The sequence below is a fragment of the Lygodium microphyllum genome, chromosome 18 (genome assembly GCF_053477565.2).
Source record: "Lygodium microphyllum isolate KBCC chromosome 18, Lygodium_microphyllum_v1.1.10, whole genome shotgun sequence".
Lineage (NCBI taxonomy): Eukaryota > Viridiplantae > Streptophyta > Polypodiopsida > Schizaeales > Lygodiaceae > Lygodium > Lygodium microphyllum.
Window position 1 is genome coordinate 13728032 of NC_141152.1, and position 144179 is coordinate 13872210.

The following is a 144179-nucleotide window of genomic DNA, read 5'->3' on the forward strand; positions in this document are numbered from 1 at the left end:
TTCAACATTGGTCATTGTTTGGAAGTGTCAACTGCTTTAGTGTCTTCAGCCATGTGCAACACTAAAGAATACGATGAGTTGGTAAAAGAATTTCACAACCAACTCAACAAGATGATTAAGGAGAAAAAGGTCGTAATTGTAGAGATGGAATAAAAGAAGAATGCCTTTGCAACCTACAATGTAGAAAAAACGAGGGTAATGGCCATCTTAAACAAGGAGACGATTACATTGAAAGAGGTCTTAAAGGCAAGGCAAGGAGAAGAGAGCTTAAAATATATATACAATAAAGAAAGAGACAACCATATAGCCTAGAAGAAATGTGTACCTTCAACTCCAGGGAAAACAGGCACCTAGAGCTAAAAATGAGGAGTTGAAGAGGCAAATAGAGGAGGTAAGGATAGAGCTGCATGGCACGAAAAAGACACAAAAAGATGAGGAGGCCACGAAGAAGCTGGTAGAGCTACACAACCAACTTGAAGCAACTCTCAATGAGCAGGTAATACTAGGGGAGCAACTAGAGCATCGAAACCATGAGCAACAACAAATGCATGTCTTGTGGTGGGAATAGGAGCATATAATCACCCTCTAGCCTAGTACCAAAATCAAGGCCTGGAGCAGATGAAAGAGAAAGCAGAGGAATGAGCAGCCAAGAATGAGGATAGAATCAAAGACTTAGCTTACAGGATGGTCCATTCATAGAGTAAATGCATCATGGTAGAGAGCAAAGCTGTAGCTATGGAGACAAGAATGTTGGAGCAACAACGAGCTTTATTACACATAGTGCTAAACATTATGCAGTCAACAGAAGAAGAAACACTTGAGGAAGTAAAAAGAAAATTAGGGTTGGCAAGGAGAGCATTGTAACATGAGCTCCGCATGCCAAGCTATCCAAGCTGAGCATAAGCTTGGGAGTGGAGAAGCAATAAGCCCATCTGATCTCAGACGGCTTAACCTTGCAAGAACTAGACTAGCTAGGGTTTGGGGAGGCAAAGCAACAAGTGAAATTGCTCCCATAAGAGCCAATGGAGTCAATCCAAGAAGAAGGGCCATATTTTGAGCATGACCAAGAAGAGGAAGAACAACTGCATGAACCAAGCCCCCTCTCCAACCACAAGCACAACTAAGAGAGCAAGGAAAGGAAGCCATACCACCCAAAAGGATGGTGGAGATGAGGCACAAATGTAGAGAACATGTGGAACTAGACCGTAGGAAGCTCGAATCCAAAATCCACTCCAAGTTCCACATGTGGCTATCCCTCAAAGCGAGGAGTGCAACCCTATAAATTGGGGCTAGTAACTTGAAATGTGGGAGCAATAGGAGAACCGCAACCATCCTTTCAAATTCTTCACTTTTCCGCATACATTGGATAGGGTACTATCCCCAAGGATGGTGGAGGACCTAATAAAGCTCTCAACAAGGCTAGGAAGTAAATGGTTATATGAAAGAATGAGACACCACATAAGGTGGCAACAAGAGCCTGTTGATTATTGGGAAGACAAGGTGGTGGAGGTGCCTTGAAAAGTGGAAGGGTATGAGGCCCAGCCTAAGTGTTGCAAAAACATCTAGGACTCTAAGTTAGAGGCCTGGATGGCTTTTTGCAGCACCTTACCACATGCGAGGGATAATCCTACCTACATGCACTCGAGGAGAATTGGAGTTGACTTCAACTCGAAGGTGCATGATAGGTATGACTTTCCTCTGATCTACAACGTGAATGCCTCGACCCTTGAAAAATGCATGATCTTCACTAAAGGGACCTTTGCCCATCAATAGCAAGCTTCTTCAAAGATTTCTCTTCATGTCGATATCCTGCTTTCATTACCCACCTGTAACTATCTTTGCATGTTTCAAATACTATTAAAACAAAAACCTACTATAGAGGAAGAGCAATTACCACTCCTCTTTTTTTATAGTAGTATGGAAACAGATAGATATGCAATGGTTTGTCTCATAATGAGAGCCACCCTCTTGCCAGCATTTTGTATGAACCTATCAGAAGACATGAGTGACAATAGATTCACTAGGTGTAACCACCCATTTTTGTCATATACACCACTCAATGTAAGAGCTAAGTTGAAAGGGCATATGCAGAGCAACAAGGCCTTCCTAAGGAAATCCCTTAAGCCTCCACACAGCTTGGTCTCTCCTCATGAACATGGTGCCCCTTAATGTGCCCCCTTTGTAATTCAAAAAAAAGAGAAGCAAAAAGAAAAGAAACAAGGAAAAGAAAAAGACAAAAAAAATCAAATACACAAGAAAAGAAAGGAAAGAAGTAAAAGACAAAAGGAACACAACCCATGAAGTCTGTCCATTTTTACCCTATGAGCGTCACAATCATCGCAACTAGGGACCACCCTAGCCCTCCCCGACTTCACAACTTAGGGTACATCAAGGGCAGGACATGATTGATAGGCATGTCTCCCTAAGTCATTCACAACACCTCCATTTACATGAACTAGGTCCTAGAGTGTGGAACAACACCTTAGGTTTACCTATGGTTCATCAATCCATCTCCCAATTCCACCATCACTTGCACAATGTACTGCATGGTAAGGTAAACAAAATCCCCTAGGAAGTGCACTCTTTTTCTTTTCAAGAATATTGTACGACAATGCGACAAGCTAACATCTATGGAGGCCTTCTTTAACCAATCATCTTTCTTTGCCATCGACAACTTCCCAAACTCATTTCACATAGCATTTTCTAATGTGACCCACCTCTCCAAAGGCCCAAGAACCATTCCACACCAACCCTCTACAATTTTAACCCATACCATTAGCTAGGTGCCATGGGACTAGCACCTAGCTAGGAGGGGGGTAATGTTACACCCTTGAAAGACCAAGATGAAAAAGTCAAAAAATCGAAAATGGAAGACAGTTCCAAGGCAAGAGCAAGATGGACAACAAAGGCACACTCAGAAAAATTTGAAGACACGAAGTGTAGAAAAAAGTCTCAAATGTAAAAGAAAACACACAATAATAAGCGCACCCTAATGTTAGCAAGAAAGTCCCAAGGCAAGAGGAAGACAGACAACAAAGGTGCACTCAAAAATTTTTGAAGACATGAAGTGCAGGAAAAAGTCTCAAATATAAAAGAAAATACACAATAATAAATGTGCCCTAATATGTTAGCAAGAAAAGTACCAAGCGCATTGCAATTCATTTTGTAAAAGAGTGATGGGCTCTCTCCCATGTAAGTTGTAAACAATGAGAGGTGCAAATTGAGGCCTACGCTAATAGGAAGGAGAAGGAAAGAGAGCATATGAATGGATAAAGGCCATACCAAATAGGGGATGGCCACCCAAGGAGGGACTTGGCTACTAATGAAAATAGAGAAGAATAAATACTATATTTGTAATACTTGAGCAATGTTAACTGCCACAATGCTTTTGCAATTTACTTCAAGAAGGTCTTGTAATGGGGAACTAGCAAATGCAATTAGGAATTCTAGGAACATCCCATGATTAAGACCTTCCAAAAGTAAAGTATCATTGAATAATTGATTTTTATAACATTATATCAAGGGAAAGTTGCTTTTCCTTAGTCACAATTGTGATGACAATAAGAGGAGCCAGTATCAAATTGAATTGAAAAGTAGATTTAGGAAACCATTGAGCACTTTTAGTAGAATAACTCTTATATTTAACCAAATATTAATATAAAATTTTCCATGGTGAGTTATTTTTTATACATGATCAATAATAACTTTAGTGGTGTCGTATAATTTGGGTGGAGAATCATATGTTGGATGTATATGTAGTTAGCCTTTAAATGGACAAAGTGATATAATATGAAATGTGTTATGGACATTTTAATGGAAAGATAAACATAAGTAAAAAAGAAAAGTAATATTAAGTGTTTTAATGAGAAGATAAATATAACTAAAGAGCAAAGTAATCATGAATGGACCATAAATTCAAAGGGCTAATTCAATAGTGAGGTTTTTCTTAATGCTAACTAAATAGTCACTAATACTAAAAGCTTGTGCTTTCTTATGTTTAATAGCTTGGGTGTTGTATCTCACTTGGGCTTGGGCCATATTTTTTCTAACCTATTCAATAATGACTTGGTAGTCTCTAATATGATTATCAACAATTTGGGTTTTGTTGGACAAGGTTGGTGTAAGATGAACAAAACATCTAATACCATACAAACCTCAAAAGGTGCTTTGCCTACGAGTGTGTATGGGTAATAAATGAGTTCTAATTCTAATTGGATGGACATGAAATAGTCTTACTACCCAAATTTTGAAATAAATGGATTGAAGTATGCCATGCCTATTATAGTGTGGGGTGAGTTCCCCCCTTCTTAATAAAATATCATGTAAGGGGGAAGGGGCATATGAGCCTCTCCCCTCCCATGAAATATGTAATTTTTAAAAGAATTCCAACTATGGGGAGACCTCCCACCACCATTCTTCTTGTAGATGAGGGAAAGGGAGCACCCAAGTCTCCCTTAATATTTGTGGGTGCAAGACCCCTATCATGGTGGGGGAGTGAGTCTCCCCTTCCTAATAAAATGAGCACATTGGGGGGGGGGGGGGGGGGGGGCGCATATGAAACCTCCCCCCAATCCACTCCTTATAGTTGTGGGCAAGCACCACCCAAGCCCCCTAAACCATCTACCATGTGCAGGCAGTCCTAGGGAATGCTGAGATGTTGAGCTTTACATGAGCTGGCATCCACTACCACGCCTTGCTCTAATGTGGCAAGATATTATTCACTGGCATCTTAGGTGACTAACATGAGGATATGCTAGTAATTATATAGTTTTACTACACCTATGTAGTCCATCCTTGGTTATGGAACATTTATTTTACCATTTCTTCTTTCCTTAGCAGGTTCATACATGGTGATGAATGTGTGTACATGCGTTATGGTACCTTTATCATGTTGTAGACTTAGTTCTTTTGAGTAGAAGAAGAATATTTCAATCATATCTCTCTGTGTGCTCAAGTTTCCATTGCTTTTCGCACGCGCACTCTTGGTTTCTTCATCTCTCTCCCTTCTTGTCTATTTTCACAAATAAGCCCCCCAAACTATCTACAAGTATAGGTCTCCCCATCCATTTCTATTATGATGGGGTGGGGGGTGAGTCCCCTCTTCCTAATAAAATGAGTATATAAGGGGGAGGGGACATATGAAGCCTCCACCCACCCCACTTCTTAGAGATGCGAGTAGGGGATGCCCAAGTCCTTGAGACCATTTGCATGCACATAGATGGTCCCACATAGTTGGGTGGATACCAAAGCCTCCTAAAACCATATTCACATGTGCAAATAGTCCCAAGGGTTTGTGGGTACCCCCCCAACTGTGCCTATTAAGATAGGGTGGGAATGAGTCCCCCCTTCCTAATAAAATGAGCATATCGGGTAGGGTGCACTAGGGGGGTATATGAAATCTCCCCCCACCCCACTCATTGTAGATGTGGTCCGAGGGTTGAAAACCCCTCTCTTCTTCTAGATGCAGGGCACCCAATCACCACAAACCATCTACAGGTGTGAGCCCCCCTGTCCATGCCTATTAGGATGGTGTGGGGGTGTGAATCCCCCTTCCCCAACAATATGACCATATAAGGGGATAGAGAGGGCATATGAAGCTCCCCCTCCCACTCCTTATAAATGCAAGTGAGGGTGCCCAAGCCCCTGGGACTATCTACATGCATAGACATGGTCCTAGGGGATGTGGACCCACCCCTCTTTTTGTAGACATGATCAAGTGGGTGCCCAAGCCCACCCCAACTATATTTGCCCATGCAAATAGTCTCAAGGGTTTGCATCTCCCCCCAATTGTGTATATTACTTTTAGGGTCGTGAGTGATTCCCCCTTCCTAACAAAATGAACATTCGAGGGAGGGAGGGCATATGAAGCCTCCTCCCACCCGACTCCTTGTAGACATGGGCAGGGGACACCCAAGGCTCCCAACCCATTTGCATGCATGTTATGATGAAGCTCTTGAGAGAAAACCAAGAACAAGGAAAAGAACTATAAGAAAATATATATTGTCTCACCAACAATGATATTATTCATCTCTTTATGGAACCATAGAAAGAAAACAATAAGATCTTCATGTAGCATCATATAGAGTATCTCCCACAGATTTACCTTCAATTCATCACGTCATATTCTTCATTACCAATCAAAAAGCATACAAACAACAAGCAATGGTCATAATTGAATGGAAAATCATTACATAGAATTCATTCATCTCTTCCACAACAATCCATATTATTGTCTCTCAATATGTCTCATAATCTCACTCTCAAATACAATGTTTTTGGTATAGAAATGGCTACCTTTCTCACATACTCTTTATCACTCATACAATAGAATACAATAGAATAAATTCCCAAAATCCTTATTTACATAGAGACACCCTCCAAGAGGTATGGTTGATCTGAAAAGTTCATAGCACACTATTGACACAATCACTCCTAATCTACAACTTTGGTATTCAACTACTACTACTTCAATCAAGCTAGCTACCTTGAGCTTCTATTCTCCTCCTTCCAAGGTAGAAAACTTTTCTAATCTAAGAGTCCATCAAACAAAGCACATACAAAGGCTTAAATAAGATATACAAAAGCTCACAGAAGCTATCAGAACCCAAACAAAAAATAACAAAACCATGTAGGTCAAACCAAAACCAATCCAACCAATCAAAAATCATCCAACACATATTCAATCATACCTCAAACCACTTATTCAAAACCACAACTTCTCAATGGAGTCAAATAGAGCCCTTAAATCAAATAAATCAAGACCAAACACATGTTCAATTATAGCTCAAACCACTTATTCAAAACCACAGCCTTTCAATGGAATAAAATAGAGCTCTTACAAACACGAATCAAACACATCATGACCAAACACATATTCAATTATACCTCAAACCACTTATTCAAAACCACAACCTCTTAATAGAATCAAAACAGAGCTCTTATAGATACCAATCAAAAACCATCCAATACATATTCAATCTTACCTCAAAGCACTTATTCAAAGCCACAACCTCTCAATATAATCAAAACAAAGTTCTTACAAGTGCAATCAAACAAATCAAGACCAAACAATCACCCAATAGAACCTATCAAAACTCTTCATACCAAACCAAATCTTCTATGAGCTTTCAAAACATTCTCAACCTAAACCAATACTCTCTAAAATGCTATCAAAACAAACCAAATCTATCTAATCACGTATGAAATTATCCATTCAACTCCAAAATGCCAATAAATTAACAACTAAAAATCAAGTCATTTCAGCACACAACATATCCCTACACTTAGTCTAGGGAGCATCCTTGTGACCTTGGAAACAATAGAATACACTAATCTAATAGCTAGTTATCATGTCTTCATGCATTACTTTTGCACCATCCTTGAACACTACCATGACCCCGATATATCTTTATAAATAACCTTGTTCTAAAAGGAAGAATGGAAGGAAAACAAGAAACCATCCTTGAACACTATGATAACCCCGACATATCTTTATAAATAACATGGTTCTAAAAGGAAGAATGGAAGGAAAACAAGAAACCATATGGAATCAAATAAAGAAGCTCAAACTAGTAAAGGATATAAAAGGTTCTGGAGCACATCCAACTTCAATAAATCATCATAGATATATCTTCGTCATGAGCCATGGTCCATTTGATCATCTGCAACTACAGCAACTTCTCCAACACATCCACTTGAATGAAGATAATCCACATAGCACATATCCACATATACACAATACATATAAACACAGATAATAATCTAAACGACATCCCCAATCAAGAAAAGAAGAAATATATTTGCATTAGTAAAGATTGAAAGAATTACATTCAAGACCTCCACAAAGGTGTTGTCTTTTGAAGGCTTAGATATTTCTAAACCTTTCCAACACTTTATGCTCATCTATAAAGATTTTTGGAGCGTTTTGCAAAAATTGCAAAGAATACATCCCATCCAGAAGTAGAATGTAACAAGATGGGAAGGATTGTGCATGGAAATAGAGAATATCAAGTTGTTGATTATCAATATCAATGTTTGGATTTAAGGACAACTATGACACTAACTTGGAATCATTATGGAAATATCTATGCATAAAAGCGAGATAGCAAGCAAAATGCACTACCAAATGAATCGAAGGATCTATGGATTGACAATAGATCGTGGCACATTGGAGAAAATGATGAAACGCTTTTGCTAGTGCATCCCAGTCTCCTAGAATAATAGGCTAATTAATCCATGGACTTGTTAAAGAGTCTCGTGAACTCCATTTTGACATCAAGTCACTTGAGAAACAAACCCATTATGTACACTAACCAATTTGAGGAGGATTTGAATGAAGGAGTTGAAGGAGGAAGTGGAACAAAGGTTAATGTATGAAGGAGAGGGAGAGGAAAAATCACAAAATGAAGAAAGGGATAATGAAAGAGAATCAAGCAAACAAATAGATTATGATAGAAATGGGTTTAGAGAAAAGGCTAAAATTTTAGAAAGGACAAAGCTAGAAGGCATAGGAAGAGGACAGGTAGGAGAAAATGTACATTCAATAATATTAGAACAAGGAGTAATAATGGATATCCAAGGTTCTGATGAAGATTGAAACAAAATGAGCTAAGGTTGAGTTTGCATCATGGAAAGATAGACTTCATATCAGCAAGCAAACTGCTAATAATACATATGTGAAGGAACTGTTGGACCTATGGCAAAGTGTTGGGTATAAGCCTCAAAACATAAAGAATCAAATGGAGGGTTTTCACAGATATATGACGAAATATCCTACCTCAATTGGGTATGAGTCTGGACTTGAGTAGGTATATTCGATTGCCTTTGAATAAGGATAACACAATCCATTGGAGAATGCTAAGATTTCATAGAATAATTGTTCACCTTAGAGTCATAACCTTGAAAAAGCTCATCAACACATAACTCCAAAGAATGAACATACAATGCAACTTGGGTAGCTATGATGACAATCTTTAGAATTGTCACCATCTATTCTATAAATTCTACTATTTGGTTTGCTCTTCTTCCTTTTTAAATTCCAAATGAACTTTAAATTTTTGCTACTATTATTATCTTAGTCAAACACAACAATTCTTCTCATAATAAAATACAATGAAACGTGTCATCTTGATTGCACTTGGCAATTGCCTCCACTTTGTCTTTGCACCTATCTGTCTTTCTTTCTTCATTTATGGCTAAAGCTAGAATTGAGTGGTTTGTGTGGTCTCAATGGTTGGAGTGCATTTTGTCTCTAAAGTAAGGAAAAAATTTTATCATCTCTTTCTTTTCGCAATCTCTCCTCCGTTCTAATCTTAAGCTAGTCACAATGTATGCTATGGTCAAGTCCTACCCCTTACAAAATGATCAACATCATTCTCATTGTGATATAGATGGGGGCAAATATTTCCTTCTTGACTTCTCATTATCGTCTAAATGCTAGCTAATTTGTTCACGAAACCATGATCAAATGGATGTGAATAAACATTTGCAATAGGAAAAGTTGTTGGTTGAACCAAATTTTGCTCCTTCAATGGCAAAAAATTTAATCTCCATCTCTCTTTCAAATTCTTTGAATGAGGTGCCCTTCAACAAGACCCCATTTTTTGACATATATCTCTTGGGTAGAAGGATACTACCCTGGATTTTTCAAAAGGGGTAGGCAAGGCCTCATTTTGTCACTAAGCTTCCACATGAGTACAATGGAAGCATTTTCTTTATTCTACCACCAACATTTGGCTCCAAATCTACAATGGATGGGATGCAACAATGTTATGATGAGCACCTTTGGTCTAGGCCACACATGACTAGTATCTTTCTTGAATGCATATCTCACATTAGTCATTGTTTAGGCTTTCTTCAATGTGAGTGAGTCACATGTCTCTATTATATTAGTAACAATAAGCACAATTGATATGTGCTTTCATGGGCATTTGAATGGTGCCATTGACAAAGGTTATCATAGCAAGTGAGGAAACAACTAGCAATTCACTTTTGTAAGAGTGTGGTGTATTGCCTCAAGACTTGTTCTTGTAAGGTATATTATATTTTGCCAAACAATCTCTATATATAGCATTTGATGTTGCATGTGGGTACTCACAATCACAATCTGCAACCAAGCACTTCAATGGTAGCCTATAGAGAAAGAAGTCTTGTGAAGTCTATGCTCCTAGTAAATCACCATAGTCGGCGTAGGAAGATTCATATGATTTTAGCTAGGAAACTAATATTAAATTTGCTTACCAAACAACATGAAGTCATTGTCAAAGACTAGAAGCTAAACAATTTTATGGAGGAGTTAATGCCATTGGTGCAAAACCAATGGTATAAATTGGAAATCTATTCACAAAATTTGTTTATTTAATTTCATCAATCATCATTGATTGTCTATGAATGTTATGGTAGATGTAATAGCATCATTACAAGTGAAAGAAAAAAGGATTTTTTGTATGAGCGGGATTTTACAATATTATGGACTTGAAAAAGAAATTCTTATTTCCCTTTTTCCATGGAAGTCATTTTCCTAGACAAGGTGTGTCCACCACAGAGAAGTGTTGAATATTTCAAATGTCTACCAAGGGTCTTGTATCAGGAGTTGACTAACTAAATCGAGTGCATTGCTTTGGACGAAGGGGACCTTTGTCGAGCTTGAGTGCACTTTAACTTCACCCATATAATTGAATGATGGGCTAAATGTCATGCTATGTATTTGACCCAAGGTATTTTGACTAATGTTTGTAACTAACATTCCATGTTTCGAAATTTTTAAACTTAAAATTGGTATCTCCTTAGTTTGAAGGGCCTCATGGCCATTGCCATATGTAATATAAACCTAGAAGGCTAGATCCTTTTTTGGAATGCTTAAATAATGTTATGAGAAGGTGTGGTCACTCTCCAACAAACTTTGTTGGCTTCTTGGCAAACAAAGTAGAGGGGAAAATTGGATTGCAATTAGGACAACATTTAATGAGGGCCCCAATAATGTGCTAGAGGGGAGACAGAGTTCATGCTTATTTAATTAGGAATAAAGTCTACTAAAGCATCCCACCAAGCTAGTCCCTCCAAGCCTTAAAAATTATCACCTTATATTGTGGAAAAAATTTCTATCTCAAACACATGTGATGGTGAATAAAAATGCATTACATATAAGGTAGTGGTGGCATTCACATAAACTACCAGATGAGAACATCAAAGATTTGGAACATTGGTTACAATGGTGGGAGAATAGAATCCTTTGAATGACTTATATGAATTTTGTCACAATTGCAAGTGCAACTAACCCCTAAGAGCATGTTCAAATTGCTAAAGCTTTGTTTAAGACCATGCATGCAAGCTAGCTAGCTGGGGAGGATGGGAAAATAAAAATATATTTGTACGATGCATGTGTAATAGACTTGATAAACTTCTACATTCAATGTTCTCATTAATTTCATTAATGACAATGAGATATAATGGAAATGGTCCAGAAATGGACATCTTGTTAAACAGGATGCTTCCACAAAAGATCCCTTCCCCTACATGTGTTATATGAGTAGTCCAAGGTGTATTTGTGAGTAGTCCTTTCTATGGAGAGTCGATACTCATTGGAAAATAGTGCAAAAGAAAAGAAAGGGCACAAATGCTTGTAGTGCTCGTAAGCCAAGCTAGGTTATGGAGTCTAGAAATAGAATTAAAAAAGCAAATTGACGAGAAAGTACAACATATTTTCATATTGGCATCAGTTTGGCCTATTGGTAAAGGGACAATTGTGTCTCATGATGAATTTATATCTCTTAAAAAGGTTAGATTCAATGTCAAAGATGGGGATAGTCCATCTATCCCTAACATCAATGTTCTTTTGGGAGTACTAAGACAAGGTTCATCAATAACAAAATATAGCAAGAAGTGTAGATATTGTATCTCAAGATATGCTAAGAAAAAACTTTCTTTGGTTGAAGCTTTGGATGTAGTGCTTGTGGAAGAAAAGTTGGTACAACCTAGAGTTATTATCTCTTTTTTTGTGATGACAAAGAACTTGTATGAGGTGCAAATCAAGTGTGAGCCATCGTTATCTTGCCCCTATTTTTAGAAGAGAGAAAAAGAGAAGTCGTACTTGACATGTAAACATTTGTATTGTGTGCAATTAGAAGTGATGGGATTGGATAAGAATTAACATATGTTGATTCATCATATCAGTACCTCTCTTAGGGATGTGTGTTTTGTCCTTGGTTAGCCAAGATGCATAAAACCCACTACCATTATTGATTAGAGTCATCAATGTAATTTGGATGTGAATACATTTTGATTTAGGTAAAGATTACGGCTTGGAAATTGTGTACTTTTTCCTCATCTCATAGAGCAATTGCAAATGGTGTTATGTTACTTTGGTATTATTGGATATTATAGAAGACTTACCAGCAAAGTGCAATTATCATTTGCTTTATTTATTTGCAACATTGTGACTAAATAAATATTCATAGAATGCCATATCTTTTTCTGATTCACTGTCTTTGAGTATTTGTGCAACAATAGTGTGCTCATAATTTCAAATATTTTCGTTGCGTTGTGGTGGAGCCTCAACACTATATTATGGTGGAGCCTCATCTGCCTTCACAGGTCTCGTTTATTCATTTTCTCTTTGAAGATATCTTTCTTTTGGGATCCCCATTATTTTTGGGTCTCCTCTCCCCTACATATGAGGCGAAACATACGCAATGACAATAAGCTATTCACGTTTTTGGTCTACTATAGAAACGTATAATATATAAGTGTCAAACAAACCATCATAGTGCTCACTAGGTGTTTTGAATTGAAACTCACGCATTCGCCTCTCCAAATGAAAAATTTAGACTCATGTGGAGGATAAATCATTGTCTTTCAAAAACGTATATAGGTATGCTACTATCATTCATGCAAACCATTTTGGATGAGATGGTGCCTCCAATGCTAGAGGAGAACTTGGTGTAGAAAACATTGAAAACAATAAGCATAGCTCTCTTCTTCTTGCAAAAGGAAGTCAATTATGAGCATTAGGATTGTATATGCCAAGCACTAGATAGCATAAATGCAAGTAGAGCCATTGTTTACCAACATAATTTAACACAAAGATAGTTTGGAGCTAGACATGTTGGAGATAACCACTACAAGGATTTGAGCTTATAGCGACGGCGGGTAGCGGCGTCGCTATTTGTGTCACTATTTGTGGACGCAAATACCGATGCAAATAGCGACGGTCCACAGGGGAAAAAAACGGGCCGAAACCGAGCACGGCTTTATTTCGCATTTTCGCATTTTGTGTTTTGAGAGCGAGAGCGAGGGAGAGAGCGACCGTCGTGAGAGAAGGAGAGGAAGAAGACTTGCCGCCGCCGCCGTTGTTCGCGAAGGAGAGGAGGAGCCTTCATCGCAAAGAGGAGCCGCCCCACACTCGCCATATCTCATCGATGAGTCTCCCTCTCTCCTTCTTTTGCTTGTTTAAGGTTTCAATCACTTTCTCTTTTGCTTGTTTAGGAGAGGAAATGAGAGAGAAAGAGAGGGAGAGGAAAAGAGAGGGAGAGAAAGAGAAAGAGAGGGAGAGGGAGAGGGAGGGGGAGGAAATAAGAGAGGGAGAGAAAGAGAAAGAGAGGGAGAGGGAGAGGGAGAGGGAAAGGGAGAGAGTGTGCATTCTCTCTCTCCCTCTCCCTTTTGCTTGTTTAAGGTTTAAATCACTTTCTCTTTTGCTTGTTTAGGAGAGGAAATGAGAGAGAAAGAGAGGGAGAGGGAGGGGGAGGAAATGAGAGAGGGAGAGAAAGAGAAAGAGAAAGAGAGGGAGGGAGAGGGAGGGGGAGGAAATGAGAGAGGGAGAGAAAGAGAAAGAGAGGGAGAGGGAGAGGGAGAGGGAGGGGGAGGGAGAGTGCATTCTCTCTCTCCCTCTCCCTTTTCCTTTTGGAGAGTGTTAGGATATATTGTGAGAGGGAGAGGAAATGAGAGAGAAAGAGAGGAAAAGGGAGAGGGAGGGAGAGAAAGAGAGAGAGAGAGAGAGGGAGAAAGAGAAAGAGAAAGAGAGGGAGAGGGAGAGGGAGAGGGAGAGGGAGAGGGAGGGGGAGGAAATGAGAGAGGGAGAGAAAGAGAAAGAGAGGGTGAGGGTGAGGGTGAGGGTGAGGGAGGGAGAGTGCATTCTCTCTCTCCCTCTCCCTTTTGCTTTTGGAGAGTGTTAGGATATATTGTGAGAGGGAGAGGAAATGAGAGAGAAAGAGAGGGAAAGGGAGAGGGAGAGAGAGGGAGAGAAAGAGAAAGAGATGTATACTCAAATGGATAGCTTTATGGAGATGTATGTCTACTCAAATGGATAGCTTTTGTCTACACAAGATGTAGTCCACCTGTGTGTGTATATATTGGAACGATAACATATCCATGATTATGGAAATGGTATGCACTTTGCTTTTTTTATGGGTACCATTACATCGACTCCTTAAGAGGGCTAAAAATTGGTCATACACTTTATAAAGTCTAATTAGGAGATTTAAGATGCACGATAATAGACTTATCGATAATGGTATGCAATGTGCTTTGCCATGGGCCACGTACATTGGTGACTCTTTAAGATGGCTTAAAATTGGTCATATCCTTCATAACGTCCAAGTAGGGGATCTAATTGTGATATGCATAATTCCTTGTTTTTGTATTAACTTTATAGGCATAACAAATTAGTAATCATGCCAACTAGTCAACGGAAGGACTAAAAGAAAATGATACCCTAGCTAATGGTCATTATGGTACTTCATCAAAATGAACCCAAAAGTATTGCTATAGAAGAAGAATCCCTTAAATTGAGCATAGGATATTTTCTTCAAATGTTATGACTATGAATAGAATTGATTGGAACAAATTTTATAATTATAGTTGATAAATTTCATAGATGGCATTAATTTTTATACATGGACCTAGGACAAAAAAACCACATTACTAAGATGCTTTTTGTTGAGACTGATTTATTATTAGACTAAGAGATCCTCAATGATACTCATAAATTTTGTTGACTAAGATTACTTATACTCAAAGCCCTCTAGTGCAGTTGTATAAGTAATCCTAGTAGAGCCCCTCTAAGATACTCAAAGTACATAACCTAGAGACCGTAGCTAGGTATATAAGGTATAATGGCCATACAAGAAGACACCTCAATAATTGACTGATCACCACTAAATCCCAAAGAAGAATCGTGTTCATCCCCTTTAACTCTATATTCACCTCGTGAAGAACTTCATTAATCATAGCATCCTTATCACCAATCTTTTTGTTGCAATGATGAAGTAACATATTCATCACTTTTCCTTTTAGCATCTAAGGCATTATCCAATCTTTTAGTCAAGTCCAAACATTTAGTCTTCAACTCATGAACCTTATGAACCAATGCTTTTTTTTTTACAATAATGAATAATCATCTACCGGGACAAAGAAATCCTTGAGCATGGTATATGGCCGAGATATAACATCAATAAATCTCTCAACTACTATATCCCATGCATTCTTTACATCAATTAGTAAAGCATTTCTTATATCTTGAAGTTTAGATTTCAACACCATGGATGCATCAATATCAACCTCAATGTTTTACAAAATTTGCTTCTCAATCTCTTGTAGAGGCTAAAATCTCTCAAGCAAGAGCTTATGGTCAACTTGCAACTTGACATACATCTCCATAAAGCTATTTGAGCCTAGTTTTTCCAAATTGTATTACAAGTCATTAAATTGTTTGTTGTAATATAGATAAGATGGAAAACAAAGAAGGTCTTATTGTTCAAGATCGCGAGGCGTATCTTAATCAGCGTGTCCCATGTCCTTGCTCTCAATGCAAGTTGGCAATTAGATGAAAATGCCGATTGTCTATAGAATACGTACGACGATTTGGCGAGTTTCAATCTGAGATCATTGATCAGGTGATTGCGGATTTTCAGCAAACGGTAATTTGAAGTTAATATCAATCATGCATTGTACTCGCAAGCTAATTGAAAACCATATACAATAAGATTGGGTCTTGCTAGCAAATTTTCTATCCAGGGAGGTGATGTCTCGTCCCAAGGGGGAGTGCACCCTTTGTGGCCAATTAGAAGAGTTCGTGGGTGTGCGATGGATGGAGTGCATGAGCCAATCCACCACTCACAAGGCCAATCTATACCGTCAATGCCAGAGGAGACAGACAACCTTCCAGACCTACCTACAATCTTGGAGCCTGAGATGGAGGCAATGATCAATGCATTTATTCCCATGGATGTCGAGACTTTGATCCGCTTAGAGAGGAAGCATCCATACCATTATATGATGGGTGCCAAGTATCTCGGTTGAAGACACTGCTTGCACTCTTAAGTGTGCAAGCAAAATACAGGTGGAGCGATACGAGTGTGACCGAGTTATTCAGGTACCTTGCACATAGGCTTCATTGATTTTTTTTTTTGACACTATTATTACAAACATTTGTGCTTTTTCAAGGTGTTTTATGATTTTTTTCAGGTTATTGAAATATCATATATTACCACCTGTAAATACCATGCCTGAGTCTCGTGATGATGCACGACATGTTTTACGGAAGCTTGGCATGGACTACAATAACATCCATGCATGTATCAACGATTGCATACTGTTTCGAGGAGAATACGAGACTATGGAGACATGTCCAAAGTGTGGTGCTCACAGGTATCGACAGGACTTGCAAGGGCAAACCATCCCTCAAAAAGTTCTCAGATACTTTCTACTCATCCCCCGCATAAACCACATATATCGTACGTCGGACATGGCGAGCTTGACAAAGTGGCATGTGCAAAATAGGTCCACGGATGGAGTTCAACGAATATCAACGGATTCGCACGCATGGAGCCACATTGACTCTACCTTCCCAGGCTTTGCGCGAGAGCCAAGGAATCTTCGGCTCGATCTCGCAATGGATGGCGTGAACCCATTTGGTCTGCGCGCGCTCAACTTTTTACAGTGTGTGGCCTATAGTCCTTGTCAACTACAACATCCCTCCATGGCTTTCTACGAAGAAAGGACATCTCATCCTTAGCTTGCTCGTCCCAGGCCGCTACAAAGTAAAAAACATGGACGTGTATCTTCATCCATTAGTCGATGAGCTTAAGATTTTGTGGGACGAGGGGGTCACTGTGCAAGATATGAGCAGGCGCGATGGTCGGTGGTCAGCCAATATTCGAGCCATTCTCATGTGGACGATGCATGACTTTCCGAGATTGGGAGAGTGCTCAGGTGAGCAAGCCTCCGTTCTCACTGGTAATATCTATATTTTATCTCATTCAATCAAGTATTCACCAAGTCATGGTGTTGAAACAGGTCTGGTTACCTCAGGTTATCATGCATGTCTATTGTGCGGGCCATAGTTAGACTCCCGAAGGTCATGAACCATGAAGAAGATGGTATATCAAGGACACGCTGCTTTCTTGCCGGAGGATCATGAACTCAGGGAAGGTTTCCTTGGACGACCTCCAACACGTATGAACGCCACAAGCTGGTACGAGCTAAAAATGGTCTACGCGGAATCACATCCAAATGGAATGCGACGGTTCTCAGTTTTCTACGAGTTGCCATATTGGATCCACTTACAGGTCAACCACTTGTTGGATCCCATGCATATTTTCAAGAATGTGGGTAGCTTGCTATGGGACCACATCACAGGAAAGAGAGACACTATAGGGGGCACGAATGGATTTGAAGGAGGTAGGTAAGATGGAGACGCTTTGGCCGCAGTTGAGTGCTGATGGTCACGTGCAGATTCCTCGCGCTCCTTGGGTTTTGTCCACTAAAGAAGAGCGCATTGTGAAGCAAGTAATCAAGTCTATCCGCACTCCGATGGGTATGATGTGTTCTTTCAGGTCCGCATTTTCTAAAGACGACCAATTGTCGGGGCTAAAATCCCATGGTTGGCATAAGATATGTCAGGTTTGTGCTACGAATGGATTGTAATTAGAGTGGGCATTTTGCAATTTGGAAAGTGGCCATTATTCATAATGTTTTCTCATTTGTGGCAGTTTGTCCTACCGATCGCCATCGCAGGATGCCTTACTCTAGAAATTCGCGGGGCCATTTACAAGTCGTCGACTTTGGTGCAATGGATCTCACAGAAAGAGATTAAGATGTCCTCTATTGAATCCGTGAGGTGAGGAGCAGTGGAGACGGTCTGTCTCTTTGAGAAATACCTACCCACTAGCATACTCACAATACAAATCCACCTTCTTGTGCATCTTGTGGACGAAGTGGAGATTGCTGGACCTGTCCATGCACGATGGATGTTCTTCCTGGGATGCTTCATGAAAACCCTGAAAGGCTTTGTGCGACAATGAGCTCGGCCAGAAGGTAGCATGGCCGAAGGTTGGTTGGTGTCAGAGGCGTTAGTGCATATTTCACAATGGCTACCAACGGTGGAACCAGACAATGAAATGCTATGGACGCTGAAGGACGATGATAGACTGACTGGAGATGTGGTGGTTGGAAATGGGGTAGAAAAAAGAATGGATGCCTCAATGAAAGAGAAGGTGAATCGCTTTTGTATGTTGCACCATGCCTCCATGGAGACGTGGCTTGCCAAGTACCAGATTGCAAGGCAAGATCGAGAGGAAGCACGAGCTGAATTCCGACGTAGTACGCATCATCGACCTATTTGATATCCCGAAGGCATGGAGGAGATGCCGCGGTTTATGTCAATGCGATGGTTGCATGGAGCCTTGACCACAACATCTTGCGAAGGGATAGAGGTCTCAATGGAGGAGTGGGAATTCTCGAGGGGATGTAGTCCAAAGGTGATAAGGGGTTTAGAATCTGTCGTATCTAAATTTTATATGCGACATCTAATTTGAGTGTTTCAATGTACAGTACAAAATATATAGTGCAGCGTGGTCGCGCAGACGGCATTTTCACGTGGAGCGTATTGACAAAATGCGCTCCATAATGGACTGTGGTATCATGGCAAGGTTCGAGCAAGAGAGCCGGCGACGAGCAACGGATCCAAACACGGTTGTGGATGAGATGGAGTATTTTGGAAACTTGCAAAGTATTATTACAGTGGATTACCGTAGCTTCTCCATGATACTATTCGATGTGCAGTGGTTCAAAGTGGTACTTGGAGGAGCTGGAGCAGCAGCTCGACGAGGTCCATCTAGATTTCTCAAAATAGATTTTGAAAAAAAATGGACAGATTTGCGCGACACCTTTGTGTTGCCGGCCCATTGTGAACAGGTGCATGGAGTCATTTGCTTGCTAATTGTATTACGACATGGTTTATGTCACAATGGTTTGAACTCTCTTGTACGTGTTTGTGAACAGGTAATCTTCTATCCAAACCCCCGACAACCTCGATGGTGGTATGTTATACCTTCAACTCCCCGAAGTGCGAGAGTATATGTTCAAAGCGATGTTTCGAGCATAGATGAAGATAATATGCAAATAGAGGGGTTGATATTGCAAGGGGTGGAGGCCGTCAAAAGCTTGGAGCCAGTATCGGCTAACAATGATGGAAATACAGGAGTCCAAGAATTTTTTGAGAACGAGGCGGACTCATTCTTTTGTGGTGACATGTCTATCGACCTTCCAGTGTATGCGGAGTTGTGTCAGGAGATTAACATGGGACCATAGGATACTTCATACTTGGAGCATCCACTTACTCAATTCGTTGACCAATCTCTTATAAAGGTACATAAGATATGCATTTTAAGAGAGATTTTTTTAAAATGATTTATATTACTGTGCTTTGTATGATTTAAATTGATTATTCTAACATCATTTTTTATTTGTGCAGGTGACATTTCAGGATGAGTCGAGGGATGAGTGATGAGGAGTTGCAGATATCTTCGCACACATGTCTCCAGACCAGCTCGCGAGATTCAGAGAGATGGCAGACTAGGAGCTGTCTCGTTCTTCGTCAGGGCGCTCTGCTAGATCTGCTTCAGCGTGATCGGATGCTTCGGCTTCAAGCAAACGATCTCGACGCTCACGACTTGGGCCAGAGGGAGGAAGTGCATCGAGATCAGGGGGATGCTGCTGTGGAGTCACGGATGTGGTGTCTCCGTCTCGTCATTCAGCTGGAGTTGCGTCACCTCCAAGATTTGTCACACCTGTGGGGACGTCTACTCCAGTTACTCTGGCTTTTGCGCAGCCGTCAGCAGCAGCAGGTGCCACCCCTTTGGGTGCCACTCCGAGAGAGATTACCCCCGTCGGTACACCGGATGTAGAGGGGTCTCCTGGATATGCCCAGGAGCGTGGACGCAAATGGGAGAGGACCCATCTTAGGCAGACTCCTAGGGGTTATGGATATCTGTTCGATAGTAGGTCAGGAGCCATCATCATGAATGATGAGGGGAGGAGGGTGATGGCTCGCATGAGAGAGTTGTGCCAACAAGTTTTTCGGCACAACATCCTGGATCATTGGAAGAACATACCAGAGGGGAGCAAGGACTACATAGTAGTATCCTTGCACGAGGAGTTTCCGGTGCCAACCGCAGTAGATAGATTCTCTATGGGTTGGATGATGGATTGCATGCGTGCATACATATCACACAGACGATCCAACGCACGCAAGGCAATCAAGAGTGGGGCTGCAAAGCCCGAGTGGTTAGATGCAGACGACTGGCGCCGATTGAGAGAGGAGGCTACAGATTCTCCAGGACGTTGGAGTCAGCAGCGCGAGGTGGCGAGGGCATGACTCGAGGCCGGAGTGGTCCATCATCTTGGGAGTGGCGGCCACAGGACATATTTGGAGGACTTTGTAAGTTTTTCTTTTGTTTTGCTTGTTTGTTTTTTTTGAAATATTCTTTGTACTGACAATATGTTTCTAACAGTTAGCATTTCGTTTTCTTTGCAGCACTCCATTACAAATCGCGATCCGATAGGCCTTGAGACTCGATATGCAGAGAGGCACGGTCTCAATGCATTGATCGACCGATTGTATAGACGCGGCGGCCCTGTAAGTCACTCATCTTTCTTGTCTGTAGTTACCATGAGATATTTGAATGTATTATTGTATGGTGGATTGATGTGTTGTTTCTTTTTCTGCAGAGTCCGTTCAATGCTCCTTTGCGGTGGGACGAGCTTTCGGGGGACGAGGATTTGTAGCTCGCCCTTGGATCCTTGGAGCTCACACACCTTTATTTTTTAGTCGCCTGATCTATGTAGACATTTTCTATGTATTAGTGATATCCTGTCATGATTGTACCAATCGCTTTTTATGCGATCATGTATTTATTTCATGTATCAGTTTTATGATTTCAGTATACATTCTTCACAAAAAAAAATTTATCCCTGTTACCGTCGCTATTAGCATCGCAAATTTACTGCTCGCGTCGCTATTGCCGTCGCTATACGCGTCGCAAAGTGTCACTATCAGCGTCGCTATTGGCGTTGCTATCAGCGTCACAAATGCGACGCTAATAGCGACGCCAATAGCGATGCTAATAGCTACGCTGATAGCGACGTTTCTATGGCATCGTTAATAACGACGCTTTTTGCGACGACGGGGGCAAATTTTGTTGTTTGTATTTTTGTCGCTTTAAACGTCGGTATAAGGCTTATATCTTGTAGTGAACCATGCCCACAATACTTGGGTATATGTGTACCTATGGTGTGATAACCACCTCGAATGAGGACATGGTCAAAGAGGTGGCAGAGTATGTAGTAGTAAGCCATTAATGTGCCCAAGATTTAGGTTACATTGGCCATTCTAGACACTAGTGAGATCAAGCAAATATAGCATAGAATAAACACCTCTTGTTTGAGTGGTTTATTATTGCAATAATGAGAACTTTTGTGTTTACAACCTCACTACATATCATGATAGATTTATATGACAAGTAATAATTACATGGCTTGTTATTATGAATAATGAAAAATTTCCTATTTTTTGAATCTAGACCATGACAATTTTATATGCTAAGTAGTATTGACATGGTTTATTACTATGAACTATGAAAACTTTTGTGTGATAGGTCTTTGATACACCTATCTAAAAAACTTAAGAGAGCACAATTGATACTTTTATCCTCGCACGTAATCATGTAATCAAAGACAGATATTACCAAGAACAACACAAAACACTATTTTCCATCTTCAGTATGATTCATCACAAGTATAGAATATGTTGAGGATCATTGTACCTTGTGATTAAAGCCATTTGCCAATCATTATATTCAAAAAGATATAACCATTGGTACATGTAATATTTCCACTTAGAAATATTATTAAACTTGACTCCCCGCACACCACGTAAAACCTATGCAAGGTTATCTCCCACATCGTAATTATCGACAACTTAATCCGTAACCCGCACGCGCAAAAATGAGGCCTCCACATTGAGCAATTGAGGCTAGGGGTTCAAGACCACCTAGCCGCAGAAGAACACCCCTTTTGAAGGGGCAATTGGGATAATGATGGAATTTAAATCAAATTTTTTTAATATAATTATCCCTTCCCCCAGCCGATGCATGGCTGGAGGAGAGGGAGTGTGGGGAGGAATGGCCTAAGGTAGAGTGGTGTGGGTTGCATGAGAGGGTGAGCCATGCATAATCCAAGTGGTGGCTTCCCTTCCCCCCCCCCCCTCCCCCAAGGCTATAAAAACACCCCTTAGTGTGGCAGAAGGGGGGGAAGGAGGAGAGAAGCTGCCGTATTGAGAAAACGAACGCTATCGTGCTGCCTAGGAAAACGTGCTACCATCACGAATCCGCCGCCAAGCTACCGATGCCGCTGCCATTCCATCACAAACCCCCCCTCCTATCATCGTTAATTTCCCCTCCCCTCAATCATTACTTTAATCCCACGTTTTCTAAAAAAATCATAGGCTTCTTTAAGAAGCTTCTAAGGATAAGGGCCACAAGCCTTGTTCCTACGTGCCCTTCCTGGTTTTAAAACCGGGTTTGTAAAGCTCCTATTCCTACGCGAGGAGAAGGTATCGACCTACAGGCAGTCTCGGAGAGCGAGAGTAGAGGCTAGAAGGAATCCGTGGAGTTCAAGTAATCAAGAATGGCTCCCAAGAAGACGCAAGGCGCACCTGTGGGAGGTTCCTTGTGGCCCTTATCCTTAGAAGCTTGTGGATTGGTGCATATCATGCAATTGGATCGTTTGCATCTCCAAAGTTATCCCTGTAAACGATGGATAAGGATTGGTGCATATCATGCAATTGGATCGTTTGCATCTCCAAAGTTATGAATGTAAATCACTTACTCAACTTAGTCGCAAATTGCCTTGTGCATTTTCAAAGTGGAAGTCTAAAACACATATTGCCTAGGGTTAAAGAGGAAATTATTAAGTGCACTGGCCGTGAAGGAAAAGAGTATCTTGCATTTAGTCAATAACCTTCTTGTTATGACTCACATGAAAAGAATTGTTAACGTCCGTTGCACGGCATGAAAATGAAACCCTGGACAATTGCATAGTATGGGAATGGAACCGCACACTTGTAAGTTGCATGAAAAAAGATGCTTGGAAATGGATTAAATCATCACTAGCCTTAGTCTTGCATGAGCTTCATTTACCATGTTGTATCTAAGGGTCGCATGTTACATATTCGTCGTGCGTAAATTTCATTTCAGTGAGTTGCATTTAGAAAAGATTGCATGGCTTATCAAAGCATGAAATCCCATTGCATTAAACGGAAGGTTGTTGGCATAGTTCCTTGATGTGAATCTTGTAGGTTCTATGCGAGATAATCTCCAAATTGACATTCGTCATGACTTTAGCAAGGAATGAAGTAGTTATTGAAAAACCTTTTAGTCGCCTAAAAGTAATGAATCGCATGTTGCAACTATTTGCACCTTTAGAACAAGTTTAGCATCTCTAGGAAAGGATCGTCCTTGTCGCAAGACAAGTAGGACAATTTACCCAAATCACTTGTAATATTATAACTGTTAGGGATTCATATAGGCATAACTAGTCGATACGATGAATACCTCAAGTACTAGCTAGGGCTTGGCACGTTGGAAGTGCTGTCTAATATCGCACTTGGAACGCCAAGTCGAAACCCTCAAACCCAAAGGTCCTACCCACATTCACGGAATGTTTGGGTCAATTGGACGTTCATGCAAACAACGATCTAGGGTTTCTACCCTAAGGATCATTCGACCTAATGCTAAAACTCGGATTGAGTTTGGAAACCCTAGGGCCTAGTACAATTAGGGTTGGGTTGGGTAAGAAGACACCCTAAACCCTGCTTCTTGTCTAAACAAAATTCCTTGACTAGGAAACGCCGTTTAATGGGTGAAATGATCCCATGGGATAGATGCGGCACTTGTGCAACAAGTTGCAACGTCGCATGGCCTTGTGGTTTAATCACAAGATAGATTTGCCATATCTTGGAATGAGGTTGGCAGGTTCTAGCACAAGTCTAACTTGCAATAGGATGAGTAGTCATCCTGCTACATCACCTTTCTTGGGCTGATTTTCCAAGTTACGAGAAGATATGTATTTGCTTGGTAAGCAAAGGATCAATCAAGTTAGAGCGACATGGTCGCCAGGATTTACTTTTAATTTATGAAACCTAAGGTGTTGGTTAAGTTGGGTTAACAGGGTATGGCCCTAACCCAAGGACAAAAGGGTGAACAAACAAACCCTTGGGGATCTTGCCAAGTCACAATTGATCTCGGATCAAATGCTGGATGCATTCGGAGATAAGGATTCACTCCTTAGCAGTTGGCCAAATAAACGACCACTGGATTGATTGTGCTTGTAATAGTTTAGGAGCACTGTTTGCATTGTTTGCTCAAGGAACTAAAGGATGGAAAGATAATTAATGCTTCAGGTTGAAGGCCTGAAGGGAGAGGCAGCATCAGTTACCCCCGACTGTCTGCCTGACCCTAACCAAGGGGGTTGTTAGTAGCGGTACCGAGAATGTGGACCGAACCCACCACGAGAGGTCTCTCCGTTGGGCGCTACTTGGAGTAGGAGGACGCTTGGGTGCCAGGGGGGGCTCTGGCCGTAAATCCCTTGCCTTCCGGGCCCTGCAGAAGAGGCCAACGCGACTCGGGACTGGATCTCGAGGCCCGCATACTAGTCTATGGGCAGAATCTTGGATTAGTAATTCCTGTGGATTGCTGGATAGCCTTCGAGTGAATTATGGATTAGCTTACGGGCTGGATTTTTTGGATGTATTCCAAAGATAAGCAAGATAACCTGTTGAAAAGGAACTTGTTTGACATTGTTTTTCTATGTCAAGTGCTAAGATTATGTGAAGGAACCAGTGTCTAACTGGCTAATTAAGGAAGCTGTTTTATGTGTGTCCAACTAAATGTGGTAGGTAATTAGACAACTAAAGCAACCCTGAGGAAAGTGCGGTGGATGTGGCCATGGGTCCGTCCTACAAATGGGTGGTCCCGGTTGGCTGGGAACTTTTCTCAAGCGAAATGGACAGCAGGGAACTTCTCTCAAAGGGAATGAACAGCAAGGAACATTGACCTAGAATCTAGGTTCCTAGAACCTCGATTTATGTTGTTTTAGGGGAACGGAATGGGACTATGCCTTATGGGCAGAGAGGTCGAGCTTTGCATCCCTCTCGTTTCCCATTCTCCTTGAACCAAGTGCAGCATGAGTCCACTTCGACCCTGACGTTTCTGCGTAAAGTAGTTCGCCTGGGGTTCGACACTAGCTGCCATTCTAGGAGTTTGACCACTAGGAAAACCCTGATTCAGGTCGGTCCTAAGTGGGAATGGCTGGAATACTTCCGCTACGTGGCAAACTCAGGAAGACCTAGATCGCAAACCCATGGGAGTGCCGGGTGGAGCTTTCTAGACTCTCTTCGCGATGGGATGCTAAGACATGTCCTAAAAGGGAACAAGTGGACACATTACAGTACATGATTGTTGGGAAAACATTGCAACCCTTCAGCACACATTGCCACACTTTATTCATCCAATGCTCATCGCACATTACCTAGTGCCCAATACATGGCACACACAATGGACTTGGACCCATTGTGATTAGTCTTCAAGATTGCTTGAATTGTTCAGAGAAGGCTTATCTAAAGTGACCACTGCGTGTACTAAGATAGTAGGAACAATAGCTAGAACATGAATAGGACGACATACTAGAGCAAGAATAGGAGTGCATGCATCATTTATCCTTGATGTGCAATCACTTTGACCACAATGGGAGGCCAATTCTAAAGTGGAGCGATTCCAAGGTTGGAGGGAAACCAAGTGATAAAAATGGATCATAATTAACTTGATTATGCTAAATCCACAAGCCATTGACCCGATTCCACAAAAGTGGCTCTAGAATATTGTAGAAAATGAGCTCAAAAGCCAAGGCCTCAATGAAGTGCACGCATCTTGCACATCTTGTTGTAGTCTATTTTACTCCAAATGGACTAAAGTGGCTTTATTTTTCAAATGATCAATGCATTGCAAGAACCTTTCCTATTGATCCTCTAGACTTTGAATCGGCATCATGCACTTAGGAAGAGCCTTTACTCTTATGGTTGACCTACATTAGAGCTACGCCAACTAAAAGCACTCCCTAATATTGAATTTGGCCTCAAGACCAAATTGTAGCTTAACATCCTACTTCTATTCAACCTTCAACTCAACATTCTTTGCAACATCTGGTTGCTAAGTAGCCCGCTTTTTCTACTAAGCCTTACTACACACAAGAAATAAAGAGCATTTTAGCCCTTTGTAAAAGAGTTCAAGGCTCCCTCCTGTGAAAGTTCTAACTCCTTACTAGAAGTGTTACCATGGCAAGTAGTCTAACCCTTGAGCACCATAGGAGTTGGGACCATATCAAAAGAACTTCAAGTAGGAAGAGCTAAGGGAGCTTGTTGCATCCGAGTTGCCAACTTCTCCTACACCTGCTTTGGCTCTTTCCCACTTGCTTTCTCATCAAGGGAAGTTATCGATACTCATCATCACACTCAGTTGAATTGACTCCTGCCGCATCGAATCTTTCCCACTTGCCTTCTCATCAATGAAGATGTCTTTAACTATTGGGGCCGGAGTACTAGGATAAAGCTCAATTTGGAGGGCCCATGACAAGGTATTACAGCTGCCGTTGGAACATATCTTCCATACTTGGAATAGCATTGGTTCGAGCCACTCTTGCAAATCCAACAAATCCGAATTTGGCAGGGATCTATGTGGAGGTACCCAAAACAACTAAAGTAGGACCCAAAGGATTTTTAGAGCCCATCCTCAAAGAGCTTGACGCTATGACTGGGCACATCAACATCCAAGTCCTCATCATCTACATGGAGAGGAGAAAATTTGAAACATAGATCCTACAAACATGCATGGAACCAAAAGAAAACTTCATCCTAGTCTTCTCATAGATCCTATGGAAAGGGCTACTTGAGTGCTCCAAAACCTCGGGTGAGATTGGGACAAAATTGTCCAAAGTCTCCAACCTAGCCATCTAGGATTGCAACAAAATTGCCTTAGTCTATGTACTATGGGGATGTTCTCACATCTCAAGTTCTACAAACCAACAAGCTAGGAGCCACCTCTATTGCTCCTAGATATCCCCTTATCGGCAATGAACATGATCCCACAATTCCATAATTTCTTGTTATACTGTTGTCTCACCAGTTGTTACTACATCACATTGAGCTTTTGTTGAAAGGATCCATGTTTCTTGAGGCCTTTAGCAAGATATGCCAAGCACCACTCGCCATTTTCCACATTGAAATCCTCTAGGAATGTAATATATAGCCCAAGAAAGGAAGCCATTTATGCAAGGGTCATTGTAGTAGAGGTCATCTCCACCCAGAATAGTGCTGATAGTAGGGACATCAAAGGTGGATGGGGAACCATCCCAAGGCCATTTGATACCCTAACTAGAACTCTTTAGCAAAGCTAGCCAAGTCTTGAAGTCCATCTTACTTGTAGTACCTAAGTCCACATGAGTACTAAATGATTGTGGCGAGTCTTCCTTGGTGAACTACATAGTTGAAGGAATGACTATGTGTTGTACCATTACTACAAATAAATGAGAGAGTGAGAAGTGGCAAAGCAAAAAGAGGGTGGAAGGGGAGGGTCACAATGCAAGAAGGTGAAAATGGAAGCTAGGAATAAAGAAATTGGCTTTTGTATGGCAATGAAGCAATGGAAGGGAATTGAATAGTTCCACCAATGCATGTCTTGCAATGTTAGCTTATAAAACCACAATATATATCAAGAAACCATACTACCAACATGCCAAGCATACACGCACTAAAGAATGAGTAGGTGTATTGAAAGCAAGCCACATCACCAAATCATTTAGACAAGAAAAAAGCACTTAGGCCACCACAATCTGACCACCTGTTATAGAATCCGAGATATATGCTCGACTTTCTTATATACTTGAAATATATATGGCAAATATTATGTTGGCATAGAGGGAGAATAGATGAGAGAAAAGAAAGATGTAGAGAGAGAGGTAGAGGAATTGGAAACACACTAGGGTCTGGAAGATGGGCCACTTTCCCCCCCCCCCCCCCCCCTTGTGGAGTTATATTATTGACAAGGAGCAAGCTCCTCCGTTACACATAAGCCAGTTCTTACTTGTAGATCTTGGAAACAAGATCACAGTTCCTTGCACGGTATACAACAGGCTAACACTTGCACAACTTGGAAGTTGGCACCTTTTGATCCTTCTTGAGTCTCCTTCTCTCCTACACAATATGTGTAGGGCTCTCCTCTTGGCGCTTGATTTCAGCAGAGCTTCTGCAGCACTTGCACCTTCTCTTCTCCTCTTGGAACTTGATTTTAGCAGAGCTTCCGCAGCACTTGCACCTTCTCTTCTTCTCTTGGAACTTGATTTCAAAAGAGCTTCCGCAGCACTTGATTTCAGTAGAGCTTCTGCAGCACTTGCACCTTCTCTTCTCCTCTTGGAACTTGATTTTAGCAGAGCTTCCGCAGCACTTGCACCTTCTCTTCTTCTCTTGGAACTTGATTTCAACAGAGCTTCCGCAGCACTTGATTTCAGCAGGGCTTTCACAGCACTTGCACCTTCTCTTCTCCTCTTGGATACATGCAAAGTGATGCTTCCTTCACCTCTCCCTTACACCCAAGGAGAGCCTCCTCTTTTATAGGCTTTCAAGAGCTTCTCTTCTTGGAGAGAGAGTTGAGTTTATCTTCGTGCAAGATGTGGTTGTTCCACTCTGCAGCACTAATTTCGAGATATCTCTTTGTGCATTGTTTGGATGAAAAAATGTCCAACACAAAAGTTGTAGATCTCGTTGTTTTCAATAACCTAAGTGGCCCATTTTTAGAGATCATTTTTCTATTGCGAGATATTTTAAAAATGAATTTTCTAAAAAACAGATATTTAAACTATACTCTTAACTTGTGGTCCATGCAACCACCTTGAGTCATAGATAAGGAGATTTCATTAGATTGCCTTAGGCCTCAACCTTAAGATTGAATTCCACACAAAAGCTTGTGTCATTTTAGACCTTAGAAATAGAAAATCACTTCTCTCCTCACTTCCAGAGGATCACGTCTCTTGTCTTTCTTAGTGAGAGAATTCCCTCTCTTGTCTTTCTTAAATGAAAGAAAATACCTTAAACCTTGACTTGTAGGGGAGAGGATGACCCCAAATGAATGCAATGCTCATTACACACAAGTAAACATTCTGAGGCGTCCCTGGATGCACACATAAATACATATACACAATGCTAATGCACTTCCTCTTCTTAGAACTCAATCCATCTTCATTTACATGTAACTCCTTGGTTCTTGTGTACACTCTTACACTTGGCAGACACTTCTTTCCCCCTTCATAACTTGTACTGCCTGTACCAGATATCCCCGTCACAGTGCTCTGATCACCCCATTAAGTGATGCACTAGGAATACTGGTCTCTAAATGGTCTCATGGCCATGCTAGATCATCATCAATACTTAAAAAAAAGTGAGTCATTAATTTATTGACATGAATTTATTAAATAGAGAATGCGTAATAAGCAATCAATTTAGTGACACCACCATTGAGGTCTACTCTTTAGAATGTCCAAGGAAAGAACCTGACTCTGGCATTGTCAGGAAAATACCCTTGAAAATGTGAGTTTCCACCACTAATTGAGATGTATTATCTTTGTATGTGAAACCAATGGATGAATTTTGGTTTTGAAACCCTCTCAAAGTAAAAATCATCCCATCATGATCACATTGAAAAGTGTGCATGAGTTAATCTATAGCGAGCTTAAATTGGTGTTGTCGATGGATATCTAGAATTATATTTGTACTTTGTAAAGGGTCAACTGAGAAATCATGTTAGTCCTTATAATCCTCTATCCTAGTATCTAGGTTTCCCACAAGTAAAGTTCCATTTTATCGCATGCCCTTAAATGCAACCTTTACTTTAGTTAGCACATTTGGTTTTCAAACTTAAATGACATACTAATTTTTTAGAAGTAAACTTAAATGATATACTAAGTGTTTAGAAATAAAATTGTGAGTGCTTACATCATCATGCAAAATAGATGCATCCTCATTCATAATAGACCTTGCATGCAACTCAATGAATGTAAAGTAACATGACATTTACCAAGCCCCATAAGAATATTGATTCGATAGGCAAACCATTTTCAAGCTATCCTATATCTCAATCTTCATAGCCCCATTTTTCAATGAAGTTGAGTTGAGATGGTGGTTATACCCAAAATTATTTGAATAAAGAGAGAATCAATATGGCCTCTTCAACAATTTGAATGAGAAGAATTGAACCACCTTTATCCCCCTCAAAGAAATGTAAACAACCAAATATTTGGGACTATGAAAATTTGAACAAGAGGCAAGGAACCTAGATTGATAGTAGCATTGAAATTGTTGTGATGTGGATTTGGTACCTTCTTTTAGCTCAACATCATGAGGTGGTGAGATTTCTTGATTTAAATTGGTGGATTTAAGAATATGAGCCTTAGCTCTCGAGCAATAGGCTCCAAAAGTAGGTTCATATATTCATTGGAAAATATCTTCAAGAATCTCTTCCAACATTTGCAACTTAAGAAAAGAGTGGAATAATCACTGTGTATGTTGAGAAATATGCTCTTGATCTTCAACACAAATAGATTCACTACTCCCTTACATGAAGCAAAAACTTAAATAGTAGAAACATATTGTTGGCCTTTTTTCTTAATCCATTCCAAGTGGTTGGACAAGAATCCATTGACTATTCCACCATAAGCTCACATAGCGAGTGAAAAGATTGACAATAAACTTGAGCTTATCTTTCTCGAAGAAAAACTTCTACACCAAAGTAATAATCAAACATTTTTATAACCATATTTAAATGTCTTCTTGCTAATTTTATTGTTTTATTATTGGCTTGATGATAAATGTAGCCTTGATTGTTTTAATAATGTGCTCATCAGCATTATCTTGACTATTGATATCCCACTTTCTTCCATTTTATTTTTACATTTGAAGGTCCAAATAATTGATCTAGTCTTCAAGAGTTAATATTTGCATGTGGTAATGCAAGATGGTAATCTTGCCCATCATTTTTTTTTTTTGAGGTGTTGAGGTTGAATTATTGATAAGATCCTTGTCTTGAAATCATAGAATACTTTAAAGATATGTAACCTTTCGTCAATGAATCACTACATAATAAACAATCAAAATTATTTGCATTGTAATGTTAAAATGACCAAATAGAGTGAGGCGGTAGTCAAACAATAAAATTTTTGGCAAATTTTGATGAAAATTTGAGCAAACTAGGAGGTAGAAGGCCTTTATGAGATTGTTATGTGCGAATAACAATTATGGGAGTTAAATTCTCTCTTCCCAATCCTTGATTAAGCTTGAAATTAATATTTGATGGTTGATGAGAAAATGACAAGCAGAAGCACAACCTTTGAAACATTTGATAAGAAAGCTTTGTGTTAAGCTTTAAATCTTAGAAGAAAAGCATGGCACCTTGCTAATGTAACTCCATGGCATACTTGAGGAGGGGGAGAAAATCAATATCTTGCATTTGTGTAGTGATGTTTGTACGTTTGTTTAATTGGCAACCTTGAGAGTCAAGTCCAATCAAAGAAAGATTGAATGTAGACGTTGTTTGATCAAGGCAACTCATCTTCAATCAAGATGAGTTGCAATTGTAAGCCCTTGATCCTATGTAGGGATCAGAAGCCCTTGTTCATAGCTTTGCTCTCATATTAATATTGTTCAAATGGGATCACAAATATGTGAGATATGAATCAAAATCTCTTTCCCTCTCACTTAATCCAAAATTACACTAGAATAGACCAAAATGCAAAAAAAGAAAGAGAGCATGACACAAGATTGGGTACAATCTCCCACCATGCATACAACGGGCCATTCATCTATATGCATGTATTTAAGTTTATTAAGATCTTCTAGCCCAAAATAGCCATATTTAATAACAATTCACCAATAAGATTTACATGGAATGGCTCTTATTTTTCTAGCATTGAAAGTTTCTTTTTGAGTTCTATCTAATATAAAAAATGTAACTTATCTAGAGAATGTTTCGATGGCACCTTGTCTAATTAATGTTGCAATTTCATGATACATATACTTATAATAGTCAAGCAAGCTAGGTCCACAAAGTAAATAGATGATGACACCTTGTTAGATAACTATGCCAAAGTAACGGGCAATAATAGAAAACTAATATTCATGGTGATGATGCTTCAATGTCTTTTCCTACGATCATCCAATATTATCATTTGCACTTTCAAAAATTAAATATAAAATCATTTACACAGATAAAATGCATGTGAATGAATGACTAAATAGAAAAAGTACATTTCTAACTTCTACTTTTCTATCAGGGAGACAAAAACTTCAACCATAGCTATTTTAAATGCTTTCGATGTTGGAAAAGTTTGCCCAATCTTGTTGATGTACCTCCAACACATGTGTGCATACCACTTAGGATGAAGTATAGCATAAATTTTTTTAGCTTTCTCTGTACAAGGATACGAGAAGGATACAAGGTAAAGTACATTTCTAGCTTGTTGATCCACTCCTCCAAATCCATAGGGAATGGGTTATTCACTCTTGAAATTTAGGATATTGATTTTCTCTTTGTACTCCTTGTCAAAGTGATATATTGCTCACTATGAATGTGTGGTCCTTAGGAGAGTTGCCTATGTGGTTCTTGATTCCATGAATTTCGCCTATGCATTTACTATCCAAAATGATTATGGCCCTCACCCCTTGAGCCACTTGACATATGTAGGTGGGCTCGAAATGGGTGGGGGAACATGCACTAGATAGGTGCAAGATGAGATAATGTTGAATGGGGGGCTTCATGGGGGCAACTATGGCATGCTTAGAGAGCTTTTAGGGAGTTTAGGACATGACACATGGCCCCTCAAAAGCTTTGAATAAATTTTCCTCTACTATGCATGTTCTGATAGAGAGTGCCAGGAGAAGCATCGAGAGACAGAGTGTGTGTATGCTATGTGGAGAGAGAGAGAGAGAGAGAGAGAGAGAGAGAGAGAGAGGTGGGGATTTGAAAACATGAGTTCTTTGTAGATTTGGGTTTTTAAATATGAATTTGGGTTGATTCCCCTTGAGTCTTCTCATCATGGTATTGGCTTATTAATTTTGTATGGTAATGTCAATTGTTGAGTCTTTATCTTACTACTATATTATTTTCGTTGTAGGTTTGGAAAGCCCCAAACCTCTAAAGGGCTTCTTGAACCTTCCCCCTTTTCCAAACCTCCCTTTTTCAATCAAAACCCCCTCCCCTCCTCTCTTTCTCAAGTGTAATCTCTCATTTTCTCTTACCCCTCCCTTCTTTCATTAACCCCCCCCCCCCCCTCTCTTCCCCATCTTTTTCAATTTCCCCTCTCTCTTACTTATAATCTCTCTCTTTCTTTTCCCCCTCCCCTTTTTAATTAAATTCCTCCCCTTCTCTCTCTCATGTGTAGGGTCTAGGTTCTCTCTCTCTCTGTGAGTTAGATTAAATTTTTTAATTTAAAATTTTATTTTAATAAATATTTTAAAAACTTTTTTTAATTCAAAGTTTTTCGAACATAGTTTTTCACACACTTTAAGAGGGAGATAAAAGAAGAAGAAGAAGAAGAAGAAGAAGAAGAAAAAGAAGACGACGAAGAGAGGAGGGGGGAAATAGGAAAGAGAATAGTCTTTTTTAAATTAAACATTTTTCTTCTCCCAGCCCCCCTCTCCCTCGTGTAGGGCCTAGGTTTATTCTCTCTCTCTCTCTCTGTGTTAGATTAAACTTTTTAATTTAAACTTTTTGTTTAATTAAATATTTTAAACCATTTTTTAAATTTAAAGTTTTTTAGACATAGTTTTTTATACACTTTGAGAGGGAGATAATAGAAAAAGAAGAAGAAGAAGAAAGAGAAAAAGATGGAGAGAGGGGAAAAGAGAAAAGAGAATAGTATTTTTTAAATTAAACCTTTTTTATATAGTTTTGACTTAGAGAGAGAGAGAGAGAGAGAGAGAGAGAGAGAGAGAGAGAGAGAGAGAATATATAATTTGAAAGAAAGAGAAAATAGGGGAAGAGAAAGGGAAAGAGAGAAAAGAGAAAAATAGAGAGAGAAAATATAAGAGAGCGAGAGAAAAAAACTTGAAAGAGAAAGAGAGAGGAAAAGAAAAATAAGGAGAGAGAGAGAGAGAGAGAGAGAGAGAGAAAGAGAGAGAGAGAGAGAGAGAGAGAGAGAGAGAGAGAGAGCAAAAAAGAAAGAAGAGGAGAGGGAGGGAGAGAGAGGGGGGAAATAGAGAGAAAGTGAATTATAGAGAGAGAAAATAAAATTTAAGATAGAGAGAGGAAAAGAAAAAAGGAAAAGAGAGGAATGAGAGGAGAGAGGGGGAAGAGAGACAGAGAGAAGAAAAGAAGAGAGAAAAGAAGAAAATGAAGAGAGGATTTGAACACAGAGAGAGAATTATAGAGAGATAAAAGATAAAATTTAAAAGAAAGAGAAAAAAATTAAAGATAAGAAAAAAGGAGAGAGAGAGAGAGTGAGTGAGAAGAAGAAGAAGAAGAAGAAAGAGGAAAAGAGAAAGAGAGATGGGGGAGAAGAGAAAAGACAAAAGTCTTTTTTGAGAAAGAGAGATGGGGGAGAAGAGAAAAGATAAAAGTCTTTTTTAAAATTTAAATATATTTTGAGAGAGAGAGAGGAAGGGAGAGAGGAGAGAGGGGGAAAGAGAGAGAGAGAAAAGATAAAATTTAAAAGAGAGAGAGGGAGAGAAGAAAAAAAGAAAAAATAGGAGAAAGGGGAGGAGAAGGAGAGAGAGAGAGAGAGAGAGAGAGAATAAAAGGGAAGAGAGAGGATGAGAGAGAAAATATACACATAAAGAGAGAGAATTATATATAGGGAAAAGTTAAAATTTACATTCTTTAAGAGAGACTAGGGGGGAAAGAAAGTGAAAGAAGAAGAAGGAGAGAGAGAGAGAGAGAGAGAGAGAGAGAGAGAGAGAGAGAGGAGAAGAGAAATAATATAAACAAAAAGAGAATTATATATAGGGAAAAGATAAAATTTACATACTTTAAGAGAGATTGGGGGGAAAGAAAGTGAAAGAAGAAGAAGAAGAGGAGAGAGAGAGAGAGAGCATGTAAAGAGAATTATAGAGAGAGAAAAGATAAAATATAAAGAGAGAGAGAGAAGGAAAAAAGAGGAGAGAGGGAGGGAAAAAAAGAGAGGATGAAGAGAGAGAGAAGAAGAAGAAAAAAAAGAAAAAAAGAGGAGAGAGAGAGAGAGAGAGAGAGAGAGAGAGAGAGAGAGAGAGAAAGCGGGGAGAGAATAAAAGGAGAGAGAGAGAGAGAGAGAGAGAGAGAGAGAGAGAGAACCAGGAGAGGAGAAAAATAAACTAAAATAAAAGGCAGAGAAGAGAGAGAGAAAATTAGACATAGGGAATTTGAGAGAGAGAGAAAATAAAAAAATTAAAAACAGAGAGGGAAAAGAGGAGAAAGAAAGATGAGAAATGGATTGTTGAGCGAAGTTGTTGTACGATAGTACATCAACTTCGCTTGCCGCTTTGAGACAACGAAATTGTCGCGAAGCGGCCTAGCATTCCATGCGCACAAAGCACGTGCAGAACACTAGTTTCTCTTATGCAAGCTTCTACTGAAACATATGATGTATGTGTATGTAAATAAGTTTATATTTAATATAAAGTGCACTCATGCATGCAAACATATATATAGACAAAGTGAGAACATGAGAGATTTTGAATTTATGGGAATTTGAGGTGTGACTTTTGGCCAATTAAGATATGAACGGTATAGAGTCAATGAAACGTTTAAAGGACACAATATGATAACTCTAAACAAGTTTCACCCTATACTTGATAGTCATGCGACATGGCAATAAATGGATAGAGAGAAGAGAGAAAAATAGTTTGTACTTTATAAAGTAAAAATGAAAGGTAATGACTTTGGACTCAACAATGTGGATCAAAGCTCACTAAATCATGAGTGTAATACTACTTCTTTGCTAGGTATGTTAAATACTTCTATGTGAAAGGATTATCATGGGTATGAATATTATTGGCAAAATTAGAGATGTGCTTTGACCTTTAGGTGTATTGGGTTATTAATAAGGGTAACATTGTACTAAACATTGGTTCTTAATATAAGAAAGAAAGTTATGTCTAAGGTGTTTGATTGCCCTTTAATAGTTTTGCTACTTCCTACTAAATCATGTTTCATTTCGTTGCCAATCAAAATTCTTAAGAATTTTGTCAAAAGACTTCACTGGGTACACATAAGTGTAATTGGGTTCTGCTATCTAAACTCTCCTTCATTTGTTAGTGCACACGGAGTTTATTGTTTAACTATTTGTGTATTAAAAGCAATTCATGGAGTAGGTAAAATTTCCTAGATCTCAAGATCTTTTACTTATCTTCAAACCTACAAACTAAAAGGCTACCTAGGTATGGAAAGTACATTACAAGGTGAATGTAAAGTGAATAAAAGCTTATTGTGTGTTTGTAGAGCCATGTTTCCAACGTTCACTAAGAAAGGTCTTTGTGCAATGATGAGCAGTAAGCTCTTGGCCATGTTCGGGGATGTTCGTTGCCATGTGGAGGGTTGCACATCCTTGCACATTGACACAATAGTGGAGACCCTACACATTGACACAATAGCTAGGACTCTCCACATGGGTTGACTGCTAGTGCTCTTTTGATCTGGCATTGTTGTTGAGTGGGCGATTGATACTTCTCAATCTCTAATGGTTGGGGCAGTTGATACTTATGCTTAACATAAAAGCTTTGGGGTCTCTTATTGTTGGCTTCTTCGTAACTCAACTACCCATGAATGATGAACCCTCTTGCAACATAAAACGTGTAATAGAATGTGAAGTCCCAAAACTCTTACTTATTGATACTGATGCTTTGAACCTCGGTGTGAAACAATACGATGTATAACGCCACTTATGAAAGATGAATTCAGCATTGCAAGCTTCTTACCTATCAGCTTGAAAAGGGTGAAACCGAATTTCAAAGTGAGACCAAAAGTGAATTGCTGGGTTCCCCTGCCATGGCGTTCATCAAGCTGGACACCCACCCAGGGCACACTCTCGCCCTGCTTCTCTTCACCGACGTCTCTAATAGCAGGCGAGTTCTCATCTCCTCCTTTCTAGAGTAAAAAGGTCTAGTTTTCTCTTATTTGTTCCAGAAAATTTCTATGAATTTCTGAGCATTGATAGCAGTCAGAGCAAAATCAATACAGTAAGAGAGCCTTTTTCGTTGGTGATTATCTGTCTGTTATGAGGTGTTCTCTTATTTGTTCCAGAAAATTTTTATGAATTATTGAGCATTGACACCAGGCAGAGTAAAATTAATAGAGAAAGAGAGCCTGGTCCTTTGGTGGATCTGTCTATCTGTCATTAACGTGCTTTATTGGTTTAAAAAACTGAATTGCAGGGAACTACTCCAGTCAGTGCAAGCTGGGACACTAGAACCAGAAGTTGCTTTTCTGAACGCTTTCCTGGTATGTCTCAACTTCCACATAGTGTTGTGAAATTCATGAATCGAATGGTTAAATTGTTACTATGACGTAGTGGAGTGCTTATGACAATTTGACTGCTTCGTTCATTCGGGAACCTGATTGATTTTGATTTGGGTAGAACTTATCATGGCATTGATTGTTGCAATTTTCAGAGTTTGAGACTTTCTTGATTCGTGATAGCATGTTTTATGTGTAAGTTGAACCTTAAGTCGTCTAGTTGTCAGTCCTTCTTAGGGTTTATCAGGAGTTCTGGATTGGGAATATGCAGAGTGCCAGAAATTTCTGGCTTTGTGAGAAACATCATTGGATAATTATATTTTGGAAATGACCTTCAAGCTTGGTTCTCCAAGTTCTTAGAATACGTGGGATCCTCTTTGTATGATCCAAATCTTTATATCTTTCATGATGCATAGGTGGTTTTCTACATTGAGCTTTATGTGGATGACTTGATCATTACTAGATCATCTACTTGAAAGCTAGAGTCTATCCGTGCACAATTGACTTTCACATTTGAGAAAATCACAAATATGAGTAGCTTTGCTTGGGGCATGAGCTTTCCCCTCTTGTCGCCCCGTGTGTGCATGTACAGATACAAGCCGAAGACTCAAATGTCCGAAATAGAAGGATGGGAGCCATGGAATGTCTTCAAGGGGGTCTTTTTATGAACCCCCTTAGCCAGACACCTGTTTATAAGGTAATAGATATAGTGAGTATTAATCGGTTTTGACCAAAACACTCAGGCAACATAGTTGTAGCATGGAGCATGCCATATTCATGATTGTTTGGTTCCTACACTCAACCACTCCATTTAGAGAAGGAGAGTTGGTCAAGGTGAGTTGATGTTGTATGCCATACTCTTATGGCTCTTGATGATCATAATGTGATGCAAATGTATAGTTCTAGAGCTGTAGTGAAAACCATATACATTTGCATGTCAACTACAGTGGCTAGTACATTGACTAGTGGTAGGCATATTGTTAGTAACAATACCTTGGATGCATATTGAATACATCCAAGATCCACTAATGTCTTCATAGTTCTCTCTCTCAATCTCTCATATAGAGTTACACTGTTTTGATAGAATTAACTATCTCTGGCTCTCTCTCTCTCTCTCCATCAATAATACATCATATCCTCACTACAATGCTCTCTTAATAACTCTCAATAATCCTTCTTAGATCGTGGATGCACCTCCCAAGAGGTATGTCTGATATGAAGAGTCACCAGAGCCACTACAGTGTTTGTTCACAGCTCACTACTGTTACTGTCACTTAGTCTTCTCTTCAGTCTTCAGCAGCTGCTTCTTCCACTTCTTTTAGCTCTTTTGAACTTAGATTCATCCTTTCCAAAGGTTAGAAAACTTTTCCAAAGTCACACATACATTCTACAGAACACTTACAAAAGGTCTACAGAATAGTTACAGTACAGTACCAGAACAGAGTGTCCATTACTAGAGAAGTGTATGTGCTACCTCCCCCTTGAGTCTCATGCAATGCTTTGGATCCATGCTTTGTTGAACATGATTGAGTTTGTTCCAAGGTTGGCTTCAACTAAAAAGCCTTGAGGTAAAGCTGCAACAACTGAGGATTGTGTGTCAAGTCATCCTCTTCCATCCATTTAGCATTCGTTGGTGATAGTTCTGAAACTTCACTAAGTATCTCTTGGAAAACTTTACCTATGATCTTTCTCTTTTTATGTGTCAAATTTTCTTGGGTACTAAAATCTCATCTAGTTCCTCAACCTCATACGGAATTTCAGTAGATGTATGTGTTCACAGTCTAGATAGTTCATGTGTGATTCTGAGCTATGCTAAGCATGGCTAGGTATTTTAGGTATTTTTCTATGGTCATTATGATACTTATTTGGGTATTTTATATTGGCCAAGTGTTAACCCTTAAACAAACAAGGTGGAAAAGCTAGAAAATCTAAAGGAGAAGACAACGCCAAGGCAAAAGTGAAATAGAAGACGAAGGCGTGTCAAGAAGAATCTGGAAACACAAGAAGTGCAGAAAAGTCCTACATTAAGGAAAAAAGGCGCATGAGAAAAAACGCAAGTCAATACTTTTGTAAAAAAAAAGACATAGGGCGCACCATGATTTAATTTAAGAGTGCTGGACTCTCACCCGTGCAATTTGTAAAGGTAGATGGGTGGTAGGAAGGAAGCTAGGAAGATAGGAGGACAATGGAAAAAATGACCTAGGTCACGGCCGGCCATGTAAAAAAGGGGATAAGGGGATGACCGTCCAAAAGAGATTTAGGGTTTTGTATATAAACTTGAAAAGTGAATGAGAAGCTCATTCTTGTGTGTGGCCAAAAGTGGCTCTCCTCTTCTTCTTCCTCTTGTTATTGCTTGCTTGAGCTTGTGCTTGAGAGAGGAAGTGTGAGAGTGTGAGGGAGTAAGTGTGTGAGGGTGAGGGACCGGGAGGAGAAGCTCTCCATCTTCTTCTCTCTTCTTCTCTTCTCTTCTCTTCTCTTGTCTTGCTCGCGTCAATGAAGCTTGGAGCGTGGAGCTTGAGGATGGAGCTTGCACTTGGATCGTGGAGCTACTAGAGTGTGCGGGAGAGGAGGTAACTCGATCGGCATGGAGGTAAGCTCACTACACCCATAGATATGGATGGCGCGTCGGCTATGTGAGAGGTAGCCATTAGTGCTCGGCTTGGAACACTTGAAGCAATAAGCAGTCCGTGGGTCTTGGCGGTTGAGCGAGAGCTCCCACACCAATCAGCATTAAATGTTGGCCGAATTGCTGTCATTTATGGCATAATTTTGTCCTATTTATATCAAGCTCCCTCCTCAATCAGTTATATCATCACCATAGATTTTGTTGGAGAGAGAGAGAGCCAATGACTCACTGTTGTATGTGTCATATCATCACCATAGGTTTTGTTGGAGAGAGGGAGAGAGGTAGCCTGGGGGGCTCTGGATTAGGGCCTTACGGAGGCCCTACTACATGCGGAGTAAGCTGCGAAGGAAAGGTAATCTGGGGGGGGGGTGATTTGGGCTGATGTGAAGATCCATCTCAGGGACGGCCTCCACTCACTGTCAAGCCTGGGTCTACAGTCTTGAAGGCCCTCCTGCAATAAGACCTTCCAGGTTTGCCCGCCTGGTGTGAGACCATGGGACAACTAGCTTGCCCAAGAGGGCCATACTATGATACTTTGGGTCTATGATTCCAAGCCCTCCCTCTGACCTATGTCGTATGATGGTCGCCCATGCCACCTTGGCCCTGGAATCCCTAGAACCATCAGACCCTGACAAAAGGAAATTTCGCACTAGGCAGCGAAGGTGCAGTACTCACAATAAGGAGAAGCACCAACACGAGGCGATGTACCAAGCCGTCGCTAGGAGGACCTGGCTAACCACCAGGGCTTGTTCGGCTAGTGAGAGGCGAACCGTGCTCCAATAGGTTAGTTTCCTCCGAATAGAATCAAGGACAGGAAGAAACAGCTGGGCAAGAGTGATGTCGAGTCCCACCTGGAACCCTAGGTACCGGACGGTTTGCCCTCTGCTCACCCATCTAAATCCCAGGTGGACGCCCCACTCCATGCTGGAGTCCGGGCCTGTGAGGAAACCAACCGACTTTCGCCAGTTGATTTTTGCTTCCGCTGTAGAGCAGAACACGTCAAGAGCTAGCCTCACTCTCTCCAGCATCAACTCATCGTCCTCTATGTAGAGGGCTGTATCATGTGCGTACTTTGAGTCTAACAACACAATCTCCTCTCTCACTGGAAGTCGGAGACCGCATAATCCGCTCACACGTGACTTGAGGAAGTGAGACATCGCCTCTGCGTATAGTAGAACCAGGTATGGGGCCGGGGGGCAGCCCTGTGAAACCGATCTCTCCAGCAGAAACTCCTCCCCTCGCCTTGCGCCTATGAGAACCCTGCCGGTGGCCGATCTGTACATGCCGGAGACCCCAAGAATCCAAGCCTGTGGGAATCCCAACCTCACCATGGTGCCCTCTAGGAAATCCCAGTCCACCCTGTCATAAGCTTTCTCGAAATCCAAGAGTAGTACTGCCAGTCTCTGCCCATTGTGCTGAGCCCACTTTGTCGCCTCAAAGAAGGTAAATACATTGTCTAGGATGCTCCTATCCTGGACAAAGCGTGTCTGTGTGTCATGGATGATATCTGGAAGCATGGGGCGTAGTCACCTACCAATCATCTTTGCCAGTGCCTTATAGGCCACTGACAATAAGGTGATCGGTCTCCATTGGGAAAGCTCGGTCTCCACTGGGAAAGCTCCAACCAGTCTCTCCCTTTGGGAAGAAGACTGATAAGGCCTGCCGAGAGACTCCCTGGTATTTGTCGTGAAGTGAAAATCTCTTGGAAGGCCATCAGTAGGGGGTCCTTCACCACTTCCCAGTAGGTAGTGAAGAAGGCCTTAGAGAGGCCATCCTCCCCCGGGCATTTTTGCCCATCCTGTGTATGGAAAGCCTCCTCTAGTTCCTTCTCTGTAAAGGGGGCCAAGAGGAAGCGTCCCATCTCCTCTGTGACGAGGGACGGGATGTGATCCCATACCTGCTGTCTACATCTCAGTCCTCTAGCTGAAGTTGTCTCCTGCTGGAAAAGTTGCGTGTAATAGTCGGTGGCAATCTCCATCACCTCTTCTGGGCTAGAACGGGTCCTCCCATATTGATCCCGAAGGCTGCGTATTTGCTCTTCTGTGGTGCGAGGCTTGTGCACTTGGAAGAACTCCCTACACATCGTGTCCCCCTTCCGCGCCCAGAAGGCTGCTGAGGTTTGGAAAGAAAACTCCGAGCGCTTGTCCTCTAGGCCAGCCATGGCTGCTCGCACATGCACCTCCTGTGCGTGGAGGATGGGATCCCCTGGTGCCTCTTGTAGTAATCTCTGCGTGGCTGCAAGGTTCGGCCGGAGTGCTCTCTCCTCCTCCCAATACTGCTACCTGGCGTGTATGGCTGCCTCTTGGCAGATTCTGCTCGACTTGGCTAGGATCTCTGGAACCTCCTCTACTATCCGGTCCCTCCTGTCCCACTCTTTGGTCAAAATCTACTCTATTTGTCTCGTTACCTTCTCCCTCCTATAGATTGAGTCAGGGATCTGAGAGGATCATGTGTCTAGGGCGGATGCTGGGGGGTCAAGTGTTAGGAGAACCAGGCAATGATCGAACAACGTGGTGCTTGCCAACTGCTCAATTTGGCTTCCACGAGAGCCTCCCCATTCTCCCACATAAAACGTGTCCAACCGCTCTAGCAGGACTCCACCTAGCCGCCTGTATCCCCAAGAGAAGTCCAACGACCTCTCCCTCCTGTGGAAGGCAGGGTCTCTCCAAGCATCACGTGCTTTGACTACAAGCAAAAAGACCTCCCATGCCTCCTGCTCCTCCCCAGCCATGCCTGGTAGTTTCTGCCTCTGCCCTGTTGGTCCTCCAAAGCCTCCAGGTTGTTGAAATCTCCTCCAACGATCCAAGAGTGCATCTCTGAGAGTCCATCTGCGATCTCCACCCATAACCTGCTGCGTACCCTGACCTCCGTAGGGGCATAGACATTGAGGACTCCAATACACGAGTCCCCAATATCCAATCTGATCCATAGAACCCTTCCTGCCACTATCATCCTGTGGTCTCGTACACAGGCGGTGAGACTCAGGCTAATAGAGGTGCATATGCCTCCCCTCCTACCATGGGCACCTATGGCGTGCTCCCAATAAGTGTGCGAGCTGCTCGGAAGTACCTTCCCAACTCGTTGGGCCTGGGTGGGGGTGAGCTTGTGCTCCTGCAAAAGCAAGATGTCGATCCGTCCGGCAAGGGCAGGTTGCAACTCCTGTTGAACAATCAACTTCCTAGAACCACGTGCCCCATTGTAGTGGAGACTATTCACATTCTAGGATGCAAGGTGTAAGCTCATGGGGAAACTTGTGACTGACCGACAGGTTTTACAGTTTCTATATCACCCTCTCTAATATTTTGACCTCTTGTTACAACTCATAGATTAGAAATTTCAGCATCATTGACACATACAGCCTCAATAAGGTTGACTCCACTGCCATGAGGCAACTCCTCTACAATAGCCTTTCCTCGTTGCAGTATTTGCCTTGGTCCCTCATCTTGTTGGAGATTGTTTCCTCTGTGCACAATGGTTAACTGGACTTGGCAGTTTACTCCCTTTTTGGAGAGAACTAATCTTACTCCAACAAGTAGCAGCTAAGTGGCCAAGCCTCCCACAAATATCACATTTTACATTCGGACTTGTTCGGTGTGGAAGCTGTTGATGAGGAGGAGAAACTGTGAGGTATGCAAGTGCGCTTTGCCGCTGGTCTGAAAGGTGAACTCCAGTCCCCCATGATGGCCCTCGACCGGACCATAGGGGTGATAGATGCTCCAGGTGGTACTATCAATGCATCTATTAGCCATGCTGAGAGTTGCGACTCTGTACACTGGTAGAAACGGGCCGCCTGTGCTAGGGGTCACTCAATCACGTCCCTTGGAGCTCTCCACTGTGGAGGGGCTCGAAAGATAATGCTCAAGTGTGGGACCTCGGCACTGGCCCACCAGTTAATGTCCATCATGCAACTAGGCCACTGTTGTGCAAACAATTCTAATCCTTCATCTCCCATCCACTGGGAGATGTGATCTGCCACCTGACTCTTCAACTCAATTTGTGTAGTCGTCCACTCCTGTGAGTAGGAGGACTGAAGAAAAAAGGCGTTTGGTCCATCCGGTGGTGCTAGTAGATGGACCTTGCTCCTCCTTGACTTACGAACTACGAAGATCCCCACTTCTAGCGGTAGTGGGAACTCTGCGCGCTCCGCAACTCTCAGGTAGGACCATGGGCCATTGCGGAAAAACTCATGTGGCCCTGGCAAGGGGGGGCTGTGGGCCAAGGTTAGTGCTGGGGGGGGGGGGCATGGGATGTGGGGGGGGGGGGGGGGTGAGGGGTCTGTGGGAACTCAGGCGAGGTAGTCTGTGGCATGGGTGGAGGATGGAGGGGTTGCGGTCCTGCCGGGTGGGACGGACAGGGGGGGGGGCTGTGGAGTGCTCTGTCGAGGGGGCGTCGCTCGCCCGCCTGCACCCTGCTGATGAGGCTCGGTTTGAGGAGCTGACTGTGCCCCCCTGCCGTCTCCCTCTCTGTCGTCTCTGGACGTGTGTGAAGCTGTCAGCGTCCACCTGCGGGCATGTTGGCAGAGCCGCCTTGGCTCCGAAACACGTACAAACTCCTGCCTGATGCCCAAAGTCGTGGTAGTGCAGGCACTGCCTTGGTTGCCCAGTCACAATGACCTGCTGCCTAAAGGATTGCCCGCTTGCCTCAATCTCTAGGAACTGTGGGATATTCTTAACCTCTTTCACGCCACCTGTACCTTTGGGACTCCTGCTGTTGTCACTGCATCCGCGAAAGACGCGGGAAGGACAGTGCTGAAGAGCCGTCCAAAGTCTTCCACCAACTAGCGATACTCAATCACTAGGCCGGGGAAAAGAAGGGTGACCGGGTGCCGAAGAAACCTATTGTGGAGTGCAAACTCCTCCATAGTAAAGCCACTGTACCAAGGGACCATGTATATGACCCCCTTCGTGGATGCATATGGTGAACTGGCGAGTAACTTGCGAGCTGGGTCCGCTGAGCTGAGCTAGACCATGAAGATCCCTTGGCCCAATAGGATTGCCTCCATGATCTGCGTTGTGCCGATGCGCAACGTGGAGTGAAGCCAGTCTTGAAGCTAGGCCCTGGTTGGGGAATGTCCTACTACCTGACCATAAATCACTGTTTCCATTAGCTCCAGCTCCTTAGCTCGGACGGCTAAGAGCTGCTCCTTAGAGAGGACTACGCGCAAGGTGTTTGATTGGGGGACACTCGTTGAGTGCACCGGCATCTGACTAGAGGTTTCCATTGCACGCCCCTTCTGGGAGAACCTACCTAACACACTGCTGTGCTACTGGAGGGGGGGGGGAGTTGCTGCAGGGGGAGGGAGCAACTGGAGGGGGGGAGGAAGTTGCTGTTTTCGATGCCGGTTGTGACTCAATCTGACAGGGGGCCAGGCCTCAAGAAGGGGCAGCGTGCGGGGGGTGGGGGGAGGGAAAGACAGGTGGGGGTGGGGGCGGCGGCCAGGGGAGAGGAAAACGGGGCTGGGGTGGGCGGGACAGGTGCAGGGGGGGGGGGGAGCGTGGGCGCAGGCGGTGGCGCAGGTTTGGGGGGGGGGGGAGCGAGCAGGCGCTGGATGGGGCCTTGACGATGGCGATGGGGAGGGAACAGCGGCCCTAGTGATAGCGATGGCGATGGCGATGGGGCCCTGGCGATGGCGATGGCGATGAATCTGGTGGGAGGTGGCGCGATGAACAGACAGGGGCGGGGGTAGCATGCGCGACGTGACGGGGTCCGTGAGCCGTTAGCCGATGAGTCCTGTTACTGTTTTTTACTGTTTCAGGTCTGAGTTTTGGCTTTTCTGCTACTGATTGGACCTATTCTTGACCGCTGCAACTGATTTACAGCCTGGGCGACCATCTTCTGATGATTTTCTGCCTGTTTCCCTTGGTGTTTTTGAGACTGCCATCTACACTTTCAGTTTTTGGGGCTGTTTCAGGGCTGGGGACCTGTTCCTGACCCTTCCACATTACTATTTTGGTGTCTATTGGCTGAGGCGCCCTGTTTCTTGGCTAGACGATTGCATTTATTTTTGTCATCAGCCTTTGCATTTTGAGTGTTAGTCCTTGTGCATGGTTGGGCGACAGTGTTTCAGGTTAGGTTTGGCTGTGTTTGGTCCATATTTTCCCTTTATCCATTGCATGTGAACTCTGTCATATAGTTTGTGCTCTTGGTTTGGGTGTACTCTCTCTCTCTCTCCCCCCTTCTTTCCTTTCTTTTTTATTCCTATCCTGTTTGATGGCTGCTCCATGTTGTTCCATTGATGACAAACTACACGGCCCTGATTACCTAACTTGGACAAGGCATGGTTTGTGCAAAAATGGTTATGGTATGTGGTGTCTAGAGTTTTGGAGCATTCTACATGTTCTAGTTGCCTTTCAACTGATTTCGAGTGTCCTACATGTCCTACTCCTCTTCGAGCTAATTTCAACGAGGACAACTATGAAGAAGCCTTGCTCACATGAGATAATGATGATATTTGTGCTTATTCTATATTCTTTGTCGTATCTCCAAAGAAGTTCTTCTGATGGTCACCTCCTGCGGGACTGCTCTAGAGATTTGGGTGAAGCTTCAGATGTTGTACAAGGCTCCTTTGCCTATGCGTGTCATCATTCTTTATGGACAGCTCCAACTTACTTCGTGTCATCCAGGTATAGGACTAGCTTTGACACATGCAGTCCGCTCTTCTAGAGGCCCATCTTGTGGGGGTTGTGCTCTACAAGATCCCTTTGGAGTTTGATGGAGTGGCCAATGCTTTGAGGGCCCATGTGTCATCGACACCCACCAATTTTCTATGGATGTCCTCGATGCTACTTGAGCATGAGATGTTGCGGTTCTAAGGGAGGCTCCCATTGCAGTTTGGTGGTTTCAATGAGGCCTTTACAGCTTTAGAGAGGGGTGACAGGAATAAAAAGTCCAAGGCCTAGCATTATCATTGTGGTAAGAAGGGCCATTTTCACAAGGATTGCAAAGAGTTAGTGGCTTTGAGGAAGAAGAAGGATGAGAAGCAGCAGTCGGATACGAACTCCTTCGTTGAGTGATCCTTTTCCTCAGACTTCAACTTAAATCCTCTGGCCAAGGCATAGGCCAAGGCATGGATAGGGACAACTTCAGATCGTAGGAAGGGCTGGATAGCCCCTCTTGCTTTCTATTGCAGGTGATGTGGTCATCCCTTATGACTCTCCAATGCTAGATATAAAAAAATAATGTATGCTTTGATACCATGTCTTGTTAGAGAGAGGGAGCGAGTGCTAGAACTTACGAGCCAGTGACTCACTGTTCTATGCATCATTCTCGTGTTTGGTACATGGATTTCATTTCTTGAGCATTCTTTTGAGTTCTCTTCTTTGCAGTGTTCTTTTTTTCTTGCTACCCTCCACAACTTCAAATGGAGCATGCTTGACTTAGGTATTGTCATGATACTTAAATATGTGTTGTGTTAGTAACCATGCCATGTGACCGGCCTTTATCTTCTTTCTAATGGGAATGAAGTGGGCTTGCTTATTGAACTTACATATGATAGTCCACATCCCATCATTCCCTATAGGATCCTTAGAAGATCAAAGATAAAATCCATAGCAATGTTTGCCAAGGCCTATTAGGTATAGGCAAGGGTTGCAATAGGCACGATATCTTTTGTCTATCATACTTGACCTTTTGACTCACAATGCATGAATGGACAAATTGCTCTATATCGTATCTCAAAGAAGACCAATAGAAAAAGTGCTCCACTATCTTAATTGTAGCATGAATACCTCTATGCGTTACATAAGGAGGAGCATGACTCTTATCATCACCTTTGGCCTCAACTTCTTTGTGACACACTGTCATCTATACATCATTAAAGAGCTCTCTCTTAACATGTAGTACTCATGTCTTTGTCCACTTGCTAAGTTGATCATAAATATTAGCAAAATCAGAATCAACAATATATTGATTCTTCATGGGATCCAACTTAGTGTGATAAACAAACTCAGGGCCAAAATCTAAGTCTTACGAGACGGTGCATTATCCAATGCATTCTTTTTGCCATCTATATACACAATCTAAAAATGAAACATAGAGAGGAAATTTGCCCATTCACTATCTTTCTTGATAACTTAGTTTGTCTTAGAAAATAGTGTAATTTTTTATCAGTTTGTGTAATAAAATCAGCCCCAAATAGTTAGTAGTTCCTTCTTAGAAGTCTACAAATTCTTCTCTGCACCATGGAAAATACGGTTTTCATAAGCCATGACATGGCTATCTTGCATCAAAACAGTCCCTATACGATTATCACATGCACCACATTGAACAACATGTGACTTTTTAGATCAAGCAATAGAAGCATAGGATCTAAAGGCATCTTTTCCTTTATCTTGTCAAAAGCTGAAATTTCCACTCCTATCCACATAAATGACACACCTTTCTTTTGCAAAGTATGCAGTGGAGATGCTATTTCAGCAAGTGATGTTTCTGTATTAGGAATACAAGCTTATAAAGTTGTGAATCTCATGCACATTCCTCAAATGTGGCTAGGAATGTATTGCTTGGACCTTTGTAGGATCCGTACATAAACCATCAATTGACACTATATGGCTCAATAGTAGATTTCATACAAAAAGAACTCACTTTCTTGTCATTTATCACGAAGTGATAGTTACGCAACTCATTGAGCGTAGTATCCAAGTGCCTTCTATACTCTTGAAATAAATCATGGGCACAAAGTGCCTAAATCAAATACAATGGACTGATTTATTGCAAATTTGAAAATTAGGATCTTTGAAACCCTAAACTTTGCTTACTTTGGGCAACAAGCAGAGTTTTTTGCTTTTGTGCTTTGATTTGATCAAGTTGAGTTGAGAGTGCTAGATGTGAGTATTGGGTGTTCAAAATTGGAAAGTGGAGGCTACAAAAGACTAGTGTTGATTGAAAGTGACAAGTGTTAAGCAAAATGATAAGTGAAGGGATACTTATCACTTTCAAATGATGCATGTCCAATTTTAGATGTCACTTGTCAATTTTCTAGAGAAAGAAGCTTCTAGACCTTCTACTTTAAATATATCTCAACCGGTTGAGAATCTTGTATAGTTATAGAAGATAAAATTGTTTCTTGAAAACTTTTGAAGTCTTTGACATGAACAAAATTTTCATCAAAGTTTCTATGAAAAATAGCAACCTTCTAAAGTTTAGGAGTCGTCAAATTTGGATTTTGGAGAGCTTCATTGTATAGCTTCACTAGTTCATGGTTTGTTTCTTTGATCATGAGCATTTGGTTTTGCCTTTTAAGACCACTAATTATCCATGCTTCTAGTCAATGTAACTACTTGAGTGAAAAAGTCTTAGTTATCTAGGCTTTTTGGTCAATTTGACCACTCGACTATACTTTTAGTTCCTCTTGGACATTTAGTCTATGATGACCCACATGTAAATATAGGGAATTTTGGCCATTGGATACCCTTGTATAAGCACGGGGAAGAATGTGAGAATGACAAGACTTTGAACTTAACCAGCTCGATTAATTATCACCATGAAAAGAGAGAGAGAGAGAGAGGAGCCAACACCACGTTAGGAGGAAACCGCCCCTCCCTCTTTACAAGAATTTATTGAATCGAACCATGGATAGCAAGTGCTCGAATCATATACAAAAGGCTAATTTGTTTCAATTTCTGAAAATTAGGATATTGAAATCCTAATTTTTGTAAACTCGGGTAATAAGCTTATTTTCTTCTTTAGTGCTTGGATTAGATCAAACTAAGTAGAAAGTACTTCTTGGATGAGAGACAGATAGAAGAATACAAAGCACGTGGCTGAAATTTTAGCATAAGAGCTTATTTCAAACGAAATTTTAACATGAGAGCTTATTTCAAATGAAAAGAGAGATCTCCAATATATAGGTGTAGGACTTGGGTGTTCAAAAGTGAAAAGTAGAGGTTATAAATGATAAGTGTTTGTTAAAAATGACAAGTGTAAGGATACTTGTCTTTTTGTAATGACACATGTCCTCTCCTAGATGTCACATGTCACTTTTCTAGAGAAAAAAGCTTTCAAACTTTCTTATCAAAATTTTTGAAATTGTAAAGAATTTGAGATAGTTGCTAGAGACAAAATTGCTCCTTGCGAAATTCTGGAGCTTTTAATGTAAACAAAATTTTCATTTAAGCAACTTTCAAAAATAGTAATCTCATAAATTTTAGGAGTTGTTAAATTCAGCTTTTAGAGAGCTTCATTATATAGGTTCACCGGTTCATGGTTTATTTCTTCGATCATGAGCACTTAGTTTTTCTAAAACCACTCATTATATGGGCTTCTAGTTAATGTGACTATTTGAATGTAAAAGTCTTAGTCATCTAAGCTTTGTGGACAAGTGTTTGTTGAAAATGATAAGTATAGGGACACTTGTCTCTTTATAATGACACATGTCATCTTCTAGATATAACATGTCACTTTTCTAGAGAAAAAAGCTTCCAAACCTTCTACTTAAAATTTCTCAGATAGTAAAGAATTTGAGATGGCTGCTAAAGACAAAATTGTTCCTTGCGAAATTTTGGAGCTTTCATTGTGAACATAATTTCCATTTGAGCAACTTTCAAAAATAGTAACCTTATAAATTTTAGGAGTCGCCAAATTCAGCTTTTGAAGAGCTTCATTAGATAGGTTCACTGGTTCATGGTTTATTTATTCGATCATGAGTATTTAGTTTCACTTTTTAAAATCACTCATTATATGGGCTTCTAGTCAATGTGACTGTCATACTATAAATGTCTTAGTCATTAGAGCTTTGTGGACAAGTGTTTGTTGAAAATGACAAGTGTAGGGATACTTGTCTCTTCATAATGACACATGTCCTCTTCTAGATGCCACATGTTAGTTCTTTAGAGAAAAAAGCTTCTAAATCTTCTACTTAAAATCTCTCAAATGAAAAAGAATTTGAGATAGTTGCTGAAGTCAAAATTATTCCTTGCGAAGTTTTGGAGCCTTTATTATAAACAGAATTTCAATTTGAGCAACTTCAAAAAATAGTAATCTCATAAATTTTAGGAGTCGCTAAATTTAGCTTTTGGAGAGCTTCATTATATAGGTTCACCGGTTCATGGTTTATTTCTTTGATCATGAGTATTTGGTTTCACTTTTTAAAAGCACTCATTATATGGGATTTTAGTCAATATAACTATTTGAATGTAAAAGCCTTAGTCATCTGAGCTTTATGGATAAGTGTTTGTTGAAGATGATAAGTGTAGGGATACTTATCTCTTCACAATGACACATGTTCTCTTTTAGATGCGACAAGTTACTTTTCTAGAGAAAAAAGCTTGCAAACCTTCTACTCAAAATATCTCAAATTGTAAAGAATTTGAGATGGTTGCTGAAGACAAAATTGTTTCTTGCGAAATTTTGAAGCCTTTATTGTGAATAGAATTTCCATTTGAGCAACTTACAGAATTAGTAATCTCATAAATTTTAGGAGTTGTCAAATTTAGCTTTTGGAGAGCTTCATTATATAGGTTTACCGGTTAATGGTTTATTTCTTCGATCATGAGTATTTGGTTTTACTTTCTAAAACCACTCCTTATATGGGCTTCTAGTTAATGTGACTATTTATATGTAAAAGCCTTAGTCATCTGAGCTTTGTGAACAAGTGTTTGTTGAAAATGACAAGTATAGGGACACTTATCTCTTTATAATGACACATGTCCTCTTCTAGATGCCACATGTTATTTTTTTAGAGAAAAAAACTTCTAAACCTTCTACTCAAAATCTCTTAAATGGTAAAGAATTTGAGATAGTTGCTGAAGACAAAATTGTTCATTGCGAAATTCTAAAGTCTTTATTGTGAACAGAATTTCCATTTGAGTAACTTTCAAAAAATTGTAACCTCATAAATTTTAAGAGTCGCAAAATTCATATTTTAAAGAGCTTCATTATATAGGTTCACTGATTCATGGTTTATTTACTCGATTGTGAGCATTTAGTTTCACTTTCTAAAACCACTCATTATATGGGCTTCTAGTTAATGTGACTATTTGAATGTAAAAGCCTTAGTCGTCTAAGCTTTCTGGTCAATTCGACCACCTGACTAAACTTTTAATTTCTCTTGGGCATCTTGTCAATGATGACCCAAGTATAATTATAGATCGTTTTGGCCATTGGCTATCCTTAAATAGAAAGATAAACATTTAATTATATTTTAAAATACTTAAATAATATAAATCGCCTTTTAAAGTACTTGAGGATGAAATGAATTTGGAGTCGTTGAGCCAATATGTCTTGGTGACACTTAAATAATACAAATCACCTTTTAAAGTATACGAGGATTAAATTATAGGGCGTTTTGGCCATTGGTGGGAAGATGAACATTTAATTATATTTTGAAATACTTAAATAATACAAATTGTCTTTTAAAGTACATGCGGATTTAATTAATTTGAAATCATTGAGCCAATATATCTTGGTAACAATTGATATACAAAAGGTTTGTTATACTTGAATGCAAGATGAGCATTTAATCATATTGTTAAATACTCAAAAGAATATACAAATCACATTTCAAGCTCTATGAGTATTCAAATTAATATGAATCATTGAGCTGGCACACCTAGACAATAGTTAATATATAAATGATTGGTTACATTCTCTCCCTCTTGAAATCTGTATTGTCCTCAATACATTGCTTGAAGTATTTTTGGTCCTGTAGCTTCTTCATAAGCTAGAAGTATGTTTTGGATAGTATTTGAAGTACTCTTTTGTTATCCATTCAGAATTTAAATGAAAGCAATTTTTAAATTTTAAAATGGTTTTTTTGTATATTTTCCCTCTTTGTTTCTTGACCACGTGAAAAACTATTTGTTCTTGTCAAAGTATCTATTTGTGTTTATCTACTTCAAGTGGATCTTTTACTAAAGGTTCCAATGGTGGATGCCCTTTATAGGGCTCAAAAGATGAACACGTAGGCATTGTAATGCTTTGGAAGTTGTAATCTAGAAATGGCTGCAAAAGCTTTGCAGGCTTTTGACTATGAAGCTTTAGCTTTTAGCACACAAAGCATTTTTTGATGAATCGCAAACTCTTTGGATGTATTTTCTTCCATATGCTATTGGTTTGGGGGACTGATTATGATGCAAAAAATAAGTGATTGCAGAATGTTGTGCTTGCTCCTCTTGCCCCACATTAGCGTCTAGTTGATTCTGTTTCTCCTAGGATAGTGGATGACTTAGTTGTGCAAGAAAGGGCTGCTATACATATAGCCAAACAGTCTCTAGATGGCTATTATAGAGAGTTGTATTGATGCTCCTTTACCTCAGCATACACCTTCAGGTGCTAGAAATGCAGGGGGGCACAATTTGTTGATATAGGCCATCTTTTTGGTGATGAGCAAGCATATGCTTTTGCTAGTGCTCTTTTGGATGAGGATGAGCCTACATGTTTTGAGGATGCACAATAGGATGTACATTGGTTGCAAGCCATGAGTGATGAGATGAGCTCGTGAGTAGAATAACACTAGGAGTCTTGTTCACTTGCCTTTTAGCAAAAAGGCCATTAGGACATGTTGGTTTACAAGTTTAAAAGGAAATGTGGTGGGTTTATTGACAGATGCAAGGCAAGGTTGGTTGCGAAGGGATATGCTTTAAAAAAGGGCATTGACTATGAGATGACATTTGCTTTTGCATTGAGGATGACCACCATTAGATGTATGATTACTATGGCTGCACATTTTAGTTGGGATGTACATCAATTGGATATAAAGGCAACATTTTTAAATAGAGATTTGGAAGAGGATATATATGTTACACAACCTCCATGCTTGTTGTGCAAGGCCAAGAGCACAAGGTTTGCAAACTGAATGAAGCCTTGTATTGCTTAAAACAGGTTTTGAGTGCTTGGTGATCTAAGATAGATGTATTTTTTACTGCATAGGTTTTCCAAGACAGCCCAATTGAACCTACCCTCTATGTCAAGGAGGGGAGGGGGATTTGATAATTATAATTCTTTACGTAGATGATATGTTGCTTACTGGACCAAATGAATTTGTTTTTCTTTGTAGATTTCAAGGTTGAATCACAATCTACCTTTGATATGTTAGATATGGGGGTTGCTTTACTATTTTTTGGGGATTCAATTCACCAAAAACCAGCATGGTATTCTCATGTCTTAGTCACAGTATCCTCAGAAGTTGCTAGTAATGTTTAACATGCAAGTTTGTAAACCTATGAGCACGCTTATCGAAATAGGGCTGAAACTTTCAACCTCTCTCTCTCTCTCCATTTCCAACATAATGCGGCAAACGGACTATATGAAGTGAATATTGACCCTCTAATTCTCGTGTCTCTACACTGGAGTAGAGAGTATGAGATGAAGAGAGAGTCATACTTTGATGGATCCCAAAACGCAGTGGCAACCTCCGAAGATGTTTGGCATTAGCAAATGTAGCTCCGAGGAGGTTGGATTTGTGTTAGATGGTAGACAGCAGGGGAAAACAGTCCATAATAGCTAGGCAACGGCTGCAGCAGCAAAATGTGGCTGCTGTGATGATGTGGCAAGACTGTATGATCAGGTTGAGCAGTAAATGCAAGTGCAAAAGATGACATCAGCAGATCTGTGACAAACACATCCTAGGAAGTGGTCTCAGCTGTAAACACAGCCTGCAGGGTAATGTAGAAAGGCTGAGAATAATCACCATCAGGTATAGGGGGCTGGACAGCAGGTGCTAGATGTAGAACAATAGTAAACAACAGCTCGAATTGAGATATCCTCCAGAAGTTCTGAATCATGGAGTAAATGTGATACAAGGGAACAAGGGTGCCATAGCACAAGGAAGATGATGAAGACAGCCACGAACCATGGACCGCAATGTCCTCCTAAAGGGGTGTGAGGGTAGTGGAGAGGATGGAGAGAGAGGTGACAGACTGAATGAGTCAGCCGTGAGGAATGAATGAGAGAATGGCCTATATATAGGCATAGTTAGTCTAGGATGGCGCCCCTTTTTGGGGCTGCAAATCCTAAACGCAAAACGCAGAAACGTAAAAACGCAAACTGCGGGTAAAGGGTTTCTCAACACCCCCTCTCAGGCCCAAAAAGGAGAACAAGAGAAAAGTGAGGTGGAGACGCAATGCTACATGCTGAAGAGTGCTTATGTAGCAGGTGCCACTTGGACAGTGTCCCTCGTGGGAAAATTGTTCACTTGCCCAAGTGCCCTAGTACAAAGATGATGAAATCATGCAATGCATAGAAGGAATGTCGAACTTTGTGTGGTGTCGAGAACCATAAGGATATGCCCGTACTCGATCTCGGGAGGTGGTTCCATGCGGACCAAGGGACGAAGGTAAGAAGAAGAGGAGGAAGAAGATGTAGAGGATCCCTAAGATCCAAGATTTTCACCGGAAAGGTAACCTGTAGTAAAGGAGTAGATAGAGTGAACTGGAGAACCCAAAACTCAACCTTGGGAGAGAAGCCACTAGCTCCGTGCATCCATGCTGGAAGGAATATGAAGGTCTTGTCACCAAGTCGCGGCTGAACCTCCGAGGTCCCGATTTAGGTGGTATTTGAAAATCCTAGATATCAATAGAAGAGATGACTAGTCGAAGACAACCACCCTAAGAAAGTAGAGGATAGATGAAGAACTTCATCTGGAGTAGGTTCCCCCTTTGAGGTGGGAGGTGGAGAGGCCCCCGCTGAAGTCGAAGAAGTAGATGTCCCCTCTGAGGGCAAAGAAATAACATCCCCCTTTGAAGTAGTGGGGAATCCAAAAACTCATGGATCACGGACTCCGAAATGCCTGATGACGAAGGAAGTGCCGCCGGTCGTGCCGAAGAAGGTATATGGGGTGTTGAAGAGCTCCCAGAGGTAGCCTCTCGAATCTAAGTAGTCGAGGGTGGGGAAGGGTGGGGCTTAGAATGAGCAAGAGATGGGCAACATTCGCTGTCTCTCAGTGGAGCAGACTAGGTAGCTGAAGAAGAGGGAGTAGTCGAGCAGCCAGTCTCTCGAAGGAGTAGACTGACGAGAAGACGGTATCAAACAATCACCGTCTCTCGATGAAGTGGATTGCAGATCCGTAGGTAATGGAAGCCACTGTACCTGAAAATAAGTGGGAGAAGACTGCTGTTGATATTGCGATGATCTCCAGGAGATCGTAGCGCCAATTGATCCTTCATGTGCTCAAAAGGACTTAGTGCGCATCGGATACGTCTTATTGCCTTGAGCATAGTACTTTGATAGCCGATGTGATCTTTGTGGCCTAGAAAGGAGAGGTGGCACAAGGAGTGTCTGGTGGAAGACACATGTACTCCGGAGGGGTAGGGAGCAAAGGTCAAAGTCGGCAAGCATCTGTGGTGTGTCCGGTGATGCCACAGTAGGAGCACCCAGTAGTGTGGTCATCTGTTGGTAAAGAGGCCATGGATACCAGTGTGCCTTGCTAAAGAAGGAAGAGGTCAGCCACCATGAACCATGAACCACGAACCACGAACCACGAACTACAATGTCTGCCTCAAGGGGTGTGAGGGCAGTGTGAAACATGAACCGCAATGTTTGCCTCAAGGGGTGGAAGGGCAATGGAAGGGTTGGAAGTGAGCTGCCTGTGGGAGGAGGATGTGACCAGTAGTAAGAGGTTGCAATCAGTAGAAAAACGCAGGTGAGGAGAGAAAAAGACTAAAAACGCCAGCAGGACCGCCTGTAGGAGAGAGAAGACTGAAAACGCAAGCAGGAGAGAGAAAGACTAAAAACGTAGGAAAAAACAGCAGCAGCAGTCAATATGCTGAAATCAGCTCCGAACAGTGTGTGATAGGTTGGAAACAGGCGCCAGACTGTTGTAGATAGGAATGGCCAGCTTGGACCGCGATGTCCTCCGTGTTTGGGGTGTGTGCAGTAAGCTGAAATACTTGAAATCTGCAAAAACGAGATTGTTTTCTGAATGGAGAGTGATCAGCAACAGTCGTTCTGCTGTAAACAGCTGCAAACTGCGGGTGGAAGGCTGGAAATAGGTGCCAGACTGTAGATAACAACAAGGGACAGCTGAGATTGCGATGTCCTCTGCGAAAGGGATGTGGGCAGCAAGCTGAAAACACCTGAAATCTGCAAAAACGAGATTTTGATGTAGCGGAAGAAGAAGAGAAGTGGATGCCGAACCCGCCACTGGTCTTTGCCTTCATTGGAGTGGAGGATCTTTGCCAGTGTTTGAGCAGAACCGGCTCTGATACCATATCAAAAGATGACGTACCAGCGAGATAGTAGGGTTGGTGGGGAGGAACACGGAGTGAACTTGGCAAATATGGAAAAGAGAAGAGAAGAGAGAAGAAACTCTGATGAATGGAATGATGAAGTTCCGAATCATGGAGTGAATGTGATACAAGGGAACAAGGGTGCCTTAGCACAAGGAAGATGATGAAGACAGCCACGAACCATGAACCGCAATGTCCTCCTGAAGGGGTGTGAGGGTAGTGGAGAGGCTGGAGAGAAGAGGTGACGGACTGAATGAATCAGCCGTGAGGAATGAATGAGAGAGTGGCCTATATATAGGCTTAGTCAGTCTAGGATGGCGCCCCTTTTTGGGGCTGCAACCCTAAACGCAAAACGGAGAAACGCAAAAAATGCAAACTGCGGGTGAAGGGTTTCTCAACAGCAGGTGTCACTTGGATAGTGTTTCTTGTGGGAAAATTATTCACTTGCCCAAGTGCCCTTTACAAAGATGATGAAATTATATAATGCAAAGAAGAAGGTACAATTGGGAGGGTGGGAAGGGAGGCTAATGTTGAAGACATAAGTACCGAAATCCAGAGAATACCAAGAAGGATAGCAACCACCTCTTAATTGTGGATGTTGATGTTGAAGGAGGAAGAGGAGCTGGATGTCAGTCTTCATATGGTACTAAGAATCATGATGTGAGGAAGCATCCTAACTAGAAGAACTAGATAGAAGTCACCGCCATGATAGCATCAAGAGAGATGCTGCATGATCTGCCTCGGGAGGGGAACATCCATGTTGGTAGAAGAGCAAAACTCCTAGGATGATGAAACTATGAATGAAATGGCACGTATTCCAAGTCTCCAGCCCAAGTAGGACAAATACAAACTTACATGTTAGTCCTACATTGGAAACAAAACCCTGTAAAAGAGAGAGAGATTTGCAAGTAGAGAGGTCAGTAGTGAGATGCTCCAAAGAAAAGGAAGGGAAAGCTAACAGAATGAACAATGCAATGATGCAACTGTGTATGTATATGTGTGAATAAATATAGTGCAAGACTTAAAAGTGAAAATCTAAGGATAAAATCCTATGGATTTGACTCAATAGCCTAAAGACCTAAGAGTGCAAAGATGGAGTGAATCTAAGGATGTGGTGTCACGAGGATGTGAAATTTTATTGCTTTGCTTAGTAATTGACTAAAAGTTAATCAAATATGCTAATGCTACTTGTACATGTGAGATGCAAGTTAATTATTTCACAATGTGGGATCCAAGATCTTGAGATATCTATTGGTGCCAAAGGCAAAAGTTGTAATAAGTTATGCCCCCGATAGATACTAGGTGGTACTCAATGTTAGGTTTGGGCCTAGAAAAATTTATTGGCCACTAATGCTAGTGGTTAGAGGTCAATAATTGCTCAGGGATACTTGAAAGACAAATTGGCCTAGCCAATTTAATTATTGATTGGTGGAATTATTTTTTTAGACACTAGAATAATTATTAAATTAATTTTTAGAATTAATCTTCTAAAAATTAATTTTATAAGCTAGATAATGTTGGAAAAGATTAGAAAGATGCCACTTGGCAAAACTTACCCATGCAAGTAGGAAAAACGTTTTTAGGGTTGATAGAAGTTTATTCTAGCCATTGTGAGAGAGGAGGAGACTATTAGAGAGCAAGGAGATGTTGCTGATATGATTTGCAGCCACTGGGGAACATTTCTACAGCAGGTGACAGTAGTTTGGAGCCCTCTAGGAGTAGGTGGTAGCAGGCCAAGGTTCTTCTGGTGTAGATGATAGCATATAGGAGGGGACAACAATCTTTTTGGTGGTCCTCAGTTATAGGGATAACTTTCATGGTTGTTTGAGTAGGGCAGTAGTAGTTTTTTCAACATTTCTTGCGATGAAACTCTGAAGTTTATCTCTATAGCATTCTCTCTCATCCCCCAACCATCTTTTTAGTTATCTCAGCAAAATCCAACCATTTGAGTCATCAGAGGTGAAGATATTGGAAAATCTTTGCTTTAACCCTAATTTAGGGTTTACAGAAGAAAGTAGGGTTTGATAGCCACCTTGGGGGCGTGCTTAGAATTGAGGGCCTAAGACTTAAATTCCAGTAATTGAAATTGAGGAATTTCAGGGAGATTCAAGAGGTTAGCCAGCCAGTATTAGATTTGGGGCTGAATTTGTCTTTGAAGGAGTAGGGTGAAGGCCAATCCCCGAGCAAATCAAGGGGGAAATTGGTTTAAAGATTTGCTGGTTAGTTTTGACAGCAAGTGGTAGTTGGATTAGTGGAGGAGATTAGAGGATCTTAATTATACTCTATCCATTTTCAATAAAAGCTAAATATATATTGCAAGGGGCGCCTGTTCTGGGGCCAACAGGCTTTCCATTGTCCAAGATTAAAGTGGTAACATTTGCATTTTCAGTTTATGTGAATTTTATGCGTGCTGTAATTGTTGATTAATCAGGTTATTACCACCTTATCCAAGGAGGAAGGCTAGTTTAAAGGTTCAATCGCCAGGATACGATCAATTTCCTCAAATTGGTGGGTTCGAGGCACATAATTGAAGGCTAGAAGCTTTACTCTAGTGCTGAAATTATATTCAACTGAGCATTACAGCAAGAATGTCTTCAGATAATGAGATGGGATCAAGCAAGGATGATGTCTCTCAATCAGAAAATTCACAAAGTGTTGGGGAAAATACAATGCATGATCTTGGATAAAGCACACGGCATGGGCAGCAAGCTGAGAATGAGGGAATTGGATAAGACGTGAGTTCTTTTAGGTCTCTTGAAGATGATGACTAGGCAAGATAAAGAGGAATTTCATGACCAATTTAAATATCAGCTTAGGACATCAGCTGAAATATTTGTGCAATTGGCAAAGGATCCTCAGTTCATGCACTTTTTGAACCCCTTAAAGGAGGGTAGTAAAGGTAAGAAGAGGAAATCGCTGTCTTCAAGAGCTTTGGGACAGGAAGATGCACTGAAGTAAAAGCCAATATAGCAACATGATGTTTTAAATGTGGGTAATGAGCATAAGCAAATGATGTCAGTGGGAAAATTGATGCATATGCAAGGCCAACTTGGAAGTGTCAATCTAATGCTTTTTGGACAACAGGTCATGTATGCAATGATGGGGCAGCCATGGTACTTTGGTGGTGGCACTAGTTTCCATGCTATGGTGGGTTAGAAACTGCATATAAGAATGTATGGCACAACTCCTTATGGTATGCAACAACCAATGCATGGTATGCAAGAGCCGATGTATCTTGGTATGGATGATAATATGCATAACCCTATGTAGAGCAATGTTGGTATGATGTTAGGACACAAAGTGGCAAGTTTGACAATGCATATATGCAGCTCATTGTGTTTGGACTTACTGTGAGAGTGCGCAACGGAAGAAGAACACCAACACAGAGGAGAGGAGAGAGAAAGCAGAGAATGAAGGAAGAAAGTCTGCACTGACTGAGATGAATGCTGAATACACTGGAATGGACAGAACAGTCCCTGCACGCAGCCCGGAGCGTCAGTGAGGGAACCAGGACAGACTGGAAGTAGTGGCAGCACCAATGCCGGAGACGGAGATGGAGGGAGCAGTGCTGTACCTGCAGAGAACAATGCTGGACTGACTGGGGGGGCTGATATAAATAGCCCCCAGGCCAGCAAACTGGCCGACCAGCCAAACTGGCCGACCAGCCAAACTGGCCGACCAGCCAAAGTGGCCGACCTGGCCAGATTTGGCCGACCAGCCAGATCTGGCCGACTTTGGCCAGATCTGGCCGACTGCCCAGAAAAATGGGCAGTCAGGACAAAAACAGCCCAGTTTGGGCTGGAACAAACCCAGGGCTGCATGCTGACTAGAGCAGCCACAAAAATGCACTGACAGAGCTTCTCTGTCTCCTGTCAGACTCTGACAGGAGCTCACAACCAGGAGATGACAGACTGAGACTAATAAAGAGCAGGCTAACACCCCCTCTCAACTCCTGGGAGAGTCTGAAGACCCAAGAACCGCATGTGATGAAGCAAAGAAGCCTGAGGCAATGGCTTCGTAAAGAGATCAGCTGCATTGGCCGCCGTAGGACAATAGACCACCACCAGCTCCGAATCCACGATCCGCTCTCGAACATAGTGATACTGAACCTCAATGTGCTTCGTACGAGCATGAAACACCGGGTTCTTGGCCAGAGCAAGAGCACTCTGGTTATCCACGCGCAGCTCCGTAGGTCCGGTCTGGGAAAAGCCAATCTCCGCGAGTAAGCGACGGAGCCAAACTGCCTCCATAGCGGTCGAACATAGGGCCCGATACTCAGCCTCTGTAGAAGAAAGTGCCACAGTAGGCTGCTTCTTGCTGCTCCAAGAGACAGCACCAGATCCAAGGGTGAAAGCATAACCTGTAGTGGATCGTCTCGAATCCACATCACCTGCCCAATCAGAATCACTCCATCCAGAAAGGGTAATCCCATCTCCATACATGATCCCAAAGGATCGAGTCCCCTGCAAATAGCGAAGAACCCGCAAGGCCGCCTGCCAGTGATCCTGGGTAGGAGTCTGCATAAAAGAAGACAATAAAGCCACCACAAAAGAGATATCCGGCCGAGTGTGAAGCAGCCAGATAAGAGAGCTGACTAGGCACCTGTAACGGGTGGGATCGGTAAGAGGAACTCCAGCTGTCAAAAGCTTGGACTCAGGGTCCATGGGGCATGAGATAGGCCGACACTCAGCCATATCAAACTCCGAAAGAAGCTCGGAGATGTACCTGTGCTGCGAGATAAAAATGCCCTGTGCCATCTGATAGATCTCCAGACCTAGAAAGAAGTGAAGGATCCCTAGATCCGTCATGTCAAACTCCTGCTGTAGAATGGACCGTGTATGCTCCACCTGCTGAGTGTCGCTCCCTATAATGATAAGATCATCCACATACAAGATGAGGAACACCGAAAGAGAATCCACAACACGTAAGTAGAGGTTGGGATCATAAGCGGAGCGCGCAAAGCCACTCTGTAGAAAGAAGCGGTCAATCCGCTGGTACCAAGCATGAGGAGCCTGCTTTAGGCCATAAAGAGCCTTCCGCAGCCTGTAGACATGATCCTCCTTCCCCTGCACAAGAAAACCAGGAGGCTGTGAAACATAAATCTCCTCCTCAAGAACGCCATTCAGAAAAGCAGACTTGACGTCCATCTGATAGACAGGCCAACGGTGGTGAGCAGCAAGAGCCAAAAGAACTCGGATGGTGGACATCCTAGCTGTAGGAGCAAAAGTCTCAAAGTAGTCCAACCCTGCACGCTGTGCAAAACCCTTGGCAACAAGCCTAGCTTTATGCTTGTCCAAGGAGCCATTTGCAAGATATTTGGTCTTAAAGACCCATTTCACACCAATCACCTTCCGTTTCACGGGACGCGGAACAAGCTCTCACGTATGGTTTCGCTCGATGGAATCGAGCTCGGCCTGCATAGCCTGTCTCCAAATATCCTGTGCAAGAGCCTCCTCCACAGTGGAAGGCTCGGAATCCTGAAGAATCTGGGACATAAGAGCATAGTTCACACATGGTGAACTGTCCCGCTGGGCCTGTAAACGTGCTGATCGACGGGGACCTGTAGAAGAAGCAGGAAAGTGAGTAACACCTGAATCCTGCATGAGCCGGCGATACCATAAAGGAATCCTGAGAGACTCCTTCGGCTGTGAGGGAGACCGTGGGGTCTCCGGAACCGGTAAAGCACCCAAATCGGAGAGGGACTCCCCCTCACCGAGTGAAGGTAGATCCTCCGCATCTGAAGAAGGCTGTATATCCCGTGAAGATCCCGAAGTGGCGGTAGAAGAGCTCGTAGTAGACGAAGGCACATCCACCAAAGGGGAAAGGGAAGCCGAAGGAGGAAGAATAGGGGGGGGTGCTAAGGGGCATCCTGGAAGGAAGTGAAGGGAGAGAAGGTGGGGGGGGGGTCCGTCGATGATGAAGAAACATCTGTAATAGAACCATCAATCGGATCCTCAGAGGCCGAAGCCTCATCAAAGATCACATCCCTGCTCACCTCAACCGTCCGCGTCGTCGGGTCATAGAGCCGATATCCCTTCGTGGTCGTACTATAACCAACGAAGATAAGCTTGCGCGACTTAGAGTCGAACTTCGTTGATAGATTACGAGGACCGATTTCTTGAAACTGATGGAAGCACGAGACAGACTAACCTCCCAGCCACGCCTAGATAAGTGCTGGCCCTCAAACCTGATCCCTTTGCCAGCCGTCAACTTCCTGGAGTCCTACTATTCCTGGACTCCCTTACTCTCTAGGCTCCCCTTAACCCCGTTCGGGCGCCCAAGAGCCCGGACGGTCATTCTCGTGCATGTTCCCCTAAATTTACCTTAATGTAACATTAAATATCCCTTTTAATGTCACATTCCACACTTATGACCTTAATGTGACATTAAATATCACTTTTAATGTCACATTAATGTCACATTTCCTTCCCCTTAAGAATCGGTTTCGTCCTCGAAAACGATATTTGGAAGGTCTAACTGTAAATCGGGAAACCTTTTCTTTAAAGTACTTACTCGCTCCCATGTTGAGCTTTCTTCTGAACAATCTTTCCACTTAACCAAACATTCTTGATAAATAGTATTCCTCGTTCGTCTATTACGAACATTTAATATTTTTTCTGGTTCATGTGGATTAGATTGGTCATAGAATAACTCCTCAATATCATCATTTAAGATTAGATTATCCAAATCACCCAGCTTCTTCCTTAATTTGCTTACATGAAAAACTGTATGTATTTTACTACCAATAGGTAGTTGAAGCTTGTAAGCCAATTCTCCCACCCTTTTAAGTATTATGAAAGGACCACAATACCTTGGTGAAAGCTTTGGACAATGTCCCTTTTTCATAGTTTTAGTTTGTTCAGGCACCTTAAGATAGACCAATTCTCCTTCTTCAAAGGAGATGTCTCTTCGGTGAGGATCTGCATATGCTCTAGCTCGACTTTGAGCCTTTTTAATATTTTCTTGAGCAAATTTTAACATACTATTCATATCCTCCAAAAAGTCTTTAGCTGCCTGAACCTTTTCCTTATGCAGTCCTACTGCAAAAGGAGCTCTGGGTTGAAACCCATACATCAACATAAATGGACTATATCCAGTGGAAGAGTGTTTGGCACTGTTATATGCAAACTCTGCTATCGGTAAATACTCTTCCCAATTAGTTTGCCTTTTGCTTACATATGCCCTAAGCATATCTTCAAGAATTTGGTTAACCCTTTCAGTTTGCCCATCTGTTTGCGGGTGATCCGCCGTACTCATGCTAAGTTTAGTATCCAATTTCCTAAATACCGCACGCCAAAAATGGCTATCAAATTTTCTATCCCGATCAGAAACTATATTTGCCGGAAGGCCATACAATCGGTATATGTTCTCTACGAACAATCTAGCCAATTCTGGTGTTTTAACATCAGTTGAAGTTGGAATAAACCTAGCCATTTTGGTTAACCTATCCACAATTACCCACACAGAGTCGTGCCCCCTCTGTGTTCTAGGTAAAGCAACAATAAAGTCCATGGAGATACTCTCCCATTTTCCCGAAGGAATTTCTAATGGATGGAGAAGTCCTCCCATTTTTAATTTTTCAGCTTTATTAACCTGGCATTTATTACATTTGACCACATAGTCAAGGACGTCCTTATTCATTCCAGGCCAATAGAACTGGCTTTTAATAAGACTATAAGTCTTATTAACTCCTGGATGTCCCGCACTAGGGGTATCATGACACTCAAAGAGTATCTGGCGCCTTATTTCTATATCTTTCGGGACACATACCCTACCCTTGTAGAGTAAATAACCATTATCAATGGTAAAATTCTTCCACTTGAATCCAGTTTGAGCAACCCCTGATGCTCCATTTCCTAGTTGAACATCCTTAGATATTCCTTCCTCAGTAGAAGCACTTTCAGTTGGATCCCCGTTTTTTATTGCTTCCCATATGTTGGAATATGTCGGATCAACCTGGCATTTCCCTTTTAAAGATTCAAGCAAGTTGGAAGTGAACTGAGTAAAACTCAATTCATTAATGATGGGCATTCTGCTGAGTGCATCAGCTACTATATTATACTTTCCTTTTCTATATCTTATTTCATAGTCGAACTCTTGGAGGAGTTCGGCCCATCTGGCTTTACGCCCATGTAAATCTGGTTGATCATTAAGCCACTTAATGCTTTCATGATCCGATAAAATCAAAAGTTTGGCACCATACAAATAGTGCCTCCATTTCTTCATTGCATGTACTATTGTATACAGCTCCCTCTCATAAACAGAATAATTCTGTTTTGCACGATCTAATTTCTTGCTTTCAAAAGCAACTGGTCGACCTTCTTGTAATAAGACCGCGCCTATTGCCTTGTCACTGGCATCAGCTTCAACCACAAATGGTTTATTGGGATCCACTATTAATAATACTGGAGCTGTAGCAATAGCTACCTTAAGTTTTTGAAAACTTTCATTTTGGTCTGTTCCCCAATTAAAACTTTTCCCTTTCCCTTTAAGTTGGTCTGTCATTGGAACAGCTATTTTGGCATAATCTCGAATGAATCTACGATAAAATCCAGATAAACCTAGGAAGATCTGCAGCTCTTCCAGGTTCCGTGGAGGTGGCCATTCAATAATTGCCCTTACTTTTTCTGGATCCATGTTGATTCACTCTTTCGAGATTATATGCCCTAAATATCTGACCTCTTGTGCAAAGAATTCACATTTAGTTTTCTTCGCATAAAGGGAATGTGTTCTTAACAGTTGGAATACTAATTGTAAGTGTTCCAAATGTTCTTCTGTTGATTTACTAAAGATCAAGATATCATCCAAAAAGACTACTACAAAATGTCCTAGATAGGGCCGTAAAACACTATTCATCAGCTTCATAAAAGTAGCTGGTGCATTAGTGAGGCCAAAAGGCATCACCAGAAAATCATAATGCCCGTATCTAGTACGAAATGCCGTTTTGGAAATATCTTGTGCCTTAATTCTTATTTGGTGATAACCTGATCTTAAGTCTATCTTTGTGAAGAATTTTGCCCCTTGCAATTGATCAAAAAGATCTTTCATTCTGGGCATAGGAAATTTATTCTTCACCGTTATTTTATTAAGTGCTCTATAGTCAACACAAAGTCGCATAGAACCATCTTTTTTCTTTACCAATAAAATTGGTGAAGCCCAAGGTGAATTACTAGGTTGAATAAATCCTTTATCCAGGTAATGCTTAATTTGTCTCTCAACTTCTTGATGCTGTGTTTCACTTAACCTATACGGTGGTTTTGAAATTGGGTGTGTATCCTTATTTATATCAATTGGGTGATTTATTTCACCCCTGTCTGGTGGAAGACCACTTGGTAAATCAGAAGGAAACACATCTTTAAAATCATCTAACAAACTGTTCAATTCATTATTAACATTCAATTCACAAACATAAGAAAATTGTTGCTTTATATTACAGAAAGTAAAAGTATTCTGTACAGGAAGAGACCATAGCATATATACCTCACAAACTTCCTTCTTTATCAGCTTCTGAACTTCAGTAGAACACAGCAAAGGATTATCAGATACTTCATGTTCACCTTGAATGACAAAAGTCTTACCATCCCTTTCAAATTCCAGTGTATTATGGTGATAGCTACGTTTTAAGGATGGTTCCAATCCCCATAGCCACTCCCTCCCTAGAGCAATATCAGCTCTTTCCATGTTCATTATTTGGAAATCAAGCTTATCTTTATATCCTTGAATCTCGATTTCCAAATTGGATACCATTGTATCCCATATTTTATTGTCTTGGCCTTGCATCATACGCACAACGTATTGATGCTCACTGTTTTGTTGGGGAAGTTTCAATTTTTTGACAAGTGCATAATTTATAAAATTATGTGTGGCAGAGTCATCAATCATGACTCTAACCTGTTTTCCAGCTATCAATCCATGTACTCTAAGTAAATCATGTGGCCCAAAAGTAGGCTGCCACAAAGAAGTTGACATACAACACTTATGTTGTACATCCATGTGCAAGACCTTTAAAGATTTATACTTTTCATGGCCTTTTAATTCTAAGGTCTGCACTACATGGATTTGTTTTTCTTTTCCCTTGCCCTTGTCCTTTCCTTTATCTTCCCCCTTTTTCTTTTGAGGGCAATTCCAAGCAGCATGGTTAGGGGATAGGCAATTAAAACACAATTTTTCTTTTTTGGCCTTATCAAAGTCATCAGGACTTAGCTTTGGCCTCATATATGGTTTCTTTTCAAAAGGTTGTTTTTTAGCCTTGAAAAATGGCATTTTTCTTTTAAATTTGCCCACAAATTTTGAGGTTTCTAATTCCTTAGACTTGGGCTCCGTATCAGTGAGACTGGTGAGTGTACCTGGACGCGTACTATTTTCATAAATTAATGCAAATTTAATTGCCTCTTCAAGCGTCTTAGGTAAACTCCGTTTTACTTCCTTTTTACAGGCTTTATCCAGTCCCCTAATGAATCCTCTTGTTTTTTGGAATTCATCAATTCCTTCCGGTTTGAGGATTATCTCACGATATTCCTCCAGATATGTAAGTAGGGGCCGTCCCTTTTGTTTGACATAATCCCAATCTTCCCAATTTCTTTCCATTTCATTTTCAGGAAGAAATTCTTTTAAAAAGACGGATTCAAATTGAGCCCAAGTTTCAGGTATTTTATTTGCCTCCTTTAAAGTTCGCCACCACTTATATGCTTTGGGTCCCAAAGTTAAACTGGCCTCCAGTGCTTGGAGATGTGGTGGGGTATTTTTTAATTTATGTAAATCTTCCCATTTTTGGAGGAAATTAAAGATTGTATCTTTATTCCTATCTTTTTCCTCCCCGTAAAATTGAGGTGGTTTCATATCCTTTAAAACTGGATTATCCCTCAATTTATGGTAGGTTTGGGGTTCCTTAGGATCTCGCATAGTCACATCTAAATCTTTCGATGAAGATGGGACATCCGAGGTTTCTATCTTATTTTTATCTCTTTCTAACAATAAAGTTAGTTGAGATTTTATTTCAGTAAGTGTTTGGGTTAAAAATTCCATTTGAACCCCCTGAGTTTGCACACGAGCAGTAAGATCATCGAATTGCTCTCGCGTGGCAAAAAATTCTTCCCATTGTTCTTCTTGTATGTCTGGTTCATGGGGATCTACCATAGGTTGATCCCCGGAACTAGAACTTTCCATTACCCTTTCTTTCCCTTTTTTTGCCATTAATACACTGGAATTGGAAAGCAAAAATAAGAAATTTACATACAAGATAAAATACTTCCCTGATTTTTAATGGCAGGCTGTGGCTTCAGTTGTGTATGAAATTTTCTGCCTGTCTCACAGCAGTCACAGTCCTATCCGTCTCAGGAGCAGTCCTATCCGTGAACAGCAATCTGATACTGGCGGCTCCACTTCTGATCTAGTTCTCGCGGCTGCTGGCAGCTTCACATCTAATCTGGTTGGTCCTCGCGAATGCTGGCGACTCCCCGCCTGGTCCTCGCGAATGCTGGTGGCTCCACGTTTTTTTTATTTTTTTTTTCTTTTTCCCTGCCCGTAACGAAGCGTTTCTGCCCATAACGAGACGGGTCACCTTGATGTGGCGTAACGTTCCCTGCCCGCAACGAAATGGGTCACATTAATGTATGTGATGTGACGTGGCTTCTCCCTTTTAATTTTCCTTTACGGCCCGTCGATTCTCACGCGACGGACGGAAGAAGTGCTACGTCAGATCGCGTGACCATCTGGAACTAGGTGCCGTGAAGACGCGACGGGACGGGGCGCTTCTGGCTTCCGTTCTTCTTCACGACTGGCTTCCGTTCTTCTTCACGACTGGCTTCCGTTCTTCAAATTCGTCACTGCTCTTCTGTTGAGACCTTCAGGAATCCTTACGGCTACCGGCTCTGATACCAATGATAGATTACGAGGACCGATTTCTTGAAACTGATGGAAGCACGAGACAGACTAACCTCCCAGCCACGCCTAGATAAGTGCTGGCCCTCAAACCTGATCCCTTTGCCAGCCGTCAACTTCCTGGAGTCCTACTATTCCTGGACTCCCTTACTCTCTAGGCTCCCCTTAACCCCGTTCGGGCGCCCAAGAGCCTGGACGGTCATTCTCGTGCATGTTCCCCTAAATTTACCTTAATGTAACATTAAATATCCCTTTTAATGTCACATTCCACACTTATGACCTTAATGTGACACTAAATATCACTTTTAATGTCACATTAATGTCACATTCGTCTTCCTCTTCTTCTTGTCCACATGGACAAAAGCATCGCACCCAAAGATGCGAAAATGGGACACGGAAGGCTTCTTCCCAAAGAAAGCCTCATACGGAGTCATGTCCTGTAACGCCGAAGTCGGAGAGCGGTTGCGAATATGCACCACTGTAGCCACCGCCTCACCCCAAAGGAAATGAGGAAGACTCCTATGCTCCAGCATAGATCGGGCCATCTCAATCATGGTCCAATTCGCACGCTCCACCACACCATTCTCTGATGGTGTATTCGGATGGGAATACTCCACCCGAATACCATGATCCCTGCAAAACTGAGAGAAAAGGTGAGAAGTGAACTCGCCAGCGTGATCAGCTCGAATGCCACGAACCTTGGAAGTTGTTTGGGTCTCCACAAACACCTGCCACTCACAGAAACGGGAGTACGCCTCGCTCTTGTACTCCAAGAAATAAGGCCACACATAACGACTAAAGTTGTCCACAATCAGCATCAAATACTTGGCCTTCCCAAGGGAGGCCGTGCCCATAGGTCCGCAAAGGTCGGTATGAACCAACTCAAGTGGAGAAGTAGCCCGCCTAGAAGCAACCTGCGGGTGAGGCTGCCGGTGCTGCTTGCCCCTCAAGCAGCTAGGGCACAAAGTGTGGAGAGGAGGGAAATCAGGAAGGCCCTCCACCATCTTCCTCCTAGAAGCCCGGCGAAGAGAATCGAGGTTCAAATGACCATACCGAGCATGCCAAAGCAGCCCAAGCTCATGGGAAGTCCGCGCAGCCAAGGCTGTGAGCGTATAAAGCCCACCCTCCTGTGTACCTGTCCAAAGAGCATCACCTGTAGAAGCATCCTCCACTGTGACTGCATCCTGAGTAAAAATGACTCGGGTACCCAACTGAGTAAGACCATGCACAGATAATTGGTTAAAACCCAAATCAGGCACATAGAGAACTTTGGCGGAGGAAGACCGCCTGTCAGAAAACATAGGTAAAGTCCCCACGCCTCGAACAGGAACTGTAGAATTGTCACCAATGGTGACTGTACCCCCTCTGGAACGAAGATCCTGAAGCCAATCCTGACGGAAGGTCATATGTGAAGATGCTCCACTGTCGACGAGCCAAGGCTTCTCCTGTGTGGTAGAAGCTAGGGCAGTGTCTTCCTCAACAAAGACATGCACAAACGCAGATTCTGTTGTGGCTGGGGCCGCCTTCGTGTCCTTCTCCTTAGGCTTCAAATGGGGATACTTCTGCCAACACTTCTCCTCGGGATGAGTGCCCTTCCCACAATGGGAACACTTGGGCTTCTTCTCCTTCGCATCCTTCTTGTCCTCCTCCTTCTTGTCCTTGGCCTTCTCCTTCTTTTGTTTCTTCTTCTTGCCGCCACCTGTGCCGGCCGTAAATGCCTTGGTGGAGCCACTGGCTCCCACCTCTTTGAGTCGCTCGTCATGCTCCAAGACAAGCGGGGAAAGCTCCTCCCATAGGAGTGTCTCACGGGTCCTCGAAGTGATGAGACTGGTGTAGAAGACATCATAACGGGGTGATGGCAGCTGAGTCAACAGAATCATCGCCATATCCTCAGACAATATCAGACGACCAAGAGAGGCTAGCTCTCCTCGCATATCCTCCATCTTCGTGATGTGCTCCTTCATGGAAGAAGAACCATCAAGACTGAGCATCCGCAACTTCTTCTCCAGGGAAATCTTGTGGGCAAATGTCTTGTGCTGATACAAAGACGCAAGCTTTGTCCACACTTCCGCCGCGGTCTTTAACCTGTGAACATGTACAAGAACAGAATCATGGAGACTCATAAAAAGAAAGGAACGGGCTCGAGAGTTGAGCCTATCCCATAAGGCTGCACGGTCCATAGAGGTGCCATCGGACGAATCCACGGGGGGTCGGTCGATGGGCGAAGAAACAAGCTCCCAAAGGTCAAAGGTATCAAGGATGCAAGCCACCTTGCATGACCATAGGGAGTAGTTGGAACCATCCAACTTATCTTCCTTCGGAAAGGAAGGGAGAATCGGCACCTGTATAGAGGGAATCAAGGAAGGCATCCGCACATCTGATGCAGTCTTCACTGAAGAAACCTTCGCAGTAGATGGAACCCTCTGAGATGCATGGACTGAAGAAGGACGAGTGCGAGGAGGGTCTTCCCGATGTCGAACTTCACGATAGTCCCGCCTCCGCTCAGAGGAATGATGAGAGAGAAGCTCATCCTCTGAGTCTTCAAAGCCTGAAAATTGGTAAGACATCTTCCAATCTGCAAAATACCAAAGAAAGTTGTGCCGCTGTCGAAATAGGACCAGCAATGTGGTCACCAACCACCAGGACGCAGGCAGAGAGTGCCTACAAACACCTGGATCTGCAAAACGCAAAGAGATCTGATGTCGAACACCAGAAAAGAGACCACCAGCACCAGGAAACAGCCCGGACAGAGGTCGCCAGCAGGAAAAGAGCCGCCTGGGGTGGAAGCGACCTGCAGAGCAGCAAAACGCAGCCTGTAGGGAGGTCGCCCAGCAGCAGGAGAGGCCGCCTGGTAGCAAACGCAGGGTTGCTGCGTCGCTGGATGACGTGGCAGCCTCTGCAGTCAGCGTGGACAGCAAACGCAGGCTGAACAGCCTCCTGTAGCAGTCGCCTGGCTGTTGTGGATCTGTTGGCAGCAGCAGTAAGGTATTTCTCTCCTGAAGATATGTCCTCCGTGCTCTCAATCAGGCGATGATACCATGTGAGAGTGCGCAACGGAAGAAGAACACGAACACAGAGGAGAGGAGAGAGAAAGCAGAGAATGAAGGAAGAAAGTCTGCACTGACTGAGATGAATGCTGAATACACTGGAATGGACAGAACAGTCCCTGCACGCAGCCCGGAGCGTCAGTGAGGGAACCAGGACAGACTAGAAGCAGTGGCAGCACCAATGCCGGAGACGGAGACGGAGGGAGCAGTGCTGTACCTGCAGAGAACAATGCTGGACTGATTGGGGGGGCTGATATAAATAGCCCCCAGGCCAGCAAACTGGCCGACCAGCCAAACTGGCCGACCAGCCAAAGTGGCCGACCTGGCCAGATTTGGCCGACCAGCCAGATCTGGCCGACTTTGGCCAGATCTGGCCGACTGCCCGGAAAAATGGGCAGTCAGGACAAAAACAGCCCAGTTTGGGCTGGAACAAACCCAGGGCTGCATGCTGACTAGAGCAGCCACAAAAATGCACTGACAGAGCTCCTCTGTCTCCTGTCAGACTCTGACAGGAGCTCACAACCAGGAGATGACAGACTGAGACTGATAAAGAGCAGGCTAACACTTATAGTATTAATGGTGGTTATGCAAATGCTCCATATAGTGTTGGTCATGAGGGAAATGCAACTATTAATGCATGCAATGTATAGGAAAATGTATCTTGGTAGGTTGGTAGTATGCAAATTCCCAAGTAGAGTTACATTGCAATGGTCCAAAGTATGCAAATAAAAAAGGTGCCTAATGCACCTGGTGCTCCTAGCATGTCAGGTACACATGAGGGGCTAGTCAACTGGATGCAATGTTATACATTAGTTAAGTTGAAATTATAGCAATGTGAAAGTATAAAGCATCACGATGCTCAAGAGGAAAGAAGGCCTAGAACCTAGTGGAGGTTTTGAGGCAAGTAAAGTTAGAGGTAAAGTTTCTTGTGCTTCTTAGTGAAGTTTCAACATTGTTTTACGTATGAAGAATGCAATTGGATAGAGGGTGACCTGGTAGATCATCCTTAGTGATGCACTTTATCTCGATGTGTTTTAGTTGGAGCCAATTTTGGAGATCATCCTCAATGATGCACTTTACCTTGATGTGTTTTAGTTAGAGTCAATTTTGGATCAGGCTCTCGTAAGTTTAGTAGAGCATACATAGAAGGTCTAGAGTATTGTCTGATGCTCAAGGGGGAGGTTGCACCTCTACTTCCCTAGTGATGGACAACTTGATTATGTAGTGGATCTCGGATGTACGTGGTTTGCTGTATGTTGTCAATATTTTTGCCATTGGGATCACTACTAGTTTACTAGTGAGTACAGTTGGTATGCATATGGTATGGTTTGCAACTAGACTTTGAAACTATACATTTGCAAGGTTGCTAGCACGTATGGAATACATGGAATGTACATTTTGATGTGATGTATATTTGCAAGCATATATTGAATACATGGATGAAGTGCAATGTATATTTGTAGGTGATACAAGAGAAGTATAATTACATAAGTTACATGTGGTTTATAGTTGATGTATGTCTTACATGAGTATCATGTACTATATCATTGCAATGAGGCACTAGTTATGCTTAGTTTATGTATTACAATGCCTTGGTAGTTAGAATATTATTATGTTTGGGCATGTGGATGCATCCCTTATGGTTCAGCAATGGTTATGATTCATGTGTGTGGATTGTAACTGGTTTAAGTGACTGAAATTTCATATGTAAGTGAATGCATCCCTTATGGTTCTAACAATGGTTATGATTCATGTGTGGATTGTATCTGGTTTAAGTGATTGGAATTTTACATGCAGAGGGTATGAGCATGGCTAAGCAATAGGTGCACATGTTGTTTGACTATGATGCTTGTATGTATTTCCAATAGTGGCAATGGACGCTTTGACATATTGTAGTGCAATCAAGGACAATTGTAAGGATTTCAAGGGGGTGGTCTGTCACGGGGACGTGAAATTTTGAGATGCTTTAATCTTACTAGTAACATTTGATTAAGTTATTAATCAAATGTGCAAGGTTGTTTAGCACATGTGATGCACATGGCAGTTACTTAATGGGAACGGGCCAAGGACCCCGAGGATACAGTGGGTGTTAAAGGAAAAAGTTGTGTTAAGTTATGCCAACTGGGTTTTGGTGGTCAGTTGGTGCCAGGTTGGACCCTAGGACAATTGTTTGGCCATTAAGTGTCGGTGGTGACACTAGAGACTAGCATTAATTAATTTATTAATGCTAGTCTAAGGATCAACAGAGGTTGGGAACCACTCCAAGTTGCAAATAGTCTAGCCAATTTCATTACAGATGGGCATGTTTAATTTTGGGCAGGGTCAAAATTGTTGAAATTAATTTTTAGAATTAATTAATTCTGAAAAATTAATTTAATGGCTGAAAATGCATTAGGAAGGCTGCCACTTGGCAAAGCTTTCCCATGCAATTAGGGAGAAGGCTGTTGGAGGGTGGTGGAAGCTGATTTGCAGCCATTTTGAGCTTGGTGGAGGGAGAGGAGGTGATCAGATTTGGCTCTAAGAGGCGACGACGACTGATTGCGCGCCGCGACAGGACTGGGGGCAGCAGGTTTTCTCTTCCGCCTCAAGAGAGGCGGCGGTAGGAGAGAAGGGCTTGCTAGCTGAGCTGGTTGGTGTTTTACCCCCCTTTTGAAGCTGTTGGTGCCATCAGATTTGTCATTAGAGCTATGAATCAAAATATACATTTCAGCTGATTTTCTCTTTCTCTACAGCATTCTCTCATCTCCTCCAGTCTATGCTCAAGCATTCTCAGTAATTCTCAGCCATTGGTAGCAGAGTACAGTCAAATTTGGTGGACAGCAGAGAGTTTACTGCTGTAAACCCTAAATTACAGCAGTAATTAGGGTTTAGCAACCACTTTGGGACCCGTGCCATCAGTCAAAGGCATTGTACACTGAAATCAGCACCGGAAATTCGTGGAATTGTGAGGATTTCAGATGCCAGCCCATCTATTGTGAATTTGGGGCAGCATTTGACTAGTTGGGATTCCATTAGAGCAAGTCCTAGGTGAAAATCAAGGGGCAATTTGCCCGAATGCTTTGCTGATTATTGGAATAGCAAGGGGCTTCTGAATCAGCCGAGGAGATCGTGAAATCTCGGTTTGTAATTCATCCATCAGCAATTGAAATTAAAGAAATACCGAAAGGGGCGTCAGTTTTGGGGCCAAGAGGGTGTCCACTGTCCAAGTTTATGAAGGTAAAGTGAGCATTTCAGTTTATGTTCATTTGCTAATTGCTGTAATTAAGTGCTTAATCAGGTTAAACCACCCTATCCGAGAAGGAAGGCTGGTTTCATTAAGCAATAGGTGCACATGTTGTTTGACTATGATGCTAGCATGTATTTCCAATAGTGGCAATGGACGCTTTGACATATTGTAGTGCAATCAAGGACAATTGTAAGGATTTCAAGGAGGTGTTCTATCACGAGGACGTGGAATTTTATTACTTTGCTTAGTAAAGTTAATCAAATGTGCTAATGTAACTTGCACATGTGAGGTGCAAGTTAATTATTTCATAATGTGGGACCGAAGACCTCGAGATATTAGTCGGTGCCAAAGGCAAAAGTTCTTTGATTGGCTTGTCTTTGCATCTTGCAAGTTCTTGCCATTGTTGGTTTTTTCTCCCAAAGAAGAGGCGACCAATCCCCTCTACTCAGAGTAAGGCTGTGTGGAGGCCTTTTTATGAACTTGATTGTGCAGCCATGTGTAATGTAAGAGCTGACTCTCAAACTCGTAGAAGGTGAGTAATCTAGATAGTGAGATAATGTGTTGGATAAAATGGAAGTATTTATTAGGCAACTTGTTCAAGAAGAATGTGTCGTGATCATTGTTTGACTTCAAGGAGCCAAGAGTAGCAAACTTGGCGAGTAATTGGTGATATTTGGCCAACTTGACTTTCAGATCATCCCCTTCCTTAATGAAAAACTCTTGAAGTTCAAAATTGAGATTGATACGTTGAGTGCGACCTCATGTTGTGTAATGGTCAATGAGATGACTCCAATGCTCAGATATAAGGAAAAAATGCTATAACTGAGAGTGGAACTCAAGAAGCGAGCCTTGCATTAACTCAACATGTTTAGGTTGTGGCATTGTGGGTTCTCCATTGATGGATGAGATCAGGGTGAGCTAATTGAGCATCGGGCATAGGCTTTAGATCAATGACAAGGTCCCAAAGTCCCTGAGATTCAAGCGCTTGTTGCATGAAGTTCGACTAAGTAATGAAATTCGATCCATTAAAACGAGTCTTATCCATGAAGGCATTCTTGACCGTTGCAATAAGAGTGGTAGTGCTAGGAGATAGATAAGGTGTGTAACGGTGATAGGGTGGGAAAGTGGAGTACACTTGGGAAGTAATCCAAGAGTGCCCACCATGCATACGAGATGTGTGTTGGTAGTGCTAGGAGATAGATAAGGTGTGTAATGGTGATAGGATGGAGAAGTGGAGTACACTTGGGAAGTAATCCGAGAGTGCCCACCATGCATACGAGATGTGTGCACAGTGGATCCAAATGTGGGCATGGACTGATTGGGTATGGACATGGTAGTCGCATGAGGAGCCCATGGTGGAGAGATAGGGACACGTGGTGCAGAGGATAGGAATCCCTAGGTAGGAGTGACCTAAGGGATGTGAGATGACATACCATAAGCAGAGGATGAAAATCCCTGCGTCTGAGATGTCAAAAGAGGTGGGAAATTGGGAGTAGTGACGGGGATGCACATCACAGCCGTTCTAGTGGGAAATGATGTGCTCATTGATGGAAAGGTGGAGGGAACTATGGTAAAGGGTGGAATGCCCTATAACAAGGCCCCAAGAAAGTTGGACGTTGGTCTAGTGCAACATATGTAGGAGAAACATGAAAAACTCATAGGGCTAAATTAAATAATGCAAGGAAAACTATCCATGTGATGACTGGTTAGGATGTACTAATAGACTCTTTTTCTGTATTATATATATCTTTCTAGATTGCAAAATATTGATATAATTATGGAAGAGAAAAGAAAGAGGGATGATGATGATCTTAGTATACCTAAAAGGTCACTAGAGGGAGTGGTAGATCCGATGCAAATCGCCCATCTCTTGCACGTCCTATGAGGCCTATGCCTAAACATCCCATGAAAGATGATGGTAAAGAGAAATAGTAGGAGCATGCAAAGCCCAAGGGAAAATAGCCGAGATACAAATGTGATATAGTGCATTAAGAAGGTTATGTACTACACAACCACATGAATATTGTTGGATGTATTCATGAAGTGAATACAAATTAAAACTTGATTCTTTGAAACCCTATTTTTCATCTACAAACCCTTCTCTTCTCTTCTTTCTATCTTGCATCTAAGCTACCTTCTCTTCAACTTCTATTAAATTTCTATGACTCGGCATTGGACGCATAATCCCATGACATCTTTGGTGAACTCAATGTGAAAAGGTGCACAAGACTTTAGCAGGATGGGTGATGCTATAGGCTTCGGGGATGATGTAAGGAAATTGTTGCAGACTTGTACTATTTATTTATTTTACTAGTAATAGCAACAGTAACTAGATTCCGTTTCCAAGTATGAATCAATCATTATTAAAACTTTGCACGTTGTGGAAATCAACTAAAATTGTTTGATGTAAGAAATTTTGCTAATCATTTGAAGGTCTATGCTAAAAAGATGCACCTCAATGGGATTCCTAGGCATAGCATGAGCTAGTACTTTATGCAGCTTGCAATGGATGAGCTCAAGCTGTGTTTAAATAAAATTTATGCAAAGGTTGGTGATTGGGATGAGTGCAAGTGGAGGGTGGCATTTCCCTTAACGATGTACCATGATGTGAAGGGGTAGAAAAGTGTGAGTATGGAATGGAGAATGAGAATGTGCTTGGAGCAGAAATGGAGGTTCCAACTCCTAGTTGTGGAGGATGGAGATGTGGAGTGTAATCCAAGGGTTTGGAATGAAGAAGCAAGGAAATTGAGGTGTGGGCTAGAAGAGGTGGGTGAGATGGGAGGGATTTGAGAAGAGTGGCTTATATGCACAAATGAAACAGAAGATGTAGATGTATTTGATGAAGGATGCTTGCTTCGAGAGTCCCCTCTATTGACATTTACATACAAAAAATCATTCGGATCGTGCACAACAAAGGGAGAAATAGGAGAGGATTTTGATTCATACTACTCAAAGGGGTTGTACAAACCTGACACTGGGCCTGGCTGAAATGAAGAAGATGGGTCACTAGTCATTTCAAATGTCGTATGTCCTCCAAGATTGGAGAAGTGGCTAGCCTCACCAATTGGTCTGGATGGTGTAGCAACTGTCACGAGGACGTGAAAATTTGATGCTTTGCTTATGTTTAATTGACATTTGATTAAAGGATTAATCAAATGTGCAATTAAAAGATGCATATGTGTTGCACATGTGAGGTGCAAGCTACTTTTTCACAGTTGAAGGCCGAAGGACCCTGTGAAAAAGATGGGTGTCAAAGGAAAAAGTTGTAACAAGTTACACTTGTTACATTCTAGGTGAATTTTGGTGTCAGTTTGCCCCTAGGACCATTAATTGGCCATTAAGTGTCAGTGATGACACTAGGGACTAGGCATTAATTAATGGATTAATGCTTGTCCAAGGGTCAATTAATGCATGGGACCACTTTGGGTTGCAAATGGCCTAGCCAGTTAATTTTTGGATGGGCAAGGTCAATTTTCTGGGCATGGATTAAGGGCTGAATTAATTTTCAGAATTAATTAATACTGAAAATTAATTAAATGACTGGAAATTGCTGAAAATGGATTAAGAAAGCTGTCACTTGGCAAAACTTTCCCATGCAAGTGGGGGAAAGGCTAAATAGGGCTGAAGGGAGAGGGAAATCTCATTTTTTCATTTTGGAGCTGGTGGGAAGAGGTGTTGGATTGTTGCTGCCAGCTTTTGGGGCCATTTCCCAGCCATTGGAGACCATTTTGGTGATGGAGATTGCATATTCTTGACCTTGGGAAGCTAGCAATTACTGCTGATGTACTTTCTCCTGAAGATCACAGTCTTTGATGCTCCTTGTTGTTGGTGCATCCGTTTGGGGCTGGTACAGCAGGGGAGCTGTTGATTTTGATCAGTTCTTCACGACAAATCTCAGAAATTTCTCTCTCTACAGCATTCTCTCGTCTCCTTTAGCCTATGCTCAGCCATTCTCAGCCATTCGGAGGAGATCTTAGCCATTTTTGGTGGGCTGATCTGTAATTTCTGCAGTAAACCCTAATTTACAGTAGAAATTAGGATTTAGCAGCCACCTTGGGATCCGTGCCAGAGATTGAAGGCTCAAGGGGCTGAAATCAGCGGCTGATAATTGAAGATTATCAAGGGATTTTAGGAGCCAGCCCATCCCGAATTGATTTGGGGCAGCATTTGGCCAACCAAGGGTCAAATTGGAGAAGAAGTCCTAGGTGAATCAAGGGGTAAATGACCCAAAAGGCTTGCTGGTCATTTATGACAGCAAGAGCAATTGGTTGATTGAAGAATCTCGAGTTGTACTCCTTCCAATTGAATGAAAGCTAAAGAAATACTGCAAGGGGCGTTGATTTTGGGGCCAACAGGGTGTCTACTGTCCAAGAATGTTATGGTAAAGTGTGTATTTCATTTTATGTGCATTAATTTATTGCTGTAATTAACTCTTAAATCAGGTTATCACCACCCATTCCAAGAAGGAAGGTTGGTTTCAGCAACACTAGTAGGAGGGCAGTGTAAGATTGACTATACATGATGTGTAAGTACTCTTCAAACTTCTCTTGTGTCGTGAGATTGAAATGTGGAATAGAAGAAAACAAAGAAGGTGAAGGTGAAGGTGAAGGTGGAGTGTTGTCTTCCTCGCCAAGTCCATAATACTTCCTTAGGGTCTCCAGTGGTAGAGAAGCTTGAGATGACATCATGGAGTCCTAAGAAGAAGGTTACTGAGCCATTGTGATTGAGGTACAAGTTGTTTGTGTGTCTTGCACAAAACCTAGCATTCCATAACATCCGTAGGATACTCTTTACAAGAGTATCGGCTTTGATAGCATGTGAAGAAACTGCTAGGGTTTGCACTGAGGAAACATAAGAGAGTTCTATTAGGTGCCAAGCATTAAGGGCAAAGGAGTGAACCGATCGAGGGACCAACCAAGGTCAACCATGAAATTTACATAAACAATGCAAAACTCAAACCCTAAACGTAAAACACAAAATGCAAAACTCAAAAATACAAAAACACAAACACAAATAGAGAGAGAATGAAACCAGTCTTTCTTCTTGGAAAGGGTAGCAATTCCCCGATCAAGCACTTAATTACAACAATCAGCAATAAACATAAATTGAAATGCATAATTTACCTTAATAATCTTGGACGGTAGATATCTTGTTGGCCCCAAAATTGGTGCTCCCTTCGGTATTTCCTTAACTTCAATTGCCAATGAATGCATTACAAGCCAAGACTTCACAATCTCCTTGGCTGATCCAAAAGCACCTTGGGTCTTGCTGAACAAACAATCAACAAGAAAGTTGGGCCAATTGTCCCTTGATTTTTACCCAAGACTTGCATAAATGGAACCACCAACTGGCCAAATGCTACCCTAATTCACAATGGATAGCTTGGCATTTGAAATCCCTGTCAATAAAACAAATTGTAGGTGCTAATTTCAGTGTACAATGCCTTATCCTATTGGCACTGGTCCAGAGGTGGTTGCTAAACCCGAATTTTGGCAAAAATTTAACAGCAGAAACCCTCTCATTGTCCAGTTTGAATGGCATTTTGGCCAGGTGGTAGCTTTCTAAACCCATTTTTCAGCATTATTCAAACATTTAATTGTTTTTTAGAATTAAGTAATTTTGAAAATTAATTTTAGTTCTTCGGACCTTGCCCAAAATTAAATGTGCTATCCAAAATTAAATTGGCTAGGCTGTTTGCAACCTAGAGTGATTCGCAACCTTTAAAGGTTGGCATTAATTGATCAATTAATGCTAGTCCCCAGTGTCGCCATTGACACTTATTGGCCAAAACAATCCAAGGGTCAAAAATGACATGAACTGACCACCAAAACCGGGTTGGCATAACTTATCATAACTTTTTCCTTTGACACCCACTGCACCCTTGTGATCTTTGGCCTGTTATCATGAAATAACTGCCATGTGCATTACATGTGCTAAACAACCTTGCACACTTGATTAATAACTTAATCAAATGTTATTGGTAAGATTAAAGCATCTCAAAATTTTACGTCCTTGTGACAGAACTCCCCCTTTAAATCCTTGTAATCGTTCTCGATTGCATTGCATTGTGCTAAAGGAAACACATTGAAAATTGCCAACCAGCATAAACATGACGTATGTTTGAAAAATAGCCCAGAATTGTTACTAGAAACTCATTGGATGCATCCATAACTTATGTTTCTAAAATGTTTTGACTTAATAACCATAGTAAAGCAGATTCTTAGTGTACATAATTTGATCATAAATTGATCATTTGCTGATTTGAGAATTGATCACAAACTGCTGCAAATGCGACCCCAAATTGATTGCAAAAACTGATCAGCAAATCGATGCAAAACTGATCCCAAAAGTGACCATAAATAGTAACTGATCAAAAACTGAGCTGAAACTGATTAGGATTTGAACTCAAAATTGAGGCAAAAGCTCATGTCCAATTGATCATAAATAGACTTCAAAGTGATGCAAAAGCATAGTCTCAGAGCCGTAGTAACAACCATACTTATTTGCATACATCTCACAGTGACTAATACTAAATACAATGAGTAGTGACCCCATGGCAGACATATTGTCAGCACAGTACCTTGGATACATGTTGAATATATCCGAGATCCACTACATATGAGAGTTGTCCACAACTGGAGTAATGGAAGTGCCACTTCCTCTTGAGTATTAAGTAATATTGTGAACCCCTGCTCAGTTGAACTTGATTGAGCTATTGAAGTCATGTCTAACTGAAAGGCATCTAGGTAAAGTTGCAACAACTAAGGATGGTCTACCAAGTCGTCCTCTTCCATCCATTTTACATCCATCGGTGAATACTTCTAAAACTTCACCAAATATCTTGTGGAAACTTTACCTCTAAGCTTTCTTTCCTTATGTGCCAAATTTGCTCATGTACGAAAATCTCATCCAGGTCCTCAACCTCAGGCTGAATTTCAACAAACATATTCTCTGGCACATCACTATGAAAAGGCCTCAACAAACTAACATGAAAGGCATTGTGTATCCACCAATGTGGAGGTAATTTCAACCGATATGCCACATTGTTGATCTTCTCCAATACTTGGAAGGGCTCGTAGTATCTCATGCTCAACTTCGGATATGACCTCTCTCCTCCTTTCATCTTTTTCAGCCTTGCCTTTTCAAAATGCAATAATACATATTGCCCTTTGCAAATTGCAAAGTACGTCTATGGCAATCGACTACCTTCTTTTGCTTTTCTTGTGATTTCTGAAGTACATACTTTATCTTTGCATAGGTTGCACTCAAGTTTTCCACATAATGATCAACCTCAAAGATCTTATCCTTAGGCTGCAAGATAGGTAGCACCTTCTTACCTTCCTTAACCACCTCAAATGGAGCTTTGCTAGTGGAACTATGCATTGTATTGTTGTAAGCATTCTCAACCAATGGCAAATACTACTCCCCTTGCATCTTGTGGTTTGAAATATAGCATCTCAAAAGATCCAATATTGTGGAATTTGCTTTGTGTGATTGACCATTTGTTTGGAGATGGAAGGATGATGAGAATTTCAGCAGGGTACCCATATTCTTAAACAACCCTTCCAAAATAAACTGGTCATCCAAGGGTCTTGATCATTAATGATCGACTTTGGCATACCATGATTCTTAAAGATATGTTGTAAAAACAATTATGTCATATGATTAGCCTTTATTTTCTTTCTCATTAGAATGAAATGGGTTGGTTTGCTAAACATGCAAATGATAGTCCATATCCCATTATTCCCTGTAGGTGTCATAGGAAGTCCAAAAATAAAATCCATTGCAATGCTTTGCCAAGGCCTATCCGGAATAGGCAAGGGCTGCAACAAGCCCTGCATATTTTGCCTATCATGCTTTATCCTTTGACATACAATGCATGTCCTGACAAACTGCTCTACATCATGTCTCAAAGCTGGCCAATAAAAGAAATGTCGCCTTGATTGTGGTATCCATACCTCTGTGTTTTGCATACGGAGGAGTATAACTTTCATTGGTAACTCTAGGCCTTAACTGCTTTGTGACACATAGTCGTCCATGCATCATAAAAAATCCATCTCTAAGCACAAAGTACTCATGCCTCTAGCCATTGTAAAGTTGATCATAAACATTAGTCTAAATCAATAGCATATTGCTTTTTTATAGTTCCAACTTAGTGTGATAAACCATGTTGATGGCTGAAATTTGTAGCTTATGTGACTGTGCATCAGCCACCACATTCTTTTTACCATCAATGTGTACAATCTAAAAATGAAACATAGAGAGAAAATTCGCCCATCTCATATGCTTCCTTCTAAATAAAAATCCTAATCAACCACTATCCTTTTATATACAGAAATAAAATATCGAAATGGCACTTAATTGTCTTCGTCAGAAAGTACCTCAAAGTTTGATGATTTGTTTGCATTGTAAAATCAGCCCCCAACAAATAATGTTTCTACATAAACAGTGCATGAATTATAGTCAAGATCTCTTTCTTGTAGGTATGCAAAATCCTCTCTGCACCATGGAGAATTTGACTCTCATAAGCCATAACACGGCCATCTTGCATAAGAATAGTCCCAATGCTGTTACTAAATGCATCAAACTGATTCTTTATCTTGGTCTTGTTTAGAGTACAATAATTAATGTACGCACGCCATGAACCATCCTTTTTTTACACCAAATGCACTGGAGAACAAAAAGGAGATGAGCTGGGCTGAATTAGCTCTTTTTCCAAAAGCTCCTTCACCTGACTCATAGTCTTCTTCTGTTGGGTCCCACTGACTTTGTAGGGTGGCTTATTAGGTGGGATACTTCTAGGGATAATATCTATGCCATGATTTTTAGGCCTTTCAAGCGATAGTTGTTTTAGAAGTGACTAAGAGAAGCATACATTTTTAGAAATGTCATGTGATCCTTCTCTAACTTAGACATGTTGCCGACATTCTCACTATCATCTTTATCCTTAGTAAAAACCAAGGATGTTGAAAGATTATTATTATTTTTCCATTACTTTAGAAATGGCAGCTGGCAAGTACATAGGGACATATTCTCTTTTTAACTTTACATTAGTGTGAGTGTCTTTTCCTTATGCTGAATAGTGATTTCTTTTGCAAGAGAATTAATCATTGTATGCATAAGATGGCACAATAGCATTCCAAGCAATACATAACAACCCTCAAGTGGAGCAATGAAAAACTCTTCACTGTTCATATATTGTTGTATATGGAACCAAAGCTTTCCAATGAGTGGTGTGACTGGCTTTGCAAAATCAATGCATGCTGATCCATAATTTTGCCCCATGCTTTGCACAACTCAGTAGCATCATCATTGGGTTGGTCATTAACAACATCAAGCACCAATTCCATTGATGTTTTGGGCTTCTTTTCCTTAGAAATCCCCGATTTTCTGATTTTCCAGCTTGCTGCCTATTAGGACAGTCCCATGCAATGTGACTCTTTTGTTCACAAATAAAACATTTATTTGCTGCCATCAATTCCCTACGTTGTACCAATGTTTTCGAGCTCTTTCTTTGCTGTTTTGGCTTCTTTTTAGGTTAATTTTCAGATCTGCCTCTTTTTTTAACTTTAAACAACTTTTTATTTGACTTCTCCCGACTCTCTAAAAAGCCCGAATTCTTCCCATGCAGCAAAGCAATTGTTGTAGTAGCAGTCTCTATGAGTTGCGACATGCTAGAGATGGTGGATTTCATGCAAAAATCCCAAATTCCTTTAGGCAGCCCACAAATAGATTTTTCCACTTGTGGCTGGTGCGGGGCGATAAGAAGTGAGGGGCAATAATGCATCTCAAAACTTCTTATTGTATTGCTCCAAATTTTTACATTTCTTAGCATCTAGCTTTTTCCAAGCTATAGCTATCATGATGTCCACCTCAAAGGTACTTGTCAACCAAATTTTTACATCTCTTAGTATCTAGCTTGTTCCAAGCTATCATGATGTCCATCTCAAAGGTACTTGTCAACCAATTCGATGCAAACATTTGCTTGAATTATACCCATGTTGACGGTGCTCTACCTTGCATCAAGAGAGTGGATCACCATTGCCAACCATAGCATGAAAAATCGTGCTACCATTAAAGTATCTTGGCTACCTCATCATAGTATGTATATCTAGCTGTCCAAAATCCATTGGATTGGCACTTCCATGACAGCCTTGCATTTGCATTCCTTGCGCTGCAAATACCAACTTTTTTGCTTCATTACTGTCTTTGGAAGCTTCAAGTGAAGGCTTTGGCATTACGTTTTGTCCATCTCGCTGTCCCGAAGGTGTAGAAGATGACTTTTTCTTCTTGCCCTTGCTGTCCTTCTTCGGAGCATTCAAAAATCGGGTGAACTGAGGATCCTTTATCCATTCAACAAAGAGATTTGTTGCTATTGTCATCCGATTTTTGAACTAGTCATCAAATTTCTCTTCACTTTGTTGGTCATCAGTCTAATTATGCCTTGAAGGCCGTATATCTTGTCTAATGGCAACATTTTCAGCTTGTTATCCATGATTTAAGCCTTGTTCAAGATTAGGCATTGCGTTTCCTTCTTCCCCATGTGAATGTCCATACTGAGAGGCATCATCACCACTCGATTCCATCTCATTGTATGAAGACATATTGCTGTAATTTCTCAGCTGAGAATAAAAATCAGCACTTGCACAAAGCTTTGGCTTGCAATTAGGTGCCTCAAGCCCACCAAATCAAGGGATTGAGTGGTATCCCTGCAATGAAACCATGAAACCAACCTTCAGTGGTAATTCCCCGATCAAGCACTTAATTGCAACAATCAGCAAATAAACATAAATTGAAATGCACAATTTACCTTAATAATCTTGGACAGTAGACACCTTGTTGGCCCCAAAATTGACATCCCTTTCGGTATTTCTTTGGCTTCAATTGCCAATGAATGTATTACAAGCCAAGATTCCACGATCTCCTTGGTTGATTCAAAAGCCCCTTATTGTATAAACAATCAACAAGCAATTTGGGCAAATCGCCCCTTGATTTTTACCCAAGACTTGCACAAGTGGAACCACCAACTAGCCAAATGCTACCCCATTCACAATGGATGGCCTAGCATTTGAAATCCTTGTTAATACAACAAATTATAGGTGCTAATTTTAGTGTATGATGCCTTATTCTATTGGCACGGGTTCGGAGGTGGCTGCTAAATCCTAATTTCTACAAAAATTTAATAGCATAAATTCTCTCGTTGTCCATCAAATCTAGTTGAGATCTGTTGAGAATGGCTGAGAAATACTGAGATCTTTTGAGAATTAATTGGAGAAGGTGAGAAAAAGCCAAGATGAGAGAGAAATCTGATTTTCTTTGCGAGAAAGCCCTAAAATTTACTTGTTGCCTACTTCAGCCTGCATTTAATGCAGTCACCTACTACTGCCAAGTACCTCCATAATGTTGTCACCTAATCAACAATATTGTTACTAACCCTCGAAATTGTCTCCTGACTGAGGCCCCTAGATGGTTGTCTTCTGCAGCAAATTGTTGTTCTCTGATAAAAAAATGGACTAGCATCTCTCTCTCTCTCTCTCTCTCTCTCTCTCTCTCTCTCTTTCTCTCTCTCCATGATAGATGACGGAGAGACTGATCCACCAAAACGATGAAAAGCATGAGTCTCTTTCACCTCCCAACCACGCCTAGATAAGTGCTGGCCCTCTACCCGGATTCGTTTGCCAGCCGTCAACTTCCTGAAGTCCTACTATTCCTGGACTCCCTTACTCTCTAGGCTCCCCTTAACCCCGTTCGGGCGCCCAAGAGCCCAGACGGTCATTCTCGTGCATGTTCCCCTAGATTTACCTTAATGTGACATTAAATATCACATTTAATGTTACATTCCACATTTATGACCTTAATGTGATATTAAATATCACTTTTAATGTCACATTAATGTCACATTTCCTTCCCCTTAAGAATCGGTTTCGTCCTCGAAAACGATATTTGGAAGGTCTAACTGTAAATCGGGAAACCTTTTCTTTAAAGTACTTACTCGCTCCCATGTTGAGCTTTCTTCTGAACAATCTTTCCACTTAACCAAACATTCTTGATAAATAGTATTCCTCGTTCGCCTATTACGAACATTTAATATTTTTTCTGGTTCATGTGGATTAGATTGGTCATAGAATAACTCCTCAATATCATCATTTAAGATTAGATTATCCAAATCACCCAGCTTCTTCCTTAATTTTCTTACATGAAAAACTGGATGTATTTTACTACCAGCAGGTAGTTGGAGCTTGTAAGCCAATTCTCCCACCCTTTTAAGTATTATGAAAGGACCACAATACCTTGGTGAAAGCTTTGGACAATGTCCTTTTTTCATAATTTTAGTTTGTTCAGGCACCTTAAGATAGACCAATTCTCCTTCTTCAAAGGAGATGTCTCTTCGGTGAGGATCTGCATATGCTCTAGCTCGATTTTGAGCTTTTTTAATATTTTCTTGAGCAAATTTTAACATACTATTCATATTCTCCAAAAAGTCTTTAGCTGCCTGAACCTTTTTCTTATGCAGTCCTACTGCAAAAGGAGCTCTGGGCTGAAACCCATACATTAACATAAATGGACTATATCCAGTGGAAGAGTGCTTGGCACTGTTATATGCAAACTCTGCTATCGGTAAATACTCTTCCCAATTAGTTTGCCTTTTACTTACATATGCCCTAAGCATATCTTCAAGAATTTGGTTAACCCTTTCAGTTTGCCCATCTGTTTGCGGGTGATCCGCCGTACTCATGCTAAGTTTAGTATCCAATTTCCTAAATACCGCACGCCAAAAATGGCTATCAAATTTTCTATCCCGATCAGAAACTATATTTGCCGGAAGGCCATACAATCGGTATATGTTCTCTACGAACAATCTAGCCAATTCTAGTGTTTTAACATCAGTTGAAGTTGGAATAAACCTAGCCATTTTGGTTAACCTATCCACAATTACCCACACAGAGTCGTGCCCCCTCTGTGTTCTAGGTAGAGCAACAATAAAGTCCATGGAGATACTCTCCCATTTTCCCGAAGGAATTTCTAATGGATGGAGAAGTCCTCCCATTTTTAATTTTTCAGCTTTATTAACCTGGCATTTATTACATTTGACCACATAGTCAAGGACGTCCTTATTCATTCCAGGCCAATAGAACTGGCTTTTAATAAGACTATAAGTCTTATTAACTCCTGGATGTCCCGCACTAGGGGTATCATGACACTCAAAGAGTATCTGGCGCCTTATTTCTATATCTTTCGGGACACATACCCTACCCTTGTAGAGTAAATAACCATTATCAATGGTAAAATTCTTCCACTTGAATCCAGGTTGAGCAACCCCTGATGCTCCAGTTCCTTGTTGAACATCCTCAGATATTCCTCCCTCAGTAGAAGCACTTTCAGTTGGATCCCTATTTTTTATTGCTTCCCATATGTTGGAATATGCCGGATCAACCTGGCATTTCCCTTTTAAAGATTCAAGCAAGTTGGAAGTGAACTGAGTAAAACTCAATTCATTAATGATGGGCATTCTGCTGAGTGCATCAGCTACTATATTATACTTTCCTTTTCTATATCTTATCTCATAGTCGAACTCTTGGACGAGTTCGGCCCATCTGGCTTTACGCCCGTGTAAATCTGGTTGATCATTAAGCCACTTAATGCTTTCATGATCCGATAAAATCAAAAGTTTGGCACCATACAAATAGTGCCTCCATTTCTTCATTGCATGTACTATTGCATACAACTCCCTCTCATAAACAGAATAATTCTGTTTTGCACGATCTAATTTCTTGCTTTCAAAAGCAACTGGTCGACCATCTTGTAATAAGACCGCGCCTATTGCCTTATCACTGGCATCAGCTTCAACCACAAATGGTTTATTGGGATCCACTATTAATAATACTGGAGCTGTAGCAATAGCTACCTTAAGTTTTTGAAAACTTTCATTTTGATCTGTTCCCCAATTAAAACTTTTCCCTTTTCCTTTAAGTTGGTCTGTCATTGGAACAGCTATTTTGGCATAATCTCGAATGAATCTACGATAAAATCCAGATAAACCTAGGAAGATTTGCAGCTCTTCCAGGTTCCGTGGAGGTGGCCATTCAATAATTGCCTTTACTTTTTCTGGATCCATGTTGATTCCCTCTTTCGAGATTATATGCCCTAGATATTTGACCTCTTGTGCAAAGAATTTACATTTAGTTTTCTTCGCATAAAGGGAATGTGTTCTTAACAGTTGGAATACTAATTGTAAGTGTTCCAAATGTTCTTCTGTTGATTTACTAAAGATCAAGATATCATCCAAAAAGACTACTACAAAATGTCCTAGATAGGGCCGTAAAACACTATTCATCAGCTTCATAAAGGTAGCTGGTGCATTAGTGAGGCCAAAAGGCATCACCAAAAAATCATAATGCCCGTATCTAGTACGAAATGCCGTCTTGGAAACATCTTGTGCCTTAATTCTTATTTGGTGATAGCATGATCTTAAATCTATCTTTGTGAAGAATTTTGCCCCTTGCAATTGATCAAAAAGATCTTCCATTCTGGGCATAGGAAATTTATTCTTCACCGTTATTTTATTAAGTGCTCTATAGTCAACACAAAGTCGCATAGAACCATCTTTTTTCTTTACCAATAAAATTGGTGAAGCCCAAGGTGAATTACTGGGTTGAATAAACCCTTTATCCAGGTAATCCTTAATTTGTCTTTCAACTTCTTGATGCTGTGTTTCACTTAACCTATACGGTGGTTTTGAAATTGGGTGTGTATCCTTATTTATATCAATTGGGTGATTTATATCACCCCTATCTGGTAGAAGGCCACTTGGTAGATCAGAAGGAAACACATCTTTAAAATCATTTAACAAACTATTCAATTCATTATTAACATTCAACTCACAAACATAAGAAAATTGTTGCTTTATATTACAGAAAGTAAAAGTATTCTGTACAGGAAGAGACCATAACATATATACCTCACAAATTTCCTTCTTTATCAGCTTCTGAACTTCAGTAGAACACAGCAAAGGATTATCAGATACTTCATGTTCACCTTGAATGACAAAAGTCTTACCATCCCTTTCAAATTCCAGTGTATTATGGTGATAGCTACGTTTTAAGGATGGTTCCAATCCCCATAGCCACTCCCTCCCTAGAGCAATATCAGCTCTTTCCATGCTCATTATTTGGAAATCAAGCTTATCTTTATATCCTTGAATCTCGATTTCCAAATTGGATACCATTGTATCCCATATTTTATTGTCTTGGCCTTGCATCATACGAACAACATATTGATGCTCACTGTTTTGTTGGGGAAGTTTCAATTTTTTGACAAGTGCATAATTTATAAAATTATGTGTGGCAGAGTCATCAATCATGACTCTAACCCGTTTTCCAGCTATCAATCCATGTACTCTAAGTAAATCATGTGGCCCAAAAGTAGGCTGCCACATAGAAGTTGACATACAACACTTATGTTGTACATCCATGTGCAAGACCTCTAAAGATTTATATATTTCATGGCCCTTTAATTCTAAGGTCTGCACTACATGGATTTGTTTTTCTTTTCCCTTGCCCTTGTCCTTATCTTTTCCTTTGTCTTCCCCCTTTTTCTTTTGAGGGCAATTCCAAGCAGCATGGTTAGGGGATAGGCAATTAAAACACAACTTTTCTTTTTTGGCCTTATCAAAGTCATCAGGACTTAACTTTGGCCTCATATATGGTTTCTTTTCAAAAGGTTGTTTTTTACCCTTGAAAAATGGCATTTTCCTTTTAAATTTGCCCACAAATTTTGAGGTTTCCAATTCCTTAGACTTGGGCTCCATATCAGTGAGACTAGTGAGTGTACCTGGACGCGTACTATCTTCATAAATTAATGCAAATTTAATGGCCTCTTCAAGTGTCTTAGGTAAACTCCGTTTTACTTCCTTTTTACAGGCTTTATCCAGTCCCCTAATGAATCCTCTTGTTTTTTGGAATTCATCAATTCCTTCTAGTTTGAGGATTATCTCACGATATTCCTCCAGATATGTCAGCAGGGGTCTTCCCTTTTGTCTGACATAATCCCAATCTTCCCAATTTCGTTCCATTTCATTTTCAGGAAGAAATTCTTTTAAAAAGACGGATTCAAATTGAGCCCAAGTTTCAGGTATTTTATTTGCCTCCTTTAAAGTTCGCCACCACTTATATGCTTTGGGCCCCAAAGTTAAACTAGCCTCCAGTGCTTGGAGATGTGGTGGGGTATTTTTCAATTTATGTAAATCTTCCCATTTTTGGAGGAAATTAAAGATTGTGTCTTTATTCCTATCTTTTTCCTCCCCGTAAAATTGAGGTGGTTTCATGTCCTTTAGAACTGGATTATCCCTTAATTTATGGTAAGTTTGGGGTTCCTTAGAATCTCGCATAGTCACATCTAAATCTTTCGATGAAGATGGGACATCTGAGATTTCTATCTTATTTTTATCTTTTTCCAACAATAAAGTTAATTGAAATTTTATTTCAGTAAGTGTTTGGGTTAAAAATTCCATTTGAACCCCCTGAGTTTGCACACGAGCGGTAAGATCATCGAATTGCTCTCGCAGCAGTAATCGTGATAGAATCACGTTTTTTTCATGACCCACGTCTGATGCTGGCGGCTTCACGCCTGATCTGGTCCTCGCGACCCTGGTCTTCACGACCCACGTTTTTTCTTTTTCTTTTTCTGCCCGTAACGTTTCTGCCCGTAACGTTAGATGTCACATTAATGTGACGTGGCGCTGCGCTTCTCTTTTGTTTTCCTTCACGGCCCGTCGATTCTCACGCGACGGGACGGGGCGCTTCTGGCTTTCGTTTTTCTTCACGACCCATCGATTATTATCGACGTCTCTTATGACCAACGACTCCAGCAATTACTTTTCGTGACGAGTCACGTCACGTCTGGTCCATCGAACTTTCGCCTGAACAAATTGCGGGCAAATTCGTCACTGCCCTTCCATTGAAGACCTCCAGGAATCCTCACGGCTCTGATACCAATGATAGATGACGGAGAGACTGATCCACCAAAACGATGAAAAGCACGAGTCTCTTTCACCTCCCAACCACGCCTAGATAAGTGCTGGCCCTCTACCCGGATTCCTTTGCCAGCCGTCAACTTCCTGAAGTCCTACTATTCCTGGACTCCCTTACTCTCTAGGCTCCCCTTAACCCCGTTCGGGCGCCCAAGAGCCCGGACGGTCATTCTCGTGCATGTTCCCCTAGATTTACCTTAATGTGACATTAAATATCACATTTAATGTCACATTCCACATTTATGACCTTAATGTGACATTAAATATCACTTTTAATGTCACATTAATGTCACACTCTAGGTTGTAAATTGACTGAATGGTTGAAACCCAGCCCCCAAAAACGTTTTCTCCGTTTGCATGGGTATTTTTGCCAAGTGGCAACATTCTAAACCCATTTTTCAGCATTACTGGTCATTTAATTAATTTTTAGAATTAAATAATCTTGAAAATTAAATTTAGCCCTTTTGACCCTGCCCAAAATTAAATGTGCTCATCCACAATTAAATTGGCTAGGCCATATGCTAAGTGAATATAGTGACCTTGAACCTCCATGTGTCGATGTGAATCGGGGCATGGATGAACTGAAGAGTGTGTTAACAGATATTGAAATGTAGCAAGTAGCCTTTGTAAGTGATATCAGCAATTTGCTGTAAACGTAGTTTGTGAAGTGTGGACAAGCTGACAACAAGCCATAGTAGGCAGCAGGGTGGCCTGCACAAAGCTGAAAATGCAAACTGGGACAGCTCAAATGACTGCTGGAGTGAAAGTGCAACAGTTCCAGTCGGGGCACCAGGTAGAAGATGATGTCAGCGATTAGGGCTGCAGCTGCATACTGGAAGTGCCAGGTGGCAGCTATAGATGCTGATGTCAACAACTGGCAGGCCTACACAATGAACATGAAGCCTTGGAGGGCTGGCGACAGTTGTGGATGCTGAGAAGTGGGGAATAGGTCGCTTGCAGCAAATGCAAGCTGCAACAGGGCATGGACAGGTCATCAAGGGCTGGAGATTAGATGGGTGCACATGAACTGAGATATCCAGCGAAGGAGGGGTATGGACAGGAGTGGAAGATGGCACCAGCTGATGGAGAGTGTGAATTGCAAAACGAGATTGACTAATTGGTTGGGCAGCCCTTCTATTTATAGATGTGGATCCAACCAAAGTTTGGGTGTTTGCTTATGGGCACAGAAAATTTGTAGCATTTTGAGTTTTGGTGCTGTTTAAAATAAGCTAATTAGGGTTTAAACTGAAATGCCCCTTGTTAAGCTTAAGATATATGACATCATGGCAATCTTTTATTGAGTACTGAGGTCTCTATTATGGTCTTGTCAAATCTCTTCTAATGTTACATGTCTGTTGTATTGTGTTTAGGAACTTAAGTTTTTATACAAATGTTAAAGCTACAAATGGTATTATCCCTTAATATATGTGTAATATAAATATGTCTAAAAATCAACATACATTTTTGATTTCCATTCGCTGCTTTGGTCTTGAGCTGAAACTCCACTATGTAACTATGTAACACATTCTGTTTCTCTGTTTGCTGAAACTCCTAACAACTATGCTCCTATCTCATCTCTGGTTAGCTCTTGACCAAGATAACCACACTGGATTTTTTGCAATCAGAGTGGAGATGGGCATTGCAATAGATGGGAGTCGATTGCTGGTATCATCGCTTGGTTGATTTGGGGTGCTAGATGTAGTCATGCTATGGTTTTACTTGATATATTAATTGTAGAGACTCTCCCTAGGATTTGGACAGAGATTTTCCACTCTCTCCATGGGAGATGGGAGAGGTTACAGGGTGATTTGGAGTCTACGAGGAGAAGGAGAGACGATTTTTTAAGGGTTTAGAGGCACTTTTTTAAGTTTTGAGTCGCACATGGTTTGGCATCATAGATCTTTGGATGGGTTACTCATTCATACCTTCTCGTAGACTTCCTTTATTGGTATATATTTGTGTGTGTGTCCCTCAGGGCTGAGTTTCTACGTTGCAGCCTGGTATTTTGTCTTGAGAGGATTTATCAATAGAATCCTTCAAAAAGATGACTCTAAAGACCAAAAATTGAAAGCTCAATGTCCATGCATAATAAGCTCAAGACAAAGCACCAATAAGATGTGCATTTAGTGACTGCAAGGCACTATATTTTGCATTTAGTGACTGCAAATTTATGTTTTCTTCAATGCCCAAGGTACTATATTTTGCTCAAGACATGTGAAATAATGCAAGGAGAGAGAAAACACCTCTAAACACAAGTATAGCATTTAGATACAAGCATCAGGTCATTTACATGCACTAGTCTACAAGCAACAAGCATTAGGTCCTTTGCATTCAGGAGTCTATGAGCAACAAGCGTGACTGGCATGAAGAATGACAAAGAGACATACTTACTTCCTCACTCTGTGCACTTTTTTTCTGCTTATTGACTTCATGTTCATATGTGAAGAGTATGGTTCTGCACTTCTGCTCACATTTCTGGCACGTTATCAGAACACCAAATGCCTTCCGACACCTCTATTCTTTTATGCCTTGACAGCTGTTGTTTCATCCGGTGACCATGACCAGTGCATTTAGGACCCTGGCCATTGGCTGGAGTTCTGAACAAGTTTAGGACTAGAATCTTTTTGATTCAGGTAATATATCAGTCAAATATCGAGCCTCTTGAAGCACCCAGATCTTTCATAGGCATCATGGAGGAAAGGAGCCCTGCATCAGTTTCATTGGTTAGAGTCCATCTCATTTTGTATGAGTCAGCCTTTGATGTTATGCCACATATTACACAGCCACGATAATTGTTTACTATGCAATCAGGCCTTCCATCATCCCATCTCCCCCCCAAAACCCCCAAAAGAAAAAAAACACAGAAATACTCCTATCTTTTTTCTGGTTCAGTAGTAGAGGGCTTGTGTACAGTGCATCTGCAGAAATAACTGCTGCTGCTGATTTTATGATAATCGTTCAGCATGCTTGTCTTGGGCTGATGAAGATGGCTGATATGAAATCTTTATCAAAAAATTTGTGTTTTGTGGATGTAACATATATGTGACCTGATTTTAGAGATGGATGAACCAGAGGTATTTGCAATTTGCAAGTCATGCATAGTGATGTATATGGCCCTATTAGCCCACGCACAGAGTTTGGATGAAGGCAAAATGAACTGTATTTGCATGCTTTTAGCATTCTCTTGCTTGAATGAAACTTCATGTAGAACTGTCTTTCACTTGCTAGTATATTGTGTTCACAGGTTCCAGACACATTCCCGATTTTGGCAGCAGCACACAAAAGTTTATTGGCTCTAAGAAGGGCTGCTCTTGTGACACGAACTATCCATTCAGAGCTGATTTATAACTTTTCTGGTTCAAAGCATGTATCCTATTGCTGTGTTTAGCTTGATATTAGAATCAGTTTGTACCTTAAAAGTTTGGTATGCTTTTCTTGAAAATTCTGCTACTACTGAATGTCATACAAGCATTGAGAACTACTTTGGTTTTTGAGTCTGACATTATTTTCCATTTGTTGCACTTCTCGTTTTAACTTCGCTAGAAGGCTTTACAGCCCTTTTGAATAATCATAATGACCTTTCTAGGATTGCCTTATCCAAAATAGATTACAGAGTCGCTACGAAGATGTGGTATCAGTGAAAATTCTACTTACATTCTTGTCGCCCGGTTCAATGCGACTCAAGAAGAGGTACTACATGTTAATCTTTCAGTCACTTGGCATAAATCAGGCTGGTTTCTCTATAAATTACCATGTTTTTCTGGAGTACAGGGGTGGTTCTCTGATAAAGGTGCAAATCTTTTGATTGTTTTAACAAAAATGTCCTTCTAATGGAATGCGGGTCTCGGCATTGTATGTATCTGGAAGTTTTATTGTGACCTTAGTATTGTGATCCACATGGAAGCCGATAATGCAAGTTTGGCTGCATCTGTACCTTTTCATGTATGTGATGAATCAAATATCCTTGCCACAAAAATGGATATCACCTTTGGTCTTCTTGATCTTCCTCTCAGTTGTCTCTTCTTGATCCAAACAAGCCTTCTGGGATTGCCAGCCTTAGTGACCTAATGATGTGATGCCTGATGATCTCAGAGAGAGCAGGTGATGCTTATGGCTGCCATGTGGCAAGTTGGCAACACATTATGTTGGTCTGGTCTGTGTCGGCAGCACAATGCAGTGGTAGGTTAGTCAGCTGCCACATTGCAGGCTAAGTGACCAGTTGTTTGGATTCCTTGCCATTCCACTGAATTATCATCACAGGCATCAAATTACTAATTTGGCATTTTTAAAAGTAAGAATTTTGCTATATAGAGCCTCTCTCCTTGTACAGTACTTCATCCATCCTTTGTAACTTCTGTCTAAGCCATTGAGGTAGCCATTTGTTGGATTGTAAACAAGCCAAATCAGAGAGGACAGTAAATCAGAATCCCAGAAGGTGGGATGAGAAGGTAAACTTAATGCAAAGTAAGCTCTGGTATCAGTGGCTATTACAAAGTAGGGCGCAACTTGCATAGAGAGGATGGTGGAGATACAATGCAAGGCCTGAGAATCTGGGATTTGAAATCTAGAATGCAAGAGGTGGCTATACAATTTATGCGAATCTGAGCCCAACTGTTAAGGGGCAAGCTTAAATGCTACATTTCCAAATCCCTTCAATCTTTTCTTTTGAATTTTTAAATGCACCTACTGACCCACATTCAGGGAGAGTTTGGCTTTCTGATCTGTTTTTGCTGAGCCTTCATGATGTATTTATTTTTGCATGGTGGTCCATATCCTGAATGACTTGGTCTGCCATGTGCTTTCTAATGCTGCTCCCTGTTTGCTTCTCCCTCACAGTTTCTACGTTGATTGCTGGATTTGCATGCTACAGGGTGCATCTCTGCCATCAAATTCAAATAGGTGTTGCACCTGACCCATGTGCAATTGCTTCCCATGTGAGGCAAATCATACCCACAATCAAGGGCCCGTTTCATTGACAAGGAAAATTTTTGATCATCCACATAGTGGGTGCCTACTCTGGTGGTTGGCAAATAATTGTCTATTACAGCTTGTGGGCCTATCCTTAGATGGGAGCACATAGTGTTCGTCATATTTAAATTAGTGAGAAAGGTGCCCATCTATGAATGCATCCTGCAGAGTTTGACCCCAGGTCCTTTCCTCTTAAGTATGAGCTCTGATCACTTTGGCTACATAATCTTGGATAGCACAGAGATGCATGCAAACATGTATGCATGAATGCTCTTTACTATAAAGTGATACAATTGTGTGCGGGATAAGTTTTGGATTACTCTTATGTGTCAGTATCATGTGTTCTACAATTTTTTAATAGCTAGAAGCTGCTAGAGATCTTGTCAAGGGCACAGAAATAAAATTGGAAGAGCTAGAGAAAAGAGCAGACAAGCCCTTGATCCAGAAGGTCAGTCAATTCTTTCAACTGATCAATTGTATTTTGGTTTGGTGAAGCAAGTTTTAGTGTATAATTTGGTTTTACTTTGCAGCATTTCAAAATATCATCACTTGAGCTGGAGATATCTTCCTTAGCAGATTCTATTACTTGTCGGATTGCATCCAGGGATGCTATATGATCAACCATAGAAGGTGAAAATTCTGGAGGCCATAGCCTGGCTGATTGTGCATGCAAAAAGCAGAAGAGATGAAATTTGAAGCTTTCTGATTTGTTCAGAATTTAATTTTAGTTGTCATGGCCTTCTTTATCACTCCCATGGTCAACCTCTGCCTTTTTTAATATGTTGATTGTGAGTATAGCATGCAATCAATGCTCCTGCATGTAACTGGAAATGTGTCAGATGACTAAGCATTGCATGCAGTTGTAATTGACTAAATGTGAGCATCCAGCTGTAATTTTTACTAATTGTGACTCTCTTTGGAAGTGGACTTCTGTTCATTTTCAGATACTAAGTGGCTACCAAATTTAATGTTATCGGTAGAAAAGGTTTTTTCAAATTAGAGGATTTGTAAAGGAATTTTCAAAAAAGAAAATCATATAGAAGGTAATCTATGGTCTCATATACATTTCCAACAAGAGCCAAAGTTGGCTAGAGTTAAAGATTGTCATGTGAACAAGACCTATGAGCCTTTTAAAAGGTAATAGATAGGAAGTAGTATGTAAGCCGATAAGCAAAAGAACTAGAATTGGTAAAAAGTATAGAATAAAATAGGACATGAATGAGGAGATCAAATGAGACCATCAAAGATGGCATGTTCATTGCTATTATTAAATGATTTGGAAAAGAAAAGGTTAAATGAAATATTCAAAAAATAGCTTCGATAGTGAGAAGTCTTCAAATATTCTTGAACTCAATGCTAAGCCGATCACACAATGTCACATATTGTATCTGCTTTTATTATGGTTATGGTAAATGACTTTGGCTCATTTCATGTAGTGCCCATTTAATGTTAAGAAACTTGTTTAAAAGATAATATGCTCATATATATGAAAGCAGCATGTGGTGTCTCCATCGCATTTATGCTTCATGTTAGGTTAGAGTGGAATTAAAGCATAAGGTGACATTTACATGCTAAGTGAAAATATTGCAAAATAGGGGAAGATTTGTCGATGGTTGATAAAAGGCTTTAGTTGGAAGAGCAAGCATAGTGCAGTATGTTAAAAATACATTTTTCCTTGGGAATCAATGCTTGCAACATTGATTTTATTTATCAAGCCCATTTTATGTGTAGACATTGTCTTGTAGGGTGACATTGAGTATTGCATATTGTTTAAGCAACAAAAACAAAGCATGTTCAATAAGTAATCAGGTTTACAAAGTTCCATATAGATTTGCTACTAAGATATATAGATTGCAATATCTCAATTTGTTTTTAGTTGATTGTGTTGTATTATCTATCATGATGCCAAGTCTATGGAGTTTCGTGTGATTTGGATGGGAAGGTTTTTTATATAATGATGTTACATAGTGCATTTTGTTCTACGCGATGATCTTTGAAATGTACTCACTTGATAGTTCTCTTCTAATGATTCAAGAGAGCTTTAAAACTTGTGGGGAAAAAGATAATTGGGTCTAATTGATATGTTTTGAGTGATCATTAGGTGTAGAAGTAGAGCTTCTTGTTATGAAGGTGTGCATCATTGAGAAAATTAAAATTAAATTGTGCATTGTCTATGTTAATTAGGTATATGAAACTTGAAAACCTTAAAAAGCATAAGTTGAATAGTATCTTAAATTGGATGATTGGTATAATAAAGTTGGTATATTGGTGCATGAGTAATTATTGAGACAATTGACTCGAGATTTCTACCATGCAGATACTCTCTTTATCACATGTTAAATTTCACTAATTAATCAAATTAGGGGTAGAATTTTGTTCTCTTTCTATTAAATCATGTTATAAATTGGCAGTGCTCTTTCTTAAGCTTGTTTTAGCTATGCATAGGGGAAACACTTATTTGTGCATCAAGAAACACTAAAGACAACCATTAATTTTATTTTCTTTTGTAATTTTACACATGAAGTAAATAATTGTAAATTCCTATCCAAAACTTGTTAAAGTTATTTTTAAAGTTGAGCTTTTCCACTCTTTGGATTGTCATTCCTTGGACGGCTACAAAGGAACAATGAAAAGAATCTATTTCGTAACATTTGCTAGCCAAAATTAGGTTGGTTTGCATGAGGGTAGAAGTGCTGTGACTCTTGGTAAACATTAATAACTTTTAATGCTTTATGTCCAATAGTCATATTTTTTGTCAATCACTACATTTTGTTTCTAATATAATTTTATTATGAAGCCTTTGTTGACTATAACTTAAAACCCCAAGTTAAACCTTTAACTAAATAGAAAAATATCTCATTTTAGCTATTATGGGTTTGAGATCTTCAAAAGGGAAAGTCGTAAAAAGAAACCACGGGGCTTGCAACAGTATTTCATTGAAAATGGCTCTAAGTGCATATATGTTTCACGATGCTTGCATGCTTGTTGGGGGGGGGGGGGGGGGGTGGGGGGTGGAGTAGTTTTTCTACATATAGGTTCTTATGCCACTTTAGACTTCAATTAAGGAGCCATATAGTATGATAGCTACACCTCATAGGGTCCATCTTAGAGTTAGAATTGAAAGGGTTAGAGAGTTAGAAATCCACTTGACAATTGTTTTTTGTTCCATGGGACAATATGTTTAGTTGATGGCAAAATTTTAGTGCTCTCAATTAGCTCTTATTCTTGTTATGTGGAAATTTTGGTAACAGTATTAGATGGATTGTTGCATTACATTAAGCACATCATTTGTTTTTTTCCCCCCCCATTGCCCTTCTTGAGCAAGAGCTTGTTGTTTAGAGAATCCAAGTCAAATGAGAATATTTTTGAACAAACTTAGTAGAGGGATGAGAATATCAAGGATTAATTTTTTGTTTCATTGTGTTTTAATGTAAATCCTCTAGGATGAGTCCACAAGGAAAGATGAGCATCCCCATTGTGGTAGAATAATCAATCAAGTAGGGTCTCAGACAAAGAGAGAGAGAGATGAAAAAGATGTAAGAGTTATGCAACTTTAGCAACTCAAAGTGCAACAAATGTATTGAGGGATAGGTTTAGAGTTTATGTAAGATTAATTGCCAAAGGTTTCAAATAAACAAATTGATTGCAAGAACAACCAACATTAGAATTGATTGAGAACCTTTATCAAGTGAGAAAATGTCATTAGATAAACTTAGTAGAGGAATGAGAAATCGAGGATTAATTTTGTGTTTTATTGTGATTTAATGCACATCCTCTGAGATGAGTCCATTAAAATAGGTCAGCACCCACACATTATAGTAGAATAATGAATCAAGTAGGGTCTTGGAGTAAGCAAGAGAGAGATGAAAAATATGTAAGAGATGCACTGTTAGCAACTCAAATTGCACAGAAACATATTTAGGGATTGGTTTAGGGTTTATGTAAGATTAATAGATATCTAAAGGCTTAAACCAAACAAATGATTGATTGTAAGAGGAAGTGGTGCTAGAACTTTGAGACAGCTTCATTTTATTAGTTGAGAAAATAAGGTTAGATAAATATAGCGTAGGGGTGAGAAATCCAAGACACTTTGTTGAGGAAAACCTTTATTTTGTCAATTTCTTGAGACATTCTAGTACTTAAACCTCATGAAACATCCATGGTTTCAACTATGCTTAAGAATTTACATCCTTCTACTCTTTAAAAGGAGGACTACAATGAAAATACAATCCCCTTTTACGAAAAATTAGATTACATCGTATCACTTTGAAGAATCCTAGAGGCAACCCATATTGAAGGTCTAGCAAGCAGTTGAGATTGTCTTTAGAATATTGTTAAGCAGATTGAAATGGATATGAATTGTAGTATTTGGGATATTGTTCCATGAGATATTATTATCAAGTTAACATGCCCAAAACTATTGCCATATTGTGTAAAATTACAAGTTTAAGATGATGTACAAAAAACTAGAGGTATCATTTGGGGTTTGATCATGATTATGTAGGGATCAAGTAAGAAAAAATGAACTTGAGACTTCATATGATGCCATTAGATTTATAGAACTATTTAACAACATTGTAAGAAAGTAAATATGCCACAATCTCCTTTTACAATAGGCAAATACTCCATCCAAAAATAGAGGGGCCTTGAAGAAAGACCCTAACAAGTTTAAGGAAAAATAAGAACATTAACTCAACACCATTCTTTAATAAAGATAACTAACATTCCTTGCATGTGAAGCACTAGGCTGCTTCATGACAACTTTTCATGTGATAGCACACCATGAATTAGCATAATGAGAAATGAAGTTAGGCATTGTACTACCCTCTCGTCTTCCCAACATATTAGGGTTGGTGCATGTTAGGATTCTCTCCCTCTCCCTCCCTCCCTCCCTCCCTCCCTCATCTTTTTCCCATTAGTTTTTCTCTTCTCTATCTCTCCCCCATCTATCTCATATATTTAAACTTTTTTCTCTCTCCTCTCTCTCTATCTCTCCACATCCACACAACATGCATGCATACGCATACATCTCGGCCACCTCATAGTGTTTCGCAAACTACCCCAACCACTTGCCCATTTGTTGTTGCCGCCCACTTGACATTGTTGTACCTATAGCCATTGCCCTTTTTGCTCCTATTGGATGTCTTTCCAACACCCTTTTGCCAAAGAGGAGTGCACGCACACACGCACACGCACACACACACACATATATATACACAGAGAGAGAGAGAGAGAGAGAGAGAGAGAGAGAGAGAGAGAGAGAGAGAGAGAGAGAGAGAGAGAGAGAGAGAGAGAGAGAGAGAGAGAGAGAGAGAGAGAGAGAGAGAGAGAGAGAGAGAGAGAGAGAGAGAGAGAGAGAGAGAGAGAGAGAGAGAGAGAGAGAGAGAGTTTTTACTTCTTTCCTTCCTTCCAATCCATTATGTCTATCTTTAGATTTGAAATTACTTTTAAGGTTTGGAAAGATTCTAGGTGAAAGGAATCCCTTTGATGCATTATATTAACCATATGTGGAGGACTTTCATGAGGTATACATTGTTTGGATTCATGTTTTCCACTTCCTTTGGTTGCTCATTTTGAAGTTCCTTCATTCCCAAAATCTTGTTTATTCTTTTGTTCAACGAGAGCTTCAATGTTTTAACTTTTAGCAAGGTAAGTACAAAGAAAAAGAATCCATACAATTATCCCATCTAGTCATTTTTTGAAAGCAATTTCTTGCTTGATTCACTTTTTCAACTATCTTAATTGCATGAGACTAAGGTCCATTCTTCATACTAGACATGCCTTTCCTTTTAGCATTCCTCTTTGTGACATTTTCAATTTGTAGACATAAGTTGTAGCTTCAATAATAATAAAGGCATGCCTAACAAACATATCTTCTACTAGCTTCCTCATATCGACTTTTCCAAAAGTGGTACTACCAAGTGATAAACTAATTTTGTGTAAATGGATCTTATAATTTTTAAAGAAAATAAGATCTTTGCTCAATGCATCATTGTAGGCATCATAGCCTTTTTGGGCATGTTTTGTGCTATTAGGCCAAATACGCATGTAAACAAGCCCTTCTCAATTCCGAGACCTTTGTCTACATGATCTTGAAGGGAAGGGAGATGGGAGAAGATATGGAGGCTCAATCCATCTTCTTCTTCATCTTCATTCTTCTCTTCTCTCAATGCACCTAAGTGAGTATCTTCCAAAGTGGATAGGTACTTTGACTATAGGACACTTGAGACACAGTCTCTTTCCCACTTTAATACAACCATAGGACATGTTTAACCTATGTTCTATTGCTCAACACTCCCCCTCAAGCTCAAAATGTGCTTGTAGCTATAATATCCCAAGTGCACTTATAAAGTAAAGCTTATCTTTACCTAATGCTTTGGTAAAGATATTTGCGACTTGGTCACTTGTTTTTGCATGTACCAAGTCTCTCTCTCTCTATTGATGACTTTCTCTTTGATGAAATGATAGTGTACTTCAATATGCTTTGTTTTTGAATGGTAGAAATGATAGTGTACTTCAATATGCTTTGTTCTCACATGGTAGATTGGGTATCACAATACGTGATAACTTCACCATCTATCTCAATCTTCATGTCATATAGAAATAGTCTTAGCCATGTCTGCTCACATGTTGCCAATGCTATACCTCTATACTTTGCTTCCATACTTGACAAAGCAACAATGGGTTGCTTCTTGTTGCTCCAACTTATCATGGCTAAACCAAAAGCATAACTATGGTGGATGTCCTATCCATAATAATTCCTTCCCACTCTACATTTGTGTATCCAAACAATGTAGGCTTGATCCTTTTCTCATAGAATAAGCCATAGTTAACTGTCTTCTTGACATACCTTAACACTCTTCTCACTACATCCAAGTGTTACTTGCATGGCTTTTGCATGAGCTGGCTTACTACAATTGAATAGCTCAAATTTGGTATTGCTATGGTTAAGTAGATCAAGCTACCACAATTGTCTTTGTGAACGTGGTATTATTCTCAACATATTGTCCATCATCAACCATCTTTATGTTTTGGTCCAATGGTGTATTAATTGGTTTACATGCTATCATCCCATGCTTCTCTAGCATTGCCAATGAATATTGCCTTTCCACCAATTAAATTCCATGTGGAGTGTCAGCCACTTAAATGCCCACAAAGTACCTCAACAATCCAAGGTCTTTGATATCAAACTCCTTATGCAAACCATACTTCACTTCAATAATTTCTATTTCAAGAGTACCTATTATGATAAGATCATTAACACATATGACAACAACCACCATTCCATCCTCCATGTGTCTAACATAGAGTGAATGATAACCCATACTTTGCTAAAAATCCTATTTTACATAGAAACATGCTGATCCTCTCACACCAAGCTCTAGGTGCTTGCTTTGATCCATATAGTGCCTTAGCTTGCATACATAATGTGGATACTTAGGGTACACATACCATTCAGGATGTTCCATATGTACTTCCTCTTCCAAAGTTCCATTCAAGAAATCATTCTTAACATCCATTTGATATAAATAGCTATAAATCAAAGCTAAGGTAATCACCAATCTAAGTGTAGTCACCTTTGCAATTGCACTAAATGTCTCCTCATAGTCCAATCCATATGTCTGTGCATAATCATTTGCAACCAATCTTCCTTTGTATCCTTCCAAAGAACCATTTGATTTGACTTTATAAAGCCACTTGTAGCTATTTTCTTTCTTGCCATAAGGTAGCTCTATCAGGTCCCAAGTTTTGTTCTCAGTCAAAGTATCCATTTTCTCATCAATTGTATTCTTTCAACATTTACTTTCAATTGCTTCTTCAAGGCAAGTAGGCTCTATATGCTGCACATAAGATACCATATATGCATAATTCATCTTCATAAAGGCATCTCAACTGTTCTTGCATGCGGTGGTGCATACTTCCCTGCACTTTTTATACCTAGAGTTCTAACATGAGGTTTCCCCCAAACTCATCATCCATAGACTCATACTCTAAACTCTCACCCATAGGCTTCTCTCCTTGTGCTATTTCTACCTTCTTTTGCACATGTCTCAAATTTCCACTCCATGGGCTATAACTCCCATTGTTTTCTTCATCATCTTGAGGCCCAAACATGTCCTCAATATGTTGATTTGTTTGACTATTCCATAATCATCATCATCACTGCTCTCATAAGCATCTATCTCAAATTGCAGCTTTAAGTCTATATCATGGCTCATATTCATTGAATCTTATATCCTTGCTTATGTAGACCTCTCTAATGACTAGATCATACCATTTATAACCCTTCTTACCATATGGATAGTATACATAACCAAACACCATGAAATATGCAATTGTAGGTGTTCTCCTATACATCTTCTCATACGGTGATATGTGATGAGTTAATGTTGTAGGATTTGTGTTTATAATATGAATTACAGTATGTAATACCTTAGCCCAATAAGTCAAAAGAATATGCATTTGGTTCATTATAGCTCTTGCAACTTCAGTAGTGATCCTATTCCTTCTTTTTGTAGCATCATTATGTTGTGGTGTATATTTGTATGTAACATGTGCCTTAATCCCATGATCTCTCATGTCGTTAGAGAACTCATTTGATATGTACTCACTCCATTATTTGATCGGGAGTACTTTAACTTTCAAATTTCTTTTCAGCCATAGCTTTGAACTCCAAAAACTTTTCAAATGCCTCACTTTTATGTTGCAAGAAGTAGACCCATGTCATCCTACTGAAATCATTAATAAAGGTAAGGTAAAACCTGCATTTCCCACTCAAAGAAACATTTTGACATGGAGCCCAAATATCGGAGTGTACCATTTTCAAGGGATAAGTGCTAACTTTCTCCCTCTTTGGAAAGGGGAGTCTAAATTGCTTGCTAAATTAACATGCCTCACATACATGATCATAGTTAACATAGCCAAACTATGGGAGACCACAAACAACATGTCTAGACTACATTTGTTTCAAGGTATAATCTCTTGTAGCCACATATTCTTCAGTTTGCATTTATTGCTTCCTATTAAACCATTCTACACGATTTGTCATTGTTAACCTCAAATTGGAATGGCGAAAAAATAAAGGAAAAAGTGCAAAAAGAATAGAAAGAGAGCAAAGGCATAGAGGCAGCCTCGAAAACTAAACTGAGAAAAAAAGAGCAATTTTAAAGGAAAGGCGCCTCAAAAACTCTGAAAACTCTTGTAAAAGAGCGCTAGGCTCCCTTCTGTGCCACTTGTAAAAGAATAGATGGGTATAGGCTTAGGGCATGAAGCAAGAAGAGGGAATTAGGAAAAGGGACCTTGCCACAATGGCTGGTTATGTAATAAGGGATGGGCGCTCATGGGGGTTTTAGGGTTTTATATATAAAGTTCAAAAAGTGAATGAAAGCTCATTCTTTGGTGTGTGGCTAACAAGAGTCCTCCTTTCTTCTCTTCTTCTTGCTTGTCTGTGCTCTTGAGGGAGGGAGTGTGAGAGTGTGAGGGAGTGAGTGAGTGTGTGGAAGTGAGGGATCAAGAGGGTGAAGCTCTTCACCATCTCCTCTTCTCTTTTCCTCTCTCTTCTCTTACCTTCTCTTACTTTACACATGGCTATGGAGAATGGAGCTTGGAGATGGAGGAGGCTTGAGGATGCTTGAGCTAGCATCTAGGATCGTGGAGCTACTGACGTGTGAGGGAGGAGGTAACTTGTTTCGGCATCAAGGTAAGCTCACTACACCCCAAGAGGATCGACGACGTGTTGGCTAGGTGAGAGATAGCCATGAGAGCTCGCTTGGAACGCTTGAAGCAATAAGCGGTCCGTGGGTCTTGGCAGTTGAGCGAAAGCTCCCACATTTTGGTTCTGTTGTCGGGACCAACGGATTCAAGCTTGAGCCCTCGCGCGCCGCATATCAAGCATCGAAGTAAGGGATTCATCCCCGAACCGGAGCTTGAGGTAGGTAGGAAGTTTGGGTTTTTGATCTTCGAAACAAGTAGGTATTTTGGGTTATTTTGCTAGTTTAATGATTGGAAAAGATGGAGGAATCATTTCAGTTTTTTGCCTTCGATCGTTATTGCATTTAGAATAGGATAGGATTAGGAAGCCGGATAGGAAAAGCATAGGGTTTATTGCTGTAAAACAGGGTAAAACAAGGCACAAGTCATGCAAAAATGGGAAAAAAAGAGTGCTTGGGATGTTAATGTTGGCAAGTGAGTAATTGGGAACACCAAAACCTTACTTGGGAAGGGATTTAAGAGCCAAGGGGACTGGGAAGAGCTCATTTCATGCCCTGACATTGAGAGAGAGCGAGAGTGTGTTTCCAACATTGATTCGATTCGATCTTGCCATTGAGGAGCTCTTCGCGCAATTCAGGTACGTCAGGACTTCTCTGCTATGTATTTGTTGTGATCTGGAAGGCGTTCTGCTCGGTGATTGTGCGGATTGTTAGATTCGACGAAATCATTCCCGACACGACCGTCGTCGCGCATAGCTCGGCCCGTCCGAGTGTCAGCGATTCTGGGCCAAGTCCCAGAATCGGCCCTTGGACCATTCGACCCACTTCACCATTCGACCCTTGGCCAACTATACTCGAACGCCTTTCACTCGGCCCGTCTGAGTGAAGCATTCAGACCAGCCTTAAAATTTGGCCCTTGGCCTAGCACCACTCGGACAAGTCGACACTCGGCCTGGAGGAATTCACCATTCGGCCCTTGGCCCATTACACTCGGCCCATTAGCCTCGGCCCATTTGACTCGGACCACTCGGCCCTCGGTCCACTTGACTCGGTCGTCGACCCTCGGCCCTTTGCCCATCTAGACTAGTTACCATTTGGCCCTTGGCCGCCGTCTGAGAGAATTCACTCGGCCTACAATCCCATTTGGCCCTCGGCCCATCCGAGTGAATTCACTCGACCCTTGCAACTTGGACGAATAACCCAAAAATGAAAAAGACGGCCAAACGCGGGTCAACAAGCCTATTAGGCCTAAAACGAAGCGAGAGAGTGCGTAAGCCGCTTAGACACTTGTTTCCGCACTCATCCTGAATTTCCACACTTGAAGTATACTTAAGGATAGCTGAAAGCCTGATTGAGCACAAGTGCACATGAAAGAACATACATATATTAAGGAGAGGTAAATTGAGGATTGGATGCAATAAGTCAAGGAACTCGCTCAAATAAACACCTCAAGGAACTCACCAGTAGGAAAAGATCCCAAAACATAGATGGAAAACCAAGGTACAAAGTAGGACCAAGCAAGCAGCACTAGAGAAGTGGATCTCACCAGCTTGTGCAACCTGATCAACAGCTTGGTGGAGCATGAGAACACGATCATGTCAAAGGAAAGCTCAGACCGCAGGCCGAATGAGGAACTCGACTTAGAAGTTTTTCCAGAGGAGGCGATTCAGCAGCTGGTAAGTAGCTACGATGCGCACGCTTGGTATGAGCACTGCGGTAGAACAACTGAAGCCATCATAACAGACTTGGAGGAGGAACGAAAGCTAGCCCATAAGGCACTGCAAGGCATAGTGAAATACAACCAAGACCAGCGTGTTAGGAGCTTAAGGCAGAACACAAAATTATGTGAGGTATAGTGGGTGTTGAACCTGGCAAGTGGGAATCGGACCGATCACGAGAGAGCCCTGGAAGGAGATTTGACATTGAGTGAGCCTCTCATGAAGAGATTGCTCGATAACACCGCAACAGTGGAGCAGAGTGCTGCAGCACTAGCGACATCATTACTAACAGGATTATGAACAAACCAAGGCTCTAAGGGCCAGTCTAGAATCCCAATTGTTGCAAAGCAACTCGATAAGTACCAACCCCATGATGACCCATACAACTTTGTAGAGCAATTCGAGCAAGTCTGCAAGGCCAACAGCCTCAAAATAGAAAAATTAGTGAACTGTAGTTAAGCATTTCATTGCTAGTGGTTGTATATATACAAGGTACATTAAATGAGGTAGTTGTGTCACCCATGGGACCCATCTCATCATCTCCGATGCCCAACTTGGTTGCCAATTTTGGGAAAATGAAGTTGGCAAGAGCACTTGTGTTAGAGAAAACTAAACCATGCTGATCCCTCACATCGCATGTGCATGCCATAGCTCTAAAGCCTCTATGTTTGGTTGCTCATCAACAAGGTTGAGACTGATGAATGTCAAGCAGAAAGAGAAAGAGGACATTCGCGACTATGTCACCCACGTGAGGAGCCTCTTCAAGAGAATCTCCATGGGCGAACGACCTACCGAGAGAGCGGTGTCCACCATATTTATCAGTGGAATACAAGTGAGGAGCTGTATAAGGTATTGGCAGGAAATTTGAGTTTGCAGCGAGACTCGGTAGCTAGGGTATTTGAAGAGGCCATTAGAGTGGATGACCAACTGAAAGAGCAGAGCTCCAGGAGCTCAAATTCAGAAGAAACCAACACGCAAAGTTCAGAGAGAGTGTTAGCCTCTAGTGAACGATTAGGTCTAACAACCCAGGACAAGGAAAAGGCCTCTGAGATAAACCAAGATTTGACTGAGGTGAAAATGGAGATAGCCAAACTGTAGGATATGTTGAGACGACCAATGCACTTGCACATACAATGCGTGTATTGTGGTGGAAACCACTTTTCGGCCGAGTGTCAAGACCCTAGGTCACGACCTTCTTGCGCTAATTGCGGTAGATTTGGTCACAACGTTGCGCATTGCAGATTACCAAGAAGACTCCCTTACTCACAACCCTACGACCAGCCATACCTAGCAAGCAAACCCCAACAATTCTTTGGAAGGGGGGCCCCATTGGCCCTTCTGCGCCTAACGACGGTAAATCGGCTATTTCTAGAATGGACATAAATCCTATAGGTATACCAAGACCGCCTGGTCCCTACGTGACTCATCCACCAATTAATGCGCCAGTCCACTATGTGGAGGAGCCAAATGAGGAAGAGACTTACGTATACCCATACGTCTCACACGACGATGAGGGCAACGCAATCCTAATGGACTATCGGCCATCTAGTGCCGGTGATGGTGTTAGGAAGAGGCCAAGGTAGAGGCCTAGGAGGCCAGATGCAAGATCCGATCTTAGCGCAGTACGACATTAGTCTGGAAAATCAAGCTTACAGTCAGCTAAAATTCCATAGCATTCACAACCTTGAGAAGATGGTGGCCAAGGAGCAGGTTGTTAGGAGGATAATGGAACAATGGCACCTCCACAAGTACCTAGAGAAGTTTGCACAGGAACCTGACCACACGAAGTGTGCGGAGTTCTTGAGAACGTACAACCCCAACCGAGAGTGCGGAATTGTGACAGTGGGAAGGGGGGACAATGCCTGGCAAGTGCAGGTACTGCTAACCCAATCCTTGGTGGAGAAAGCACTAGGACTGGAACCTAGGGTGGAGAAAAAAAACGTAAAAGGGATGTGTATGCCTTGCTGAAGATGAATAGGGAAGAAGTCTTGAAAAACGGTGGCATCAGCTTACAAGACATCCCTGATGCTGAGATTCGCCTACAGGCAAAGTTGGTGCATGCCCTTTTCTCCAGCCAACTCTACAATTCCCTTATGCACTGGATCAGTGTACATGTGCTGGAGAATGTGGCAGCCTGCACCCTGGACGAGGTGGATTAGAATGGCTATGTGTGCAAAACAATAGACCAAGCGGCCAAAGCAATAGCCTTGGGCAACAAACAGGCAGGTGGAGAATCCCCCTCATCTAAGAATATAGAGAGGAAGAAACCCTCCTCGAAAGCCTCCTTCATCAGGTATGGAAGCATACTGACAGCCATCATCCAGGAGGTTGTGAAAGAGTCCCAACAGGGAAGTAAAGGAGTAGATGAGACCCCAAACAGGTTTCTGACCCATAAAAAAATGGAGCAATCGAGTGATCGGACAGAAACCAAGACAAAGAAGGAGGAGCATGAGGCTTAATCGGAACGAATAAAAACAAAGGAGTTCATTGGGAAGGCAACTCAGAAGAAGAAACAGAAGGCGGGCAGGAAAAAGGAAGAAGAAGATCTGGAAAGAGCAAAAAAGGAATCCCTGAGAGAGGCAACAAAGTGGAAAAAGAAGGAGAAGGAAATGCTGAAAGGTTGGCCGAGGAGGCAAGGAAAATATAAGAAGAGAGAGAAAGAAGAGCTAGGGAAGAGGAGGCCGATTTGAGAAGACAAGAGGAAGAAGACATGGCTGAAACAATTCACCGGTCGATAGAACAACAGAGCCGACTCGATGGCCTAGGGACCTTAAGTCCACCTAGGGAAGAGAGACCCGGCTTAAGCGCACAAGTACCTGAAGCCATGCCATCCTCCACGGTCATCGAGGGCAAGGGTAAGGCCCCCCTCCATCCCATCCTGACTCCCTTGGTACCCGACAGTGAAGCCACCACTACCATCCCCAGCATCCCGGCCAACACCGACATGGACAGCTTTGTGGCGTGGGTGCAATACTTTATCAATAAGGAACTAGCACAAGGAAGGAGCGGGGAGGCCACAGCCACCGGGCACAAAAGGCCAACTACAGATGCCGAATCCAAGCAAGAGCCAAACACCAAAAAATGGAAGCCTCGAATACCCCAATCCCCACCACCATGATGCCGCATGCAAATCATGACGAATACATCGATGAATTGCTCTTGCAGTTAGAAAGGGCAAGGGAGGAAAGGAAGATCGCGGTGGTTGAGCTAGAGGTAGAAAGGGAAGCGATAGCGGCCTTCCAGCTTGAAAAAACAAAGCAAATGACTGCACAACAAAATGAAATTCTCGACCTGAAGAGGGAATTGAAGACCAAAGAAGAAAAGGAGCAAAGCTGGTAGCGACAACTCATAGATGAAAATCAAGAGCTCGAGAAGATGCAAAAAGAATATGACCTGTTGATCATGCAATATGAGAATCTAGTAGCGAAGATAGGGTGGATTGAGCAGGGCATGAAGGAGTTTACCGCAGGGGAGGGAGGGAGGAAACAAGAAGAGAAGCACCACCACCGAGAATGGAAACAATGACTGAAAGAATGAGCCTCAAAAGAGAAGAACAAGAGCAAATGGGCAGAGAGTTGGAAGATCAGTAGTGGAGGCTCACAGCCTTGGTGCAAAGATAGGGAGAAGGCATGGAAGAGATGAAGAAAAGGGCTGAAGTGTGGGCAGGCTAGAATGATCAAAGAGTGAAGACCTTGGCGCATTGCCTAGCTTTGGTGGAGAAATAGAAAATCCTAGCAAAAGGCAGAGTAGAGGCAGCCCAAGTGGCCTTCCACACTTAGCAACAAATCTTCCTGAACACCTTGATGGATGCCACACATGAGGAAGAAGGGGAATCCGTGGAGGCAGTGAAAAAGAAACTAAGCATAGCGCGCAGAGCCCTACGAGCATGGCTACACATGCCCTCCCAACCCATTGCAGTGGGGCTAAGCCCAGGGGAACACCGTAGGCATCTGCTATCGGCCGGCCTAAACCCCCAGGAAATTGATGCCTTAGGGTTCATAGAAGGGATACAATAGCAAGAGTGCCTAGGGATTGAGACAGAACTGCACATTGACCTAGGCGGATTTGATTAAGAGCTAACCCTATGGCCTAGCCCTCTGTGCCCCTCCCGCCATGCCCAAATGACATGGCCCCCAGTTTTCATGCGAAGCTCATACTTTGCGAGAGACAGGAACAGGAGAAGCAACCCTTCACCTTCAGCTTCCTCACCCCCAATGCCTTGCGCAGAGTTCTTCCCACCAAAATAGTGGACAAGGTGATCAACGTCGGAAGCCGCCAGAGCCAACAGTGGCTGCAGGAAAGAGAGAAGAATCCCACCTTCTAGGGCATCGAGGATGCAAAATACTGGCAGAATAAAGTTTTTGAAGTGCCTCGGTTCGTGCCTGGATACGAGTGCCAACCACTGTGGTGAAGGCGCATCTGCGACGACAACATCTTCACATGGATGGCCTTTTGTAACACTCTCTCTTTAGAGAGGAACGACCCTGCCTACATGGCATACCCTCGACGAATAGGAGATGACTTTCATGTAATATACAACCCATATACCACCACTTTAGCCCAGGCCCTTGCCTTCACCTCCGACAGCTTAGATGCCACCATGACATGCTTTATCGCCGATTTCTCCTCCTGCCCTGATCCCGCCTTCATCACCACTTGTAACTATCCTAGGCTCCTAAAAATCCCACTTAGGCAAGACCCCACCCCGGCCGAACGCGGCCTTCCCCCGCTCTTGTTTGATCCTAACACAATCGACAGCTCCGCGATGACCCGCCTCATGATGCGAGCCAGCCTCCTCCCTTCTTTCTGCATTGCTGTTCTTGAAGACATGAGCGACAGCCGGTTCACTCACTGCATCCATCCTTTCCTCTCCACCACTCCCCTCCAGGTTCATTTGAACCTTAAGAATGTCCTGCATAGTCAGAGATTTTTGAGCCACTCCATTAAATCTCCTTCACCACCCCCCTGAGGACGAGGAATAACAAGTCCCTACTACTAAACCCAAAAAAAAAAAGCATCCGCACGCCGATCTCGGCACATTGCTCACAATCCCTCCACCGGGTCCTTAAGTTAGATGCATCCGATGACCACAGTCGACTGTCCCCGCTCCTAACCCCCTAGCCCTTTTTTTCCTCCACTTCATGCCTAAGGCACACCAAGGGCAGGACACACCTAGGAAGGTAACACTCGCCTATGGTTAGACCTGTCATCCTACACTACACTCAATACACCTCCCTACTGCATGAAGAGGCTCCTCAAGTGTGGGACATCACCCAAGCCTACCTGTGGTTAGACCCAGCTCCCCGTTCCACCAGCACGTGTACAAGGCACCCCACAATAAAGAAGACACTCTCCTTAGGTAAGAGCACCACACTTTCTCCTCGTAGACATTGCAAGATGTGCCAAACCATCAACTTCGAAGGCCCCATCACCCACTTGACAGTATTGCGCACACTTCCATGGCAACCCAACCCACCTATGGCCCTACCATTGCTTGACCAAAAACTTGCCAACCGCCTGCCCTTCCCCAACAAACAGCTCGACATGTAATGGGACTGGCACCTGTCTCGAAGGGGGGCAATGTTAATCTCAAATCGGAATGGCAAAAAAATAAAGGAAAAAGTGCAAAAAGAATAGAAAGAGAGCAAAGGTGTAGAGCCGGCCTCGAAAACTTAACTGAGGCAAAAAGAGAAATTTTAAAGGAAAGGCGCCTCAAAAACTCTAAAAACTCTCGTAAAAGAGTGCTAGGCTTCCTCCTATGCCACTTGTAAAAGAATAGACGGGTATAGGCTTAGGGCATGAATCAAGAAGAGGGAATTAGGAAAAGGGACCTTGCCATAATGACCGGTTATGTAACAAGGGATGGGCACCCATGGGGGTTTTAGGGTTTGTATATATAAAGTTCAAAAAGTGAATGAAAGCTCATTCTTTGGTGTGTGGCTAACAAGAGTCCTCTCTTCTTCTCTTCTTCTCTTCTTCTCTTCTTCTTGCTTGTGTGTGCTCTTGAGGGCCCTAGGGAGTGTGAGAGTGTGAGGGAGTAAGTGAGTGTGTGGAAGTGAGGGATCAAGAGGGTGAAGCTCTTCACAATCTCCTCTTCTCTTTTCCTCTCTCTTCTCTTCCCTTCTCTTATCTTGCACGTGGCTATGGAGAATGGAGCTTGGAGATGGAGGAAGCTTGAGTTTAGCATTTAGGATCGTGGAGCTACCGACTTGTGTGAGGGAGGATGCAACTTGTATCGACATCAAGGTAAGCTCACTACACCCTGAGAGGATCGACGATGTGTCGGCTAGGTGAGAGATAGCCATGAGAGATCGCTTGGAATGCTTGAAGCAATAAGCGGTCCGTGGGTCTTGGCAGTTGAGCGAAAGCTCCCACAATCATGTGATTTGGAGCTACTAAAATTGTCATGAAGGAAAAATACAACATTAATATTTGCACTTTGGATTAATTCCAGCCTTTGTAAATTTAGCTTTAGCCTATGTGCACATGTGTGAACAGCCCTTAAGTTTGGAAGAGGGTTAGAATAAAAGGGACTAGAGGCCAAAGGCAAGACATCTTTTGATCATTCAATAATCTTGGCTTTACCATTTTCTTAGAGTTAGCTTCTTTCTAGTCTATGAAGCACTCAGCCATGGCCGTCATGTATTCTTGAATCCCCAACCATTAATACATGATGAGGATGTCTTGGTGCAATAGATTTGTTAATTCTTTGTTGTAGCTTAATTAATTTTCAATTTCAGTTAGATTTCATTCCATGGTTGATTGCTTTCATTACATTGGTATCAGAGCTGTAGCTTAGATCCTTGCAGAAGTCATTTTCAAGTACTAGATTCAGTTTCCTAGGCTAGAGAGAGCAAACCATAGTTAGGAATTTGAGTGACAGGACATGAAGATTTCAAACCGGAGTTACATGTGAAGGTCTGCTACAAACAAGGATGAAGATGGTGATTCTTGGCATTACCAATGGAAGAAATGGAAGGCTCCAGCCAAAATAGCAGGACGTGATCAAGATTGAGCCAAAATTTGGGGTAAGTGTACAAACAAATGGTTACAGGACATTTTAACTGTGGTTACTTTTGAGAAGGAAGGGTTTCTTCTTCCCTTTCCTCATTTCTTCAAGCTTTCCACAAGAATCCATGGCCAAGACAACATCAGATCTTCTCCTTCTCACTTCTATCATGAGAATGTGTTGGATGACCTCTTTCCCTGCCTCAAGAGCTTCAAGAGGAGTAGCTTATGTAGCTACTTAGCACCATTGCTGATTTCTAGTACGTGAGTATGTACTCACGTTGTTTGCGCCGCCAGTACATACTCCTATACTGCGTGAGAAATTCAGGGTGATGATCCTCTTGAGCATTGCTATTGATCTTCCAACCTTGGACAAGAGATATCTCACCAATTTCTTCAAGATCCTTATCAGTTTGGAGTTTTCCCTCTTCTTCAAAACCCTGGTTATGGAGTTTTATGACAGTTTTGGACAGCACTCAAATTTCTCAGATTTCTTCATCAAGATCAAAGGGTTTTTGCTCTATTATACTCCCTGAGGCTTCTACATACATCCTAGTACCAACATTGATTGATCTTGAAGCTTGAAGCTTTGTTGGAGCTTGGATATGGAGATTGCAAACTCTATGTGTAACAGTCTGGGACAGCATTAAGATTCCTGAAATTTTTAAAGCAATTCATGGGGCTTTTGTGGGCAAAGCATCTCTGAAGCTTCCTCAACCATTCCCCCTCAAGAATCCATCAACATTGGACCGACATTGAAGAGATTGAAGCCAATGGAGGTCTAGGTGTTCAATGGACAGCATGAAGCTTTTATGCCATTAAATGTTGGCATTCCCTCTCAAATTTCGGGATCTCTTGGACACATTGAAGCCCTCTCTATTACCTATTGCAACCTACTTCAAGTAGAGAAGGTAAATGGTCTTCATCAACCCACATTTGGAGCATTTATGGAGTCATGGAGCTTTCATGGGATTAATGAAGCTGAAGCTTATGAAGGAAGGGATTATCCTTGAATATTGAAGATCTCTTGGACTGATTTTAGCTGGATTATCAAGCTCAGCTCACCTATGTCAAGCATTATGGATTGAAGGTCATTCCATCAACAATGCTCTTCTCCAATCAATTAAAAGAGGTACTCTAATCACTCTTAATTTCTCTTTACATCCAATTGTTGCTGATCTCATTTCCAATTGCTGAAGAGAAATAAGAGGATTAAATGAAGCTTTCATTCATAGCCTAATGCATTACATGAAGCCTATAGGTTATCTCAGTCATTGTCTTTACTAAACCTCTTCAATTTACTGAAATGGCCATCTCTAAATGTCTCAAACTCTTCCATAATGAATGAGCATTACCCATCTACTTCCATTCACTGAAATCAGTAATTTCTTGAGCTTCATTACTCAATCTTTTATTGCCTAACCCTGACATGAAATTGATTGCCTATTTTGCCTCTTGATCATAAGAAAATCATTACCCAATTGGTAAGTGAGAAAAACTTTGTAAGCAGTGAGTCACTGCTGAGGTAAATACCTCTCCACTTCTCATTTACATTTCAGCCTTTTCAATTCCAATCTTGCATATCATGAAAAAGGGCAAATGAAAGGCAATTGTATTTCCTTCCTATTCCATGCATATCATACTGATTTTTAGAGCTAGAATTCACTTGCCATGTACTTGTCCACGAGGAAAAGTGGATGCCGGGCGAGTCGGTAGGACAAAAGAGAGGTGACCCTCCCCTACCGACGAGGACCCTGAAGGGGAGCGCTACCCGGCCCGAGAGGGAACTTTGCAAACCCCTCGGGTCTCGGATCCCACGTATTTTCAAGTTTAGGTGCAGGTACAAATCTCAAAGGCACTTGAAATCAGCCTACATCATGAGTTATGGACAGTGAGTTCTTGTGATATTGGCAAATGTATGGTATGGCAAATGTATGAAGACATATGGCTACAGTAAAATGTATGCATCCTATGGTAAAGACACTATGGTTCAGCATGAAAGATTGGAACAGAGTATGTATACATACCCTCATTAAAGATTGCAGTCTACATTGAGTTAGACAGCCATTTTACTGGTTACAGAAGTCATTTTCAGTATGGGCAGACGTATGAGACTCTCCTACAAGGTTATGAAGTTGGTACATGCTTGGTATTGATGGTACAAGCCATTAATTGACTAGAACAGGGTATTCACTGCCTGCAGGAATTTTCAGACAGCAACAGAAAATCCCTTACAGAAATTTCTGTACTCATCCATTTTCTGCATTTGATAGATCATTGGATAGAGGGCTCTTCAAGCTTTGAACAGAGCCAGAGACCTCGTAATTTGGAGCTCTAGAAGTAAAGATAATCAAGTTTTTCTACTACAGGAAATTCAGGACAGAAATCAACCCATGGCTAGAAATAAGAAGAGAGACCCTGTTTTGGATACTATCAATGAAGAATTGAAGGAATATCAGCAGGAAAGGGATGAACATCAACAGGAAAGGGGTGAACATCATGACACTTCTCAAGATGCCATTTACCGAATGCATTATGAGAACGATGAGGTCGATGCAAGCTCCACTCACTCCCCTACCAATCAACCCATAGAGACGTCTCATATCTCAATGAATTCAAACAGTTTTCAACAATTGTCAAATGACATAAAGGATATGAAATCAGGTTTCGAGGGTATGAGGTTGGGTATTGACAAGCTTGTAGCACTTCTTGGTGAGAAAATGTTGCCTACAGCTGGTCTTAATATCCCACACCCGCATAGGGCTGAAGAACCACCTAAACCACTTACTCCTAAGGTGGTAGGTCAATTTGAAGTTGGAGAATCATCTAAAGTTAAGGATTTTGCTCATCCCACTTCACTTCAGCCACAATTCCATCAACAAAAGGGTCACTTTCAGCCACATGGGCAGGATCTTCAAGAAAGAGTGCAAACAAACTCAAAGCATGATGAAGACATCCATGGGTGCAACTCTTTCTACAAGCAATTTTACCCTCAAGCAAATGTTGGTGGCTATGAGCAAGTCCATATTAATTCAGCCCCAAACTCTTATGGGCAGCCACATGGACATGTGAATTCAGCCCCAAATGCTTTTGGACAGCCACAACATAATTTCTCTTCTCAAGTGCAGGCCAATAGGCCAAGTCCCATGTCAAATCATGGTTGGAATCAGCAAAATAATGGGCAGCAACCACCTTTCAATTCACCGATGCATGGACAACCTCCCAATGTGAGCAACACATACTTTCATCCTCAAGGACATTGTTTCCAGCCACAAAGTCATGGTATGCATTATGGACAGCAAACTCCTTATGCACAAGGGCATGGAAATAATGAATATCCTAGACAAGGACCTTTTGGCAATTCTTTTGGGCCACAAAACCATAGTGGGCAGCAGCACCCTAATGGACAACCTCCTCAATACGAGAGAGAGTACAAGGAGAAAATAATTATCTCAAACTTCAAGGGAGAGAACCCTTCACCCATGGAGTTGGAGGAGTGGTTTGACAAGTTAGAGATGTATTTTTCCCTTTACCCAAGGCCCGAGAATGCCAAAGTAAAATTTGCAGCCCTTCATCTAGAAGGCTATGCTCACACTTGGTGGAGATATATGGCGAGGATGGGACATGACTTCTTGTCTTGGGATGCATTGAAAAATGCTATGATTGAAGTCTTTGTTTCCCCTATTGAAAAAGAGCGGTTAGAGAAAAAGTGGTATGCACTTGAGCAACGTGGTCTCTCGGTTAGAGAGTACTCAAATCAGTTTTTGAACCTCTCGATGTATGTTCATGGGGTCTTCGATAGTGCCAAGTTGAATAAATACATATTTGGTTTGGAACCTATTCTTTCTTCTGAAGTTGGAGCCATGAATCCTACATCCCTACAAGCTGCCATTCAATTGGCTGAACGTTATGGGCAGAAATACAAGGGTTTTCAGCCAAAAACAGGGCATTCTTTTTAGCCTACGCAGTTCCCAAGGACATCAGGCCATTATGGGCATGCTAAAACTGATTTTCAGCATATTGGGAAGCCATCAAATACTTTCAGTAATACCTACAGCAAGATACCCACTTTTCCTACTGTGTTTGGGTCAAAACAAAGCAGTAATTTCAGACCTAATGCTGAAAATAGATTTGATGCAAAGAGGACTGATATAAATGCCAAAACTTCGGCCCCTACTCAAGGCAAACATGTATCGAATGACAAGCTCAAAGATATGTATGCTAAAGGTCTAGGCTACAAATGTGGAGAGAAATGGTCACCCGATCATAAGTCCAAATGCAAGGCCAAAAATATGAAGATTAGCATGATCATCGAGGATGATTCCGATGTTGAATCTATTGAAGGAAGCTTGGCTCAGCTTGATGTCACAACAACTCAAGAAGAGGCGCATGAAAATGAAGAGAATGGCCATGATGAGTTCTATGATCCGATGGATGGGTTTCCTTTCGACTCGGGTGGTCATTATTTGGATGATTCATGGACTGATTTACATCCATCGCTATGTGCCATATCAAGTGATGCATGGAGTGGTTCAAGAGGGGATAATACCCTACGCCTTAAAGGTCAAATCAAGGGAAGGACCGCTCATATACTCATAGATACGGGAAGTACACATAGCTTCATTAATGCTAAGTCACTCAATGGGCTGAAATTGAATACGCATGAAATGCCTACATCACTCAAAATCCAAGTGGCAAATGGAAATTTTGAGATGAGCAATCAATGCTGTCCAAATGTACCTATCACCCTTTCCCCATTGTGCACTACATCAGTGAGCCTAATTGCATTAGAAATGGGTCCCATTGATATAATACTTGGCTGCAATTGGCTGAAATCTTTGGGCAGATTTACCATGGATCTCAACAACATGGAAATGGAGTTTAAATGGTGTGGACAACAAGTAACACTACATGGAGCTGAAAAGAAAAGAATGGAGATGATCAGTCCCAAGAAGGTTAAGAAAGAGATAAATGCAAAGGCATGTATGTTCACCATTCTTCTTTCCAAGATTGAAGAGGATCAGCCCTCTTCTTCTACCAACAATATGGACCCATGTCTTTGTAAATTGCTGAAAGAATATGATGATATTTTCTAGCCACCTACCTCTCTTCCTCCCAAAAGAGAAGTGGATCATCCCATTGACTTGCTGCCCAATACAAAGCCCATCAACAAACCACCATATCGCCTCTCCAAAGTGGAAAGAGAAGAGGTAGAACGCCAAGTCAAAGAGCTTTTGGAAATGGGTCTCATTAAGGCAAGCCAATCACCTTTTGCTTCTCCAGTCCTTCTTGTGAAGAAGAAAGATGGCTCCTTTCGAATGTGCATTGATTACCGTGATCTCAACAAGGTCACTATCAAGAATAGGTATCCCATACCTAGAATAGATGATCTCTTAGATGAATTGAAGGATGCCAAGGTGTTTTCAAAAATTGACTTGAGATCGGGATATCATCAAATACGCATGAAGGAAGGGGATGAATTCAAAACAGCCTTTAGGACGGAGAGGGGTCTTTATCAGTTTATGGTTATGCCTTTTGGGTTATCAAATGCTCCAGCCACATTCCAGTCTCTCATGAATAAGATACTTCAGCCATTGCTCTTTAAAATAGTTTTGGTATTCTTTGATGACATTTTGATCTATAGCAAGAATAAAGAAGACCATTTGCAGCATGTAAAAGAGGTCTTTGACATATTGAGGATACACAAACTGTTTGCCAAGGCCACTAAATGCTCTTTTATGACAAAGGAAGTGGAGTACTTGGGTCATATAGTGGGAGAAGATGGAATCAAAGTGGATCCTAAGAAGGTTCAGTGCGTCAAAGAATGGCCTACACCAACCAATGCCACTTCATTAAGAGGGTTCCTTGGTTTGTCATCCTTTTACCGACGGTTTATGAAAAACTATGCTCATGTTGCAGCTCCTCTTACCGATCGGCTGAAAAAGGAGGCCTTCTTTTGGGATGAGATCGCTGACAAGAGCTTTAATGAGCTGAAAGAATTGCTTGTTTCAGCACCCATACTAGTTTGCCCTGACTTCTCCAAGACTTTTACCATTTATGCAGATGCCAGTGGTAGAGGTTTGGGAGCAGTTTTGGTACAGGAGCATGGTGTCATTGCATTTGAGAGCAGAAAATTTGATGACAAAGAGAGAGAGATGCATGTTTATGAGCAGGAGATGCTTGCTATTTTACATGCAATCAAGAAATGGCACCACTACCTCTATGGGACACACTTCAAAGTCAAAAGCGATCATAGGGTCTTGAGATATTTTCTCTCGCAGCCCAATCTTTCTCCCAAGCAAAAGAGATGGTTGGCTACTTTGCAATCATATGATTTTGAAATATCATACATGGCTGGCAAGGATAATGTGGTAGCTGATGCGTTATCAAGAATGTGGGCATGCAGTCTATCTACTGTGTCCACCATCTATAAGGAGTGGATTGAAGACATTCAAGAGGAATATGTGCTTGATGAGCATGCTGCCAATATTTTACAGAAATTACAGCAAGGGTGTGATGCTGAATTTCCTAATTTTAAAGTGCATAATGGCCTCTTATGGTTTAAGGGTAAAGTGTACTTGATTCCCAGCAGTAAATTCAAGCTGAAGGTGCTTCAAGAGATGCATTCATCGCCAATGGCTGGTCACTTGGGCCTTTTCAAGACGTTTGATAGAGTTCATCAAAGTTTTTATTGGAAAGGTCTATGGAAAGATGTTAAAGAGTATGTATCTCAGTGCTTGGAGTGTCAGCAAAATAAGGATTCCACTCTATTACCAGCTGGCTTACTTCAGCCTTTACCTATACCTACGGGCAAATGGACAGATATTTCCATGGATTTCATAACGGGATTGCCTACTACCAGTCATGGATGGAATAGTATCTATGTGGTAGTTGATAGATTGGCCAAATCAGCCCACTTTATCCAACTAAAGTCCAATATTCAGCAAGACAAGTCGCCGAGCAATTTATGGAAGGTGTGTTCAAACTACATGGTATGCCTATGAGAATAGTATCAGACCGTGATTCGAAGTTTATGGGCAACTTTTGGAAAAGTCTATTCTCTTCTATGGGTACTTTCCTCACTCCTAGCACGGCCTATCACCCTCAGACTGATGGGCAAACGGAGAGAGTCAATCATTGGGTGGAAGTGTACCTTAGGCATTATTGTCATGACACACAAGCTTCATGGGATCGTTGGATCCACCTTGCTGAATTTTGCTATAATAACACGCATCACATGAGCATTGGGATGTCTCCGTTTGAAGCTCTTTATGGGTATAAAGTTCAACTTCCATCAGTTTTATTCCATGAAGACATCAACCCACAAGCAAAGGAAGAGTTGAAAAGAATGGAGTTGCTCATGAGGCAATGCAAGGACAGCATAAGGAAAGCACAAGACGTAATGAAGGTCTATGCTGATGAGAAAAGGAGACATTTAGACGTCAAGGTTGGAGATTGGGTATTTCTCAAAGTGCCTAAGACGCATTATGCTTCACTAAAGGGTGGGAATAACAAGCTTGCTCATAGGTTTTATGGACCATATTTGATTCTGGACAAAATTGGAGAGCTTGCTTATAAACTTCAGCTACCATCCTCCACTAGAATACATGATGTATTCCATATTTCACAGCTGAAGAAGTATGTTGGGCCCGATGTACAAGTATTGGAAGAGTTACCACCATTGGATGAGGCAGGACTGATCATATATGAACCTGAAAGCATTATTGGAAAGAGAGAGAAAGTTCTCAGAAATCGTACTCTCATTGAGTATCTTATTAAGTGGAAGAATTTTCCCATTGAAGAGTCTTCTTGGCAACCATCCACTTATGTCAGTAACTTTCCTTGGCTATTACAGGATGATATATGATGCAGTATGCAGTGACTGTGCAGAGACAGCTTGCTGTATGAAATTTTTGCAGACAATAAAACTGTCCTGACTTCATCAAAATTTGATTCTGATGTTATGGGGTGATGCTTGGGAGTGTATACTTCGTTTCCACACCTCGTACGCCTTATTTGGACCAATATATCAAAAGTTATGGCAGTTTTAGTGAATCAGCCCTGTTTGGACAGCAGCCAGTTTTCTCACAGTTTGGCATGCAAAAAGGTCTTCTTTTCATGGACAGTGCTTTCTTATCATTTGGAAGATGAATGGGCATGATTACTATCATTCTTGACTTGGATATAGGCCATTACTTCTTGGTTTTGAGGACAAAACCATCTTCAGGAAGGGATGGTTTGTCATGAAGGAAAAATACAACATTAATATTTGCACTTTGGATTAATTCCAGCCTTTGTAAATTTAGCTTTAGCCTATGTGCACATGTGTGAACAGCCCTTAAGTTTGGAAGAGGGTTAGAATAAAAGGGACTAGAGGCCAAAGGCAAGACATCTTTTGATCATTCAATAATCTTGGCTTTACCATTTTCTTAGAGTTAGCTTCTTTCTAGTCTATGAAGCACTCAGCCATGGCCGTCATGTATTCTTGAATCCCCAACCATTAATACATGATGAGGATGTCTTGGTGCAATAGATTTGTTAATTCTTTGTTGTAGCTTAGTTAATTTTCAATTTCAGTTAGATTTCATTCCATGGTTGATTGCTTTCATTACAAAAATCCAATTATCCTCTCTCTAGGGGGATGTGTCATGCTACCAAGTACATGCTCCATAGCAAAAAGATGACCTCTAGTTGATGAAGCACCCCTAGAACCATAACTTGTGTCTCCATAACCACATGTATAATGACCATACTATGTCCTTCCATGACCTCTAGACACAACATTTTGTGTATAGTAGAATTCTTTCTCAAAGTGTCCAAAGTGTCCATAGTGATGATGACAAGTACCATCTTTATGAGAACTAGACCATCCTTTACCTCGAGAGAAAAGGATCTCCCTGTACCTCTAGGCATAAAGTTTACTTGATCAAAAGAGCTATGACCACAAGAAAAGCAGTCTCCACAACAATATGAAGATCCTCAACCTCTAGATGAGCTATCACAACCTCTCTAATGGCATTGCTAGATGCATTAAAAAACTTAATTTCTTTAGTGAGAAACAAGACAATCAACTCCTCAAAGTTAAACATAAAATCACCTCTTACAAAAATAGAAGTGTCAAGGGACTTGTATGTAGGTCCAAGTCCATCAAAGTAATAGAAACCAAATCATCATTATCCATAGGCATATTTATTGAAGCAAGGTCTTTCTCAATGATCTCTTAAGCATCCTTACATATGCTAGTCTTTTTGATATGCATGATCAATGTTTTTGAAATGCATATAGATATACAATGTAAAACCTTCCTATTTTTACATGCATAGTCTTTGTAAGCCTTATTTTGTTCCTCCATAGGCTCTTTAGAAAGTTTAGTGCATGTATCCTCACCGATGATCAATTTCCCATAGACTTTAAGCTCTCAAGTGAATACCTTGTATTCAACAACAAGCTTGTTTTCATCCTTTATGTAACCACAATAGGGAAAAGAACACTAGGCATAACAAATCTTCATGCAACATCATAGAAAGTATCTCCCACAGCTTTATCTTTAACAAAATTGATCACATTTTTCATATTTTTCTTAGAATCTATCAAAGAACCACAAAAACACAAAAGAATACTCCACTTTGTATAGAATTTCATCAAATAGTATTCATCTTCAGTGTCTTCATAGTCCTCTTTAATCTCTCATGTAGATACAATGTTTTTTAGCATAGAAATGACACACTCTCTCTTATACTTGATCTCTCTTACGTATATCCTCACTCAATAGTACATTGGAATTACAATCAATAATACTAAATAATCCTCTCTTGGTCATGGATATCCCTCCCAAGAGGTTTTTCTAATATGAAGAGTCACTAGAGCTACTATAGTGTCCCTTGAGAGCTCACTACTATCACTATCACTATAGTCTTCACTTTAAGTCTTCTTCAGCTACTTCTTCTACTTTTTGAGCTATTTTGAGCTTGTATTCTTCCTCTTCCAAGATTACAAAACATTCCCAAGCTAAACATCCATCCCACATAACATTCACAAAGGCAAACAAAATAGAAACAGAGGCTCTACAGAAGCTCAACATAAAACACTACATACGGTTAACAGAACACATAAAAATCATACAACTTCAACCAAAACCATTTCAAACTATCTAAAACCATTGAACATGCTATCAATCATTCCTTAAAAAACTTATTCATTATCTCAACCTTACAAATAGAAAGAAAATAGATCAAAATAGAGGTAAAACAGACCCCATCCAAACCAAATAAACTCATTACAGAACCTATCAAAACATGATATTTCAAGTAAAAACTATTATGAGCTTCTCAAATAAACTCAACCCATCCCAACACATTCCAAAATACTTCCAACACATAAAAAATCAATCAATAAACCCTTAAATTAACCATTCAACTCACCCAAAAAAAAATCATTTAAAAAAATAAGTCAGTTCAGCACTCAACATATCTCCACACTTAATCAAGGAGCGTCCTCGTGACCTTGGAAAAGAAGAATAAAAGCTCAAAATACTAGCTCATCACTTTATCTTCATCATCGATTATGCGGTAGACAACAACCAATTATGACTTCATCCATTCTTTAAAATAACATGGATCTAACAAACAGATTGATGCAATGAAAATACCTTAAAGTATAGATCAATCCTTAGTATGACAAGCTAGAACCAAACAAATTAGTATAGGATATAAGAGTTTTCCACATTGCAGGACATAGTCATCTAGACAATCTTTAACTTTAACCTCCAACCAGTTTTGATCAGCTTTAGCTTCAATCTTCTTTAATAGAAACTTCATCGTCTCCATGTAAGAAGGATAATATACACACCACACACACAAAACATAGAACACAAAAACACAAATACACAATAAAATGTAGTTTGAATGGCATTGATGCCCAAAAATGGAGAGCCAAAGAGAATGATAATTTTTATTTAAAAGTTGATACATCCAAATACTATACCAATGCTATGTAGGATGATGATATTTCTTCTTAAACTTCATGCTAATCTTGAGACGTTCTAGGGTTTTGCTTCATCCATAAAATGCAGAGATACATTTTGAAGGAATTGCAAACAACACATCCTTTCCAACAAGATAATGAATCTAGTAGGAAACACATGTGCAAAGTAATACAACACATCCAATTTGAGCAACAATCACATCCTCATTAGGATTTATTGTCAAATTTGGAATGGTCTTCCAAGTGTTTAGATTGGACTGTTGATGCATGAAGGCAAGATTCCAATAGACGTGTGCAACAAGATGGTTAGAAGCATCTTCAAACTAAGCATGCACATGAGAAAATTGAAGATAGAAGTTTAAACATACTGAAGAAGTTTCCCGGGACCTAGGAATGAGAGGCCAATTAAATACATGTTTCGTCTCACAAAATCATGTTAAGTCCACTGTATGGAGGAAATGAAAGGCTTTAAGTGATTTAGAACAAAAAGTGGAAGGAATAGGAGGAACAACAAGAGAAGGATCTATAGGAGGAGAAGAGGTAGTAAGATTAGGAATAAAAGGGCAGGGAGTAAAAACTGGAATATGAGGAAATAAAGCAGGGGTAAAGGATAAAATAGGAATGGAATCAGGACTATAGTAAGAAGATGCATACAAGCAAGAAGGCAAGCAACAAAGGGAATATGAAATAAGATCATGAGGATAAATAGAACAACAAATTTTAAAATTTTGAAAGTACTCCTTAGTAAACAAGGGATTATTAGCAATGTGTTGCAACACTTTAGCACACAGCTACTAGATATCAGACTTATCAAAGGTACTCTATCGATGATGACGTGGACCCATAATAGCATCATCCAAAGGAGGATGCCAATCAACTTCTCTACACCATGACATGCGGCATTGATGAAAATTTTGTAAACCATCCACAAGATCCAAATCCACAGAATGTACATATAATATAGCTTGCAAAACCATATCTCCCACATAAATATTCAAATCCTCCTCATCTAGATTTTTCAAATCCTCGTTAATATACATGAAAGAGAGAAATTTGACTTGAGGATCAAGCATGTTGTCCAGCTTTGTCAAACACTGATTTAAGAAAATCACTCAACCAAAGATCCTACCAGCCATCCTTTTGGAGGCTATAAATCCACATCACTTAAAAAGATATAAGGCCAATGTTTGCTGATCATATTTAAGCCAAAAAGAGCAGAGAGAGGAGACAAGTTCACTATAATGAGTAAAAGCTTCCTGTAGACAATCCATATGATGCTATATCCTTTCCATCTGGGTAGCAAAGGCATTACATGACCTAGGCTGTTCCTGTAAATTCTCTAGCTCCTCCTTAGAAGACACAATAGAAGGAGTAACAGAAGCAAGGGGAGAAATAGAGAAGGCCACTATTTTAGATTGCAACTCATCAATATGCTTTTGTTGAGATTCCATAGTCACTTGGGCATGTTTTAATTCACCCTCACAAACACTAAGCTTTGTGGCCAAAGTAAGTATCTTTGCCAAAGCATCATCCTTCTCTTTAGTAATGGACACCTTATTTGCCTTTAAGCTCTAACTTCCAAGCTTGCAACTCTAACTTCCAACTCTCTAATAGTAGCTTTCTGAGAATCCACCAAAACAATAGCTCCTTGCATTTGCTATGTATGTCACTAAGAGAAAACCTTTCAAAAGCCAAGTCTTCTAGTGTCTTATTCCATTGACAGGTCAAGGAATCCACCTTGTTCTGCAAAGAGGCATAAAATCTTGTGTAGAAAAATGAGAGACAAGAAGTCAAAGCTGTTTGCATTGTAGTTTGGACATTTGACATGAGTTGGGAAGACATGGTGCTAGTAATCAATGTTGTCTGGAAGGATAAAGGAATTTGTAATCCAATGTACCTTTCTGTTGTACCGCAAACAAATTAGGACATACAAGGAATAAGGGAAGGGAGCTACTAGACACCTCAGGTACCTTGTGTGTGGCCCTTCTTACTAATGAACCTGACAGGGAGCACATATACTGAATCTGATTTGGGTTGCACAGGAGGAGAATGATCAGAAGAAGGAGATTGCTGAGGAAGTGGGACAGGATCAAGCACAAGAAGGCCACATGGGGAAGGTGCCAACTAAATTATTTTCTATAGAAAAACCCCATAGGAAATAGTACTGAATTGACCCTTCTTTACACGCTAAAAATGCTGATCCATTTTAGTCAAAGAATTGTTGTCCATTTTAGTCAAAGAATTCTGATAGATGTAGTGAATAGTTCCTTGGATAAGCATTTTGATGCACGCTTGCCCAACATAAATCAGTTCTAGAGGAATTGGCATAATTGCTTCCATAGGGGAGAGGAAATATGTGCCACACTATTCCTGAACTGGTGATAACCTTATTTGCTACCAAACGAGTAGAGGTCTCCTTTTGAAACAAGCCAAGAATCTCTACAGTGGATAATAAATGATTACCACTAGGCATAGGGGAAGCTACAAAGGGTAGGAATAGGGCCTCATTGACAGTGGGGCAACAGGAGATAAACATAAAGATTCCCATAAACCAAGCCCGAAAGCTTCTTGTAAGTTTCTAGAAAAGAGTAACAAAGTTTCGCATCCACCACTGGAGGGAATTTCAGGGCCACAAAAAGATGAAAACCAGCCTTATGAATGCAATCAACATCCAAGAGGAGAGAATAATTATGGACTGAAGGGGAAGATGTTGAGTCACAAGCATAGGAGCTTTAGAAGGTGCCATTTAGACTATTTACGAAATTCTTGCAAAACACCAATACATAGACCACAACTTAGGTTTTAAAAAAATTTAAAGAAAAGAATAAGACTAACAAGATTAAACTAGACAACCCCAAGCAAACCATAGGCTACAAAAAAATTTTGACACGGCCTATGCACACATGCAACCAAAGGATTCATGATATGTAGACAAATAGGCACCCTAATCCCCCATAATCAAGCAATCCAAATAAAATATAATCAAGTCACACCGTACCCCCCTTGACTTGTACTTAAGCAAAGAAATCATAACAAACTCATGGCAGAACCATTGACAAATAGACAGGACTCACAAGACTACCATTTAGCTGATAAACCCCAATCTTGTAAGCAGAGTTCGTCAACCTATAGTGTAATGATGTGAATGGGTGAAAACTACACGATTTCCTTTTAACATATGATATTACTAATAGTTCATTGTTAAATTATGCCCTTAATGCACAATGAGTTGTAGTTTGCAATCCAAAACCCACGTAGACTAGACTCAGTTGGACAATGGTCTCTACAAATGCACTTCCTTGTTACAAATTAGATGATGTTTGGTGCAAAGCGCATGCATGCATGACGGTGGGGGGTTCATTTTTATTTTTCAATTTAAACATGTCTGCAGCGTCTGTGTGTGCACGTGCACTGTGAACATTAGAGGTGAATTTTAATTTACAAAATCATGTGGATTATTGTGCAAGGTGCTCATGCAATGATAGGGGTTCCTTTCACAAATTAACGGTCAATTGATTTTAAATTAGAAATTTATGGGGTGCATTCTATTAATTTTGTGGATGCAATGGTCGTCAAATGAACTTTTTTTACAAATTAAATGTGTGTTATGGTGCACGTAAAAAAGAGAAAAGAAAATGGAATTTGGTAGGCATATATAGAACCCTCAAAGTCTGATGGCACGGTGGAAAAAGAAGCAGCATGACTCTCACGTCCAAAAAAAAAACTCGCAACAACAGGAGGGCAATAGGTCGACCAACATAGAATTGACCTCCTAGACAATGATAAAATAAAAAATGATGGCTAATACCCATGCATATAGGAAAAGCAATAGGAATGTCTAGTTTTGTGTGTTAGTTGTGGTCTTTTTTATTTTATTTTTTCTTTTAAGTGTGTTTATGTTTTTTCTTTTGTATTTATGATTTTTAAGGGTGTGGTTGTGCTTTTTTTTGTTTGTTTTGGTTTATTTTATTTATATGAGGGGGCTTTAAAACTTTAATTTTAATTTAGGTGTTGTGTCTATGTTAGTGTTTGTTTTAATGATAATGTCATGTTGGTAGAAGAAAATATTCAATTGAAAATGGATGAAATTTATGTAGGGAAGTGTTTTGAAATTTTAGGGATTTTGAAAAAAATTTAAGCTATTTTTGAGTTTTTAATGATTTTTTAAAAATTTGATTAGATTTTTCAATTTTTTTTTGAACTTTTAAATATAAAATTCCATTTAGGATTGGTTGTCCCAATTTTCAAAAATTTGCTGATTTTTCTTGTAATTTTTTAGCAAAAGTTCACATTTAATTTGAGTTTTTATAAATTTTAAGTGTTTTTGGGGTTTTGCTAAATTAATAAAAAACAAGCAGGTAAAATGTAGGTATTGGCTACACTGCAGGTTACATGTGAATAGTAACAAATCCATCACATGGAGAAAACCACACACGCATCCTTATGCGTGAATGGAGGCTTAGATATGGCACGCATGCATGAACTAAAAAATCTGCACGCGAACGACCACATAGTGCGAAATCATAGGAAAAGCATTCGTACGAATGAGGGCTCACATGAACATGAGCAAGACATGAAGAAAAGAAATGCAGGATTGGCGTGACATGATCCCTTACAAATGCCATGAACACGTGAGGGAGGGGGCAAGGTGTGCTAAGGAGGGGATGTGAGGAAATGGGCTATAAGGGGTAGGGGGTCAAGGATGGAAGGGAGTTAAAAATAGGAGAGGGGTCAAATATGGGGAAGGAGGATTAAAATTGAGGGGGGACCAAAGTTGGGGGGTAGGGGTCAAATTTGGGGATGGTGGGCTAAATTGGGGAGGGGGGTGGGCTAAATTTAGGGGGGGGGTAAAATTTGGGGAAGGGATGGCAGGTGGGCAGGTTGGAGGGTAGGGGTAGGGACGACGGGTGGGTGTGGGCTGGGGGGTAGGGGTAGGGACCTTGGGTGGGTGGGCTGTTGGGGCTAGGGGTAGGGGTAGGGACAAAGAAGGGAGAGGTGTGTGGGCAACGATTAGGGAGGGGGGGATGAAGGGAGAGGCATGTGGGTGAAAGAAGGGCAGGAGAATGGCGATGGCGAGGAGAGAGAGAGAGAGGGAGGAGAGAGAAGAAGAGAAAGAAGGAAAGAGAGAAAGAAGGAGAGAGAGAGGGCGTGAGAGGGAATAGTTGGGGGGAGGGATTTTTTGATTTGTTTGTTTTTATTTCTTTTTTTGTGTTGTATCTGTGTTTGTGTTTTTTAAAATAATCATAAAAATAAGTGCCCCCCATCCCATGCACCATCGCGGGGTGGGGGTAAAAAAGTTTATCGGGCCATGATGGGATTAGACGAGAGCAGGATAAACACATTGAGTCAGATATGACACAATGGACGCATCAACAGGCAGTACGAGGTAAAAAAATGGGTGTTCATATGGAAAAACGATAAAAAAAGCAAATGAAAATACACATAAAAATTAATAACACAAAATCTGTTGATTGGAACGAGGTGTAGAAAGAAGGAAAAATGTACAGGCAAAGATGTAGAATAGGGTTGTTACCTCAAAACATAGTTTTTGACAAGAAAAGGATACGTTCACATGGAATAAACAAAAAAATAAAACCTAAAAATATAATTCAATATTAATAACAAAAAATCAAAAAGTTAGAATGGAATGCAATAAGAAAGAAAATGTTCAATTTGACAAGACAACCATGGCTATCAAGTATAATAACAAAAAATCAGTGGGCTGAAATGAGGGGGAGAAAAAAGGAAAATCATCTAGGGGAAGTAATAGCTCCAAATAGGATGCCATTCCGACGAGAACAAAGCATGTTCACATGGAAAAATAGCAAAAGCCATGTAAATATGCCCATAAATATTTAAAAATAAGTAATGGCCAATCATGCATTGAAAAGATGGGTTATAAAAATGAAAAGTTTATGAGAGAAGGGAAAGATCAATGCTATCATATCAAACTATAGTTCCGACGTGAAAAAGGCATGTTCGCATGTAAACACATTTGATTCTTGTAAAATTCTTCAAAAATTAATAATTGATAAACCATTGCTTTACAAAAATATAGCAAAAATAAAAATGGACATTTCAAAGGGACAAATATGATTGTAAGGTCAAATTCCAATTTTGGTGAATGTAGGATGCCTTCATATGAAGGATAAGAAAAATGATAAAACAACCAAAAGGGCAAGAGAAGACAGCGAGAGAACAAGGTATAATAGGATGGGTGGATGAGGAAATGACCTCAATAGGGCATGAAGAAAATAAAATATCATTTAAGGATCAAATAGTGGGGTGTTCATGAATGTATGCAAACGAGATGCGTAGGGATGTGTCCCCACATTGAAAATGTAAACAAATTAGTTTGACTAATCAACAAGGGCCTAATACTTTAGCATGACCTATACCTTTGGGTCCCCACACTTAAGACATGGCATACACATAAATGAACACAACAAGAAGGTTAGAAACACTTGGCCAATTCAATTGGTCGATGTAGGTCGTCATTGACACACGAAGAGTTGAAGTCATCCATAGGAGGTACCATGGCTTGCCACATGTGTCCAGCATGGTAGGGACCATGCAACAATACCTAGGGAGGTAGCGTTGGTGAGGAAGACCCGGTAAGCCATCGATGGCGAAGAATACAACACTCAATCTTGACAGTCACTCATGTTGGGATGATAGATTAGTTGCTCACCCCGTGAGTCACATCGCTTAGAGATGAGTGGAATGGGACCCATATCTCATACCCATTTTAGAAATTGACAAGGGGAATGATGTAGAGGAAGTATGCCAATGTGCACGATTGAGAGTGCATTAGTGCATCTTAGCCCATCTAGTATAGGTGTAAGAAGGAAGGCCAGGGAGCCTTATAGTGTAGTGCGCAAAATAATGATGTGTCTTGTGATAATTGTAGAGGCTCATTCCATGTGTGAATAGGGAAACAGAAACTTACCTGATCGCCAGTGTCCTAACGTCCCTTGAACCTCTTAGTTGATTAAAGGAAGAATCAGGCACACTCAGCCCCCCCCTCTGTCTCACACTTTATTGATAGATATAGAAATGCAACTTGATTCCTAACCCATTGATATAATCCTTACTTACTATCACTTGTGCAAAGGTTGTATGCCTTATGCACAATTGATGATGGTGAGTGCATCCCACCCTATGCCGGCATACAGTACGAGAAGGAAGGCTAGGGAGCCTTATAGTGTCGTGCCCAGGAACAGATTATGCTTTGTGTATTGGGAGGCCCAACCCCTGCATGTGCAACACTCCATTCACATATCTCACCTCTCATGTTGGATTTAAAGGGCAAGGACTGGTTACTCACCTCATTCTCTGTCTGGTGCTCAATTGATAAATACAGGGAGGAGCATCCCATACTCACATCCCCATCGGGTTAGGATGATTTCTCATAGTCTCAAAACACTCAATGGGTTGTCTATGAAGATTAGCTTGGTGATGATGTTGAATTTTATTTGTTGATGAAAAGGTGTACTCATGGAGGTAGCCAACAGATCAAAAACTTGGTTTGGATATAGGAATCTTCATTTGCTGTTGTTGGAGGAGTCAAACGCCTTGCAAAGAGTCGCACAATATAGCTTATCAAGGGAGGTGGTTTCGAAACTGGATCTTGGAGGACTGCGGGGTATTACCACCTTTTCCATAGCTAGCTTCCCACTCAAGGGTGTGTGCTACCTTTTGTTAGAGCGAGGCTTGTTATGACAGGGAAATTTTTTATTTTCTCCCATAACAAATTTTTTTCCTGTTTTCTTCCATTTTTCCTACTCTCAAGAGTGTTTTCATATTTTCTCAAAGAGTAAATTGGTATGGTTGGGATCGAAGTTCTTTTCTCCCATAACCAACTATTATTATTTTTTATTTTTTAATTCACATGGCTAGAACTATCAAAACCATCCATGCCACCTTTGTAGAAGTAGATGAGAATGTAGCACAGTAGGAGCAAGAGGTGGAATTAAGGGGACAGAAGGCGTCATCCACCTCGACAGTATCAAAATGAAGACTATCACCAGTAATAGCATCAGGGGCAAGCATAAGTAATGTCTTAATGGGAGAGTGGGTGTTAATTGTGATTGTCAAGCTTCCCAGGGAAGGAAGTACTTCTTTAGGCAATAGTCATTGATTAGAAAGGGATTGTCAGAGGTGTCCATGGCCTATATTTAAATAGAGCCATTTGGGTTGACAACAAATACATTATAGGGGCCCATCCAACATTGTTGGAGCTTTCCTAGGAACTTGCCAAAGCATGAATCATAGGCGAGGAGTAGGTTACTTTCTTTGAGTTTCTTATGCTTGATAAAGTTGTCATGGTAAGCCTTTTGTCGAGCGTGAGTAGCTTGCATACACTGTAAGATCATCCTTCGGATTTTGTCCAAATATTCTAGGTGTAGAAGACGGTGCTACAATGACTCATTATCTCCCAAAGGCTTGGTGATAGCCATGCACAAAGAGGGTAGCTCTAATCAACATGGAAAATAACTTTTGTGCCATACATTGGAAAGGTGTCTATCCTGTAGCAACCTTGTAAGAGCTTTTGTATGCCCATAGGACCTTTATAAGTCGATCATCCCAATCATGCTGATGTGCATCAATCGTCCTTATCAAGATCAAGCAGAGGATACAATTGGTAACTTTGACTTGGGCATTGGCTTTGGGATAGTAGGATGTGGACTTGTGATGGCAGATCTTGTAAAGCTATGTCAATTCATCCATAATCTTGTTTTGAAAATGAGTACTTCTGTTATCACTAACTAGCTTTTAAGGACTACCAAGGCAGAATGTTACCGTGTTTCCGACCACGTTACCACAGCACAGAAAAGCGGAAGCTGGGAGAAGGAAAAAAGAGCAAAAAAGGCGCAAGAGCAAAAAGGCGCCTCGACTGGCAACCAATCCCTGAAAAATTCAAATATTCGGACACGACCCTCAAAAGGCTTCGGTATGGGGCCACGGCAATAAAAGAGAAAAGGCGCACCATTAAAATAGGGGAGTGCCCCCAAACCTGTGTAAAAGAGTGCCAGGCTCGCTCCTGTGCAAAGTGTATGCATTAGAAGGAAGAGGGTAAGCTAGGATGGTGGGAAATGGGAAAGAGGGCCTAGGCTCCGGCCGGCCATGCAAAAGAGGAAAAGGGGATGACCGCCCGGAAAAGGTTTAGGGTTTTGTATATAAAGTTAAAAAATGAATGTGAAGCTCATTCTTTGGTGTGTGGCAAAAGGAGTCCTCTTCTTCTTCTCTTCTTCTCTCCTTCTTGCTTGTGTGTGCTCTTGAGAGAGGGAGTGTGAGAGTGTGGGGGAGTGAGTGTGTGTGAGGGTGAGGGATCTAGAGGGCGAAGCTCTTCACCATCTCCTCTCCTCTTATTCTCTTCTCTTCCCTTCTCTTTTCTTGCGCGCGCGGCTATGGAGGATGGAGCTTGGAGATGGAGGAGGCTTGAGGATGCTAGTGCTAGCATCTAGGATCGTGGAGCTACCGAAGGGAGAGAGAGAGGAGGGTACTCGATCAAGCATCAAGGTAAGCTCACTACACTTGTAGGATCGACGGCGCGTCAGCTAGGTGAGAGATAGCCATTCGTGCTCGCTTGGAACGCTTGAAATAATAAGTGGTCCGTGGGTCTTGGCGGTTGAGTGAAAGCTCCCACATTTTGGTTCCGTTGCCGGGACCACGGATTCAAGCTTGAGCACTTGTGCACCTTACATCGAGCATCGAAGTAGGGTATTCATCCCCGAAACGGAGCTTGAGATAGGTAGGAAGTTGGGTGCTTTTAATCTTCGGAACAAGTAAGTATTTTGGATATTTTGGTTGTTGATGATTGGAAAGCATGGAGAATCTATTCCAGTTTTTTGTCTTCGAATTTTGTTGCATTTAGCGTAGGTTAGAGCTAGGAGATCGAAAGAAAAGGGGTAGGGTTCACTGTTTCAAAACAGGGTAAAAACAGGGAAGAAGTCATGCAAATGCGCAAAATGCTCGCTAGTGAGGACTAAGATCGACAAGAGAGGGATCGGGGGTGTCAACGCCATAGCTGGGAGGGCATATAAGAACCGGGAGGCCAAAAGAGAACTCATTTGTGCCATTTCAGTGTGAGAGAAAGAGAGAGAGAGAGCTAGGAAGCCCCCAGGCCGTGTGATTCGATCGCAGCACCGACGCACTCACCGACCCGTTCAGGTACATCAATCCATCCCTCACATCTCCTAGATGGCATCTGGAGGTTTGTGCTTGTAATAGTTGAGTAAATCGCAAGAACCGGGCAAGATCGGCATCGTGCGGTTTCCGTCATGCCGTATTCAGCCCGTCCGAGCTACTGCTTCTGGGTCGAGACCCAGAATTGGCCTTCGGCCCCTTGCCATTCGGCCGCTCGGCCAGAACCCTAGTCGGCATTCGGCCCGTCCGAGTCAACCCGTCCGAGAGACTCTCCTCGGACCGTCGGAGCCATAACCTTTTGACGACATGGCACATTCGGCCTGGTGCCATTCGGCCCGTCTGAGCGACCCGTCCGAATTAGCCCGTCCGAATCTGCCAACCCCGTCATTCGGCTCGTCCGAGTAAAACTCGTTCGAGCCAGATTTGGAGATTCGGCCCTTGACCCCATGCCATTCGGCCCATCCGAGTGATCCACTCGGACCCTGCAATTCGGACCACTTGGTCCGAATGCAGCCTTTTGCCAAAGTTGTCAGAAATTTGACCCGACCGACAAACGCGCATTAACACAACTTGTCGAAACCCTTTGGGCGTTCAGAACTTGATTCTGGCACCCAGGATAAGAGAAATCGTAGTACGCAGCCGCTTAGCGGTGGGCAGTAGACAGTTGAGGGGTCCACGGACTAGAACGCAAGCCGTTGAACTACAAAGACCCGATCGATCAAAAGTGAACAAGGAAACAACCAAAGAACCCTAAACCCTGACTAAACGGTCGGAAAATGGACCCACGAGCCTATCAGGCCAGAAGCAAGCGAGAGTGAGTGGGGCGCTGAGGAATTGCCTGCTGCACTCACCTTGAATTCTGCACTTGAAGTACACTTAAGGAAACTGAAAGCCTGATTGGGCACAAGTGCACAAGGAACAACACACTCATTGAGCGGCGGTAAAATAAGAATTGTATTGAGTGGTTAAGAGAACTCACTCAGATAAATCGCTCAAGGAACCCGCCAATAGGAGAAGACCCAGGACGTAGACGAACACGCAGAACGTAGAAGAAGAACCAAGCGAGGAGCGCCAACAACACGGGCCTATCACGACTAGTGACCTGGTTGACAGCGCAGCGAGGTGCAAGGCTTCTTCGACCACGATGGAGGAAGGCTCAGACCATCGGTTTACCGAGGAGCTCGACGTGAGCGTATACCCAGATGCTATACAACAGATGGTGAGCAGTTACGATGCGCATGCCCGGTACGAGCACCATGGCAGAACGGCAAATGCAATCATTGCAGACCTGGAGGAGGAGAGAAGGCTAGCCCGCAAGGCATTGCAGGGCATAGCCGAGTATAATAGGGATCAACAAGCCAGGAGCTTGAGGCAAAGCATGGAGCTACATGAGGTGCAGCGAGTGCTAAACTTGGCTGGCCGGAACCGTACGGACCAGGAGAAAGCACTAGAGGGAGACCTGACGCTGAGCGAGCTCCTCATGAAACGGCTGCTCGATAACACCGCGGTAGAGCAGAGTGCCACTGCGCTAGCAACGTCACTGCTTGCAGGGTTGGGGGCAAACCAGGGCTCAAAGAGCCAAGCCAAAATACCTATTGTCGCCAAGCAACTCGACAAGTACCAGCCACCTGACGACCCGTACAGCTTCGTCAAGCAGTTTGAGCAAGTCTGCGAAGCCAATGGCCTCAACGACCAGGCTCAACATTCGCAAGCATTTGGACTTTGCTTAAGCGATAAGGGTAGAACGTGGTATACAAGCCTGGACGCCATAGAACGAGCCAACTTCAATAACCTCAAGGACCTTTTTGTCAAGAGGTTTGCCGAACACGGATACTCCGACAACCTGCTAGTACGCCTGATGAACATCAAGCAGAAGGAGAAGGAGGGCATCCGCAACTATGTGACCCATGTGAGAAGCCTCCTTAAAAGAATCCCCTTAGGCGAGCGAGCGACTGACAGGGCAGTATCAACTGTATTCATCAGCGAAATTTGAGATGAGGAATTGTATAAGGCACTGGCAGGCGACTCAAGCTTGCAGCGAGACATGGTGGCTAGGGTTTTTGAGGAAGCCATCAGAGTCGATGACCAGCTGAAAGAGCGGAGCTCCAGGAGCTCAAACCTAGAGGAAACCAACCCGCGGAGTTTAGAGAGAATGCCAGCCTCTAGTGAGCGGTCGAGCCCATCACCCCAAGACAAGGGGAAAGCCACTGAGGCAAGCCAAGGCCTGGCAAAGGTCAGGATGGAGTTAACCAAGATACAGGACCTGCTGAGACGACCAACACGCCCGCACATCCAATGCGTGTACTGTGGGGGAAACCACTTGCCGGCCGAGTGTCAAGACTCTAGGTCAAGACCTTGTGCCAACTGCGGGAGGTTCGGCCACGATACCGCACAATGTAGACTCCCAAGAAGGTTTCCATACTTGCAACCCTATGGCCAACCTTATCTAGCTAACAGGCCGCAACCATTCTTCGGAAGGGGAGCTCCATTGGCTCTACCCGCGCCTAATGATGTGAGACCCGCCGCCCCTAAAATGGACATAAATCCCACCGGTATTCCTAGACCGCCTGGTCCCTATGTGACCCACCCACCAAGCGATGCTCCAGTTCATTATGTGGAGGAGCCAACCGATGAAGAGACCTACATCTACCCTTACGTCTCGCATGACGACGAGAGTAATGCGGTCCTCATGGATTATCGACCCATGCCGGTGATGGCGTTGGGAAGAGGACGGGGTAGAGGCCTAGGAGGGCAGCCACAGGATCCAGTCATTTGTTGGACTTGCGGACACCCCGGACATGTATCATCACGCTACCCTGAAAGAGAGCAGCAAAACAGGGACAAGGCTGACCAAAGGTGCGCAGAGTGCGGAATCACCTATCTTTTTGTTGATTGCCCAAAGCCGAAGCCATCCTCTAGCGCGGTTAATTTGCCATCCGTCCCATTAGGGCTGTTTGGTGTCGAAAACCCCGATGGGGAGGCCACACCTATTCCCTTACGAGTTATGACTCGAGCCCAAACCAAGCAGGCCGACATCTCTCTGCCAGGACCTAGCAACCTGGACATGGCCTCAGTAGGGAAGAAAAGCCGCAGGCGGAAGAAGAAGAGGTTGGATGCTAAGGTTGCATTGAAGACCGAGGGTGATACGACTTTAACCGCTGGGAAGAAAGTCTCAGATATAGAGGCAGAGACTTCAGCCCCTAAGATAGCCGAAAAGGGAAGCGCTAAGATAGGGGAATACCCGCACCCCAAGCGACAATTGGAGGCCATAGAAAAGGTGAAGGAATGGGTGAGGGAGGCTCAACAGCACCTCAAAGATACGGAACCCATCATAGAGGATGAGATCGATGATCTCTCTAGCATAAGCACGCCAAGGTCACAGCCTCCACGTAAGTCGGCCGAGGCTACTGTGCCACAAGCAGTGCCACTAAGACCAAGCCTGGACACAACAGAGCCGCAGATCAGCCGCGGCCGTTGGCCCGGACAGTCTGGGATAAGGGAAGGATGAGTATTTAGCAATCTCCTGACCACACTAGTGACCACCCCTGTAACATTTGGCCTGGGAGATCTGCTTAAGCAGCACCCTGCCCTATGGCAAGACCTTAAGCAGTGGGTTGAGGACTCACAAGAGCAGGTCACGGTAGACCCGCAAGACCAGGATGTAGAAACACAATTGCCCAGCCTCACGCTACTCTCTGTACCTAAATCCTTGCACGTCAACGCCTTTTGGGAAGGCTCTGAGATGCACGCAGTCCTGCCGGTCCTAGCCCTGGGTGACTCAACAAGGAAGGGAATCGTAGACACAGGAGCTGGGTTTAGTGTGCTTAGCCACGCAGTGCTGCAAACCTGGGGAAACCCTCCTGTTGAAGCTGCTAGATTTAACGTTACGCTAGCAAACGGTATGAGAGTGAAACCATTCGGGGTCCTAAAAAATTGGCTAGTGAAGATCGCAGGAGTCCAATTCTCCATTGACTTTATAGTCATGAAGGGAGTGGACTACGATGTCCTGTTAGGCCGACCCTGGATGCGCAATGCTAGAGTCATCGAAGATTGGGGTAACAGCTTGATCTTCCTTGGCTACGCCGTACGAATAGAAATGGACACTTGGAAGACCTCACCAGTCGACCTGGATGCCATCTCTGCTGTGCTCAAAGGGAACACTCAGGTCAGAAAGCCCTATGAGTCCTTGACCAAGTATATCCCACACCCAGAGGATGAGCGGGATTGGATGCACGTCCTCGCTACAATTGACCTGCCGTTCTCCAACCAAGGGGCATACGAGCAAGCCATCAAAGCGGTTGACAAGGCAAACGAAACACTTCCTGCACCACTCTACATGATGGCATCAAGCCTCCATGGAGGGCCGGAGCCTGTTACCTTCCAAGTGCCTTCCAACAAGAGGGAACTCCAGGGAATACTGGAGCACTTAACGGACCGACTGGTAGGCAACGCAGCCGCCAACCTCAAGCCACTCCAGGACCTCTTGGAGGAGTCTGAGTGGAAGTGGACCAGGGTACATGAGGTGAACCTCAGGTATAACTAGGCTTTAGTTTCCGACCAACAAGATGAGGCAGAGCAAGCGTTGGGAGATGATGAGCAGTCAAGCGATAAAGATTCCTGTGATGAATACGAAGATTGCCAATCCTTCGGTGATGAAAGTGAGGGTGAGGTGGATACCATAGAATACGACACCGAAGGGCGAGAAATTGAGCAGATACGGGCAGATGCCAAGATGCAGAAGAGACAGGCCCTTAGAATGGACCAAGGAGTTATGTGTACGAAATGTAATCGTGCTTGGTTGGAACGGATAGGAGCAGTAGACCTTGAGCAAGCCGGCCTAGCCCAACCAGGAACGACAGCACTGCTTAGAACCGAATCGCCATCTGAACTACGGCCACCAGGGGAGACCACCTCCTCTAGTGAAAATGGGGGGTTTAACTCTGAATCGGAAGTTACTTTGGATAGTGACCCAGAAATCCCTAGGCCACCCATGACCAGACGCACCAAGGGGGACTTACTTGTCCACCTGAGGCGCAGACGGTTGTGACAGGATGAGGCAAAGCGTCCCAAGGATGCACGATCAGAGGAACAAAGGAAGCCACAAGACCTCCCTAAACGCTTCTCTAAATTCAAAAAAGGGGACAGGGTAGTGGTTCTGCTAAGTGCCAAGCGCCAAGGGCAAACCAGCGAACCAATCGAAGGGCCAGCCAAGGTCAAGGAGGTAAACCTAGCCCTGGAAGGGGAAGTGCCCGGACCAGTGTTCATTGCCGAGGACTTGACTACTGAAGAAGAGTCCAGTCTTGTCACTCTTTTGCGAGAGTACATAGACGTATTTGCTTGGTCCTTAGATGAGCTACGAGGGGTAGATCCGAGTGTTGTGACTCACAACATACCCATGACGCCGGATGCAATGCCGGTCAAGCAACAACCGTACCCCATGAATCCAAAGCATGCTCATGCTGTCAAGGAGGAAATCGACAAGCTGATGAGAGCTGGATTCATTTACGAAATTGAGCACACATATTGGGTGTCACCCATAGTCATTGTGATGAAGAAAAACGACAAGATTCGAGTGTGCGTCAATTACAAGAAGGTGAACGCTGCTACAAAGAGAGACAACTACCCCTTGCCGTACACCGAGCACATGCTTGAGAGAGTGGCAGGTAAGGAAGCCTACAGTTTCTTGGATGGCTTCTCGGGGTACAATCAGGTGCAAGTGCATCCTGCAGATAGGCACAAGACCGCCTTTGCCACTGAGTGGGGCGTCTTGGCGTATGTAGTCATGCCCTTTGGGTTAACCAATGCCCCCGCCACCTTCCAACGCCTTATGTGCACCATATTCAAGGACATGCTTCGCAAGGAGTTGGAGGTCTTTGTGGATGATCTGTGTGTCCATTCGACCTGGATTGAACATCTAGACAAACTCCACACGGTCTTTGAACGGTGTCGCTTATACCGGCTTTTACCTGAATCCCTTGAAATGTCAGTTTTGGGTGAAGCACGGATGCATTTTGGGACACGTGGTGTCAAAGAACGGCATTGCCACGGACTTCTCAAAGGTCAGGGTTATCGTTGACCTCCCACCCCCAAGTAATTACAAGGGAGTTCAATGCTTCTTAGGTCACACAGGATACTATCGGCGGTTTGTACTGAACTACGCACTGATCGCTAGGCCATTGTACAAGCTACTGATCGTCTTCGAGTGGACCGAAGCATGCCAACGGGCATACGAACAATTGAAACAGGCTCTAACAACGGCACTGATTCTACGAGCCCCGGACTGGACCACTACCTTCCACGTCCACATTGACGCCTCTAAGTCTGCCGTAGGAGCAGTTGTGTGCCAACTGGGTGAGCATAACTTGGACTACCCAGTGAGCTTCGTTAGCAGGCAACTCACTGAGACAGAGATGAATTATTCAACGACGGAAAGGGAGGGACTAGCCATGGTGTTTGCCGTGAAGAAATTCCGGCACTATCTACTGGCCACACCTTTCACCTTCTTCGTGGACCATCAAGCCCTGCTCTACTTGGTAAACAAACCTTGTGCTACAGGACGCATAGCTCGATGGCTCCTCCTGCTCCTAGAGTTCGATTTCTCCGTGGTGGTACGAAAGGGAAAACATCATTACATGGCTGATCACATGTCTCGTATACCCACAGGAGAGGCAGCTGGACAAGGCATCAAGGACGAGTTACCTGACGCCCACTTATTCCACCTGTCCAGAGAGAGAGACCTATTTAAGGCTGATCTGACGCCATACTGGGCAGATGACATAGTCCAAGTGCTCGAGCACGGACCGCCTGAGCGACCAAT

General features: G+C 41.7%; 1 protein-coding gene across 2 annotated transcripts; it reads left to right on the top strand.

The window, feature by feature from the left end:
* Window positions 1–37222: 37222 nt before the first annotated feature.
* Window positions 37223–98716, top strand: LOC148020602 (EKC/KEOPS complex subunit tprkb-like protein). 2 transcript variants are annotated; one of them, XM_087698382.1, is made up of 6 exons: window positions 37223–37465; window positions 37775–37841; window positions 96071–96193; window positions 96433–96516; window positions 98156–98242; window positions 98399–98716. In XM_087698382.1, the coding sequence occupies exons 1-6, from the start codon at window positions 37389–37391 to the stop codon at window positions 98426–98428; spliced, it is 468 nt and encodes a 155-aa protein (XP_087554508.1). In that variant the 5' UTR covers window positions 37223–37388; the 3' UTR covers window positions 98429–98716. The 2 variants fall into 2 exon arrangements, with proteins under 2 accessions (XP_087554508.1, XP_087554507.1); XM_087698381.1 differs by having other exon boundaries at window positions 37232–37465; window positions 98325–98716.
* The last annotated feature ends 45463 nt before the right edge of the window (window positions 98717–144179 follow it).

Bases quoted from the DNA above. Each gene is read 5' to 3' on its own strand.
- LOC148020602 (XM_087698381.1), top strand. From the start codon at position 37,389: ATGGCGTTCATCAAGCTGGACACCCACCCAGGGCACACTCTCGCCCTG. The intron at 37,842-96,070 runs GTATGTCTCAAC...TTGTGTTCACAG, and splicing joins CTTTTCTGAACGCTTTCCTG to GTTCCAGACACATTCCCGAT. The intron at 98,243-98,324 runs GTCAGTCAATTC...TTTACTTTGCAG, and splicing joins ACAAGCCCTTGATCCAGAAG to CATTTCAAAATATCATCACT.